General features: G+C 47.2%; 1 protein-coding gene across 2 annotated transcripts; it reads right to left on the reverse strand.

The window, feature by feature from the left end:
* Positions 1–13,603: 13,603 nt before the first annotated feature.
* Positions 13,604–67,974, reverse strand: aif1l (allograft inflammatory factor 1-like). 2 transcript variants are annotated; one of them, XM_012968126.2, is made up of 6 exons: positions 67,831–67,974; positions 67,498–67,559; positions 45,981–46,047; positions 41,207–41,248; positions 40,013–40,175; positions 13,604–14,306 (listed from the first exon to the last, which is right to left on the reverse strand). In XM_012968126.2, exons 1-6 carry the CDS (start codon positions 67,853–67,855, stop codon positions 14,219–14,221), a joined length of 447 nt encoding a protein of 148 aa, XP_012823580.1. In that variant the 5' UTR covers positions 67,856–67,974; the 3' UTR covers positions 13,604–14,218.
* Positions 67,975–144,179: the final 76,205 nt, after the last annotated feature.

Consider the following 144,179-nt stretch of genomic DNA (forward strand, 5'->3'; position numbering starts at 1 on the left):
CTCCCAGTGGCCTCAAAGCAAGTGATTATTTTTGAATTTCTGGTTAGGAGGCAAGTTTTGGTTGCATAAAAACCCAGTGTAATTGCCAGACAGAGCCTTCTGTAGGCTGCCAGTCAACATAGGGGCTACCAAATGGGCAATTATAGCTCTCATTGGCACCTCCAGGAACTTTTTTCGTGTATGTGTTGCTCTCAAAAACATTTTCCATTTAAATGTGGCTCCTGGATATAAAAGGTTGGGGATCCCTGGTCTCACCTCATAGTTTAAATCTTCCATCCCCTTTACCAGTTTAGTTGCAGTCTCTGCACTCTCTCCGGCTCATTAATATCCTTCTTAAGGACTGGAGCCCAAAACTGCCCCCATACTCAAGGTGAGGCCTTACCAGGGACCTATAAAGGGGCAAAATTATGTTTTCATCCCTTGAGTCAATGCCCTTTTTTATACAAGACAGCACTTTATTTGCTTCAGTAGCCACCGAATGTCATTGCCAGGAATTAGACATTGCCAGATCCTTCTCCATTTAAGGATCCCCTCCTTTAGTTTCCCTTTAATTCTGCCCAATTCTGTATCCCATTATCAGTTCCAAGTGATGGATAAGTCAGTGTGCAGTTAGTATGAGCTTTTAGCTGGCACCTTCCCGGGTATCACAGAAAGGTGAGACGGGAACCAATAAAGTAGTACAGATTTAGCTGTTTATTCTCTTCTCGCCCAAGGCTTCTAGTGCTGGCTCCGGCCCAGAGGAGCTTCCTGTTTATTTATGGGTTCAGCGGTTGCCAAGAGGGAGATTAAACTGGGGAAAAAAGTGAAATGAAAGAAAAAGTAGGAAGCGCAGTACAGCGGGAGAGCGGAACTGTATAAGCAGAGTTTAGAGAAGGGGGGCCCCCCGGCTGGGAGACGGAGCCCCCCTAGTGTTAGTCCTGGCAGTGGTCACCTCCGCGCCAGAGTTGAGCTGGTTATACTGGTTCCACACTGTCCTTGCTGAAGGTCAGGCCTGTGCCAAGCTGGAGCAAGGAGCCAACGTTAGCGGGGAAGCTAATTACTCTGCAATGTTTCTGTGGAAACATCTAATTAACTTTCTTTGTCTTAAGTACGGAAAAGTCTAACTAGAGATGGTACATAGGGCCTCTTAGTGCTTTTTCTTCTATGGAAAATCTGGTTTTAACTCTGAACTCAATTCAAACAGTGTGGACCTTCCATTAATTATATTGTGTATATTTCTGGTGTGACTTGTTGTGTGTCCTTTCCTTGCATTTATACATATGAGCTGCAGTACTGCTTGGCTTTACAGAAGCATTCTTCATATACCTTAGCTGAGTCAAGCAACATGGCAGCTCCCACTAATATACTGAAATCCATGTATGCAGACAATAGGCATTCTTTGCATACAAAAACTATACCTTTATACTCTCTAAAGATACAATGTACTATACTGTATTGTCTAAGGGAAACACTATGGCACCTCCCTCCCATATGTATAAATACAAATATACAGAGAAGGAATGTTCTGGGCACACAATAAGCTGTACCCCCATACTGTACTGTCTAAGGGAAACACTATGGCACCTCCCTCCCATATGTATAAATACAAATATACAGAGAAGGAATGTTCTGGGCACACAATAAGCTGTACCCTCATATTGTACTGTCTAAGGAAACACTATGGCACCTCCCTCCCATATGTATAAATACAAATATACAGAGAAGGAATGTTCTGGGCACACAATAAGCTGTACCCTCATACTGTACTGTCTAAGGGAAACACTATGGCACCTCCCTCCCATATGTATAAATACAAATATACAGAGAAGGAATGTTCTGGGCACACAATAAGCTGTACCCTCATACTGTACTGTCTAAGGGAAACACTATGGCACCTCCCTCCCATATGTATAAATACAAATATACAGAGAAGGAATGTTCTGGGCACACAATAAGCTGTACCCCTATACTGTACTGTCTAAGGGAAACACGATGGCACCTCCCTCCCATATGTATAAATACAAATATACAGAGAAGGAATGTTCTGGGCACACAATAAGCTGTACCCCCATACTGTACTGTCTAAGGTAAAAACTATGGCACCTCCCTCCCATATGTATAAATACAAATATACAGAGAAGGAATGTTCTGGGCACACAATAAGCTGTACCCCCATACTGTACTGTCTAAGGGAAACAATATGGCACCTCCCTCCCATATGTATAAATACAAATATACAGAGAAGGAATGTTCTGGGCACACAATAAGCTGTACCTCCATACTGTACTGTCTAAGGGAAACAATATGGCACCTCCCTCCCATATGTATAAATACAAATATACAGAGAAGGAATGTTCTGGGCACACAATAAGCTGTACCCCCATGCTGTACTGTCTAAGGGAAACAATATGGCACCTCCCTCCCATATGTATAAATACAAATATACAGAGAAGGAATGTTCTGGGCACACAATAAGCTGTACCCCCATACTGTACTGTCTAAGGGAAACACTATGGCACCTCCCTCCCATATGTATAAATACAAATATACAGAGAAGGAATGTTCTGGGCACACAATAAGCTGTACCCCCATACTGTACTGTCTAAGGGAAACACTATGGCACCTCCCTCCCATATGTATAAATACAAATATACAGAGAAGGAATGTTCTGGGCACACAATAAGCTATATCCTTATACCCTCAGAGACTAGCTAATGTGAGTGTTGTACCAGTGGTGTAACTAAAAATGACTGCCCCCCAGTGCAAGATCATTTTAGGCCCCCCTAAACTTTGTCAATGAGAATTTTTCCATAAAGGTATATAGAAACTGCTTATTAGTTAGCGCCCCACTGGGCCCCTTATTACTCTTGGTCTCTTCTGCAGCCATAGGTTCTGCTTCTTCTATAGTGATACCCCTTGTATGAACCACACTGTGCATGGATCTCGCTGCTTGCTGTGCACTTTTATGACCTGAAGGGGGCACTAAATGTTGTTTTTTTTTCATATTTGATAAGTGGATTTAGATAGTGTTGCTAATGTATCTTTAATGCGATATTAGTAAAACCCTGTGCCCACCCCTATCCATTATATTTATTACTGCTTGCACATTGATATGAATGATGGGCACTGTGCCCTGTGTGAGTGCCAGCTGTATTAGTAAGGTCATTGCTGAATGTCAAAATAGTCTGTACAGAAGGTAAATATTTAGGCAGGGATTACTGTTACCTACATGGAACCCTTGGCTTTCTGACAGCAGGGATGCTCTACTTAGCTGTTGCTGAACTACAGCTCCCAGTATACAAACACTGTGGGTATATACAGTAACATGAATACCATGTAACAATCATTTGTGTACATTAAAGGGAACATTATGACAAAGTCACAGATGGAAATGTATGAGACAATCGTTTTGCACTTTGGCCTTCCTGTTGTGCATTCAGTATATGGGTTTCCCATTGACCCAGTAGATCTATGCCTTGGGTTCTTTGACAAAACTTGGCGGTGGCATAACTAGAAGTTTCTGGTCCCCACAGCACATGATTTGGGGAATAAAGGTGGCCATACACGGTAAGATTTGCTCGTTTGATGTGTTTGGCAAACGAGCAAATCTTTTCCACAATTCGCCCACCTTGGGTAGGTGATGTTGTGCTAATGTGATCTTTGGCCCTAGGACCTTAGATCACATTGCAATCAGGGTTGGACTGGGGGATGAAGGGCCCACCAGGGCTCCCGCCCCAGGGGCCCTGCAGGTGCCCCCGCTGGCCGCGTCCCCTAATTCCCCCCCCGCAGGGCTCCCCACCCGACGTCCTCCCCCGAGCGCGTGTAATTTAACGCGTCGGGAGGAGTGGTCGGGCAGGGGGAGCGCCGGCAAGGGTATCTAGGCCCAGGTCCCAGTCCAACCCTGATTGCAGTGAAGGGGATAGTAAAATCTGGAGCAACAACTGCATCAATGAGCCAAAGCGATCCCTGATCCGACAAAAAATCAAACCTGTCTGATCAACATCTGGCCATTTTTTGCCCAGATATCGGTCGGGGAGGCCTGTCAGAGGGCCTCATACATGGTCTTAAGAACCCAAATCAGTAGCTGAAATTTGCCCCTGTATAAACTTTCTCTATTCTAACTGTACTAAGCTTAATTGCTGATTGGCTGATTATTGGACCGGGGCAAATTTGCACCAGTTTACTTTATACCAGCTCACTGCAAGCCTGACAGTTTTCTAAGGGTGCCGGATACTTGTTGTGCCCTTCCATACGTTCATTTACCCTACTGCTATTGAAGGCACAGGGCAATTGTGGTGCATTGAGTTTGTACCATTTGTGATTTGCAATGCATCTAGTGTGTATAATAATATGCCTGCTTCTCTGATGTTTTTGGGTTTTGCCATCTGGAATGCTTTCTTTCTGCCTCTGGCTGTATCTCCTGGCACTAACTGCATGGAGCTGGATCTGTCGGGCAACATTAACCAGAGGGACTAGAGCTAAAGGAAAACTGACTTGGATACACGTTGTATCTGAATTAATTTTGGTTATAATTTTTAGCTTTTCAGGGGGATACAACATGAACTATACACTATAGTAATGAGTTTGCCTTTAGGTGTTGGAGCAATTACAGAAGTACAAGAAGATTGCAACTTGCTGCATTACAGAAGTACCCCAGGCCAAGGGGCACAAGAAGATTGCAACTTGCTGCAACACAGAAGTACCCCAGGCCCAGGGGTAGAAGAAGATTGCAACTTGCTGCATTACAGAAGTACCCCAGGCCAAGGGGCACAAGAAGATTGCAACTTGCTGCGTTACAGAAGTACCCCAGGCCAAGGGGCACAAGAAGATTGCAACTTGCTGCGTTACAGAAGTACCCCAGGCCAAGGGGCACAAGAAGATTGCAACTTGCTGCGTTACAGAAGTACCCCAGGCCAAGGGGCACAAGAAGATTGCAACTTGCTGCGTTACAGAAGTACCCCAGGCCAAGGGGCACAAGAAGATTGCAACTTGCTGCATTACAGAAGTACCCCAGGCTCAGGGGCACAAGAAGATTGCAACTTGTTGCGTTACAGAAGTACCCCAGGCCCAGGGGTACAAGAAGATTGCAACTTGCTGCGTTACAGAAGTACCTCAGGCCCAGGGGCACAAGAAGATTGCAACTTGCTGCGTTACAGAAGTACCCCAGGCCCAGGTTTACAAAAAGATTGCAACTTGCTGCGTTACAGGAGTACCCCAGGCCCAGGGGTACAAGAATATTGCAACTTGCTGTGTTACAGAAGTACCCCAGGCCCAGGGGTACAAGAAGATTGCAACATACTGTGTTACAGAAGTACCCCAGGCGCAGTTTTCAGCCAACAGAAGCAGCAAGAAACAATGGCCCCATTATAACTGTAAATGGTTAGAATGCTATAATCAGCCAAAAATAATCGAGCACCATTAGGGTCGGACTGGGCCAGGGTGCAGGCCCCCCAGCCCTTGTGGGACCCAAGCTCTCTCCACCCAGCAGAAAGTTTTGGTGCTGCACCCCCACTCCTGATTGTGGTCGCAAGGAGGGGGTACTCTGTGTGCCTGGTAGGGGAGAGAGTGAATGGGCTGGGTGGCAGTAGGCTCCGGACACCCCAGTCTGACACCGAGTACCATAATCATTTATAATATTGTTGTTGTCTTTCTGAAGGGCTGAATGGGTTAAAAATCCGCTGCACTGATGTTGCAATAATTCCAATCGCAATTACTCCAATGTCCTGGCCCAATTTCCCGGCCCAATTTCCCATCGAGACCGAATGCCAAGTCACATGAAGCTAAGGTTGGCTCAGCTGATCAATCCCAGTTGCAAAACTGCCTTATTAAATTCATATTTGTGCTTTGCTTTAGAAGATGTAACCAGCAAGTTCAGCTGTGGCCGAGAAGTGCAAACGCGCTCCTAATATCCCCAATATATTGTCATTTTCACACGATCCTGCTGTAAGTAGAGATGGTAGAAAGCTATAGCTTAACTCCACTTTGCTCCTATGGGAAATGTATCTTGTTAGAGCTGTAAAAATGATTTTTAAAGTTTTAACACCATATTTGAAAGGCGGCAAGGCACTGGCAATTTGTTTTAATGGTTGAATGTTTTGTACTGGTGTGTCTGGCTGTGGAGAAGAGCAGTCCTCCAATAGGTGGAGAATAATAAAGATTTAAGGTGGTCATACACGGTAAGATTTGCTCATTTGTGAGGTTGCCAAACGAGCAAATCTTTCCTCTGATATGCCCACCTTGGGTGGGCGATATTGTGCCAATGTGGGGGATACAAAATGTCAATGCCCAATTGTCATCTGCCTGATGTTTTGCCAAGATATCGGTTGGGGAGGCCTGTCGGAAAGCCCCATATGCAGGCAGATAAGCTGCCAAATCAGTCTAAAAGAACCCAAATCAGCAGCTTATATCTGCCTGTTATGGCCACCTTTAGCCTCTTCAAACGAGACCAATCATTAAGTCATATAAATCATATAAGTTCTCAAGAACTATAGCAGAAACTTCCATCTAAGCCACCCTTGAAGGTCCGATCTTTGGTCAGGGTGCCCTTTAGCTCATTCCAGCGTTACAGATATAGAAAGACATTGGTTGCCATTCAGCCATAGTTCTAAGAATGGGCAGAAAATCAATATTCAATCCAAATCTCACCCTAATTGACCTTCATGCAGGGCTTTTGAGCATATCGAGGAAAGGAAATAGGAATTCTTGACAAATCTTAAGTGGCCTTCAGGTTCAGCCCACCCTTCCCCTACTCCATGCCTACCTGGGGAGGGCAGCCCCACAGTTTGGAATCAAGCTCAAGCTCAGCCCTTAGACCAGTGATCCCCAACCAGTGGCTCAGGGGCAACATGTTGCTCACCAACCCCTTGGATGTTGCTCCCCGTGGCCTCAAAGCAGGGGCTCAGGAGGCAAGTTTTGGTTGCATAAAAAACAAGTATAATGCCTAACAGAGCCTTCTATAGGCTGCCAGTCCACATAGGGAGTATTAAGTAGCCAATTATAGCTCTTATTGCTACCTCAAAGAATCTTTTTCATGTTTGTGTTGCTCCCCAAGCTTTTTCCATTTAAATGTGGCTCGTGGGTATAAAAGCTTGGGGATCTCTGCCTTAGACCAAAAATCAGATCACATGATGGATCTATATCTATGCAGACTGTTGGTATAGTCCTTGATTGATATGTAGAGGTTTGGGGGAATCAGATAGCAACCTCGGACGCCATTGTGGCAACTCCAAGAGTGGCCAATCAGCATTCTGCAACTGACACCAAGGCACTTGGGCCTGATATGATATCCAATTAGTTGCATCCCTGGGAACCCTAGCAAAGTATATAGCAGGGCCCTGCCTTTGCATTGGGGTATCATTGGCAGGCCTGGACTGGTGGCAAATGCCAATTGGGCTGCTGTAAGATGCCATAGAAAGTCACTATTTATCGGGCCGTGGGGGGGCTGTTTGGGCCTCTGTGTACTTGAAATGCCAGGGCCTATTTTGTATCCCAGTTTGGACCTGTTCTATGGAATCCATAACCTGGCTAGGGTTTACTACAGGCCCAGACTGGCAATCTGTGGGTTCAGGCAAATACCAGAGGGGCTGCTGTAAGGTGCCATAGACACTCACTATTTATTGGGCTGGGGGGGCTGTTTGTGCCTCTGGGTACTGGGAATGCCAGGGGGGCTGTAAGGTGCCACAGACACTCACTATTTATTGGGCTGTGGGGGCTGTTTGTGCCTCTGGGTACTGGGAACGCCAGGGGGGGCTGTAAGGTGTCATAGACAGTCACTATTTATTGGGCTGGGGGGCTGTTTGTGCCTCTGGGTACTGGGAATGCCAGGGGGGGCTGTAAGGTGCCACAGACAGTCACTATTTATTGGGCTGGGGGGGGCTGTTTGTGCCTCTGGGTACTAGGAATGCCAGGGGGCTGTAAGGTGCCACAGACAGTCACTATTTATTGGGCTGGGGGGGCTGTTTGTGCCTCTGGGTACTGGGAATGCCAGGGGGGCTGTAAGGTGCCACAGACAGTCACTATTTATTGGGCCTGTGGGGGCTGTTTGTGCCTCTGGGTACTGGGAATGCCAGGGGGGCTGTAAGGTGCCACAGACACTCACTATTTTTGGGCTGGGGGGGCTGTTTGTGCCTCTGGGTACTGGGAATGCCAGGGGGGCTGTAAGGTGCCACAGACACTCACTATTTATTGGACTGGGGGGGCTGTTTGTGCCTCTGGGTACTGGGAATGCCAGGGGGGCTGTAAGGTGCCACAGACACTCACTATTTTTTGGGCTGGGGGGGGGGGCTGTTTGTGCCTCTGGGTACTGGGAATGCCAGGGGGGCTGTAAGGTGCCACAGACAGTCACTATTTATTGGGCTGGGGGGGGGGCTGTTTGTGCCTCTGGGTACTGGGAATGCCAGGGGGGCTGTAAGGTGCCACAGACAGTCACTATTTATTGGGCTGGGGGGCTGTTTGTGCCTCTGGGTACTGGGAATGCCAGGGGGTCTGTAAGGTGCCACAGACAGTCACTATTTATTGGGCTGGGGGGGGGGGGGCTGTTTGTGCCTCTGGGTACTGGGAATGCCAGGGGGCTGTAAGGTGCCACAGACAGTCACTATTTATTGGGCTGGGGGGGGGCTGTTTGTGCCTCTGGGTACTGGGAATGCCAGGGGGGCTGTAAGGTGCCACAGACAGTCACTATTTATTGGGCTGGGGGGCTGTTTGTGCCTCTGGGTACTGGGAATGCCAGGGGGTCTGTAAGGTGCCACAGACAGTCACTATTTATTGGGCTGGGGGGGGGGGGCTGTTTGTGCCTCTGGGTACTGGGAATGCCAGGGGGGCTGTAAGGTGCCACAGACAGTCACTATTTATTGGGCTGGGGGGGCTGTTTGTGCCTCTGGGTACTGGGAATGCCAGGGGGCTGTAAGGTGCCACAGACAGTCACTATTTATTGGGCTGGGGGGGGCTGTTTGTGCCTCTGGGTACTGGGAATGCCAGGGGGGCTGTAAGGTGCCACAGACAGTCACTATTTATTGGGCTGGGGGGGCTGTTTGTGCCTCTGGGTACTGGGAATGCCAGGGGGTCTGTAAGGTGCCACAGACAGTCACTATTTATTGGGCTGGGGGGGGGGCTGTTTGTGCCTCTGTGTACTTGGAATGCCAGGGGGGCTGTAAGGTGCCACAGACAGTCACTATTTATTGGGCTGGGGGGGCTGTATGTGCCTCTGGGTACTGGGAATGCCAGGGGGCTGTAAGGTGCCACAGACAGTCACTATTTATTGGGCTGGGGGGGCTGTTTGTGCCTCTGGGTACTGGGAATGTCAGTGGGGCCTTAAGGTGCCACAGACAGTCACTATTTATTGGGCTGGGGGGGCTGTTTGTGCCTCTGGGTACTGGGAATGCTTGGGGGGCTGTAAGGTGCCACAGACAGTCACTATTTATTGGGCTGGGGGGGGGCTGTTTGTGCCTCTGGGTACTGGGAATGCCAGGGGGGCTGTAAGGTGCCACAGACAGTCACTATTTATTGGGCTGGGGGGGCTGTTTGGGCCTCTGGGTACTGGGAATGCCAGGGGGGCTGTAAGGTGCCACAGACAGTCACTATTTATTGGGCTGGGGGGGCTGTTTGTGCCTCTGGGTACTGGGAATGCCAGGGGGGCTGTAAGGTGCCACAGACAGTCACTATTTATTGGGCTGGGGGGGGGCTGTTTGTGCCTCTGGGTACTGGGAATGCCAGGGGGGCTGTAAGGTGCCACAGACAGTCACTATTTATTGGGCTGGGGGGCTGTTTGTGCCTCTGGGTACTGGGAATGCCAGGGGGTCTGTAAGGTGCCACAGACAGTCACTATTTATTGGGCTGGGGGGGGGGGCTGTTTGTGCCTCTGGGTACTGGGAATGCCAGGGGGGCTGTAAGGTGCCACAGACAGTCACTATTTATTGGGCTGGGGGGGCTGTTTGTGCCTCTGGGTACTGGGAATGCCAGGGGGCTGTAAGGTGCCACAGACAGTCACTATTTATTGGGCTGGGGGGGCTGTTTGTGCCTCTGGGTACTGGGAATGCCAGGGGGGCTGTAAGGTGCCACAGACAGTCACTATTTATTGGGCTGGGGGGGCTGTTTGTGCCTCTGGGTACTGGGAATGCCAGGGGGGCTGTAAGGTACCACAGACAGTCACTATTTATTGGGCTGGGGGGGCTGTTTGTGCCTCTGGGTACTGGGAATGCCAGGGGGGCTGTAAGGTGCCACAGACAGTCACTATTTATTGGGCTGGGGGGGGCTGTTTGTGCCTCTGGGTACTGGGAATGCCAGGGGGGCTGTAAGGTGCCACAGACAGTCACTATTTATTGGGCTGGGGGGCTGTTTGTGCCTCTGGGTACTGGGAATGCCAGGGGGTCTGTAAGGTGCCACAGACAGTCACTATTTATTGGGCTGGGGGGGGGGGCTGTTTGTGCCTCTGGGTACTGGGAATGCCAGGGGGGCTGTAAGGTGCCACAGACAGTCACTATTTATTGGGCTGGGGGGGCTGTTTGTGCCTCTGGGTACTGGGAATGCCAGGGGGCTGTAAGGTGCCACAGACAGTCACTATTTATTGGGCTGGGGGGGGCTGTTTGTGCCTCTGGGTACTGGGAATGCCAGGGGGGCTGTAAGGTGCCACAGACAGTCACTATTTATTGGGCTGGGGGGGCTGTTTGTGCCTCTGGGTACTGGGAATGCCAGGGGGTCTGTAAGGTGCCACAGACAGTCACTATTTATTGGGCTGGGGGGGGGGCTGTTTGTGCCTCTGTGTACTTGGAATGCCAGGGGGGCTGTAAGGTGCCACAGACACTCATTATTTATTGGGCTGGGGGGGCTGTATGTGCCTCTGGGTACTGGGAATGCCAGGGGGCTGTAAGGTGCCACAGACAGTCACTATTTATTGGGCTGGGGGGGCTGTTTGTGCCTCTGGGTACTGGGAATGTCAGTGGGGCCTTAAGGTGCCACAGACAGTCACTATTTATTGGGCTGGGGGGGCTGTTTGTGCCTCTGGGTACTGGGAATGCTTGGGGGGCTGTAAGGTGCCACAGACAGTCACTATTTATTGGGCTGGGGGGGGGCTGTTTGTGCCTCTGGGTACTGGGAATGCCAGGGGGGCTGTAAGGTGCCACAGACAGTCACTATTTATTGGGCTGGGGGGCTGTTTGGGCCTCTGGGTACTGGGAATGCCAGGGGGGCTGTAAGGTGCCACAGACAGTCACTATTTATTGGGCTGGGGGGGCTGTTTGTGCCTCTGGGTACTGGGAATGCCATGGGGCTGTAAGGTGCCACAGACACTCACTATTTATTGGGCTGGGGGGGGGGCTGTTTGTGCCTCTGGGTACTGGGAATGCCAGGGGGGCTGTAAGGTGCCACAGACAGTCACTATTTATTGGGCTGGGGGGGGGGGGGCTGTTTGTGCCTCTGGGTACTGGGAATGCCAGGGGGCTGTAAGGTGCCACAGACAGTCACTATTTATTGGGCTGGGGGGGCTGTTTGGGCCTCTGGGTACTGGGAATGCCAGGGGGGCTGTAAGGTGCCACAGACAGTCACTATTTATTGGGCTGGGGGGCTGTTTGTGTCTCTGGGTACTGGGAATGCCAGGGGGGCTGTAAGGTGCCACAGACAGTCACTATTTATTGGGCTGGGGGGCTGTTTGTTCCTCTGGGTACTGGGAATGCTAGGGGGGCTGTAAGGTGCCACAGACAGTCACTATTTATTGGGCTGGGGGGGGGGGGCTGTTTGTGCCTCTGGGTACTGGGAATGCCAGGGGGCTGTAAGGTGCCACAGACAGTCACTATTTATTGGGCTGGGGGGGCTGTTTGGGCCTCTGGGTACTGGGAATGCCAGGGGGGCTGTAAGGTGCCACAGACAGTCACTATTTATTGGGCTGGGGGGCTGTTTGTTCCTCTGGGTACTGGGAATGCTAGGGGGGCTGTAAGGTGCCACAGACAGTCACTATTTATTGGGCTGGGGGGGGGGGGCTGTTTGTGCCTCTGGGTACTGGGAATGCCAGGGGGCTGTAAGGTGCCACAGACAGTCACTATTTATTGGGCTGGGGGGGCTGTTTGTGCCTCTGGGTACTGGGAATGCCAGGGGGGCTGTAAGGTGCCACAGACAGTCACTATTTATTGGGCTGGGGGGGGGCTGTTTGTGCCTCTGGGTACTGGGAATGCCAGGGGGGCTGTAAGGTGCCACAGACAGTCACTATTTATTGGGCTGGGGGGGCTGTTTGTGCCTCTGGGTACTGGGAATGCCAGGGGGGCTGTAAGGTGCCACAGACAGTCACTATTTATTGGGCTGGGGGGCTGTTTGTGCCTCTGGGTACTGGGAATGCCAGGGGGGCTGTAAGGTGCCACAGACAGTCACTATTTATTGGGCTGGGGGGGCTGTTTGTGCCTCTGGGTACTGGGAATGTCAGTGGGGCCTTAAGGTGCCACAGACAGTCACTATTTATTGGGCTGGGGGGCTGTTTGTGCCTTCGTGTACTGGGAATTCCAGGGGGCTGTAAGGTGCCACAGACAGTCACTATTTATTGGGCTGGGGGGGGGCTGTTTGTGCCTCTGGGTACTGGGAATGCCAGGGGGGCTGTAAGGTGCCACAGACAGTCACTATTTATTGGGCTGGGGGGGCTGTTTGTGCCTCTGGGTACTGGGAATGCCAGGGGGGCTGTAAGGTGCCATAGACAGGCACTATTTATTGGGCTGGGGGGGCTGTTTGTGCCTCTGGGTACTGGGAATGCCAGGGGGGCTGTAAGGTGCCACAGACAGTCACTATTTATTGGGCTGGGGGCTGTTTGTGCCTCTGGGTACTGGGAATGCCAGGGGGGCTGTAAGGTGCCACAGACAGTCACTATTTATTGGGCTGGGGGGGGCTGTTTGTGCCTCTGGGTACTGGGAATGCCAGGGGGGCTGTAAGGTGCCACAGACAGTCACTATTTATTGGGCTGGGGGGGGGCTGTTTGTGCCTCTGGGTACTGGGAATTCCAGGGGGGCTGTAAGGTGCCACAGACAGTCACTATTTATTGGGCTGGGGGGCTGTTTGTGCCTCTGGGTACTGGGAATGCCAGGGGGGCTGTAAGTTGCCACAGACAGTCACTATTTATTGAGATGGGGGGGCTGTTTGTGCCTCTGGGTACTGGGAATGCCAGGGGGGCTGTAAGGTGCCATAGACAGGCACTATTTATTGGGCCCGTGGGGGAATGTTTGGGCCTATTTTATATCCCAGTCCAGGCCTGATTATTGACTGTGAGGGCTCATTGGTACAGTCTGGGGTGACTGCAGGATCTTACCAGGCCCTTTCTGCCCCCTATAGTTACACCAGTGCCATAAACTATTACACTGATCCTGTTAATTAGAAAGAAAGCAGCATAATGATAATCTCTGGACTCATTCTGGTGTAGAACATCTGCAGGAAAATGCTGATTTGTTAGAAATTAGCAGAACCTCATCCTGACTTGATTCATGCTTATGCTAATAGGATCTAAAATTAAAATTCAGGAAAAAAACATCATTTTATTTTGAACCAGCAATTGCTGTTAGAGGGATGCTTTTAATCGCCATTACCAAGTTCCTCTTCGTTATTATTACCCCCCCTCTCTTTTGGGGGGGGGGGGTGATTAACAAAAGCAATGCACGCGTTTGAGTCTAACGTATTTAATGTTTCCCTTTGTTAAATCATACACATCGTTTAACGCAGCTTGGCGTCATTTAGTCCCGGAAAATAAAAACGCGCGCTTCTGATTGTATACACAAGTCTTTACAAAATATACAGAGGTAAAAATATATCAGAAACGTTTCAAACCCCCCCAAAAAATCTGATTTTTCTTATAAAAGCCAACAGGGCAGGAGGGAGGGAGATTTTATATATAGAGTTTCAGGCTATACAATGGCTCATTACAGGCTCCAAACAACTCACGCTCTAATTGGGCAGAAAATAAAAAGAGCATGTGTTAGATAAGCAGAGACACTAGGGGGCAGCACATTCAGGCTACATTCATCCCAAGCCTAAATGATTCCCCTGCCCAGCCTAATGCTCCCCCAACGATTGCACCCAATAATAAATAAGACTTCTATGTGATTCCCAAGCAAACAAGGTGGTCACGTGACACAGAGATGAAGAAGAGGCAAGATGAGTAGAAGGCTGAATTCACAACCCCACTAAGGCACATGGGTATACAGGAGTGTGTCCGTAACACTTGGCTTTGTGTAGGCAGGTAAGTAGATCTCGCTGGCTGTCACTTGGCTGCTGTCCCTTAGGGAAGGCTGCTGATGTCTCTTTTCGGTGGTGGACCCTTGGGCTTGGGACACGTGACTTCATTTTTTCCCTCGAACAGCATGATGCTGGCAATAAGGAACGAGACAAAGAAAAAGAAAGTTCTGCAGTTACATATTTGCAAATAACTTCAAAATCATTTACATTTTAACATGAATGTATAATGAAGTTCCCCTTTAATCCTTAAGGGAACACTGTTCATCCCCACTTTTCTGGGGCTTGACTTTCATTCCGACCACATCACTTTTGTTTGTGGCTTGAACGTTGCTTGGGTTTCCTCCAGATGCGCCAGTTTCCTCCTACAGTTAAACAATAATTGTGCTCACAGAACATCTATCTTTATCTATCTATCATCTATCTATCTATCTATCTATCTATCTATCATCATCTGTCATCTATCGATCATTTATTTATCTATCTATCTATCATTTATCTATCTATCTATCTATCATCATCTGTCATCTATCTATCATTTATCTATCTATCTATCATCTATCTATCTATCATTTATCTATCTATCATCTATCTATCTATCTATCTATCTATCATCATCTGTCATCTATCGATCATTTATCTATCTATCATTTATCTATCTATCTATCTATCATCTATCTATCTATCATCTATCTATCTATCTATCTATCTATCATCATCTGTCATCTATCTATCATCTATCTATCTATCATCTATCATCTGTCATCTATCTATCATTTATCTATCTATCTATCTATCATCTATCTATCTATCATCATCTGTCATCTATCTATCATTTATCTATCTATCTATCTATCTATCTATCATCTATCTATCTATCTATCATAATTTATCTACAGTGGTGTGAAAAACTATTTGCCCCCTTCCTGATTTCTTATTCTTTTGCATGTTTGTCACACAAAATGTTTCTGATCATCAAACACATTTAACTATTAGTCAAAGATAACACAAGTAAACACAAAATGCAGTTTTTAAATGAGGGTTTTTATTATTTAGGGAGAAAAAAAATCCAAACCTACATGGCCCTGTGTGAAAAAGTAATTGCCCCCTGAACCTAATAACTGGTTGGGCCACCCTTAGCAGCAATAACTGCAATCAAGCGTTTGCGATAACTTGCAACGAGTCTTTTACAGCGCTCTGGAGGAATTTTGGCCCACTCATCTTTGCAGAATTGTTGTAATTCAGCTTTATTTGAGGTTTTTCTAGCATGAACCGCCTTTTTAAGGTCATGCCACAACATCTCAATAGGATTCAGGTCAGGACTTTGACTAGGCCACTCCAAAGTCTTCATTTTGTTTTTCTTCAGCCATTCAGAGGTGGATTTGCTGGTTTGTTTTGGGTCATTGTCCTGCTGCAGCACCCAAGATCGCTTCAGCTTGAGTTGACGAACAGATGGCCGGACATTCTCCTTCAGGATTTTTTGGTAGACAGTAGAATTCATGGTTCCATCTATCACAGCAAGCCTTCCAGGTCCTGAAGCAGCAAAACAACCCCAGACCATCACACTACCACCACCATATTTTACTGTTGGTATGATGTTCTTTTTCTGAAATGCTGTGTTACTTTTACGCCAGATGTAACGGGACACGCACCTTCCAAAAAGTTCAACTTTTGTCTCGTCTGTCTACAAGATATTGATCTTGGCAATCATTGAGATGTTTTTTAGCAAAATTGAGACGACGCCTTGGAAATCTGCCATGCAGGCTGTTTTTGCCCAGTCTCTTTCTTATGGTGGAGTTGTGAACACTGACCTTAATTGAGGCAAGTGAGGCCTGCAGTTCTTTAGATGTTGTCCTGGGGTCTTTTGTGGCCTCTAGGATGAGTTGTCTCTGCGCTCTTGGGGTAATTTTGGTCGGCCGGCCACTCCTGGGAAGGTTCACCACTGTTCCATGTTTTTGCCATTTGTGGATAATGGCTCTCACTGTGGTTCGCTGGAGTCCCAAAGCTTTAGAAATGGCTTTATAACCTTTACCAGACTGATAGATCTCAATTACTTTTGTTCTCATTTGTTCCTGAATTTCTTTGGATGTTGGCATGATGTGTAGCTTTTGAGGTGCTTTTGGGCTACTTCTCTGTGTCAGGTAGCTCCTATTTAAGTGATTTCTTGATTGAAACAGGTGTGGCAGTAATCAGGCCTGGGGGTGACTATAGAAATTGATATTGAAATTGAAAATTGAAATTGATAAACCACAGTTAAGTTATTTTTTAACAAGGGGGGCAATCACTTTTTCACACAGGGCCATGTAGATTTGGAGTTTTTTTTCTCCCTTAATAACGTAAACCTTCATTTAAAAACTGCATTTTGTGTTCAATTATGTTATCTTTGACTAATAGTTAACGGTTTTTGATGAGCAGAAACATTTAAGTGTGACAAACATGCAAAAGAATAAGAAATCAGGAAGGGGGCAAATAGTTTTTCACACCACTGTATCTATCATTTATCTATCTATCATCATCTGTCATCTATCTATCTATCATCTATCTATCTATCTATCTATCTATCATAATTTATCTATCTATCATTTATCTATCTATCTATCTATCTATCTATCATCATCTGTCATCTATCTATCTATCTATCTGTCTATCTATCTAATTAAAATTTGCAGAGATTCCCTTTACAGAATATGTTTTCCATCAGACGGCACCCACTACAAGCACATGAAATATCTGCCAACCCTTTCAGAAGCAAAACACCGCTCCCTGATGTGACCCAATAGTCAGCTACATAAGTGGGGGGTAAATTTTATTTTCTATACAGATTCTTTCATAGTACCCCAGGCCTATCTATGTATAATACCCCAAAACACAGGGCAGCATAAATATAGTTTTATATAATTTAATTCCATGTATAATACCCCAGAACACATGGCAAATAAATTCAGGACCAATTACATGTTTAATACTCCAGAACACAGGGCAAGATCAATACAGTGCCAATTCCATATATAATACCCCAGAACCCACAGCAGGATAAATACAGTGCCAATTCCATGTATAATACCCCAGAACCCACAGCGGGATAAATACAGTGCCAATTCCATGTATAATACCCCAGAACACACAGCAGGATAAATACAGTGCCAATTCCATGTATAATACCCCAGAACCCACAGCAGATAAATACAGTGCCAATTCCATGTATAATACCCCAGAACCCACAGCGGGATAAATACAGTGCCAATTCCATGTATAATCCCCCAGAACCCACAGCAGATAAATACAGTGCCAATTCCATGTATAATCCCCCAGAACCCACAGCAGGATAAATACAGTGCCAATTCCATGTATAATACCCCAGAACCCACAGCAGGATAAATACAGTGCCAATTCCATGTATAATACCCCAGAACCCACAGCAGGATAAATACAGTGCCAATTCCATGTATAATACCCCAGAACCCACAGCGGGATAAATACAGTGCCAATTCCATGTATAATACCCCAGAACACACAGCAGGATAAATACAGTACCAGTTTTATGTATAATCAGGGGCAGGCCAAGTCGGCTGGGTGTCCTAGGCAACCCAGCCAGCCCCCTTGCCTCTGCTTTGTGGCCCCCAACCCCCTGAACATACGTGAGCAAGTAAGTAAAGAAGCGTACACGTGCATGTTTAATGCTGCACAATGGGAACCCCCTCCTGAGTGTTACTCCCTAGGCAGGTGCCTCTTCTGCCCAGTGTCGGACTGGCCCACCAGGATACCAGAATAAAGGTCCCCATACATGGCTGATTCTAGCTGCCGATATAGTCCCTTTAGACCAATTCGCCAGCTTATTTGCCCGTGGATGGCCACTAGCGAAGGGCTGGCCTGAAATCGTCCAGATCTCGATCAGGCAGGTTCCACAGGGCCAAAGTACTGAATTAGCCCGATATCTCCCACCCGTAGGTGGGGATATCGTTAGAAGATCCGCTCACTTGGCGATCTCGCCAAGCAAGTGGAACTTACCGTGTATGGCCACCTTTACTCCCGGTGGGCCAGGTGTTAGTGGGCCCTCCTGCTCACCCAATCATTTGCCTTGTATGCCTATAGCATGGCCATAACTCAATTCCAAATGGAGGAAAGGGTAGATAATAGTATGTAAAAAGTAGTAATTAAGAGATTAAAGAAAGTAAGTGAACAGAGAAGGGGAGAGTGGGCCTATGGTCTTCTGGTGGGCCCTTGGCACCCCAGTCCGACACTGCTTCTGCCTACCCCTAGCTCCAGCCCTGTGTATAATACAGGTATGGGATGCATTATCCGGAAACCCATTATCCAGAAAGCTCCGAATTACGGAAAGCCCATCTCCCATAGACTCCATTTTAATCAAATGATTCTGAATTTAAAAACTGATTTCCTTTTTCTCTGTAATAATAAAGCAGTACCTGTACTTGATCCCAACTAAGATATAATTACCCCTTATTGGGGGCAGAACAGCCCTATTGGGTTTATTTAATGGTTAAATGATTCCCTTTTCTCTGTAATAATAAAACAGTATCTGTACTTGATCCCAACTAAGATATAATTACCCCTTATTGGGGCAGAACAGCCCTATTGGGTTTATTTAATGGTTAAATGATTCTCTTTTCTCTGTAATAATAAAACAGTACCTGTACTTGATCCCAACTAAGATATAATTACCCCTTATTGGGGGCAGAACAGCCCTATTGGGTTTATTTAATGGTTAAATGATTCCCTTTTCTCAGTAATAATAAAACAGTACCTGTACTTGATCCCAACTAAGATATAATTACCCCTTATTGGGGGCAGAACAGCCCTATTGGGTTTATTTCATGGTTAAATGATTCTCTTTTCTCTGTAATAATAAAACAGTACCTGTACTTGATCCCAACTAAGATATAATTAACCCTTATTGGGGGCAGAACAGTCCTATTGGGTTTATTTAATGGTTAAATGATTCCCTTTTCTCAGTAATAATAAAACAGTACCTGTACTTGATCCCAACTAAGATATAATTAACCCTTATTGGGGGCAGAACAGTCCTATTGGGTTTATTTAATGGTTAAATGATTCCCTTTTCTCAGTAATAATAAAACAGTACCTGTACTTGATCCCAACTAAGATATAATTATCCCTTATTGGGGCAGAACAGCCCTATTGGGTTTATTTAATGGTTAAATGATTCCCTTTCTCTGTAATAATAAAACAGTACCTGTACTTGATCCCAACTAAGATATAATTACCCCTTATTGGGGGCAGAACAGCCCTATTGGGTTTATTTAATGGTTAAATGATTCCCTTTTCTCTGTAATAATAAAACAGTACCTGTACTTGATCCCAACTAAGATATAATTAATCCTTACTGGATGCAAAACAGTTCTATTGGGTTTAATTAATGTTTTATTGATTGTTTTAGTAGCCTTGCCCTTGGTCCCGAGCATTGTGGATAATGGGTCCCATACCTGTACCTTCATCCTGTAGGAAATTCATTTTTGTCGGTTGCCCAAGTTGGGGCCACTGGTGGTTATATCAGGAAATAGACACTTTTGGTGCTCCGGCTGTCTTTTTTTTACTGAAGGGTGTTTGATTGCTGGGAATCCCCATATCAGATTCAGGCAAATCCATTGTAATAAAAACAATGTGAATTTCCCCTATGGAAAGAGCATCTGTGCATTCAGTCTTTTCTTGCTTTGCCAATGTTCCAGTTACTGTTTGTAAGCCACATGGCTTTATTTTATTTACCCCACCGGTGTAAATAAAAAAAAAACCCCTCCAACGAGAAAGGAAATTATTATGAAGTAAACACTTTTTTTCCTTCTCGGATGATTCAGTGTGATGATTGCGCTCCAAATGGAATATACTCATTTTGGGTTCAGATTCAGTTCAATATACAGCAGAATTTTTTAAGTAAAAGATTCTGTATTTGACTGAATCTAAAAATGCCGGATTCTGTATTTCATAAAGGACTTCAGTGTAATCAACAAACAACTCTTCTGGAGTGTCCATTTAAAGCAGAAAATGCCATTTGGATTCAGTAAGATTCTTTTTAGCATAAGAAAAATAGAATTGTGCTCTATGTAGCTGTATGAGAGTCAATACCATGTCATCAGTGGAAATAAAAGGCTTAAGATAAAAGCAGCAAGACTGTCCTACCCCTTTGTCCCTCAATCCCCCTTTTCAGGGAATGGAATACTCAGAGCTCCCATTTCTTCTCCCCATGGGAATGCATTGAAAGTGTCTGTTCCTGCTCCCAGGACAGGGGGGGATATGGCAGGCATACAGAAAGGGGATTGTTGAGAGTCTAGGCTTATTGCCACAAGGGAGCCGGCATCAAACGCACCCCGGGCAAAAGGACTGCCATCCCTTCCATCCAAACAAGGACCTAATGCGCTCTCAGATAATAGCTGATAACTGAGAAAGGTGGAGGGAACCGAGAGTGGAATAGAGAGAAGTGGGAATGGAAAGAAGAATAGACGCGGTGACAAAGGCCCCCAGTGTTCTACAGGGCCGGCTGATGTAACTTTAGGCGCAGAGGAGCCATGCAACACATAGGGCCGACTGTGTGCACCTCTCTTAGTGAGGCTTTTCAGGCAAGGTGACATTCTACCTGATCACAAAGGCCCTTATTGAATTGCTTTGATAGGCGAGGATTAGAGATTCCGATAGAGAATACTGTGTATGTTGCCTATTCAACATCCAGGAAAAATCTCAGAAAGAATATTAAGAGATAGTAGTTCAAAAATATCCATTTAAAATATAATTTCCTTTATAATGCCACCATTCTTTCACTGAGGTCACAATGGGCATGGATCCTTTCTGATACACATACCTATCTGTATAACAGAGCATTCTGTTACAGTGGCACAGATCCTATCTGATCCCCCCATTGTAAGCAGCAGTCCTGCCCTGCTTTATGGCTGAGATTCTAGCTATCTGTATAACAGAGCATTCTGTCACACTGGCACAGATCCTATCTGATCCCCCCATTGTAAGCAGCAGTCCTGCCCTGCTTTATGGCTGAGATTCTAGCTATCTGTATAACAGAGCATTCTGTCACAGTGGCACAGATCCTATCTGATCCCCCCCATTGTAAGCAGCAGTCCTGCCCTGCTTTATGGCTGAGATTCTAGCTATCTGTATAACAGAGCATTCTGTCACAGTGGCACAGATCCTATCTGATCCCCCCCCATTTTAAGCAGCAGTCCTGCCCTGCTTTATGGCTGAGATTCTAGCTATCTGTATAACAGAGCATTCTGTTACAGTGGCACAGATCCTATCTGATCCCCCCCATTGTAAGCAGCAGTCCTGCCCTGCTTTATGGCTGAGATTCTAGCTATCTGTATAACAGAGCATTCTGTCACAGTGGCACAGATCCTATCTGATCCCCCCATTGTAAGCAGCAGTCCTGCCCTGCTTTATGGCTGAGATTCTAGCTATCTGTATAACAGAGCATTCTGTCACAGTGGAACAGATCCTATCTGATCCCCCCATTGTAAGCAGCAGTCCTGCCCTGCTTTATGGCTGAGATTCTAGCTATCTGTATAAGAGAGCATTCTGTCACAGTGGCACAGATCCTATCTGATCCCCCCATTGTAAGCAGCAGTCCTGCCCTGCTTTATGGCTGAGATTCTAGCTATCTGTATAACAGAGCATTCTGTCACAGTGGCACAGATCCTATCTGACCCCCCCCCCCATTGTAAGCAGCAGTCCTGCCCTGCTTTATGGTTGATTTATGTGTAATAACATCACTATGCATCTTTCAGTGTTTGTGATTTTCACGATTGTATCAGGGCTGTAATCTAGTGGTAGTTGGTTTGCAGTGTAGTTCTTTATTTTACCTGACATTGGGTATCCCAGCTTTAGACTCTTCTTGCATCTCTTCTCCACATAGTTGAGTCCTCCATACCACAAAAAAAAAGCGACATAAAAAACATACAATGTTGCATATACAAGTTGGGGTGTATACAAACATAGGCCGATCCACCAATCACAATAGCATTTCTTGAGTTAAGAAGAGAAGGAGGTCTAAGGCCTGTGGCGCGTGGGGGGACTTTCACCCTTGCTGAACACCCAAAATTGCTATGCAATGCATAGCAACCACAAGCAGCTATAGGCGACACCATACCGAAGCGATTGCATCTTTTAGTCTAAAAGGTGCAATTATACCCTCTGTGCAAGCAATCTTGCTGACTTAGCCCAGTTGAATGCAGGATAGGTATATAATGGGACGGTGAAGGTTGTTTTCCGTTGGGTCTACTGCCTTGGGTGGCTAGTAGGACAGAAGTGTCCCTTTGTATTTATAATTTGCCTTTTACTACTACTCCACGGCCCCCCAGCCCAAGGATAGGGGGCATAAAATATGGGGTCCTGGCAGGTAGTCACTAGGAAGTAATATCATAAAATGAAAATAACTCAGCTTTTAGGTATGCTGACAGACCATGTGATGCGGAGAGATGTGTATTTTTGGATAAAAGTAGGTTCTTTTAGTTTCCACAATGTTACAGTCACTTTTATTACTGCAGTGGAGGAGTGGATTTCTGTTACTCATGTGACTGCTTCCTTCCAAGCCAAACATTCAGTAGTCTTGTCATGCTCTGGGCTTATGAAACACAAAGGGCTTTGTAGAGCGGCCACTTTTCCCATGTGACATCAAAAATGCTTGGTATTGTTTCCAGAAGAACAATTGCTATTATGTTGTATCTGTGCTTATCCAAAATGTGTGCATTTTAATCTTTGGTAGCTTGAAACCAGTATTCAGATGTAACCTAAATGCCAGTTTCCTCCTAGACTTTCCTTGGAGGCCTTGAATAGCCTGAATGACTGGGATTCTAGATATTGAAGCAGAAGATTTGCTTTAGCAAATTAAAGTTGAAGCGTGGAAAGCATTAGGAAAGGATAGATCAAGGGAACTGCTTGTTGATAGTATCCCTTCAAAGACAGTGTCAAATATGTTACCTGGGTTCCCTTTTCCAAGCAAGTAGGGTTTCCATTAGATACATGTATTTGTGGGTGTAACCTGGGCCCCTGTAAAAAACATAACAACAGAAACACACCAATTAACCTTTTGCCTTTCTGTATCGAACTTCTGTTTCCACCTTATATCCAAGATCTAATTCAACGCAATGTCAATGTCGAGTATCTAAGGAGCATACAAAGCAGCAACCACCTTCCAGGTGTCTTCTCATCGGTCTTGACTCTTCTCCACAATTAGATCCCACTTTTCCTCTTTTGTCTTTTTACATGTCAACAGCTTGATGTAATGTGTTGGCCAAAATGGTGGATTGGGTGTAAGTTTTCCAGTATTTGCCTAGTCGAAAGCCAAGCCAACAAACCCTGTTGGGCTTTGTTTTGGTGCCTAAAGTATGATTGCTATGCCTATCTGCTATGCCTATCTCTTCTATTATAGAACAGCGGTGGAAACGTTTTCTCTTTTTCCTTGACTACGTGAATCTTGGCCTTGGTCTTTCTTTCAACAGGACTCTTAACCGCAGTAGATGTAACTCTTCCACTGATGGTGTCTATGGTATGCAACCCTTCAGTGCCCACAGTCCATAGTTACAAGTAGTAGACTATCACGCAGTAAATCAGTACTTGTTGACTCTTAACACGCAGAGAAATATGTCTCAGAACAATGCATTCTCTATGGTATATTTCATGGCTTTTATGTTTAAACTCAGTTCCTCTGGGAGCTGCTTTGACATTATCATTATCGGAATAATTGAAATATCTACTTTGTTCCTGTGACCTTCATGCTATAGACCTGCTCACTTTTCCTGCCAGTGTTGTGCCTCTTTGTTGTAGGAACACCATGTTTTCTATAACATTTTCTCTGTATTACTGATCGATTTGCTTTGCTTTTGACAGTTGTTTTGCACTGTATTCTGTTAAGGCCAAGGAGGCATTGATAATGGTGCGTAGATGACGAAACAGAACCATGTTGTGGGTATGCCTTGCTGCTTCATTGATTGCATATTTTTGTTTAGCTTTCTATGTAACCATTGTAGTTAATATATGTTCCCTGACTTTGGGTCCACAATTGCCCTTCTGCCTTCTGATATACACTTGAGTATATGTTGGCCTCCTCCTAACATCAAGAAAGATAACATCAACACTTTCAAACCATTTCAAGAGCTGGGTTGTGCCTCTGTTCCTCATCAGGAAATGCTATTAAGAATTTCAACAGGTGATCATTACCTTCCTTTCCACTTTCCACTTTTGTCTTATTACATGGCGACAGCTTGATGTAATGTGTTGGTCAAAAGGGTGGATTGGGTGTAAGTTTTCCAGTATTTGCCTAGTCGAAAGCCGAGCCAACAAGCCCTGTTGGGCTTTATTTTGGTGCCTAAAGTATGATTGCTATGCCTATGCCATCTAGATTTAGCAACCAATATTTGAGTATAAAATGCACAGTTCAGTTGACATGTCTCTCTTGGATCTATTTGGACAATACTATTGATAGTTAGACTGCTGCTTTTTATGGACACCTCCTGGGTCAGCAGATATCTCCCACTCTTATCACATGGTGGCTTCTGCATTGACTGTAGTAGCTCTGATTTTCTCCATACTATGTTGTCCAGTAGGAGAACTTAGTAGTCACCGGTTTCACAAACAACATTTGCCAAATTCAGGCTGCCCATCTCTAAGTGCTGCCTTCCTGGATACCCAAGGTCTGCATTTCTTTGAGGTGGAAGACATGGTATTCACCAATTCAAGAATACACAGTAAGATCTGCTCGCTTGACGAGGACCTACGATTGGGCGATATTGGGCTAATTCGGTCATTTGGCTGAAATATTATGCTTTCTTCATCATCCAATGAAGAAACAGAAAAGGGAAGTAGCTTATTAATTTCACCAGTTCCCTAAACGGAAATATTGTTTTCTATAACTAAACCTAATTTCCGCAAAATTTGTAGAGTCAGCACGTTTTGCGGTGCTTTATTTTTAGACTTGATCTGAGGGCAAAAAGAGCTTGTGTTGATTTGAGGTTACCAAGCACAGCTGCCTGGTGTGTTATGTAACACTGGCACCAACCAATGACATGGCTATTTACTTGCACCCAATTCCTTCCTATTTTTCTTTACAAATATTAAAAGCAAATTCTGTTTAATTCCATTTTTGCATCTGGAAGATGGAAGCAATCGAAGCAACTCAATGACTGGTCTTACTTTGTCATTTTTTCGGGTTGATAAGGTTATCTTAATTTTTGACACAAAAACCAGCTTGCCGTTTTTTGGGGTCAGTGGCTGTATTTAAGTCCGGTGTTGCCCTAGATCTCAGTCCACATCCTTCCCCCGGCAATTGGAAAATGTGCAGAAGGTTTTGCTGTAATGCATTTGCGACCACTAGGGTTGCCACCCATCCGATTTTGACCCGGACAGCCTGGTTTTTGGAAGGGCTGTCTGGGTCAAAACTGCCTGGGCAAGACTTGCTGTGATTGACCTGCCCCTTCCCTGCCCCGTGACATCACTGGCCACCCCCTCCCCACCCCTTGTGACATCACTGTCTGCCCCCTCCATGGAGATATCAACCCTAGCAACCACTGATGTAAAGATATAGGAAGCAGACCCAGTGGTCACAGGGGGACCCAGACTGTAGAAAGGGCTAGAACTAGGTGTAGGCAACAGAGGCACCTTCTTAGGCTGCAGTGGTGGTGGGGCACTAGGCACATACTTCTTATGCCTACCTCTAGTCCAGAATCTATTACCCCAGTGCCACTGGTCACCCCCCCTCTGCTGTCATCATGCATGAGCTTGCAAGTGGGAAGAGGGCGAGGTGGTGACTGGGTTGCTAGGGTGCCTGGCCACCTTGGCCCTCCTCTCACTGTAGGTTCTGTTTTCTCTGCAAGTAAAGAAGTCCATCTCTTCCAGCTGCTCTCCTACCTGTGGGTGGAGAGTAGGGGGGGATTGTGGGTGGGTGGGGGTCCTTGTAGGACTCACCTGCTCCAAAGATTTTTTTGAGTAATGCCACTGCATGTAATGAATTCAAAAGGGCAATATACCCCTTCATCTTCCTTAGCACTACCACCAAATTTAGCTAGAAGTAGCTGCAAGGCCAGGGGACTTTTTTATGTCTTCATTTTTATTTACCATAAAGCTGCTGCCCTATGCATGGGCCCTTGGGTTACCCTATGGTTAATACATCCCTGCCTGTGAGGTTAGACTTATAAAGCCAGCAAATGCTTTGTTGCTAGAATAAAAAAGCCTAACAACCAGACAGCTATATACATTTAGAAAGCTGTAAATCCAAAAACGTCATTTTAAATAAAAAGGAAAAAAATAACCAAAATTAAATCCAAATGTAATTTTTTATAGATAGAAACAGCATTAGTACTGCTCTCTGTCACTTTTACATCCGTAGGACACACGTGCTGCTTCTCTCCTCCGCCCAAGCCTGTCAGACCCTTCTAATGGCTTCATTCTGCCAGGAGAACAAGAGAAAATCTACTCTTTCCCCAGAGGATTGACGACTAATTACCTTGTAATTTAGCAGAGAAAGGTAAATGTAAATACATCTAGATTGCTCTTAGGTACATTTCATCTGTGCCCAATAAAACTGAGTCGCTGCTAATTACTGAGCAACTGCAGTGTCTGTTGGCAAGATGGCCCTCTCCGTCCTTGCCAATCAGCTCGGGTTTTGTGCATGGGAGTGCACTATTTTTCTTTTCAAAGCATTTGTTTTGGTGAAAAACTATGCCGTATCATGGAGCTGGGAGAGGGGAACCCCCCACCTCTACTAAGGTTAAGGTCTCTTCTTGACCTAGAACTTTTTATTGGTATTTGTGGCAAAAGATGCTACTGGCACTTTGCCCCCACAATTGCAACAGGTGGAACTCAGTACTCTGAGGATTGTTCTGCCCCCAATAAGGGGTAATTATATCTTAGTTGGGATCAAGTACAGGTACTGTTTTATTATTACAGAGAAAAGGGAATCATTTAACCATTAAATAAACCCAATAGGACTGTTCTGCCCCCAATAAGGGGTAATTATATCTTAGTTGGGATCAAGTACAGGTACTGTTTTATTATTACAGAGAAAAGGGAATCATTTAACCATGAAATAAACCCAATAGGGCTGTTCTGCCCCAATAAGGGGTAATTATATCTTAGTTGGGATCAAGTACAGGTACTATTTTATTATTACAGAGAAAAGGGAATCATTTAACCATAAAATAAACCCAATAGGGCTGTTCTGCCCCAATAAGGGGTAATTATATCTTAGTTGGGATCAAGTACAGGTACTGTTTTATTATTACAGAGAAAAGGGAATCATTTAACCATTAAATAAACCCAATAGGGCTGTTCTGCCCCCAATAAGGGGTAATTATATCTTAGTTGGGATCAAGTACAGGTACTGTTTTATTATTACAGAGAAAAGGGAATCATTTAACCATTAAATAAACCCAATAGGGCTGTTCTGTCCCAATAAGGGGTAATTATATATCTTAGTTGGGATCAAGTACAGGTACTGTTTTATTATTACAGAGAAAAGGGAATCATTTAACCATTAAATAAACCCAATAGGACTGTTCTGCCCCCAATAAGGGGTAATTATATCTTAGTTGGGATCAAATACAAAGCACTGTTTTATTTTTACAGAGAAAAAGGAAATCAATTTTAAAAATCTGTATTATTTGATTAAAATGGGGACTATGAGAGACAGGCTTTCCATAATTTGGAGCTTTCTGGATATCGGGTTTCCCATTTCCCATACCAAAGGTGTGGGCAGCTATATGTACTGCATAAAAACTGCCAATCAGAGGACAGCCAATGAGCCAGAGAGCCAGGTTTCACCACAATGGGAATGCTCATTATACATTCATTCATTTCATGTTCTTTTTAGTTTTTTCCCCCGTAAACAGTAGCTGATTCTTCCTGTGAATCATGTGACCTGAGTATAAATAGCTCCCTGCTAATGATTTTATGTCAGAGCTTTTTCCCATGAAGCCCCACTGACCGGCCCAGTGGGTAATGAAGACCTTTGCATTCCTTGGGCATGTGAGAGCTATAATATATGCATTAGGCTGAGCACAATGAAATGCATAAGAGCAACACACCGCCCAATCATGTTCGCTTACTGGCCCGATTATTTAAAGGGAACCTCTATCCAAAACCCTTCATTTCGTTGCTGGGTTTTTTTAAATGAAAGAAAACCCAAACAGCCCCCCCAGCCCAAAAAATAGTGACTGTCTGTGGCACCTTACAGCCCCCCTGGCATTCCCAGTACCCAGAGGCACAAACAGCCCCCCCCAGCCCAATAAATAGTGACTGTCTGTGGCACCTTACAGCCCCCCTGGCATTCCCAGTACCCAGAGGCACAAACAGCCCCCCCAGCCCAATAAATAGTGACTGTCTGTGGCACCTTACAGCCCCCCTGGCATTCCCAGTACCCAGAGGCACAAACAGCCCCCCCCAGCCCAATAAATAGTGACTGTCTGTGGCACCTTACAGCCCCCCTGGCATTCCCAGTACCCAGAGGCACAAACAGCCCCCCCCCCCCCAGCCCTATAAATAGTGACTGTCTGTGGCACCTTACAGCCCCCCTGGCATTCCCAGTACCCAGAGGCACAAACAGCCCCCCCCCCCAGCCCTATAAATAGTGACTGTCTGTGGCACCTTACAGCCCCCCTGGCATTCCCAGTACCCAGAGGCACAAACAGCCCCCCCCCCCCAGCCCTATAAATAGTGACTGTCTGTAGCACCTTACAGCCCCCCTGGCATTCCCAGTACCCAGAGGCACAAACAGCCCCCCCCCCCAGCCCAATAAATAGTGACTGTCTGTGGCACCTTACAGCCCCCCTGGCATTCCCAGTACCCAGAGGCACAAACCCCCCCCCCAGCCCAATAAATAGTGACTGTCTGTGGCACCTTACAGCCCCCCTGGCATTCCCAGTACCCAGAGGCACAAACAGCCCCCCCAGCCCAATAAATAGTGACTGTCTGTGGCACCTTACAGCCCCCCTGGCATTCCCAGTACCCAGAGGCACAAACAGCCCCCCCCCCCAGCCCTATAAATAGTGACTGTCTGTGGCACCTTACAGCCCCCCTGGCATTCCCAGTACCCAGAGGCACAAACAGCCCCCCCAGCCCAATAAATAGTGACTGTCTGTGGCCCCTTACAGCCCCCCTGGCATTCCCAGTACCCAGAGGCACAAACAGCCCCCCCCCAGCCCAATAAATAGTGACTGTCTGTGGCACCTTACAGCCCCCCTGGCATTCCCAGTACCCAGAGGCACAAACAGCCCCCCCAGCCCAATAAATAGTGACTGTCTATGGCACCTTACAGAAGCCCCTCTGGCATTTACCAGAACCCACAGATTGCCAGTCCGGGTCTGTCAATATTTGCTATTGACAGACAAGGTGCCCTGGCATATGGGATAAAGCTGCCACCTTGGCTTTGTGACACAGCTGCTAGCCGCCCAATCTACTGCCCAATATTTACTGTCTAGTTGCTTTGTGGCCATTTTGCTTTGCGCACATTTCTCCTACTGGATTTGTTGGCCTGCATTCTGCTAACACATCCTATAAATTGTCCCTGTATATTACCCCGCGCTTTTACTGGCCGCTCAATAAACACTGCTATATATTGGCTTTCTCCTGTGCTTACCTTATTCTCTTCAATTCCCTTTTAATATTAATGCCGCCGGGTAGGTACCAAGTAATTAATGTAGGAACATCTAATACACATCTTACGGGCGGTTTCTAAAATGGCCTTGTGGCGTCCTGGCAGGGAACGCCGACGTTTGATATCAAGGACGCTATTGGTTAGTAATTGTTGATCGAACGGGTTCTTTCATTGTTTACACCTTCAGGAGACATTTACCCCTTGTGTAGGTTTTTCCTTGTGTGCTCGGCATACAAATGGCTGTAGGGGCCCTTGGCTTGGGCTACCCCAGATCGACATTGAATAAATGTATTATTCTTGTCTTTCTGAAACATTTGAATGCCTCTTTGTCAGCTCTACAATGTTGGAAAGCCATAAGGCAGCTCCTACTTGTGTATAAGTATAAGGTTAAATACACAATAAGGGAATGTTCTGTATCCCAGTTTATCAACAATACTTTGATGTAAGGGATCAAAATAACCTAAGGACTGGAATAGACACCTGTACTTCCTCTCAATCTGTTCCTATGCCATTATATCATGTCCAATTAAGCACCCAGACAAACATGAACCATCTCTCATTAAGAAGAAATCTTTGTCACCAAACTGGTTTAATTAATGCTCAATAAAAGGGCATTCAGGAATAACCCCAGGAAGAGGTGCATGATTCTGTATTGACGTGGTGAGGAAAGGCTGAATGACTCAATGCACATTTCTGATCCTGCATTCCATGGCATACATGAAATCCAGACTTGTGATGGAAACGTGTCACTGTAGTCTGTTCAATTAAAGTTTTAAAGGTGATGTGTATCTTGTGAAAAGGAAGCTGTTGGGCCCCCTTAGCCCATAATAAGGTTACAGATATATAGAAATATTGGGGTAACAGTCACCCTGCTATAGTTCCAGGGGTACCCAGGGTACAAATAAGCACTCACCCCAAATCCCCCCCTAACTGGCCTTCAGGCTGGGCCCCCTTAGCCCATAACAAGGTTACAGATATATAGAAACATTGGGGTAACAGTCACCCTGCTATAGTTCCAGGGGTACCCAGGGTACAAATAAGCACTCACCCCAAATCCCCCCCTAACTGGCCTTCAGGCTGGGCCCCCTTAGCCCATAACAAGGTTACAGATATATAGAAACATTGGGGTAACAGTCACCCCGCTATAGTTCCAGGGGTACCCAGGGTACAAATAAGCACTCACCCCAAATCTCCCCCTAACTGGCCTTCAGGCTGGGCCCCCTTAGCCCATAACAAGGTTACAGATATATAGAAATATTGGGGTAACAGCCACCCTGCTATAGTTCCAGGGGTACCCAGGGCACAAATAAGCACTCACCCCAAATCCCCCCCAACCGTCCTTCAGGCTGGGCCCCCTTAGCCCATAACAAGGTTACAGATATATAGAAACATTGGGGTAACAGTCACCCCGCTATAGTTCCAGGGTTACCCAGGGTACAAATAAGAACTCACCCCAAATCTCCCCCTAACTGGCCTTCAGGCTGGGCAGATATATAGAAACATTGGGGTAACAGTCACCCTGCTATAGTTCCAGGGGTACCCAGGGCACAAATAAGCACTCACCCCAAATCCCCCCCTAACTGGCCTTCAGGCTGGGCCCCCTTAGCCCATAACAAGGTTACAGATATATAGAAATATTGGGGTAACAGTCACCCTGCTATAGTTCCAGGGGTACCCAGGGCACAAATAAGCACTCACCCCAAATCTCCCCCTAACTGGCCTTCAGGCTGGGCCCCCTTAGCCCATAACAAGGTTACAGATATAAATTGAAACATTGGGGTAACAGTCACCCTGCTATAGTTCCAGGGGTACCCAGGGCTCAAATAAGCACTCACCCCAAATCCCCCCCTAACTGGCCTTCAGGCTGGGCCCCCTTAGCCCATAACAAGGTTACAGATATATAGAAACATTGGGGTAACAGTCACCCCGCTATAGTTCCAGGGGTACCCAGGGCACAAATAAGCACTCACCCCAAATCCCCCCCTAACTGGCCTTCAGGCTGGGCCCCCTTAGCCCATAACAAGGTTACAGATATATAGAAACATTGGGGTAACAGTCACCCTGCTATAGTTCCAGGGGTACCCAGGGCACAAATAAGCACTCACCCCAAATCCCCCCCTAACTGGCCTTCAGGCTGGGCCCCCTTAGCCCATAACAAGGTTACAGATATATAGAAACATTGGGGTAACAGTCACCCTGCTATAGTTCCAGGGGTACCCAGGGCACAAATAAGCACTCACCCCAAATCCCCCCCTAACTGGCCTTCAGGCTGGGTCCCCTTAGCCCATAACAAGGTTACAGATATATAGAAACATTGGGGTAACAGTCACCCTGCTATAGTTCCAGGGGTACCCAGGGCACAAATAAGCACTCACCCCAAATCCCCCCTAACTGGCCTTCAGGCTGGGCCCCCTTAGCCCATAACAAGGTTACAGATATATAGAAACATTGGGACCATCCCCACAGTTTTGTACCCCCATTTATTTAATTGGAAACCCTATTCCCCAGTGGACATACTGTTTATAAAGCCTGTTTCCAGTGGAATTACCAGTTAGAGCCCCAGTTGGCATGACCAAGTACCAGTCAGCCTGACTAAGCCACCAAGTGACTCATCTTTGATGAGATACGGACACAGCAATAATACAGCGTTTTCTTCCGAGAGCTCACACCGGCCCTGGCCGCCTTTACAGGAGATTAACATTTGGACAGAAACAGATAGAGAATTGATCCAGAATGTATTACGTCCTGCGTTTGAGAGCCGAGCGCGTCCCCAAAGTGCGCATAAATCCAACGCCGTGAGAACACATTAGTACTGCCATTGTTTTTGTTGAATCCAGTGCTAACATTTGATATTTAATTACTGGCTTTCGTCTTCCAAGCGAGTCATGAAGCTCTGCTTGTAGCTAGTGAGTATTTAGCGCATTTACCATAAGGCTATGAAATCCTGACATGAAGTGCTTGGGGGAATACGGATTGACGTCTATCCTAATTGTGGCAGTCTCTGTTCCAAGGCACAGGGTTTAACTGAAGCTGACAGAGCCCTGGGGGTAAGTTGAAAATAAAGGGCTTGTGGAAGCCCATCAACATTGTGTCAATAAGGTAACCCCCCCAGGGCTGACACTTTTAACCCCCCAATAAGGATTCAATATTAATCTTGGATTTCAAGCTAACACAGTATCCCACCAGCACCACATTTAGGGCCTCTATTATAAGTCACTGGGCGATCATTTTGATTGGTTGTCACCGGCATGTTTTGCCTTTGCTGTCTAATCTACAGCAACCAATCATCGGTGTGCTTTTTTTTTGGTTAATAACAGAGGTACTAGTTTACCCAAACCCCAAATCCTTGACCTATACCTACAAATGCAACCACTTGATCAGCAAACCTTTTCTGTATAATGCCAATTAGAAGCAGGGTCAGACTGGGGGTGCAGGGCCCACTGGGACTGGCATCGCTGTGGTCCCCATACCCTCTACAACCACATTATTAGCCCTTTTGGTCTTGTGCCAGTGGTTCAATAGAAGGTGTTGGTCCCCCGATTCCCCAAAACCACTACCAATGCCTATATCTATAACCAGGGCTGCCATCAAAGAGGTACAGAAGGTACTGCAGTTAGTGGCCCTGTAGCAGAGGGGGTCCCCAGGAGACACATAAGAGCAAATGTGGGGGCCACATTGAGGTTGTTGCTTGTGGTGAGTTTAGGGCTTAGGCTCACCATGGCCAGTCAGGAGTGTTAGATTGTATGTGCATTTTTTTTTTTAAATATGGCCCAATTTTATTGGTAGGTCCCACTACTCAGGCAGTGGGCTAATTATTTGGACCCTGCTGAATTAGTCATATGGGGCCCACCCGCCCCACAAGTACTGATAGTGGCCCTGTCTGCAACCATGTATTTTCACTTGATCGGCAAACCTATTTGCCCACTACTGGCCACCAGGGAGCATGAAGGGGACACTAAAAAGCATTATACAGGTATCAGACCCCTTATCCTGAAACCCATTATCCAGAAAGTTCCGAGTTACAGAAAGGCCATCTCCCATAGACTCCATTATAAGCAAATAATTCTAATTTTTAAAAATGATTCCCTTTTCTCTGTAATAATAAAACAGTACCTGTACTTGATCCCAACTAAGATATAATTACCCCTTATTGGGGCAGAACAGCCCTATTGGGTTTATTTCATGGTTAAATGATTCCCTTTTCTCTGTAATAATAAAACAGTACCTGTACTTGATCCCAACTAAGATATAATTACCCCTTATTGGGGGCAGAACAGCCCTATTGGGTTTATTTAATGGTTAAATGATTCCCTTTTCTCTGTAATAATAAAACAGTACTTGTACTTGATCCTAACTAAGATATAATTACCCCTTATTGGGGCAGAACAGCCCTATTGGGTTTATTTAATGGTTAAATGATTCCCTTTTCTCTGTAATAATAAAACAGTACCTTTACTTGATCCCAACTAAGATATAATTAACCCTTATTGGGGGCAGAACAGCCCTATTGGGTTTATTTAATGGTTAAATGATTCCCTTTTCTCTGTAATAATAAAACAGTACCTGTACTTGATCCCAACTAAGATATAATTACCCCTTATTGGGGGCAGAACAGCCCTATTGGGTTTATTTAATGGTTAAATGATTCCCTTTTCTCTGTAATAATAAAACAGTACTTGTACTTGATCCTAACTAAGATATAATTACCCCTTATTGGGGCAGAACAGCCCTATTGGGTTTATTTAATGGTTAAATGATTCCCTTTTCTCTGTAATAATAAAACAGTACCTTTACTTGATCCCAACTAAGATATAATTAACCCTTATTGGGGGCAGAACAGCCCTATTGGGTTTATTTAATGGTTAAATGATTCCCTTTTCTCTGTAATAATAAAACAGTACCTTTACTTGATCCCAACTAAGATATAATTACCCCTTATTGGGGCAGAACAGCCCTATTGGGTTTATTTCATGGTTAAATGATTCCCTTTTCTCTGTAATAATAAAACAGTACTTGTACTTGATCCCAACTAAGATATAATTACCCCTTATTGGGGGCAGAACAGCCCTATTGGGTTTATTTAATGGTTAAATGATTCCCTTTTCTCTGTAATAATAAAACAGTACCTGTACTTGATCCCAACTAAGATATAATTACCCCTTATTGGGGCAGAACAGCCCTATTGGGTTTATTTCATGGTTAAATGATTCCCTTTTCTCTGTAATAATAAAACAATACCTGTACTTGATCCCAACTAAGATATAATTACCCCTTATTGGGGGCAGAACAGCCCTATTGGGGTTATTTAATGGTTAAATGATTCCCTTTTCTCTGTAATAATAAAACAGTACCTGTACTTGATGCATGGAGTTAGGGATGCCTATATAGTTGACTAGATGCATTTTACATTAAGATCAAATACATAGAAGTAGAGTAGTAAGCAAATCCATGGGTTTGATAGTCCGGCCGCTGTGCTTTCCTTATCCCTGCTGGTGTTGCTAATTGTATTTCCCCTAATTGTTTCTAACGCTGCTGCTTTTGCACAATCTCCCCAGTGATGGGACTGTGGCACGGGGCTGATCTGTATCTAAAGGGCATTATCCGCTCCGCACGCCCTCCTTCCCCTCCCCAGCTGTGCTGGGTGTCACTGCCTGGCACATACGCTTGGCTCAGCACTTTAGGGTGGGATAAGGGTGACAAGGCCACAGGCAGCTGCGCTACACGTGGCCCAATCCGAGTTAACGCCCCACCCAGCCCTCTCAGCCTTGAGTGCGTGCCCAGAGGCAACGTGCGGTGTTAGAGAACTGCACTGTAGGAGTTTCCCTGGCCAAACATCATGTAGTTTGTTTCCCAAAAGAGCCAAACTTTAATTTTCTACAACCCCTATCAGCCTTAGATATCGGTGTGGAAACTAAAAATTATAAATTTAATGCAGATGATCTGTGTGCCAAGTAGTATTGCTCTACTCGGCCTGTCGTCCCACCAGTCCTGACTGCACCCACCACCATTTTAGCCCCTCTATCTGCCAATCAGTCACCTCCTCTCTCCCTTCCTGCCAATCACTCCCTCACTTCTCCTCCTGCCCCCCCCCCCTCAACTGCACCCTGTATATCCTGCTTAAGGTCCCCATACACGGCCGATAGTAGCTGCCGATATGGGTCCCTTGGACCAATTCGGCAGCTAATCGGCCCGTGTATGGGCACTACCGACAGGCCTGCCCGACCGATATCTGGCCGGAAATCGGGCAGATCTCGATTGGGAAGGTTAGAAAATCTAGTCGGATTGGGGACCGCATCGGCTCGTTGATGCGGTCCCCGGACCGACTTTTCTTATACCCGCCCCAGGGCCAAACAATCGAATTACCCTGGTTCCCCCAATATTGCCCACCCATAGGTGGGGATATCAGGAGAAGATCCGCTCGCTTGGCGACATCGCCAAACGAGTGGATCTTATGGTGTATGGGCACCTTAACTCCTAGTTCCATTTGTGGCCAGGGTTGGACTGGGTCGGAACCTGGTGGGCCCCGGCGGCCCAGACCCATCCGGAAGGGGTCGAAAGGGTGGTGGAAGTATCCCTGACACTCAATCATGCTTAGGATTCCTAGGGGTAGGATTGTCACCTCTCTCATTTACAACATTAAATCCACATTCTAAATAGTTAATCAGCAGTTCATTTGGATACATGATTCAAGGCTGCCCAGGAACCGGTGGAGCCTGCAGCATGGAACTAAATGAGCACAATGTTTAGTACAGGGGAATCCCTATGCTGCCATAGTTTTATGGTATCTCCCTGTACAGGCTATGAGCAAACTTAGGGGGCTGTTACTGCTGAATTGTGCTTAGTACAGGGGAATCCCTATGCTGCCATAGTTTTATGGTATCTCCCTGTACAGGCTATGAGCAAACTTAGGGGGCTGTTCCTGCTGAATTGTGCTTAGTACAGGGGAATCCCTATGTGCCATAGTTTTATGGTATCTCTCTGTACAGACTATGAGCAAACTTAGGGGGCTGTTCCTGCTGAATTGTGCTTAGTACAGGGGAATCCCTATGCTGCCATAGTGTTATGGTATCTCTCTGTACAGGCTATGAGCAAACTTTAGGGGGCTGTTCCTGCTGAATTGTGCTTAGTACAGGGGACTCCCTATGCTGCCATAGTTTTATTGTATCTCTCTGTACAGGCTTCTTTCTTGGGAATGATAACACGTTAGGGGGGCTATGATCAGCAGGTGGCAGCTGAGGCTATAAAAAAGCTGGGGGGGGGGAACAAAATGCCGTCACTATTTAATATTTACATTTAGATAATTACTGACCCTTTTACGTAGAACCTAGCAGCTGTACAAAGAGTTTGACTATGGGCTTGCGTATGACCCTAAGAATTTGGCCACAACCCTGCGTCTGCAGGGATCCCCAGTGGGCTAAAACACAATGTACTCCACCAACAGCTGATCCAAAACATGCACTTACAATACAGGACAAGACAGCTGCTAGATAGCAATATTCTCCTTTTGAGCTCATTGCCCTGTACATCAGCGCTGAAATGGCCGACCCTCTGAACTGGTTAATGTAACCAGCCGCTGCGGACAGTTGTCCGTAACATTAAAGGGCCCCGTTATAAAAGGATTTAGTAATGCCACTCATACCCAGATGAACTCAGAGTGCAGAGCACCGAGACAGCACCGGTGGCACTGGGAATAAAGGTGACAGAGCCATGTAATTAACTATACTGTATAATCTGTTATGCCAAATAGCCCATTCACCCAGACAAAAATCCTGCCAAACATAAATAGAACTTGCTTTTCCACTGTCTGGGATGCAAAGCCATAAAGCAAAGCATGAATGTTGTTATTGAGTTATGGCTGTAACGTCACTGAGCCAGACACCCGTGTTCACACTTAGACTGCTGTTATAGGGAGACAAGTTCCCGAGGCCAGGACCCAAATTGGAGACGGAATTGACTTGGAATAGGACTGTTTTGCCACTAGCCAAGGCTGACAAGTAAGAGCCACATTATTTACAGGACTAAAGGTGACACTGCAAGATCCTCTCCTTTGGTATGGCTGCCCAACGACCAGACCTTCCCCTGATGGGACTGAATTGATAGTATCGTCTCACACTGACTGGATGCGGGTAAGAACCGCATAGGGTCCGGTTTTGGCCCGGACAGCCTGGTTTTTGGGAGGTTTATCCAGGTCAAAATTCCCTGTTTAGTTTTGTTAAATTAGGGAAACTGGGTAGGACTCGCTCCCCCAACGTCATCAGCCATGCACCCATGTCACCCACCCCGCCTCCTGCCCCTGGTTTTCTACACTTGGAAGGTGGCAACCCTAGAACCGCATCAACAAGCCATTGTGCTCCTCGCCCAGTGTCGGACTGGGACCCCAGGGGCCCATCAGAAAACCTTAGCCCATAGGCCCACTCTCCAAACTATCTTTCCACCTTTCCTCACCCAACCTCTTTATTCTCCCAGTCTCTTTAATTTACATGCTAGAATCTACTCTTCCTTCTATTTCTCCTCCTTGTTCCCATTCAGAAATAGCATGAGCATGAAACAGGCCAAATGATCAGGAGCAGGAGGGCCCACTGACACCTGGAAAACTCCCGGTATCCTGGTGGGCCAGTCTGACACTGTCCTCGCCCCAAGGGGATTTTAAACCTGCCTGATGGACATTTGAAAGATTTTTGGCCAGATATCGGTTGGGTAGGCCCGACCAGGCCCGGACTGGCAATGTGTGAGTTCTGGCAAATGCCAGAGGGGTTGCTGTAAGATGCCAAAGACATTTACTATTTATTTGGCTATTGGAGGTTTTTTTTGGGCTTCTGTGTACATGAAATGCCAGGGCCTATTTTGAAGCCCAGACAAACCTGGGCCTGTTTGCTGACTCTCCATTGGCAGCTATTATTGGCACGTGTATGGGCACCATTATTGTTGAGGTGCCTGGGGAGGGGTGCAAGAAACATTTTGCACATTCACACCAGTTGCCTGCACTCAGGGGGCACTAGGGTTGTCACCATCAACATGGGCCGATTCTAGCTGCCGAGATGGGTCCCTTGGACAGATTCGGCAGCTAATCAGCCCATGTAGGAGCACTACTGACGGGCCTGCCCGACCGATATCTGGCCTGAAAATGGCCAGATCTCTATCGGGCAGGTTAGAAAATCTAGTCGGATCGGGGACCACATCAGCTCGTTGATGTGGTCCCCGGACCGACTTGTCTTATGCCCATTGTTATAATTCCCTGGATTCTCCCGATATCGCCCACCCATAGGTGGGGATATCGGGAGAGGATCCGCTCTCTTGGCGACATCGCCAAACGAGCGGATCTTATGGTGTATGGGGACCTTAACTCCTAGTTCCATTTGTGGCCAGGGTCGGACTGGGCTGAAAATTGCCCACATCTCGATCGGGCAGGTTAGAAAATATAGTCGGATCAGGGATCGCATCGGCTCATTGATGCGGTCCCTGAACCGACTGCCCCATTGCCGCCAAACGATCGAATTAGCCTACACACTCCCCGATATCGCCCACCCGTAGGTGGGGATATCGGGTGAAGATCCGTTCGCTTGGCGATCTCGCCAAGCAAGCAAATCTTAATGTGTATGGGCACCTTAAGATGGCAGGCAGGCAGACGGATGGTGAAGTCATGGGGTGGGGCTAGTGATGTTGGGGGCAGGGCCACGATATCATGGGGCAGGACTATGACCTGATGGCCGCATCAGTTAGTGGGAGTCCAGTCTAAATTTCCTTTTTTTGGAAAACCAGCCAGGCAGCCCCTCCACAAACTGGCCTGTCCATAGGGGGCCCACAACACACACTGTTTGTTCCAGATAGAATGAGGGCCACGCCTTTGGAACCCCAAAGTAATGTTTCACTACAGTGGGGGCCCAGTCTCAAATTGCACAAGCAATCTGGTTAGCCATGTAGAACAACATAACCAGGCAAGCTACAGTGCAACCAACACTCTCTAGAAGTTGCAATTTTGCATCACCGGAGATGCTCACTGTTCCCTGTTCCCCTCAAAGTTCCTTTATTTTATGCTCAAAATGACAGTGGGAAATTCCCACACTGAGTATATAAGGTATTTCCCAAACGTTGCCCCCATCATTGTGCTCACAGAACACTCAGCGCCAGGAAATGAGCACTGATTGGCTGCTGTAGGATTGGTTCCTTTCTGCTTATTGGTTAGTAAAGGAAACATTACCCCAAGTGCCATGTACTCACAATTTCATCACGGCCGAACGCTTTCCCAGCATCATGGTTACGAAATCCCGGTAGGTGATTGCGTCGTTTTTGCCCCCTGTCACCTCGTATATCAGTTTCTTCACTTCTAAATGGGTCTTGGCAGCTCCCAGGTTCTCCATCATTTTCTTCAGGCCCATCATGTCTGTAGGGGGATTGGTGTTAGTAACATCATCAGTAAACATCACAATCTGGACCTGGCTTAAGGTGGCCATGCACGTTAAGATCCGCTCGCTTGGCGAGGTCGCCAAACGAGCGGATTTTATCCCGATATCCTTACCTGCGGGTGGGCGATATTGGGAAAATGTAGGCCAAACGGTTGATGTAGGCCAAACGGTTGAATTATAACGGGAGCAATGGGCGCAGTCGGTTCGGGGACCGCATCAATGAGCCGATGCGGTCCCCGATCCGACTAAATCTTTTAACCTGCGCGATCGATATCTGGCCTAGTTCCTGCCCCTACATAAGCTGCTGAATCGGTCCAAGGGACTGATATCGGCAGCTACTATCATCCCGTGTATGACCACCTTTACTAACACGAAACAAATTTGCCCAAGTGCTGCAGCCCATAGCAACCAATCAGAATTTTGCAGTCCCCTAAGCCCCACCCCCTGTTCCCCTGCTGACTACTTTGAGACTCAAATAAAATGTGACAGTAATCGACTTGTCCTCGACCTGCCTCCAGCCTGCATCCTCCCAATCCCACAATCCCCTGCACACGTGATGTCAATAAGGAAAGGAACATCACAGCACAATGCATTGTGGGTTATATAGTTCCTGCATGCTGTCTGTAAGCTGTGGAGAAGTTATTACAATTTGTAACATCCGTGTTTTAGTCCTCCTCCCCTGCCAGGATTTCTAATGATGCAGAAAGAGAAGATCTGTTTTGCAGCTGGATTTCAGCATATAGAAATTGAATTATTCCAGTGATGGGTATATTAGGGGTTTCTATGTTGTGTGGGGCTAATTTCTAATGGTTGTTGCCCTTTAATATGGGGGAGGTTACTAATTCTGACCATATAACGTTTTGGGAAAGGATTGAAGCTATTTCCTTCCACGGTTCTGGACTCTCCCTACAGTGACTCAGGGCAGGACTAGTGGGGCAGTAGTTGGCAGTAGTTGGCCCTCAGTCTCTTATCAAGGGAACAGTCCGAGCTCTGCAAACAATCCACTTACCCAGCTCTCCTTGCTGGTTAAGGTCAAATTCCATGTACTTTTCTGGAAGGAAAGAGCAGAAGGAAGAATAAATGTTAAAGTATAACGAATCAATAAGGATAAAACGAGCTGGTTCTACATGGAGACTGCTCCTCAGGGACACAATAAGATCAGATTTGCTGTCCTTCAGGGCCTTTCTCATATTGCCCCCCCCCCTTCCCCCAAGGTCCAAGTGACCTTCATGCAAACAGCTCTAAATGAAAGTTAATTGCTCGGAAGGATCCTCATTACTGAGGCACCAGGGTAGCGGCTCTTCGGATACTCACTTCCTGTAAATAATGGCTTTTGGTTTTGCATCTGCACATTTTCACTCAACCCCTTCTCTTTCACTTACCTTCCCCGAGGTTAGTGTGGGACTGGGCCTCCTAGGGGCCTACAGAGAACTTGATGTTCAGAGACCACTCTCAGAGAACCTGACTTCTGGGGGCCAGTCTCAGAGAACCTGACTTCTGGGGGCCAGTCTCAGAGAACCTGACTTCTGGGGGCCAGTCTCAGAGAACCTGACTTCTGGGGGCCAGTCTCAGAGAACCTGACTTCTGGGGGCCAGTCTCAGAGAACCTGACTTCTGGGGGCCAGTCTCAGAGAACCTGACTTCTGGGGGCCAGTCTTAGAGAACCTGACTTCTGGGGGCCAGTCTCAGAGAACCTGACTTCTGGGGGCCAGTCTCAGAGAACCTGACTTCTGGGGGCCAGTCTCAGAGAACCTGACTTCTGGGGGCCAGTCTCAGAGAACCTGACTTCTAGGGGCCACTCTCAGAGAGCCTGACTTCCAGGGCCACTCTCAGAGAACCTGACTTTCAGGGGCCACTCTCAGAGAACCTGACTTTCAGGGGCCACTCTCAGAGAACCTGACTTCCAGGGGCCACTCTCAGAGAACCTGACTTCCAGGGACCATTTTCAGGGAACCTGGCTTCAAGGGACCATTCTGTTGCTACCCCAGGGGCCCTCACACCCCCTCAGGGGCCCCTACTCACACATCAGCCCTTGCCCCACATGTGCATACCGTATGCTTTGTAGCAATTCCAGGGGCCCCCAACCACCAGCCCACCCATCTCTTCCCCCGCATATTTTTTTCCAAGTGTCCTGCTGGCCCAGCCTGACCTTGGGGACCACTACCAGAGAAACTGACTTCCAGGGGCCACTCTCTGAGAACCTGACTTCCAGGGGCCACTCTTAAAGAACCTGACTTCCAGGGGCCACTCTTAAAGAACCTGACTTCCAGGGGCCACTCTTAAAGAACCTAACTTCCAGGGCCACTCTCAGAGAACCTGACTTTCAGGGGCCATTCTTAAAGAACCTGACTTCCAGGGGCCACTCTTAAAGAACCTAACTTCCAGGGCCACTCTCAGAGAACCTGACTTCCAGGGGCCACTCTCAGAGAACCTGACTTCCAGGGCCACTCTCAGAGAACCTGATTTCCAGGGGCCACTCTCAGAGAACCTGACTTCCAGGGCCACTCACAGAGAACCTGATTTCCAGGGGCCACTCTCAGAGAACCTGACTTCCAGGGCCACTCTCAGAGAACCTGATTTCCAGGGGCCACTCTCAGAGAACCTGACTTCCAGGGCCACTCTCAGAGAACCTGATTTCCAGGGGCCACTCTCAGAGAACCTGACTTCGAGGGGCCACTCTCAGAGAACCTGACTTCCAGGGGCCACTCTCAGAGAACCTGACTTCGAGGGGCCACTCTCAGAGAACCTGACTTCCAGGGGCCACTCTCAGAGAACCTGACTTCCAGGGCCACTCTCAGAGAACCTGATTTCCAGGGGCCACTCTCAGAGAACCTGACTTCGAGGGGCCACTCTCAGAGAACCTGACTTCCAGGGGCCACTCTCAGAGAACCTGACTTCGAGGGGCCACTCTCAGAGAACCTGACTTCCAGGGGCCACTCTCAGAGAACCTGACTTCCAGGGCCACTCTCAGAGAACCTGATTTCCAGGGGCCACTCTCAGAGAACCTGACTTCCAGGGGCCACTCCCAACATTTAGAAAGAGACAGTACTGAATGGTATAGAGTTATATAGGCATATGGTGCAAATAAGAGGGCTAATGAGAATTTACCCAGACTGGGGCCCACTGGGACAATCCAATCTGACTGCTAGAGACACAATTCTCTCTCTATATATAAAGAATTGCAGTGAATGGAGGCCTTGGGGGTAGAAAGTTTCTCTCTAATGAAAAGGAAACACGGCTGAGTGTACCCAGCGACACCCGGGAAGATTTACGTGCCTATAACCAATTAAGATGTAAGTAGCATAGTTATGTGCGGTTCTACATAAATAAATGGGCCAGCTACGGGCACCTCTCTGAAGGCTGAACAGATGCCAGCGAGGATTCACTGAAGATGAACTACCCGGCGTGATGCAAGGGAAACATAGTGCTGCTTCCTTGTGTCCTTGGTGCTTTATTTCTGGCCTCTTTGGAACAGGCTTCTCCGGTTCTACTTCAAGCGCATCCATCCTGCCCATTATACCAACATCCTCACCTATCGCTACAAGTTGCAGCAGTGTGAATCAGGGGAGGGAATATGTCAGGGATCACTATTACAGAATAGTCTGCTTCAAGTACACTGGCAACAGAGCTGAGCATTGACTCCTTCTGTGCTTTCTACTGTATATAGCAGGCAAGGCAAGGGTACCTTTGGGTCTCTGCCCCCCACTCTTAAGGTCCCCATACACGGGCCGATTCTAGCTGCCGATACTGGGTCCCTTATACTGATTTGGCAGCTTATCGGCCGTGTATGGGCACTACCGACAGGCCTGCCCGACCGATATCTGGCCTGAAATTGGACAGATCTCGATCGGGCAGGTTAGAAAATCTAGTCGGATCGGGGACGGCATCGGCTCATTGATGCGGTACCCGGACCGACTTTTTCTATGCCCGTCATTATAATTATCCTGGATTCTCCCAATATCGCCCACCTGTAGGTGGGGATATTGGGAAAAGATCCGCTCACTTGGGGACATCGCCAAGCGAGCGGAACGGCCCGTGTATGGGGACCTTTACCCTATAGAGTAAGTAGTGGACAGTATCGGACCTGGGAGTTATGAAGAGAGACAAGGAGCTGGTCTAATGATGAGCTGTTAAGGTTCGGTTCCTTTACCAATTCGGCAGCTTATCTGCACCCCCGATGGGTCTACCCAACCAATATCTGGCCTTAAATTGGGCAGATCTCAATCGGGCAGGCCTATGCCTGCCATTTTAAATTGGTTGTTTGGCCCTCGGGCCAAATGATCAAATTAGGTGGGCATATCAGAACATGATCTGCTCCTTTGGCGACCTCTAACGTGTATGGCCACCTTTACCTAGGGAAAGGAGAAAGTTGCATGTTTGCAGGCAGGGGAGGAGCGTGCCATTTTGTTTGGGCAGCTACCATCAGAAGGCATATATGGATATATAGCAGTTGATCTCTTTCTGGGGAGGCTAAGGATGGGTCATACCCTTCCGGACTGAGTTGGCAGCTTATTGTGTTTGGGGCCCTCAGGTGCCTATATACAGATACACAGCCGGACTGGGGGGTGCAGGACCCACTGGGGCTACCACTCCAGGGGCCTTGCAGCATCCCCCGCACCCCCCACAGGTGCCCCTGCTACGACCCATAACCCACCCGCAGGGGCACCCACCTGACGTCCTCACCTGAGCACGTGTAAGTGCAACGCATCAGGGGAGGGACAATAGCGGCCAGGGGAGCGGTGACAGGGATCAGGTCTGGGCCACCAGGTCCCACTGGGTATTTTCCGCGTGCCCCGGCAGCCCAGTCCAACCCTCTATAGATACGGCCCTGTTGGTACATCCAAAAATTACTCTCCATCTCAATTTTTAGATTGAGAATCAGCTGTAAACAATCGGCATCTTGTGCCAGAAATTCACTTCCTCGCTAGAGGCAAACTGGGGATAGATGGGGCAGATGTGCACCCTGCAGCTGAAATAACCTTCCGCCCGTGTCCATAACTAACACCGCCTCATGTCCCAGGGCGGAAGCAGGCGTTGAACAGGGGCCCATACTAGAAAAAAATCTGCAGAGCTGTTGCCTTATCACAGAGAACAGCTGAGGTTTCTGTTGCAGAGAAGGAAATGTTGGAGCGAGCACAAAGGGGACTCTGTTTGAATCCACGGAGGCTTGTGGGACCCGCACTAAGGAAACCTTGAGTTAGACAAATGCAAGCTTTTGGGGAGGGCGGCTGGGGGGGGGGGGGTTTAGCCATAATGAAGGGCTTCACTGTCTGACAGCAAATAGCTTTCCACCTACAGTGAAAATGTTAGCGGGGAGCTTAATGCAAAGCAGCAACAGTACAAGAAAGGGGCCATAAATGCGCCCATTGAAGTGCCGTCTCCTGAGCTGCTTTCAGCATCTTCTCACTGTATGTGTAATGCTCCGCAGAGTGGCACAGCCAGCAGGAACCTTTCATCTGAGCAAAGAGAACTTTATTCTTTTCTCTCGGGCGCAACAATACGGTGCCCCACAGGGAGATAAACTGGTCGGTCAGGCCGCTATAAGTAATAGAGCAGCGAGTATTTAATCAGACTTGCTCCCATTTATAAAGGTTACTGTGAATATGATGGAGCCATTCATCGTTCCCATAGCAATTTAACATTTACAGGCAGATGATCGTTTAAGCAAGGGCAACCTGCTGCAAGTGACCAAGTCTTTTGATTGGCAGTCACCAAAGTGGCCCCCGTGGATCAGAACCATATCAAGAGCAGGGGTGTGGGATTCGGGAAACCCGATGTACTTACTTTTAAAGGACAATAGTTTTTTATCCAGGTCCTCATCATCCTTGTATTTTTCATCTCTAAGGAACTCCTGGGAAAAAAGGGAAAAAGCAGAGTTACCATTTTACAGAATACAGAATTGGAATAGAGACTCATGTTGTATGAGAAGGCTTTGCCTTTTCACCTTTTAGTATGATGTAGAGAGTGCTAATCTGAGAAAACTTGCAATTGGTCTTCAGATTTATTTAGATTTATGTTCAGCAGCCGTTCGGTTTGGAATTTTAGCTGCTATCTGGTTGCTGTGGTCCATTTTAACCTAGCAACCAGGCAGTGGTTTGAAGGACAGACTGTACTAATGAAAAAGTAATAATGACAGTAACATTTTAGCCTTAAGAGCAATGGTTTTTTGCCTGTCGGGGTCTGTGACCGACATTTAATAAACCGGAAATGGTCAGGAGAGGAAGGCAAATAATTCAAAGACTGTAAAAGATGAAGACCAATTGAAAAGTTGCTAAGGATTGGCCATTCTATAACATACGAAAGTTAACCTGAAGGTGAGGCACCCCTTTGGCAGACATGTACTAATATAAATAATACTGTGCCCATTATTGTACATATACCCAGGTTTGCTGTCAGGACTTGCAGTGGCCTATACAGCTGCCTGACCAACTCCGTGAGTTACCCAGAGCCACCCAACCACCAAGCCCGGACTGGCAATCTGTGGGTCTGCTGTAAGGTGCCATAGTCACTATTTATTGGGCTGGGGGGCTGTTTGTGCCTCTGGGTACTGGGAATGCCAGGGGGGCTGTAAGGTGCCACAGACAGTCACTATTTATTGGGCTGGGGGGGCTGTTTGGGCCTCTGGGTACTGGGAATGCCAGGGGGGCTGTAAGGTGCCACAGACAGTCACTATTTATTGGGCTGGGGGGGCTGTTTGTGCCTCTGGGTACTGGGAATGCCAGGGGGGCTGTAAGGTGCCACAGACACTCACTATTTATTGGGCTGGGGGGGCTGTTTGGGCCTCTGGGTACTGGGAATGCCAGGGGGGCTGTAAGGTGCCACAGACAGTCACTATTTATTGGGCTGGGGGGGGCTGTTTGTGCCTCTGGGTACTGGGAATGCCAGGGGGGCTGTAAGGTGCCACAGACAGTCACTATTTATTGGGCTGGGGGGGCTGTTTGTGCTTCTGGGTACTGGGAATGCCAGGGGGGCTGTAAGGTGCCACAGACAGTCACTATTTATTGGGCTGGGGGGGGGCTGTTTGTGCCTCTGGGTACTGGGAATGCCAAGGGGGCTGTAAGGTGCCATAGTCACTCACTATTTATTGGGCTGGGGGGGGGGCTGTTTGTGCCTCTGGGTACTGGGAATGCCAGGGGGGCTGTAAGGTGCCACAGACACTCACTATTTATTGGGCTGGGGGGGCTGTTTGTGCCTCTGGGTACTGGGAATGCCAGGGGGGCTGTAAGGTGCCATAGTCACTCACTATTTATTGGGCTGGGGGGGCTGTTTGTGCCTCTGGGTACTGGGAATGCCAGGGGGGCTGTAAGGTGCCACAGACAGTCACTATTTATTGGGCTGGGGGGGGGCTGTTTGTGCCTCTGGGTACTGGGAATGCCAGGGGGGCTGTAAGGTGCCACAGACAGTCACTATTTATTGGGCTGGGGGGGCTGTTTGTGCCTCTGGGTACTGGGAATGCCAGGGGGGCTGTAAGGTGCCACAGACAGTCACTATTTATTGGGCTGGGGGGGCTGTTTGTGCCTCTGGGTACTGGGAATGCCAGGGGGGCTGTAAGGTGCCACAGACAGTCACTATTTATTGGGCTGGGGGGGGGCTGTTTGTGCCTCTGTGTACTTGAAATGCCACGGCCTATTTTGACTCCCAGCCTGGTCCTGCCAACCACTGCCCCTTTCTCAGGAAGCCATGCCCCCTTATATATATATATAATACCAATGGGCAAACATTTTCATAAATGAAGTCTCTCCTAGCTGATTAGTACAAAGGTACGAGCCTTTCTGTAAAATGCTGCCTCCTATCTCCTAGCTAGGGTGGCGCTCTTCTCTTGCTGCCTATGGACTCGTTTTTGCCTAAACTGGTGACAAACGGTACTGCAAGTAACACATTTCTACAAACAAATGTATAGACCTTAAACCGAAGATGTTACAATGCTATACTAACATTTAATTGGCATAGGGGGTAAATGGAAGGTTTATGTCTTCCGCTGTCCCCCAGCCTAAGTGGGATTACATTGTGTCAGGGGGCCACATTGGCACTTACACACACACACAGGGCCCCCTTTTGTCGTCTCTGCCTGGCTAATTGTATAATCCGGCTATTCGCCGCCTCTCTCCGGCACGATTCTTCTCAAGTCCTTGTTGCGAATAAAGGTGCCCCAGGAGGGGGGCAGTGTGGGAATTGTGGGAATGCCATCCTGGCCTTAGATCATACTTTCTGTCAATAGACAAGATATATCCCCCCCCCCAATTTGGCTTCTCCGCGGCAACTGAATTGCTTTGTTAACCTTTTAGCTGCTTGGCAATTGCCTTGTGTGTTTTGAAGGCTAAAAATACTGCAAATGGACTTGCTTCTCTAACACAGGCTTCTTTGTAATAAGCGGACTTCTATTTAAAGGGGAACTTCAACCAAAAACTGTCATTCGAAGCAACTTTCCCATATACATTCATCATATATATCCAATAGTTTTTTTTTTTTACAGCTATGTATAAATGTAATTGCTATTGAAAGCAGTATCTGTTCATCCCTTAATGACACACTTAACATTATGCAATTTGCGGTGGTTTTGTTTCTACTTCCATTGCGATTGTTCTCCTATAGGGAACAGCTTTGTCAGGAGGATATTGTTGCCGGCACTGGTTCCCCCCTACGGTAATGACACATTTTGTGCACTGTTTCTCTACATAAAAAAAAAGAGACAACTTTTCTTTTTAAAAAAAGTATGAACAGTAGAATCCTGAACCCTATAAAGTCTCCTTTCTGCAGCGGAAAAAGCCATGTTTGATTTATACCGCCATCCTATTAGGCTTGCAGCAGCCTTCCTTTCACCAGGCGTACCTGCCCTATGATAAAAAAGCCCATAAAACACCGCAAAAGGAAATACTTCTACTCCTCAGGAATCCGAGGAAATTCAGTCTAAAAATAATGGGCGAATGTGGCAGGGCCGGGGTAGCGGCAGCCTCAGCGTTATTAATAGCATTTAGGCAATCATGCCTTATAAGTGGAAGATCAGTAGCAAAAGAGAGAGGAGATAATTACTGAGAGATAAGGCTTATAGGTTGCCTTGCTAATGCTGCTTTAGCTATTAATCCCTGGGTTGGGTTTGGTTGGGGGATGCAAACACCCCTAGCAACCATAAAGGTGAGGATTAATGTTTAAAGGGGAAGTCCAGCCAATAAACTGTTGTCTCATAAAAGAAAATGTCATTGTAAGCAACTTCCCAATATCCATTCATTTCTCATTCTCACCAATTATGTGTGAATGTAATTGTCTGTCCATTTCTTTTCTCTGGTTCTGACTCTTGAAACGATGTTGCAGTCGGGTCTCCTTGAGACTTCTGCTACATTGTGGCACTTCATATAAATAAATAAGTAGCTGTTGGCCTCCTTTTGGGAAGACTAAGCCTCCCTCCCTCTGCCAACTGCAGGTGCCGGCATATCCCCGCCACCATCACAGCCACAAGGGGGGATCGTTGATGTCACAACTGGGGTGGGGACCCCCAAGCAACGGGCCCAGTGGGCCTAGGTCACCCCAGTCTGACCTTGTTATTGACGCCCAAACTTGCTTCTTTTACTCCCGCGTAGTTGCGCTGTGCGCCAATGCATCTGTTCTGCTTCTTCTGATAAATCATACACCATGGATCATGGAGCCCAATACTCCTAAGTCAGCAGGGCTCTACCCCCCCCTGGGGGGCTCCCTCTTACAACAAGTAAAATTAAAAAAGCCCCTTGGATACACAGTCAAACCCCTGGCCCACCCCAGGCTCTCCTCAATAAGCCTCAAACCTATGGCCCACCAAAGGGGTCCTAGAGCTACCACCACCCTCTGATGCCAGCCCTGGTCACACCCAAGTGTGCCTATGAAGGCTAAGGTGTCCTAGAGCTACCACCACCCTCTGATGCCAGCCCTGGTCACACCCAATTGTGCCTATGGAGGCTAAGGGGTCCTAGAGCTACCACCACCCTCTGATGCCAGCCCTGGTCACACCCAATTGTGCCTATGGAGGCTAAGGGGTCCTAGAGCTACCACCACCCTCTGATGCCAGCCCTGGTCACACCCAAGTGTGCCTATGAAGGCTAAGGTGTCCTAGAGCTACCACCACCCTCTGATGCCAGCCCTGGTCACACCCAATTGTGCCTATGGAGGCTAAGGGGTCCTAGAGCTACCACCACCCTCTGATGCCAGCCCTGGTCACACCCAATTGTGCCTATGGAGGCTAAGGGGTCCTAGAGCTACCACCACCCTCTGATGCCAGCCCTGGTCACACCCAAGTGTGCCTATGGAGGCTAAGGGGTCCTAGAGCTACCACCACCCTGGACATGGCGGGTTGCTTCAGTAGGTGCTACAGTGAAACAATTCCTGCTCCAAAAATGTTAACTGCAACTTGTGCCCAATTTGGCCACATGGCACATAATTGTGGCAGAGGCAACTATGCACGTGGCTGGGATGGTGAGGAATTCTATGGGAAAATGCTGTATTTTGGGCAAAAAAAAGTAAAAGAATATTCTGACAGCACAGAATATATTCTTATTTATGATCCATGCCTCCAGGGGGATTGTCTATGCCATATAAGTGACTGGCTTCTTGCGGCCCCCCGGTTCTCTGCTTCTGTGCCTCCTGTTGGTATGTCAATAAAGCAGCCTTTGGGGAGTCTGCCTGTCTGTCAGCTAACTGGCTGGCAGTGGGATCAGACACCTATTTGCATCTCTCCAACAGAGGAGGGCTTTCATGGCACAGAGCCCCAGTATCCGCCTTAACCAATGGCAGTTGGGAGGTGTAGTTCAGCGATAGAGCCCCAGTTTGCACTGAGTAGGGTAAAAGTAGGGTAAGAATAGCCTCTTGTCTTATAGATAAGACCTGCAGCAGATTCCCAGAGGGGTCCCTGCTCCCCCCATTGCTGATTTAGGAAAACATAGCACCCTCAGTGCAGTCCTACAGAGGTATGTTCATGTTTAAACAAACCGAGGGAGCACAAGGGCATATTGTACTGGGGAATTAATGTTTATATAATGCAGAGGGCATATGGAAACCGTTCCAAATGTGTTTAAGCAACATGCGTGCATAATAGAAAGCATACTGTATTTATTAGATGCACACTGAATGTATACACCAGGGTTGCCACTGAGTAGCAGGTCTGTGTATACAAACATTTGTTTACCCCCCTCTGCAAAGGCGGAGGGTGATTTTTGGCCTTGGGGAGGGTAATTTATAACATTCACTACAGAAAATACAACTGTATCCCTGGGCAAGTTCCATGTATAATGCCCCTGAACTAGGGATGCACTGAACCCACTTTTTTGGGTTTGGCTGAACCTCAGAACCCACCCAGCGGCATTCGGGCGAATACTGAACTGAATCCGAATCCTAGTTAGCATATGCCGATTAGGATTGGAAGGGGCTATAAATCAGCGCGCACACAGGGCGGGGCAAAATTTTTTTTTCACTGCCCATTTAACCCTTTCCAGGTTAGCATATCCGCTAACTGCAGATCCGGCTGAAACCAAATCTTTAAAAAAACGCTGGGATTCGGCCAAACCATGGCCACAATGGCCATGGTTCTGTCCCTCTTATATTGCCCCATGGTTCTGTCTCTCCCACATTGCCCACTGTTCTGTCTCTCCCACATTGCCCACTGTTCTGTCTCTCCCACATTGCCCACTGTTCTGTCTCTCCCACATTGCCCACTGTTCTGTCTCTCCCACATTGCCCACTGTTCTGTCTCTCCCACAATGCCCACTGTTCTCTCTCTCCCACATTGCCCACTGTTCTGTCTCTCCCACAATGCCCACTGTTCTGTCTCTCCCACATTGCCCACTGTTCTGTCTCTCCCACATTGCCCACTGTTCTGTCTCTCCCACATTGCCCACTGTTCTGTCTCTCCCACAATGCCCACTGTTCTCTCTCTCCCACATTGCCCACTGTTCTGTCTCTCCCACATTGCCCACTGTTCTGTCTCTCCCACATTGCCCACTGTTCTGTCTCTCCCACATTGCCCACTGTTCTGTCTCTCCCACAATGCCCACGGTTCTGTCTCTCCCACAATGCCCACGGTTCTGTCTCTCCCACAATGGCCATGGTTCTGCCTCTCCCACACTGCCCACGGTTCTGTCTCTCCCACATTGCCCAATGGTTCTGTCTCTCCCACATTGCCCACGGTTCTGTCTCTCCCACATTGCCCAATGGTTCTGTCTCTCCCACATTGCCCACGGTTCTGTCTCTCCCACATTGCCCAATGGTTCTGTCTCTCCCACAATGCCCACGGTTCTGTCTCTCCCACAATGGCCATGGTTCTGCCTCTCCCACAATGCCCACGGTTCTGTCTCTCTCACATTGCCCAATGGTTCTGTCTCTCTCACATTGCCCAATGGTTCTGTCTCTCCCACATTGCCCACGGTTCTGTCTCTCTCACATTGCCCAATGATTCTGTCTCTCCCACATTGCCCACGGTTCTGTCTCTCTCACATTGCCCAATGGTTCTGTCTCTCCCACACTGCCCACGGTTCTGTCTCTCCCACACTGCCCACGGTTCTGTCTCTCTCACATTGCCCACGGTTCTGTCTCTCCCACATTTCCCACGGTTCTGTCTCTCTCACATTGCCCAATGGTTCTGTCTCTCCCACACTGCCCACGGTTCTGTCTCTCCCACACTGCCCACGGTTCTGTCTCTCCCACATTGCCCACGGTTCTGTCTCCCACACTGTAATGGAAAGTTCCCCACACAGAGGTAACAAGGTGACAGAAATCCTAATGGGTCTCTTAACTTCTCCCTCCGGCCTGCTCTCAGTTACATGGTTCTCCCTCCGGCCTGCTCTCAGTTACATGGTTCTCCCTCCGGCCTGCTCTCAGTTACATGGTTCTCCCTCCGGCCTGCTCTCAGTTACATGGTTCTCCCTCCAGCCTGCTCTCAGTTACATGGTTCTCCCTCCGGCCTGCTCTCAGTTACATGGTTCTCCCTCCGGCCTGCTCTCAGTTACATGGTTCTCCCTCCAGCCTGCTCTCAGTTACATGGTTCTCCCTCCGGCCTGCTCTCAGTTACATGGTTCTCCCTCCAGCCTGCTCTCAGTTACATGGTTCTCCCTCCGGCCTGCCCTCAGTTACATGGTTCTCCCTCCGGCCTGCTCTCAGTTACATGGTTCTCCCTCCGGCCTGCTCTCAGTTACATGGTTCTCCCTCCAGCCTGCTCTCAGTTACATGGTTCTCCCTCCAGCCTGCTCTCAGTTACATGGTTCTCCCTCCGGCCTGCTCTCAGTTACATGGTTCTCCCTCCAGCCTGCTCTCAGTTACATGGTTCTCCCTCCGGCCTGCTCTCAGTTACATGGTTCTCCCTCCAGCCTGCTCTCAGTTACATGGTTCTCCCTCCAGCCTGCTCTCAGTTACATGGTTCTCCCTCCGGCCTGCTCTCAGTTACATGGTTCTCCCTCCGGCCTGCTCTCAGTTACATGGGAGTTCACCAAAACTCAAGGTTTATCCATTTACCTTTGTGCAACTGAAAGAAAAAGAAGAGTGAACAAGGGGTGTTTTATAATGTAAATGTACTCCTTTTAAACAGAAAGCTGCTTGATCTTCAACCTGAAACAATGTAGCAGAAGTCAGTTCTCCCCCGGGCCCGTTAATCAGCTGCATTGTTTCGGGAGTCAGAACCAGCAGTGCAGAGCATCTAAACCACCAACCAGATTCTGCTTTCAATTAACCTTTGTTAATGGTAATTAAAAACCAGTTGATTGGAGCGTTGCTTCCTGCATTTCCTTTCATTAGGTTTGGGTGAAGTTCCCCTTTAAAAGTAAGTAAGCTAGAGACTTCATATGTCTTTCTGAGATATCCAGTGCTAGCATAGGCGTCCATTGTTTATTATAACCCTGGCGTCCGTGTAAATTATAAATCATCCCTAATCGGAAGGGCAATTGACTCACGGATGGAACCTGATGCGTCGTTGTTGCGCCGCGGGGGCCCGATCCAGCATGTACAGCCCTTTAACGTTCCAATTCACTCAACGCCAGGGCCGAATTAAGATTATAAATACATAGCAGCACAGTTTGACTCCTCGCCGGCCCGAGCTCGTTAGTGGAATGGTATAATTATTATTGTAATCGCCTGTGATTAACGTCGTGGCGTTATGCTAATCGGGCACAAGTGAAATGCACCAATTATTTCTGATGCGGTGTTTTTAACCTTTTGTGTTCTGTTTGGGTTACAATCAGAACTGATTACTGTCCCTACTGTAATTGCACAAATAATAATTACCTTTCCCACTTGCCTCCTCAGATCTAAGAGAGGCCCAAGAGGTCTTTACAGAAGAAATGGGCCCCCAATGGAAATGGGCCCCCCCCCACAGTTATGGGGTTCACTCTCTACTGTTAAATGCCACTGAAAGGGTTGGACTGGGCCATCGGGAAAAAACCTGGTGGGCCCCGGCGGCCCACAGCCAATCACCGCACGGTTTCACTTACGCACAATCAGGGGAGGGGGTCGGACGGATGGTGGGGGCCTAGGGTTGCCACCTGTCCGGTTCTGACCCGGACAGCCCAGTTTTTGATTGCCACGTCATAGCCCTGCCCAGTGATGTAACAGAACCGGCTCTTCCCCGCCCCCACAATGTCATGACCGCGCCTCTTCCCAGCCTCCATGATGTCATTGTCTGCCCCCTGCGGGGGCGATGTAAAGGCCGCTGCAGGGGCCCCAGTCTGACCCTGGCCACTGGGATCTGTGCCACCATTGGGGGCTACAGATAGGACTCCAGTCAGGGGCCCGGGGCAGTGGGGTGACCCAAGAGAAGTGAAGGTGTAATTTGCAGGTTATGATGGGGCAGGGCTTACAATAAATGGGTGAGGTTAAAGGTGCCCAATCGCCAAGTGAGCATATCTTATCCCGATATTCCCCACCTACGGGTGGGCGATATCAGGAGAATGCAGGCTAATTCGATCATTTGGCCCTGGGGCCAAACGATTGAATTATTACGGTGGGTATAGACAAAGTCGGTCCGGGGACCACATCAACGAGTCAATGCGGCCCCCGATCCAACTAGATTTTCTAACCTGCCCAATCGAGATGTGGCTGATTTCAGGCCAAATATCGGTCGGGCAGACGAGTCGGGTAGTGGCCATACACGGCCCGATTAGCTGCCGAATTGGTCTAGGGGACCCATATCAGCAGCTAGAGTTGGCCCGTGTATGGGGACCTTTAGGCAGACCTTGGGCAGAATTTTGCAATAATGGGGCTTGGCTAGGGCAGTTCAGGGAATGGCCATGCATGACCAGGGCATTTTCCATGCTTTAGGGCCCTATTCTTCTTGTTGGCTGGGCCCACCACCCAGGTGACCAATTGGCTAATAAGAGGGGCCCTTCTCACTGGGGTAACTATAGAGGAAGCAGACTCCTACCAGCAGGCAGGGAGTAGGGGATGCGAGGGTCACAGGGGGACCGGCGGGGGTCGCAGAAGATTTTCCTGCGGGGGGCCTAGCGGAGACTTGTTACGCCACTGACCAGACCTGGACTGGCAATCTATAGATTATGGCAAATGCCAGGGGGGCTGCTGTAAGGTGCCACAGACAGTCACTATTTATTGGGCTGGGGGGGCTGTTTGTGCCTCTGGGTACTGGGAATGCCAGGGGGGCTGTAAGGTGCCACAGACAGTCACTATTTATTGGGCTGGGGGGGCTGTTTGTGCCTCTGGGTACTGGGAATGCCAGGGGGGCTGTAAGGTGCCACAGACTATTTATTGGGCAGGTTGGAGGGGGGGGGGGGGAGCTTTGGGCCTCTGTGTATATAGGTAATTATTAATGAACATTTATTTAGTCATAAGGTACAACTAAATACCCAGGTTCAAAATTTACGACTGGGACCCCCTCCCGCAAAGCACCACCCACCATACCCTTACTGATATTGCAATGGTGCCTTGGTACAGTCGCACTAATCCTGCCCCCCCAGCAGCTACTACTATTAAATCTATATGTAAAACTTAACCCCGGGTTTCCACTGGAAATTCCATTCTTTAGTTACTATCTGCTTAAATGGGGACCCCCCTATCTTGGGGGGATAGCCAGGAATACAGTAAGCTCCCCTTACACCTTGCCGGGGGACAGTTACAGGTACTTTAGCAGATCCCGGTTAGAACGACAGATCTTGTGACATAAACATTAACCAAGTAGATAAAGTGTCACAGCCAAGGTTAAACGGCTGTGTGTTTCCTCTGCCTAATAAAGAACTAAAGGGCAAGTAAAGTGCCAGAAAGAAGGTAGAACAGAAACAGATTAACTATACTGTTATTTGTAACCGCCATCTGGAAACTATGTAGCAGAAGCCAGCCTTGCACTCAGCGCATATTACAAATAAGTAACAATACAGAAATAATCTGAATTCCAATCATATTGCTTTTGTTATGATGGGGATATATTTAAGCCGAGTCACTTAAGGAGAGAATTGGGAAGGAAATGAAATGGGTGAGCTGTCCCTGTAGTCACGACATATTGAAACGTTCCAGCAATTACATGACAGTGCTGAAATTCCTACTGGCAGGTACAGCTGACAGTTTTGAGCAAGGGCCGGGTGCCTTTATAGTGAGTGAGACAATACAAAGATGCTGGGATTGATGCAACCTCCTGTTGCAAATTGGGTGTTTAATAGTTAATCCTTAGATTATAAGGATATTAGAAGTCACTGAGTGGTTCTGTGACTATATAGAGTTATACAGGGAACTCTGAGTATCACTCATGTATTATAAGGGATAATGTACCCCCTACTGTAAATGATAAGGATATTAGCAGTCACTGAGGGGTTCTGTGCCCATATAAAGGCACAAGGCTACAGGCTGAGTTATACAGGGAACTCTGAGTATCACTCATGTATTATAAGGGATAATGTACCCCCTACTGTAAATGATAAGGATATTAGCAGTCACTGAGGGGTTCTGTGCCCATATAAAGGCACAAGGCTGCAGGCTGAGTTATACAGGGAACTCTGAGTATCACTCATGTATTATAAGGGATAATGTACCCCCTACTGTAAATGATAAGGATATTAGCAGACACTGAGGGGTTCTGTGCCCATATAAAGGCACAAGGCTGCAGGCTGAGTTATACAGGGAACTCTGAGTATCACTCATGTATTATAAGGGATAATGTACCCCCTACTGTAAATGATAAGGATATTAGCAGTCACTGAGGGGTTCTGTGCCCATATAAAGGCACAAGGCTGCAGGCTGAGTTATACAGGGAACTCTGAGTATCACTCATGTATTATAAGGGATAATGTACCCCCTACTGTAAATGATAAGGATATTAGCAGTCACTGAGGGGTTCTGTGCCCATATAAAGGCACAAGGCTGCAAGAGATTCAGTGACAGGTGTCCGAACTTGACCCATTTATCTCGTTTGGGTTAATTGAACATATTACAAGTAAGGTCATGACACCCAATGGGAGAGATTAGCCAATCAACCTTCTGCGCTTTATTAAAGCTGATAGAAGTGTGGAAGACAAATAGGCCATGGAGCCGCTTATTAACCCTTCACTGTAGAAAAGCCACGTGGTAAAGATTCAGATGCCAGTGAATTACCCCAAATGTAGAAAAATACAGTATATAGAAAAATAGGTTTTAGATGCAGCTTTTTATACCAGGGATGAGGGAATGAGGATGGGAGATATAGTTCCACTCTGTATCCATTGTTACATTGCTTATAGTGAAAGTAAATGCAGTCTTAAAGGGGCGGTTCACCTTTATGTTAACTTTTAGAATACAATGTTCTATTCCTAGCAACTTTGCAACTGGTCTTCATTATTTATTTTGTATACCTTTTGTATTATTTGCCTTCTTCTACACCTTTCCAGCTCTCAAATGGGGGTCACTGACCCCGGCAACCAAAAATCTATTACTCTGTGAGCTTGCAATTTTATTATTATTATTATTATTATTATTATTACTTTTTATCCTTTATTTTGCTATTAATTCCCTCTCCTTTTTATTTCCAGTCTCTTATTTAAACCACTGCCTGGTTGCTAAGGTAAACAAGACCACGGCAACCAGATAGCTGGAATGAAAACCAATTGCAAATTGTCTCGGAATATCAATCTCTATCAATACTAAAGGTTCATTTGAAGGTGAACAACCGCTTTAAAGGGCAACTACATCCATTTTCTAAGCAACTTTCCACTATAAATTCATTATATATATATATATATATATATGTGAATGTAAATAGCAGAAGGAATGTTTGTTTTTCCCTTTCTGTTCTCTTGTTCTTACTCTCAAAACAATGTAGAGATTCTCCGAATCCCAAATTCGAGAAAAGTGCAATCACTGCTGTAAAAATCCATTGTCAGTGGCTGGGTCACACACAACCTTTTCACCTGCCATGGCCCTTCTATTGTGTTATAATCCCTTTAGAAGAAACCAGGGGCTGTTCCTGCTGAATTGTGCTTATTACAGGGGAATCCCTATGTTGTAGTTCTTTTATTTAGAGTAGCAATCGAAGGTATTTGTTACGGAAAGGAACATTTACTATTCTGTTTTGCTGGCTCATTCCCCAGGGAGATTACCTCACCCTGCACTGTGTGATCATCATAAAAGAAAGCCAGCATAGGGATTCCCCTGTACTAAGCATAATTCAGCAGGAACAGCCCCCTAAGTTTGCTCATAGCCTGTACAGAGAGATACCATAAAACTATGGCACATAGGGATTCCCCTGTACTAAGCACAATTCAGCAGGAACAGCCCCCTAAGTTTGCTCATAGCCTGTACAGAGAGATACCATAAAACTATGGCAGCATAGGGATTCCCCTGTACTAAGCACAATTCAGCAGGAACAGCCCCCTAAGTTTGCTCATAGCCTGTACAGAGAGATACCATAAAACTATGGCACATAGGGATTCCCCTGTACTAAGCACAATTCAGCAGGAACAGCCCCCTAAGTTTGCTCATAGCCTGTACAGAGAGATACCATAAAACTATGGCAGCATAGGGATTCCCCTGTACTAAGCACAATTCAGCAGGAACAGCCCCCTAAGTTTGCTCATAGCCTGTACAGAGAGATACCATAAAACTATGGCACATAGGGATTCCCCTGTACTAAGCACAATTCAGCAGGAACAGCCCCCTAAGTTTGCTCATAGCCTGTACAGAGAGATACCATAAAACTATGGCACATAGGGATTCCCCTGTACTAAGCACAATTCAGCAGGAACAGCCCCCTAAGTTTGCTCATAGGATAATAAGCACTAATGGGTAAGGAGGCTTGTGGTGTTTGTCTGGTTTATCACTCCTGGCCTAGAAAGTAACACAGTTATTGTGAAATGTTGATGATGTGTATGACAAGGAAGGGTGCTTAAATGGCACAACTTCAGTGGAGCGCACAAGAGCAGATTCATTAAGAAAACAATCACACCCACGTGTTTTCATAGATACTTTGGTATGTTATAGGCAAAATATACACTTTGTAAGTGGGAATTAGCTTCCATTTAATTTCTTGTAAGCAGACGTTAAAGTATGTGGGAATATTACCCAGAGCATGCCTTTTCTGTATATTTGTATTTATACATATGGGAGGGAGGTGCCATAGTGTTTCCCTTAGACAGTACAGTATGGGGGTACAGCTTATTGTGTGCCCAGAACATTCCTTCTCTGTATATTTGTATTTATACATATGGGAGGGAGGTGCCATAGTGTTTCCCTTAGACAGTACAGTATGGGGGTACAGCTTATTGTGTGCCCAGAACATTCCTTCTCTGTATATTTGTATTTATACATATGGGAGGGAGGTGCCATAGTGTTTCCCTTAGACAGTACAGTATGGGGGTACAGCTTATTGTGTGCCCAGAACATTCCTTCTCTGTATATTTGTATTTATACATATGGGAGGGAGGTGCCATAGTGTTTCCCTTAGACAGTACAGTATGGGGGTACAGCTTATTGTGTGCCCAGAACATTCCTTCTCTGTATATTTGTATTTATACATATGGGAGGGAGGTGCCATAGTGTTTCCCTTAGACAGTACAGTATGGGGGTACAGCTTATTGTGTGCCCAGAACATTCCTTCTCTGTATATTTGTATTTATACATATGGGAGGGAGGTGCTATATTGGCCACTGGTTGTGGATCACTGTTCAAGAGAGGCCCTAACAAAGTTAGACCTTCGGTTCTTCAAGGGCAGGCCTGTCCCAAAGTTGGGCTTGACCTAATAATCTCTCACAAACATTGTCCCATAACCTAAAGCAATTTTTCTCAGCATTGTACATAAGGGCAATGCCAGCTTGTCTCCTGCCTTATTGCAATATCTCAGCTTTATCTTGTTATTATCTCCTTGTTATCCTGCCCCAAACCTTCGCCCAAAGCTAATTTCCCAGCTTCACGACCGCTTGCAAACTGCCTAATTGGGCCACACCTGTTACATAACGTGGGTTGACCTGCATAGCAACACAACATGCTCTCCTTCCCTTTTCCTTCCCAATTAAAAGTGACTTATTATGGGGAACATGATCATTTATATTCAGGTTTCTAACCACAAACCCAGGAACCTTCCTTCTATATAATTTTGCCTGTGGAACCAAATGAACACATTGCCCTTCCAGCCACACTAAGCCATCATCTGTGTATACTGGTAACATCCCCACTATCCTTTCCCATTAATATGAGCCCTTCTTCTCTTCATACCTTCTCCAGAATCCCTCCAGTCCCTGCAAAACTTTTAGGCTTATATCATTTTCAAATTAGGGCAGGGTGATAATAGCAAAACATCCCCTGGGTTTAAGCCTAAACATAGTTTAATGAGGTTCTTGCCTACCTAGAACCTTCCCTTTCTCAACATTCACACCTTGAGGTTCCTCAGCGAGCCCCTTTAGTAGCCCGGGTTTGTCATCCAAAAGGTTTCTTTGCTTCCCTTTGCAAATACTGTATGTTTTTATATGAATCCCAGGCTTAGTGAAGCCCCTCATTCCCTGAAATCTCTCTTATTCTCATATTGTTTATGCCAAGGTCCAGGCCTCCTCCAACCTCAAACTCTCTCTTAGTCATCTGTTTCTGCTCCCCCTTTGCCTCCATGTTGTCCACTATCTTTTCTCCTCTTCTTGTCCTAGAACCACATCCAATTCTTCCCTTTATTTCTTCTCCACAATCTAAACTGCAAGCTTTTCTCTTGGAACTGTCTCTACCCGCTCACCCCTGGGCACCTTGGCACTTCCCAGCATTCCTTCACGGTGGGGGCAACCCTTGCTATAGTTTTCCTGCACCCAACCTTGGTAAAATGCAGATGCAGCAATGCTTGGTGTACCCTCTAGTAGCTTTATACCCACCCATCACCTAGTCAACTGCATTAACAGCCCATTTACCTGCTCCCTGACATTGGCACCCCGGTTGTTGTGAACCCCCTAAATTTGCGGTGGAACAGAGTGTGGCCAAGACACACCAAAAACACAAAACTACTGGGTTACTGTCTCTATTATCCTACCTATTATGACTTAGTGGAGCTAATTTTTTCCCACAATGCCAGTCTCATTGCACCCACTGCTAGACACAAGCTATTCAGATGGTTGGCAATGGGTGCAGCAAGCAAAGGGCACCTGGCCAATGGAAAATGTAATGCCCCAGTGGGCCCAGCACCCCCCAGTCCGACCCTGTGTAGAGACTGATATTCAGAGACAGTTTGCAACTGGCTTTCATTTTATATTAGTTTTTCAGTTATTTATCTTTTTGTTTAGCAATACTTCAGTTTGGAATGTCAGCAGCTGGTTGCTATGGTCTTGTTTTCCTTAACAACCAGGCAGAATGCAGGGGGGGGGGCTGAATAGAAAGATAAGGAATAAATAGTAACAATAATAATACAATTGTAGCCTCACAGAGCAGTAGGTGTTTATGTGCCATTTGAAAGGTGGAAAGATGTAGAAGAGCAAGGCAAATCATTCAAAAACTAGAAAAAAATAAATAATGAAGACCAATTGCAATGTTGCTAGGTGTCCGCTATTCTATACCATTAAAAGGTAACCACCCCGTTAAAGTGCCCTGGGAAAGGAAATCAGTTTCCCAAACAAAGACGGTGCTTACAGCAGTGAATGGGATTAAAGGCATTGTGTCTCTCTCCTATTTGTAGCTTTGTAGCAGACAGGAGCAGGCACACATACAGAACTAGCAGGCATGCAGAGAAAATCAACACAAAATACAATGTGCTTTTCACGCTACAGACGTTTATATATATAGCAGAGGAAACCACTGCACCTGGTTGTTGAGTAAGGAGGAAAGGGGCCCCGGGTCCCCAATATTAGAGGGACGTTGGAGAAAGAACATGGATAGAATGTTCCCCCTGTTCCCTTGCTGATCTGGCTGACTACTTTGCGACTCAAATATAATGTAACAGTAGTCACCTGTCCTCAGCCTGCCTCCTCCCAATCCCACAATCCCCTGCTGCCCACGTGACGTGAATAAGAAAAGGAATATCCCAGTGCAATGCATTGTGGGTTATGTAGTTCCTGCATGCTGTCTGTAAGCTGTGGGGAAGTTGTTACAATTTGTAACATCAATGTTTTAGTCCCTCCTCCCCTGCCAGGATTTTTAAATGATGATATGCTGGATTGCAGCATATACAAATGGTATTTATACTATTTGAAGGGAAGATTAAGCCCCCTAAATATTTAATATTGTCTGCCTGTGACGCAGATATAAGGATGAATTAATAATCGGAAGGCACTACAATGGTGCATACTAGCAGCATATACTAATTTGTCGTCTTTAACCGGCAGCAGTGGTGTCTCTATAGGGGAAGCAGACCCCATGGGTATGGAGGGCCCATATCTGCTTCCAAAAAAAGGGGCCCAGGAGGGGTAGGTTGCCAGGTGACCCGTGCAGAGCCGGGCCCCTTACCAACCTGGCACCGCTCCAGTGCGGACTCCCCCACTATACTGGGGTGGGGGGAAGGCACATTGGATCAGCACTGACAAGCAGCAGTGGGGAACAAGGGCCCAGACTAGTAGTAGGTGAAGGAAGAGGTATATGCCCAGTGCCCCCCCATGATTGCACCTTAGGCACATGCCTCTTCTGCCTACAAGTAAGTGAAGACACACAGAGCTACTAGTAGCAGCTACTTGTTGTGGCTACTAAAATAGACAATGCTGATCATTTACTGATAACTGTCTCTACGTGTGCTTTAGCAGAGGCAATTCTCAGTATTGTCTATGGCATGGTAATTTCTGGAGTTTATTGCCTTGGAAAAGTAGCTGCTACTAGTAGCTCTGTGTGTCTTCACCCTAATTCCGGCCCTTTTCTCATGATGAATGCAGAATTGCCAGTGACCTGCAATATGATTGTGCTTTGGCCCAGAAAAACTTTTTTGGCGGGGGGCCCCAGGCCCATTGAGTGTGCCACTGACTGGCAGTCATGTAACTAGGGGACCACCTACCCTGGTGCATAAACTGCAACGTCAATCCCCTGCCAGTCTCCCCCCCCAGTTGGCCAAGTTGCACCTGTTGCTCCCCAGGTAGTTACGCCACTGCTGACCAGGGCAATCCTTGGGGGGGTGTCAAGGGCCCATTTAGGGTTTCCGAACTCTGCCAGCGTTTTTCACCGGGCAGAGGGTGGGCACTTACTTCATGGGGGCGGGGAAGAGGCACGCCAATTGGCGACATCACTGGGCGGAGCTATGGCACGCCAATTGCCGCGTCAATCTCCGAGTCCTGCCTGGTTTTCCTAATTTGAAAAACTGGGTGGGAGGTTTTGACCAGGACAAGCCCTTCCGAGAACCCGGCTGTCTGGGTCAAAACCGGACAGGTGGCAACCCTAGACCCACTGAGGCTGCTGTCTGAGGACCCCCAGACCCCAGTCGCGAGCTCCTAATCCCCCCTGCATTGCCTGCGCACCCCCTCTGCGAACGCGGTGGGAGCACCAAACACAGTTCTTTGCAGGAGGAGCGGGCTGGGTTGCCCACTAGGGCTCTAAGGCAAATGAGCCCTGGGATTTTTTCCTGGTGTCCCACTGGCCCAGTAGGGTTGCCACCTACCCGGGAGTTTACGGGCAAGGCCATGTAATGTAATGGGGCAAAAAAAAGCAAAAATATAATGCACCAGTGTTATTGTGTTAGTAAATGAGGCCTTTATTGCAGTGCAGTAAATATTCTCAGTACATACATTAGGCACGTAGCATATACATTAGGCACTCAGTCTCTCATACCCAGAGGGAGTGTGACCTTAAACAAACTCCGCTTAGCAGAGTTACACAGCAGTGACCTTTAATTCATTAATATGTTATAGAATGGCCTACTCTTAGCAACTTTTCAATTGGTCTTTACAGTTTTCTGCCCCCAATAAGGGGTAATTATATCTTAGTTGGGATCAAGTACAGGTACTGTTTTATTATTACAGAGAAAAGGGAATCATTTAACCATTAAATAAACCCAATAGGGCTGTTCTGCCCCCAATAAGGGGTAATTATATCTTAGTTGGGATCAAGTACAGGTACTGTTTTATTATTACAGAGAAAAGGGAATCATTTAACCATTAAATAAACCCAATAGGGCTGTTCTGCCCCCAATAAGGGGTAATTATATCTTAGTTGGGATCAAGTACAGGTACTGTTTTATTATTACAGAGAAAAGGGAATCATTTAACCATTAAATAAACCCAATAGGGCTGTTCTGCCCCCAATAAGGGGTAATTATATCTTAGTTGGGATCAAGTACAGGTACTGTTTTATTATTACAGAGAAAAAGGAATCATTTAACCATGAAATAAACCCAATAGGGCTGTTCTGCCCCAATAAGGGGTAATTATATCTTAGTTGGGATCAAGTACAGGTACCGTTTTATTATTACAGAGAAAAGGGAATCATTTAACCATTAAATAAACCCAATAGGGCTGTTCTGCCCCCAATAAGGGGTAATTATATCTTAGTTGGGATCAAGTACAGGTACTGTTTTATTATTACAGAGAAAAGGGAATCATTTAACCATGAAATAAACCCAATAGGGCTGTTCTGCCCCCAATAAGGGGTAATTATATCTTAGTTGGGATCAAGTACAGGTACTGTTTTATTATTACAGAGAAAAGGGAATCATTTAACCATGAAATAAACCCAATAGGGCTGTTCTGCCCCCAATAAGGGGTAATTATATCTTAGTTGGGATCAAGTACAGGTACTGTTTTATTATTACAGAGAAAAGGGAATCATTTAACCATTAAATAAACCCAATAGGGCTGTTCTGCCCCCAATAAGGGGTAATTATATCTTAGTTGGGATCAAGTACAGGTACTGTTTTATTATTACAGAGAAAAGGGAATCATTTAACCATTAAATAAACCCAATAGGACTGTTCTGCCCCCAATAAGGGGTAATTATATCTTAGTTGGGATCAAGTACAGGTACTGTTTTATTATTACAGAGAAAAGGGAATCATTTAACCATTAAATAAACCCAATAGGGCTGTTCTGCCCCAATAAGGGGTAATTATATCTTAGTTGGGATCAAGTACAGGTACTGTTTTATTATTACAGAGAAAAGGGAATCATTTAACCATTAAATAAACCCAATAAGGGATAATTATATCTTAGTTGGGATCAAGTACAATGTGCTGTTTTATTATTATAGAGAAAAAGGAAATCATTTTTAAAAATCTAAACTATTTGATTATAATGGAGTCAATGGGAGACAGGCTTTCCGTAATTCGGAGCTTTCTGGATAACGGGTTTCTGGGTAACGGATCCCATACCTGTACTACTTTTCCTCTTTAGAACCTGCCTTAATCATTGAGAGTCTCTCATTCAAACCAGTGCCTGGTTGCTAGGGTAATTAGTGTCCCTAGCAACCAGATAGCTGCTGAACAAAATGCTAAATAACTGACAAACCACAAAAATAAAAAAAATGAAGACCAATTGCAAATTGAATATCAAAGTCTGCCTCATACTAAAAGTTAATTTATAGGTGAACTACCCCTTTAAAGCCACAGGCTTGTCACGGAAAGCACTAGAAAACGAGAAGTTGCCTATCGGGGAATTTCTGAATAGGAAACGTATACGTTCAGCAGTGACCCTGCACATTGCACATTGGGGAAGGGGAAACTAAAAAATTCCAGAAAATCACAATAAAATCCCTTACATAAAAGGCAATGAGCAACGTAATAAAGCACGAAAGTCTGAAGAGAGATTTCATTACAGTGTCCTGAATAGCGCAGCGCCGGGGATCTGCTAAGGGGTTTTCCCTTGGTACTTCATATTGCTTATTCTCTTGTTTAAAGGGAAAACTGGATAAATAAATAATCTGCCTGACAAGACAGAATGAGGCAGTAATGGGCAATTAGTAGCCCTCCATATGTTGTCAAACTACCAGTCCTGGCCTTTGGCTACAATCACAGACATCAATCTTTTAGTTACACTGCATCAAGTACTTATAGCAGCTGTGAGCTTTACTCTCCCCTGTCTGTGTATAACCAGCCGGCACTTGTCTGATACAGCATTATATAGTAGGGTTTGGTAATGGGATCTACATCTACTGTATATAGATATATAGAAACTCCCTGCTATAGTTCCAGGGGTACCCAGGGCACAAATAAGCACTCACCCCAAATCCCCCCCTAACTGGCCTTCAGGCTGGGCCCCCTTAGCCCATAACAAGGTTACAGATATATAGAAACATTGGGGTAACAGTCACCCTGCTATAGTTCCAGGGGTACCCAGGGCACAAATAAGCACTCACCCCAAATCCCCCCTAACTGGCCTTCAGGCTGGGCCCCCTTAGCCCATAACAAGGTTACAGATATATAGAAACATTGGGGTAACAGTCACCCTGCTATAGTTCCAGGGGTACCCAGGGCACAAATAAGCACTCACCCCAAATCCCCCCTTAACTGGCCTTCAGGCTGGGCCCCCTTAACCCATAACAAGGTTACAGATATATAGAAACATTGGGGTAACAGTCACCCTGCTATAGTTCCAGGGGTACCCAGGGCACAAATAAGCACTCACCCCAAATCCCCCCCTAACTGGCCTTCAGGCTGGGCCCCCTTAGCCCATAACAAGGTTACAGATATATAGAAACATTGGGGTAACAGTCACCCTGCTATAGTTCCAGGGGTACCCAGGGCACAAATAAGCACTCACCCCAAATCCCCCCCTAACTGGCCTTCAGGCTGGGCCCCCTTAGCCCATAACAAGGTTACAGATATATAGACACACTGGGGTAACAGTCACCCTGCTATAGTTCCAGGGGTACCCAGGGCAATAACTAAGGAACAATATAAGTTTCCTGGCACTTGGAATAAAACAAGTAACTTTGCTCAACAAACTTGTGCGCAGAACCCCTTTCGGAACACGCGGAACACGCGGAACCCCTGTGTAGCGGATCAGCTCACCTTGTTCACCTCCTCTAGTCTGTGTTCCTGCTGCGCTTTTTGGATCACGAAAGCTTTGCCACCTACAGTAGAAAACAACCCCAAACTCAGTGAAAGTACAAAGACAAGGTGTTGCTGCAAAATCAAATATTTTCCCATGAATAAAACATTGTCTCTTTGTCGTATTTGTAGCGGATAAAAGGAACGCTGATCAAAGCTGACAGGATGCCAAGCGGGTCCCTAAAGAACCCGAGTAGAACTGGATTCTTTACACAAGTAATAAGACAGAGTGTTAGTGTGAGTCGGAGCGGTTAGGGGGGGCAAGAGGAAAGCTTTGCCAGGCAGCAGGTTTACCTTGTTTAATGTTATTGGAAGACATGCTGAGACTGCTGGGTGTGAGGGAGAGATTAGCCCCGGAGCTGGGAGAGGCACTAGCGGCTGTCTCCTACTGCTGAACAGATGGCTCTGCAACTCTCTGCACTCTGGTTTGTCTTAAGCAGCCCAGCCCTGCCCAAATAGCTCAGCCCTTATTTTATCTTAATCACTTAAAGCATTTTGCTCCCTTGGCAATAGTGTTATGCCCCCTGCTGGCACACAGGAGATTGCAAGTATCCTTCTCTAACCCCAGTGCTGTGATTTATTGGGGTTTATTTATATAGCGCCAGCTTATTCCTCAGCGCTGTACAGAGATTACGAATCATTCCCATTAGCCCCTGCCCCAGTGAGCTTACAATCTAAGGTCCCTATCACATTCCCATCAGCCCCTGCCCCAGTGAGCTTTCAATCTAAGGTCCCTATCCCGTTCCCATCAGTCCCTGCCCCAGTGAGCTTACAATCTAAGGTCCCTATCATATTCCCATCAGTCCCTGCCCCAGTGAGCTTACAATCTAAGGTCCCTATCACATTCCCATCAGCCCCTGCCCCAGTGAGCTTACAATGTAAGGTCCCTATCACATTCCCATCAGCCCCTGCCCCAGTGAGCTTACAATCTAAGGTCCCTATCACATTCCCATCAGCCCCTGCCCCAGTGAGCTTACAATGTAAGGTCCCTATCACATTCCCATCAGTCCCTGCCCCAGTGGAGCTTACAATCTAAGGTCCCTATCACATTCCCATCAGTCCCTGCCCCAGTGAGCTTACAATGTAAGGTCCCTATCACATTCCCATCAGCCCCTGCCCCAGTGAGCTTACAATCTAAGGTCCCTATCACATTCCCATCAGCCCCTGCCCCAGTGAGCTTACAATCTAAGGTCCCTATCACATTCCCATCAGTCCCTGCCCCAGTGGAGCTTACAATCTAAGGTCCCTATCACATTCCCATCAGTCCCTGCCCCAGTGAGCTTACAATCTTAGGTCCCTATCACATTCCCATCAGCCCCTGCCCCGGTGAGCTTACAATCTAAGGTCCCTATCACATTCCCATCAGCCCCTGCCCCGGTGAGCTTACAATCTAAGGTCCCTATCACATTCCCATCAGTCCCTGCCCCAGTGAGCTTACAATCGAAGGTCCCTATCACATTCCCATCAGTCCCTGCCCCAGTGAGCTTACAATGTAAGGTCCCTATCACATTCCCATCAGCCCCTGCCCCAGTGAGCTTACAATCTAAGGTCCCTATCACATTCCCATCAGCCCCTGCCCCAGTGAGCTTACAATCTAAGGTCCCTATCACATTCCCATCAGTCCCTGCCCCAGTGGAGCTTACAATCTAAGGTCCCTATCACATTCCCATCAGTCCCTGCCCCGGTGAGCTTACAATCTTAGGTCCCTATCACATTCCCATCAGCCCCTGCCCCGGTGAGCTTACAATCTAAGGTCCCTATCACATTCCCATCAGCCCCTGCCCCGGTGAGCTTACAATCTAAGGTCCCTATCACATTCCCATCAGTCCCTGCCCCAGTGAGCTTACAATCGAAGGTCCCTATCACATTCCCATCAGTCCCTGCCCCAGTGAGCTTACAATCTAAGGTCCCTATCACATTCCCATCAGTCCCTGCCCCAGTGAGCTTACAATCTAAGGTCCCTATCACATTCCCATCAGCCCCTGCCCCAGTGAGCTTACAATCGAAGGTCCCTATCACATTCCCATCAGTCCCTGCCCCAGTGAGCTTACAATCTAAGGTCCCTATCACATTCCCATCAGTCCCTGCCCCAGTGAGCTTACAATCTAAGGTCCCTATCACATTCCCATCAGCCCCTGTCCCAGAGGAGCTTACAATCTAAGGTCCCTATCCCATTCCCATCAGCCCCTGTCCCAGAGGAGCTTACAATCTAAGGTCCCTATCCCATTCCCATCAGCCCCTGTCCCAGAGGAGCTTACAATCTAAGGTCCCTATCACACACAATCACCTTACAGATAGTGCCCCGACTGGAATCAAACCCAGGATACAAGTGGTACAAATTCAATATCACTATGCTGCTTTCTTCTGATATCAAGAAAGTTAGGAGATAAACAAAAAAAAAAAAAAAATACAAAAAATTAACAGGGCTTATTTACCTTCAATTTACTGTTTTTTTTTAATGTTTAAGTAAAAGACATTATATTGTCCAGAAAATATATCTGTGCTAGTTCCTATGAATGATGATATAATGTTTCTGACCAGAGCAACATCTTTATATATTATCCATAAACTGCAGCAGAATGGTGCCCTCTAGTGACTAGAATGAGATAAGAAATGGTAGAAAGTCATTAATTTTTAATTATGAGTTTCTTAGATATGGCAGAAGCCTTATTTTACTCAGCGAGGAAAGCTGTATAAAGTATGTGTTCTTTGAAAAATTCATTATTTTTTTATCTAATATAATTTTAATAAAGTTTTAAAAGTAACTAGAATCTCAGCCATAAAGCAGGACAGGACTGCTGCTTACAATGGGGGGGATCAGATAGGATCTGTGCCACTGTGACAGAATGCTCTGTTATACAGATAGCTAGAATCTCAGCCATAAAGCAGGACAGGACTGCTGCTTACAATGGGGGGATCAGATAGGATCTGTGCCACTGTGACAGAATGCTCTGTTATACAGATAGCTAGAATCTCAGCCATAAAGCAGGGCAGGACTGCTGCTTACAATGGGGGGATCAGATAGGATCTGTGCCACTGTGACAGAATGCTCTGTTATACAGATAGCTAGAATCTCAGCCATAAAGCAGGGCAGGACTGCTGCTTACAATGGGGGGATCAGATAGGATCTGTGCCACTGTGACAGAATGCTCTGTTATACAGATAGCTAGAATCTCAGCCATAAAGCAGGGCAGGACTGCTGCTTACAATGGGGGGATCAGATAGGATCTGTGCCACTGTGACAGAATGCTCTGTTATACAGATAGCTAGAATCTCAGCCATAAAGCAGGGCAGGACTGCTGCTTACAATGGGGGGATCAGATAGGATCTGTGCCACTGTGACAGAATGCTCTGTTATACAGATAGCTAGAATCTCAGCCATAAAGCAGGGCAGGACTGCTGCTTACAATGGGGGGGATCAGATAGGATCTGTGCCACTGTGACAGAATGCTCTGTTATACAGATAGCTAGAATCTCAGCCATAAAGCAGGGCAGGACTGCTGCTTACAATGGGGGGGATCAGATAGGATTTGTGCCACTGTGACAGAATGCTCTGTTATACAGATAGCTAGAATCTCAGCCATAAAGCAGGGCAGGACTGCTGCTTACAATGGGGGGATCAGATAGGGATTTTTATTAAGAAATTAAAACATAAAACAGAAAATCAAACTTTCAATTACATAACATCAAAAAAGAAAATTCAATTACATAACATCAAAATGACATTTTAATTAAATAACATCCGAAGATTGCACCCATGTGAAATCCACCTCCCTCCACAGTTTAGCATTGTCCTTGTTAATGCTAATCTCTTTGAAACGGATGAAAAACAGTTCCCTCAAGATTCTTTTAACTGTTGGATCAATAGTTCCATCCTCCCCCCCGAAAGATTTACTGCACCTCATTATCCACAAAAAGTATCTAATGACAGTGAAAATCACAAAAAAGGTCTCATTATCCAAAGGATGCTTTCCCCTTACCAGCCCATACGCCCTTTCCCCATATGTGTGCCGACAGAACCTTCCAATTTTCAAAACTGACAGGACTTCATTATACAGAGCCCGAGATACCGAGCACTCTAATAAAAAGTGATTTGTGGTCTCTTCCACTTGGCACCCCCAGGGGCAGAGCCTGTTTACCACACTCAGATAGCTCAGATTGCCCCTAAGGAAGAGTTTCCCCTGGAAAGCCAGCCAGGCGTTATCCAGGAACTTGCCCGGGAGCCTATGGCCATTCAGGAACTTCAAGCAAGTTTTCATCTGCTCAGTTGTACAGTCTTTCAGGACTGGGGCAGAGATAAAAAAGGAATTCAATACAGACTCATATAACTGCTTCCTGGTAAGATTCCCTATTGCCCCGAAGTCCAAATTCCACTTCTTTATCAGCTTTAAGCCTAAAACTAAATGCTGTGGAAAGTACCCCCCCCTAATCCGGACCCCCTTCACTCTACCGCCCTCCATCCAGTCTCTGATAAAAGGCGAAACCCAGGACCTGACACAGTTCTCCCACAGAGAACACGTCCTTTGGCCCAGATTCCCAAAATTAAATTTCAGGAAAATGGTGCCAAAGAACGCGATTGGACAAACCATCCCTAACCCCCCCTCTTTTCTCTGCAGGAATGTGACCCCTCTTTTTACTGGGTTCAGTCTGCTCCCCCAGAGCATCTGAAAGAACAGACTGTAGAGCCGAGTAGAGAGAGATTCTGGCAGGGGAAACACATAGGCAACAAAAAGAAACAACGGGATCAGAAAAGTCTTGATCAAATTAACCCTTTCTCTATAGGTCAGCTTCCAAGATTTCCAGCGCTGAACTTTTGCCAAACCATCATCCAGTTTCTCTTCCCAATTTAACAGACCATTATCATTCCTCCCGAATTTAACTCCCAAGATTTTTACCTGCTCTGGGGCTACTGGGAAATTACCAACCTGAAAAGCTGGTTCCCCTTCTAGAACCCAAAAAGCTTCCGACTTTTCCCGATTGACAGAGGAGCCAGAGGCCCCCGAGTAACTTCTGATGCAATCAGTGACCACTTCAACCTCCGCCTGCTTAGAAACGATCACTGACACATCATCCGCATAGGCAACAAACCTGAGGGGCTGCCCGCCGGGCACACAGACCCCCTCCAAGCCTTTCCTCTCCAGCATCCTCAGGAAGGGATCCAGAGTGAATACATAGAGAAGAGGACTCAGAGGGCAGCCCTGCCGCACCCCGGCCCCAACCTCAAAGTCTTCACCTTGCCAACCGTTAATCAATGGGAAGCTTTTTGCCCCTTCATACAAAACTTTAATCCAACTAATGAATCTGCCCGGGATGCCGTATTTAGACAAAACAGCCCATAGATAATCATGGTTAACATTATCAAAAGCTTTTGTCTGATCCAGAGACAACAGATACTTACCCCAACCATGAGCTTTGCATGACTCCAAGGCTTCCCTTATAGTAAGGATCGCCCCAAAGATGCTCCGCCCCTTCACCGTGCAGAACTGACAGGACGATAATAAAGTGCCAGAAAATAAAATTAACCGGGAAAAAAGGATCTTTGCCAGAATCTTTCTATCGGAGTTGAGAAGGGCAATCGGCCTCCAGTTCTCAATCCTCTCATCATCCTTCCCCTTTGACAGCAGAATCAGGGCAGAGCACCTCATTGACTCACACAAACCACTCCCCAGACATCCATTAAAGATCTTTGTTAACACCGGGACTAACAGCTCCTTAAAGGTCTTATAGAATTCTGCTGTAAGCCCATCAGGCCCAGGAGCTTTCTTGTTGTTTAACTTATCAATCGCACCCTCCACCTCCTCTTCCCCAATATCTGCTGTCAAAGGGGAGAAATCCAAATTAGCTGTATCAGGTCCTGGGGTCGCCCTTAAGAAGCTTTCAGTCCTTTCCCTCTCCAAAGCCTTACGTCTGAACAAGCCGGCATAGTACGACCTTACAACTCTGAGGATACCCTCCCTGGATTTCTGCAAACTTCCCTCAGAATCAATAAGGCCAGTCACCTGCTTTTTCTTAAAGGTCTCTCTACAGTTCTGGAAAGGGTCCGGGGAGTTTTTTGCCCCAAAATCCCTTTCCAGAACCATAGAGTCCTGGCGACTGTACTGATGCTGCTTCATCAGAGTTTTCAACTGGGCAATTTTCTCCCCCACCACCCCGGCCGAAATTAAGGTTTCCAACTTCTTTCTCAGAGACTGGTATGTTCTAGATCTTATACCCTCCCTTTTAACAGATAGTTTTGTGAAGAAGGTTCGGATTTCTTCTTTTGTACCCTCCCACCACTGTTGGATTGAATCAAAGAAGTCCAGCTTCGACCACTGGGCCTCAAAAAAACTCCTAAAAGAGCCATTCCTTGCAGCTTCCTTCAATGACTCAAATCCAAGTCTCCACAACCCTCTACCCCTTCTCGGGAGTTCTGACATCCCATATTTAAAGGACACCATTAAATGGTCTGAGAAATCTACCAACGTTTCTTTTACATCTGAAAAAGTATCTCTCTCTTTAACAAAAACCAAATCTATGCGGCTACTTCGATTTGCACAAAAATAAGTATGGACACCCTTCCTCCCATTCCAGGTCGCCACATCCACCAGCCCCGCCTGCCTGATAATATTAGACAAAAAGGCCCCTTCATATTTATTATATTTACCTGTCCTGTCCCCCGGCTTCAGGACTTCATTAAAATCCCCAGCCAGAATGACAGGACAAGAAACACACAAAAAAGGTTTAATTTCGCCTAACAGTTCTTTCCTCTCTGCTATCGTATGTGGCCCATAAACATTAATCAGCCTAAACGTCTCACCCTGAAAATGAACATCTAGGAGTATACAGCGTCCTATTCTGATCTCCAAAAAACGTTTGATTTTAAGATCAAAATGACCTTTAAAAAGAATTCCCACCCCCCCTGCAGATTCCTCTGCAATAGACCAAAAAGAGGGTCCAAATTGCCATTCTCTTTTAGCATTAAATATTTCTGTCCCATCAGTTAACCTTGTTTCTTGTAAGAAAAGAACATCAAAATTAGATTTCCCTAAAAAATCATAAACTTCAGCCCTTGTTTTATGGTTCTTTATACTACACACGTTGATAGTACAAAAATGAATCAATTGTTTTGACATTTTGGAGATTTAGCCAGCCTACCCTCCTTCCCCTCTCCAAATCTTTTATACTAAGGCTTCCCTAATCCACTTGAAGGGCCACTGTCTTTCTCAAAAAACCCATTCCCATCTATAGATTCCCTTTCCTCATCACTTTCTATCCGACCTTTCCTTTTCTTCCCCTGATCCTCAGTTATCTCCATTTCTACATGGGAAGGGACCTGTTCTTCAATTTCACAATTCATTTCTTCTGTCACAAGAGGCAAAGAAGCCTTGGATTTCCTTTTTCCCTTCTTCTTTTTCTGCTTCTTCCCTGTTTCTTTCCCATGCTCCCTCTCTTCATCCTCCAACCTGCTTAACTCTTCCTCTTCTTCCTCAGCCATATCCCCCCAAGATTTCCCATCAGGGAGTTCAAACCTATTAGAGGTTTCAATATTTGTTTGGAAAACCATCTTGCCTACCATCTTCCTTGTTTTCTTTCCTACCTCCTCCCATCCTTCTTTCTCAACCTCCACTTCCCTTCTTATCCCTTCTCCCCCATCCTTCTCAATAGTCTGGGACAAAACTTCCCCACCTTCCTTCCTGTTAGAGATTTCCTCACATACACCCACCTCCACCCCGGGTACATCCTCCTGAAAAAACTCTTTTTCAATTCTAGGGCATTCCCTCACAATATTGTGCCAGGCTTCTGGGCATTCCCGGTGCGTATGTCCCAAATCATTACAAAGGTTGCACCTTACCTTATTGCATTCCTTACTAACATGCCCCTGAGCCCCACATAATGCACAAACTTTGAGAGTGCAATCATTGGCCAGATGACGCTTTGAACCACACTTGAAACACTGCTTGGGTTGTCCCGGATAAAAACAAACACCCCTCTCCTTCCCGATAAAGAAAGAGTTTGGGAGATGCTTGGTAACATTATTAGATACATCCAATCTCACTTGTACTTTCCATCCCACAATCCAGAAACCCTCCTCATTATATAACCTTGTCAGTGGCGCCAGGACCTTACATTGGCGCTTAAGCCAGACCAAAACATCTTCCGGGGGAATTGATTCATTTTTAAAAATGACAGTGACGTTCTTAACTTCTGGCTTTGAAACAGGTATGGCCCTGAAACCTTCCCACTCTGGGGATCTTCCCTTCTCCTGATAGAGACTCCAAAATCTATCCAAACCTTGTGGTAATTTAAAACTTACTTCAAATTCCACATCGGACACTGTTATGAAAGCATTAACATCAGAAGGTGTAAAACCCATTGACTCCTTTATCAAATTCTTGCAGATATACCTACTGCCTGGCATCTTTTCCTTCTCCCCATCCCATTTAATCTTAACTACATTTATCCTTTTAAACACAGGCCCATCAAAAAGAGTCTCTTGTTGTCTTGCAAAAAAATCTTCTTTTTTCCCAAAACCCTTTACTTCCTTGATCCTCTCCCCCTGCATTTGACATTTCCATTGACTTAGTAGGATTTGCCACTTTATTTGCTTTACCCAAAACATTATCAGGAGTTACCAGCATATTATTCCCATTATCCACAGAACTTGCAGAAACAATGGGGTTAGAAGGGTTGGAGGTAGGGGGGTTAGAGGTAGGGGGGTTAGAGGTAGGGGGGTTAGAGGTAGGGGGGTTAGAGGTAGGGGGGTTAGAGGTAGGGGGGTTAGAGGTAGGGGGGTTAGAGGTAGGAGGGTTAGAGGTAGGGGGGTTAGAAACAGAGGGGACATCAGAGGGTTTAGGTACAGACATAACAGCAGATTGCCCTTTCCCTGTTCCCTCCTCCTCCCCCCTAAGCACAAAATCCATATACATTGCTTCAAATGATTTCCCCCCTTTACCAGCCTGTTGCATTTCATCAAAACGAGTTCTGTTTTTAAACACCTCTTCCCAGGGTTTAATTAACAGCATAGTTTGCTCAATTTCCCCATCAGCCTCCTCCAACTCTTTATTTATTATAGCAAGTTTTCTTATTCCTAAAGCTCTAGCTTCCCCTTTAGCAAACTTAATGTTAGCAATCCCCCTCTCAATATCCCTCTCCAAAGCTCTCTTTTTGTCTTTAAGAAAGTTCACAGTCCTTAGAGCTTTAGCAATCACCATAGGGTCAGGATTCTCTCCAGCAGCAAGTGCCTCGTTAGCACAATTAGTATCAGTCTCTTTACTCACAGTAGTAACAGTCTCTATACAGGCTGAAAATGTCTCTTTAGCAGCAGCACAAACAGTCTTTAAATCAGTAGAAATAACATTATTATCAGCAGCAGAAAGTGAGTTAGTAGCAGTGAGTGGATCAGCAGGAATAGTGGCCCCACCAGTAGCAGGAGAAGCCACAGCAGCAGAATAAGACATTTTAGCTTTAGTAGCAGTTGGATTCCCAGCAGTAACACAGTCCTTGCTCACCTGCCCAAAGCCCCCTTCCCCCACCTCCACTCCAGGCTCCTCTGCACAGTCCAAAGCCCCCTCTGCCACCGCCATAGCCAGATTCTCACAGGCGCAATTAGCAGCATTTTCAGCAGCCGCATCAGCATTATGCGTGCCCTCCGCAGGACACAACTCCCAGCATGCACTGCTAGCCTCCCGATGCTTTAGCTCCACACAGACAGGCCCCGCAGGCACATTGCTGGATCTCTCTGCTCTCCCAGCTGCCATTACTTTACTTGCACCAAACTCCCCGCTCCTCCCGGGGGTCTCAGGTTCCACACTGTCACCCCCCAACAGGTCACTGGAGGATAATTGCGCAGGGGTCTCACACAACTGACTATTGGTGGCACTTTGAGGGGTTTCAGAGCCAGACATAGGGATGGGAGGCATACTCAGGGGGGGGGACATGCTTGTTTGTGGGTCAGGCTCATCAGGCAACAAAACTGGAGTTCTTTCCAAATCTTCTGATATTGTTTGTGAAAAGGATTCATTCATATCCTCCTCCTCCATGCTGCTTCCACTATCTTCCCTTCCTCCCACCTTCTTTCTCTTGGGCTTAGCTTTACTTACTTCACTTTCTGCCGCCATTTTCTGGCTTGAGCCTTTCCTTCCAGAAACAACAGCTTTCTTTTCATTCCTCACACGAAGAGAAAATCTTCTTTTCATTTTCCACGACAATAAAGAAATCAGTTTTTTTGTTTTTCTTTTTAAGCCCCAAAACCGGGAAACAAACAGCCCCCCAGACCCTTACAGGGCCTGGGGAAAGTTCACCTCACAGGAGCTCCCTCACAGCACCTCCACTCAGCACGAGGGTGTGGCTTACAATGGGGGGGATCAGATAGGATCTGTGCCACTGTGACAGAATGCTCTGTTATACAGATAGCTAGAATCTCAGCCATAAAGCAGGGCAGGACTGCTGCTTACAATGGGGGGGATCAGATAGGATCTGTGCCACTGTGACAGAATGCTCTGTTATACAGATAGCTAGAATCTCAGCCATAAAGCAGGGCAGGACTGCTGCTTACAATGGGGGGATCAGATAGGATCTGTGCCACTGTGACAGAATGCTCTGTTATACAGATAGCTAGAATCTCAGCCATAAAGCAGGGCAGGACTGCTGCTTACAATGGGGGGGATCAGATAGGATCTGTGCCACTGTGACAGAATGCTCTGTTATACAGATAGCTAGAATCTCAGCCATAAAGCAGGGCAGGACTGCTGCTTACATTGGGGGGGATCAGATAGGATCTGTGCCACTGTGACAGAATGCTGTTATACAGATAGCTAGAATCTCAGCCATAAAGCAGGGCAGGGCTGCTGCTTCCAAAGGGATAGGTTCTGTGCCACTGTAAGACATTAAGCTCATTTAATGCAGAAATCAAGCAAATGGCAGTGAGGTGTATAAATAATGTGTATATATATATATATATACATACATACCAGGACTTGGCAAAAAAATGATAAGCAAAGATATTTAAGCAAAGAAATCCAACGTTTCAAGCGCTAACTGTGCTCTTCCTCAGGGAAAAAAGGGTTTTTTCCTCAGGGTTTTTCCCTGAGGAAGAGCACAGTTAGTGCTCGAAACGTTGGATTTCTTTGCTTAAATAAACTTATCATTTTTTTTGCCAAGTCCTGGTGTGTGCAGCTCACTTTCTTGCTTTATATGTTTTTGCTAGCACCCTGGGCATTTGAACCTTAATAGGGTGTGCTCCGTTTGTTCCTGTATATATAAATATATATGCCTCTTTCTGCAGTCAGTCTATTACATTGCATTGCTCTTCTCAATACCTACTGTAACTGGCACCCTTTTTGCTATTTTTCCTCTAGTTTTCCCTACCACAATCTAATTCTCTTATATTTAATTGTGTCTATCCTATATACTTTCCCCCTTTATCTCTCTTGATCCATGTCAGGACATCGAAGCCCTTTTGCCTTTTACTGCCATTCCTCCTATCCAGACTGTCCCCAGCGGTACCCACAAAACTGTGTATCTCTATAACTGTGTCCTGTAGATTTAATAGGCTATAAATCACTGGTATCTTTTACTCCGAAGCAGTCGGGCAGTGGCCGGCTCAGTGCAATAGCCATGGGGATTCCTTAAGACGTTAGTAAAGACGCCCCTCGTACTTAGTAGCCTGTTTATTATTTTGGGTTTAGCCATTTGCTTATCAGAATTCCTGTGGCACGGGGAGCCGAAAACCCCATGAATCAGGCATGACTCTCGGATCAGTCATTGACTCCTAACAGCTGACTCTTCATGCCAGAAAGCGGCGAGGTGTCCTGACAGCGTGTTTAATCCGACAAATTTGGGATTTAGCGAGCATCTGTCTCGGAAAATGTGGCCCCGGGCCAGAATTCCGAGGCTCAGAACCATGTTGGCTGCATTTGGATTTCCCTGAAGGGACCTTATGGATTTGAAATGAAAAGCCTTGTCTTATGGATTATTGTGCTAGCCTGGGAACGTGACTGTGCATGGAGGGTAGCTTCTTATTTGGGGCGTACAGAAGGAAGGCAGAAGGCAGCACTTACCCCAGAGAGAGGGGGTCTGGACTCTTGTATTGGTGGATGATAGAAAGGGGGGACATTATAGGAGGGAGAAGCAGAGTAGACCTGGGCGCACCAACTGTGAAACAGATACATTCCCCAATCATGACTATGGGGCACATTCACTAATCCATGAACGGTCCAAAAGCATTTTTTTCGTAACGATCGGTATTTTTGTGACTTTTTTTGTCGCCGTCGCGAATTTGTCGTATATTTTACGCGACTTTTTCATCTCCTACGCGAAAAATATTGTATTGTTGCGCCGAGCACGAAAGTTTCGGATTCATTTAAGCTTCGGTATTCCAGGTTGGAGCTGCACAGTGCCATTTATTCCTATGGGAGGCTTCCAAAAGTCGGAAAGGTTTTTCCACCATTCACGATCGGGTTCACATTATATATATATATATATATAGTTTAGATCAGTTTTCAATTTTCAGTTAGTCTTCGTTTTTTATTTTTCTGTGGGGTTTGAATGATTTCTTTTTGTTGTTCAATAGCTCTCCAGTTTGGAATTTCAGCAGCTATCTGGTTGCTAGGTTCTGGTTTTCCAATACAACCGTGCACAGTGCTGTGAATGAGAGGCTGGAAGGTGAATAGGAGAGGCCTGATTTGAAAGGTAAGGAATAAAAAGCAACAGCAGCAATTAAGTTGTAGCCTCACGGAGGAATAGATTTTATTTTTTTTTTTTGCTGCCGGGGTCAGTGACCCCCATTTGAAAGCTGGAGAGACGCAGGAAAAGAAGGCAAACGCTATAAAAATATAAATAGGTCATTCTATAATATAGTTATATAAACAAGTTAATGGTGAACCACCGTTTTAAGGTCTGTCCAAATCTGGCACAGATATGCACTCACCCCAAATATAGTTCCAGGGGTACCCAGGGCACAAATAAGCACTCACCCCAAATCCCCCCCTAACTGGCCTTCAGGCTGGGCCCCCTTAGCCCATAACAAGGTTACAAATATATAGAAACATTGGGGTAACAGTCACCCTGCTATAGTTCCAGGGGTACCCAGGGCACAAATAAGCACTCACCCCAAATCTCCCCCTAACTGGCCTTCAGGCTGGGCCCCCTTAGCTCATAACAAGGTTACAGATATATAGAAACATTGGGGTAACAGTCACCCTGCTATAGTTCCAGGGGTACCCAGGGCACAAATAAGCACTCACCCCAAATCTCCCCCTAACTGGCCTTCAGGCTGGGCCCCCTTAGCCCATAACAAGGTTACAGATATATAGAAACATTGGGGTAACAGTCACCCTGCTATAGTTCCAGGGGTACCCAGGGCACAAATAAGCACTCACCCCAAATCCCCCCTAACTGGCCTTCAGGCTGGGCCCCCTTAGCCCATAACAAGGTTACAGATATATAGAAACATTGGGGTAACAGTCACCCTGCTATAGTTCCAGGGGTACCCAGGGAACAAATAAGCACTCACCCCAAATCCCCCCCTAACTGGCCTTCAGGCTGGGCCCCCTTAGCCCATAACAAGGCTACAGATATATAGAAACATTGGGGTAACAGTCACCCCGCTATAGTTCCAGGGGTACCCAGGGCACAAATAAGCACTCACCCCAAATCCCCCCCTAACTGGCCTTCAGGCTGGGCCCCCTTAGCCCATAACAAGGTTACAGATATATAGAAACATTGGGGTAACAGTCACCCTGCTATAGTTCCAGGGGTACCCATGGCACAAATAAGCACTCACCCCAAATCCCCCCCTAACTGGCCTTCAGGCTGGGCCCCCTTAGCCCATAACAAGGTTACAGATATATAGAAACATTGGGGTAACAGTCACCCCGCTATAGTTCCAGGGGTACCCAGGGCACAAATAAGCACTCACCCCAAATCCCCCCCTAACTGGCCTTCAGGCTGGGCCCCCTTAGCCCATAACAAGGTTACAGATATATAGAAACATTGGGGTAACAGTCACCCTGCTATAGTTCCAGGGGTACCCAGGGCACAAATAAGCACTCACCCCAAATCCCCCCCTAACTGGCCTTCAGGCTGGGCCCCCTTAGCCCATAACAAGGTTACAGATATATAGAAACATTGGGGTAACAGTCACCCTGCTATAGTTCCAGGGGTACCCAGGGCACAAATAAGCACTCACCCCAAATCCCCCCCTAACTGGCCTTCAGGCTGGGCCCCCTTAGCCCATAACAAGGTTACAGATATATAGAAACATTGGGGTAACAGTCACCCCGCTATAGTTCCAGGGGTACCCAGGGCACAAATAAGCACTCACCCCAAATCTCCCCCTAACTGGCCTTCAGGCTGGGCCCCCTTAGCCCATAACAAGGTTACAGATATATAGAAACATTGGGGTAACAGTCACCCCGCTATAGTTCCAGGGGTACCCAGGGTACAAATAAGCACTCACCCCAAATCTCCCTGTGGACATAATTGAAGTCGATTGATGAAATTTAATTGGTAGTTGGCAAGTTAGTGATGTGAGAAAGTAATGATAGGAAGTCCGATGCTTAATGGGGGGTGTTGCTTTTATACAGGGTTAGATACAGAGAGAATAGCAGGGTATCTTACTAACATAAGGGCAATGTGCAATTTGGGGTGCAATTGACCTGCATGTACATGTAGGTTTGCCATTTTTGCTATTAATACCTTTAGGTTGGGGGCTGGCAGTGATGTTACTTGGGGGTGGGGAAATGGGCGGGCTAGGCAGGGGAATGGGTGGAGGGGAAATGGGCAGGTATGTGGGCAAAATGGGCGTGGCAGAGGCCTCTATATAAAAGGGGTGCTCTGGAAGGGAAGGGCGGGGATTATAGGTAGGGTTTCCAACCTTACAGATATACTGGCAGATATATTGCTGGTATCAATTTGTAATACCGGCACCCACACCAGCTGGCAATTTACTGGCTAGTCAGGTCAAATACCGGCTGGGTGCCAACCCTATACACAGGGTGCTAGTGGGTTATTTAGGGTGCCAGTTACCCTCTATATAGCGGCAGTATATATATAAGTAACACACTAGGAATATGTATTTATATGAGAAATAGTGGTTAGAGCAATGGGTGAGCAGTGCGTGTGGAACAGGGCCCCCGGCCAGCGAGTGATGCTATGGCCCAAGGGTCCGGCACGACACGGCCCATCCCCACCCAACATCTGTTTGAGTTCCGCTTGCAGAACCCTGCGCTGTTGTACGGAGCAAACTGACACTTCCCCAGCGCCTATAAACTGCCAGACAGCCTGTGGCTACGCATTCCTGCGCCCCTCCAAAGCCTCTCCGATGGCTCCCCCAGAAACAGGGAGAGCAATGACCTCAGCTTGGGAGGGAGAAGCAGGAGAGCAGGGGGGAAAGGAATAGGGGGTGCGCAGAGAGGCCTCGTGTTTGGGGGCCATAGGGCTCATTTACTACAGCCAGGTGCTCCGGGTATGGATCTGCCCCCCCAGGAACTGAGCTGTGCGCCCTTTAACCCTGTGTTGGATTTACTGTCACTTCGCATGAGTTCCCCCATTACTGATCCAGACACCTAACAGTATGGGGGGGCGCCACCTGTTCCACCATCTGCCTTTCAGGTTCCTCACAGAAGAAGCAGCAGACTCTGCAGCTGCTTCTTCTCCAGACTACAGACAGTGGCCCTAAAGTGCGCTTTCACTATACTGTATACATGTACGAAACAGGCCCCTACTGTCAATGATAAGGATATTAGCAGTCACTGAGGGGTTCTGTGCCCATATAAAGGCACAAGGCTGCAGGCTGAGTTATACAGGGAACTCTGAGTATCACTCATGTATTATAAGGGATAATGTACCCCCTACTGTAAATGATAAGGATATTAGCAGTCACTGAGGGGTTCTGTGCCCATATAAAGGCACAAGGCTGCAGGCTGAGTTATACAGGGAACTCTGAGTATCACTCATGTATTATAAGGGATAATGTACCCCCTACTGTAAATGATAAGGATATTAGCAGTCACTGAGGGGTTCTGTGCCCATATAAAGGCACAAGGCCGCAGGCTGAGTTATACAGGGAACTCTGAGTATCACTCATGTATTATAAGGGATAATGTACCCCCTACTGTAAATGATAAGGATATTAGCAGTCACTGAGGGGTTCTGTGCCCATATAAAGGCACAAGGCTGCAGGCTGAGTTATACAGGGAACTCTGAGTATCACTCATGTATTATAAGGGATAATGTACCCCCTACTGTAAATGATAAGGATATTAGCAGTCACTGAGGTGTTCTGTACCCATATAAAGGCACAAGGCTGCAGGCTGAGTTATACAGGGAACTCTGAGTATCACTCATGTATTATAAGGGATAATGTACCCCCTACTGTAAATGATAAGGATATTAGCAGTCACTGAGGGGTTCTGTGCCCCCCATATAAAGGCACAAGGCTGCAGGCTGAGTTATACAGGGAACTCTGAGTATCACTCATGTATTATAAGGGATAATGTCCCCCATACTGTAAATGATAAGGATATTAGCAGTCACTGAGGGGTTCTGTGCCCATATAAAGGCACAAGGCTGCAGGCTGAGTTATACAGGGAACTCTGAGTATCACTCATGTATTATAAGGGATAATGTACCCCCTACTGTAAATGATAAGGATATTAGAAACCACAGAGGGGTTCTGTGACCATATAAAGGTACTGCTTTGATGGGGTGAGGGGGGAGCATACAGCTGGTACTGATGCAGAAGCAACAGGAGAGAGACAATTCCCTGGCCTGTGATTGGATATAATTTACACAGTGATGCAGCAGCCCCTTGGCTCCGTTCCCTGTCCCTGCCTCGGTCTCCGCTGGATTAAATGATTTTTTGGGTTATGCCACTGTCCCTGTAGTTTAATGATTTCTAAGCTCTGCTTGCTGCTTACAGGGCAGAAATAAAGCTTTGTCGCTGCCCTGCAGATCCCTGCACTTAGCAAACCCCTCTTTATGTGGCACGTAAGGGGGGGCTACAAAATGCTGAGAGAGTCAGTGGCTAGTAGTCACTTTCAGCCTGGCTAATAGATATCTGTTATATCTAATACAGTGCTTGTCTGTGCATATATGTTACCATACACCCCAGGGGCTCAATATACATACACCCCCAACCTTAGAAGCCTGCACTGCCCTATGGCACCCAGGGGTGGCGCCGCCGCTCAATGCACTCAGTGTCATTTCAGCCACCAAAATGCAAAAAAACCCTGAATGGATTTCATATTAAAACAGTCAATGAGCGCTGGTGCCTTAGACTTGGAGCATTTGCCAGTAAATCATTTAATAAACGAGTTTATCTGATTTGTAGATGATTAGGAAATCATTTGGCAAGATTGCATTGGATAATGACCTGCAGTTGTATCCAATTTTAAAGGGGAAATTGACACGCAAGGACCTTTCTTCTTGAATGAAATTGCATTTTTGTGCAGAGATACTCCATGTATCCAGTGCACTTTTGTATTTACCCCTTTCCCCTAGTTACTGCTGAACCTTAATACACCCCAGTGTTTTATTGCCCCAGCTTCTCATTCCTTCCGTGACACCTCGGAATATCCCTCACCCACTCTATAGATCCACATCAGTCTTCCGCTGCAAACATTGACCCCCTCATCAGTCTTCCCACCCACAGAAAGAGCTGCGCGCAGCAGTCTGTCACTGCTTGATCAAGACAGACACGGGCAGGGCATCCGACATACTCATGGATGAAAGGGAATCTCTTTAAAGGGGAAGTTAACCCTACAATTAACTTTAGTTATTAATTGTCAGCTATATCCAACCATGGCCAATAAAATCTGCCAATCAGACCACAGGCCCCCTACCTTCCTGGCACAGCACCTGCTGCTAAACCACAACTCCCAGCATGCTTCAGCAGCCTTTGTAGTTGGCGGCATATGGAGAAATATCTCTCTTTTATCCACTTGGCAGCCACAAGGACAAAGACCCTGCCCGTGGCAGCGTATAGCGTGGAGCAGCAAGATTAATAACTGTTGCTAGGGGCCAGATGGAGCCATATTTCTTGTTGAAGTACTTACTGTAGCCTTAGATTTATGTTCTGTTCCGGAGCTAAAAAGCCGGTGCTGGCGTGAAAGTGCAGCTAAGTGCCGAGTCTTCCAGCTACATGGGCACGGGCACAACCTGGCATGTGTCAAACTGCAACGACGCCATGTTGTTTAGAGGTATTAGTGCCCTGGAATTGGTACTATGCACCCCCCCACCCCCTGGAAGCTGGGCATGCCCATGACTGGCACAACCACTTGTGCTCCAGAATGTCTTATATCTGTCTCTATGTGCCACCCTGCTTGTGCCATCTAGTGTGCCATACATGTCTCCTTGCATGTCCCTTCCTTTCATGCCATCCAAGAGGTGCCTAAAGGGGCACCAGGGGTGGCACAGCTTCCACTGGCCATAGGTATGGAGCAGGCCCAGAATGGCAATCTGTGGATCCTGGCAAATGCCAGAGGGGCTGCCCTATGCATAGAAGAACCGGTGCCTTTCTGTGCGCCCCAATGTATATAGTGCTATATTAATAAGGGCGAGTGGGCGGAGTCACGAAGGTGTGGGTGCCACTTGTTGGAAGGGCCCATAACCCTGGGTGCTCAGGTGATGGCTAATAATTGGGGCTACTGATTACAGTGGTGGTACCAGTAGTACAAATTTACTAGTAATGTACTTGCCAGTTAATTTGTATTACCCTATAAACCCCTCCCCTTTCTCACCTTCTCTGCCCAATCAGCCCTATAAGCACAGGCCCACCTCTGCCCCGCCTATTGCCCTGCCCAGTCTGCCCATCTTCCCACCCATTTCTCTGACCCTATTCATCTTTCCCCCACCCAGTTGGCCCATTTTCCCATGCCCTTACATCATAGCCCCGCCTCCTAATTGCGCTACATCCATCCGACCCAAAGACCCCAAAGGTATTACAAGTAAAAAGATGGCAACCCAAAGTGGTGGCTAAGCAGCTGGTCAGCGCTAAGGTCTTACATTGGTGGACTTGGTGGATCACCATAAGGACAACCTTGGCCGATTGTTTTGGTGGTGGGGGTGGGAGGGTAGAATCAGTGCCAGGGCAGGTCGGAGGGGGAGTAAAGGAGGGGGGAGGACACTGTCCAGGGCTGGAGCCGAAGGTAATATGCCCCTGGGGGTGTATACAGCTCTGAGCCTGTTTTTTTTCCACAAAGGATGTAGCAACAGTCAGGCGCACCAGGAAATACATTCCCCCATACTAAAAATAAGCTATGTTTAAAGTAAAGGCAAACTTAACCCGCTGAAACGGTTTAGTGTTTTTCCCAGCAATCAGTGCGGCATTCTCCTGATCTGCCCCTAGATACACGGATTATGGTCAGCCTTCGTGCATTCCCTGCACATATATCTGATGGTACCTTCCTGCGGTATATTCAGTACATAGGATCGGCCCATTGATCTGCTGCCCCCCCCATACACTTTTATCACATTTATCTTCCTATAGCCGTCGCTCCCCGTATCCAAGCTCTCATTTATTTATAAACTCATCTGCGCCCCTCCCACTGCTCTATAGATTCCCATGAATCCCTCCATACATTACCCCAAGCATTGACTGATCTGTCTGTTCTCCCAACCGCACAAAAGAGCTGCGCGCAGTAGTTTGTTGCTGGCCAAACTGCCATCCAAGCGGCAGATAGAAACCGCCACTAATAGGATGTCCCCCCCTTCCTGCCCCTGTATTGGTTGGCATATTGTACATTGTCTGGGTCCCCCTGCACAAAGATATTTTGCCCCCTCAGGGCTGTTGATGAGCACTCTGACCCCCCCCCCCCCCCCACAAACACAGCCCTGCTGTATTGTAGTTACACTTAGGGCCCCAATAATTCACCTATCAAAATAAACTTGACCACACCCCTGGTCTGCCCAGGTAATGCCTGGCCACCAAGCCACTATGTGACCAACCTAGCCGACAAATTACCAGCTAGGGCCGGTGCTGGTACAGGTATAGGACCCATTATCCAGAATGCTCGGGACCAATTGCATTCCGGATAAGGGGTCTTTCCGTAATTTGGATCTTCATACCTTCGGTCTACTGAAAAATCAATAAAACATTAATTAAACCCAATAGGATGGTTTTGCAACCAATAAGGATTAATTTTATCTTAGTTGGGATCAAGTACAGGTACTGTTTTATTATTACAGAGAAAAGGGAATCATTTAACCATTAAATAAACCCAATAGGGCTGTTCTGCCCCCAATAAGGGGTAATTATATCTTAGTTGGGATCAAGTACAGGTACTGTTTTATTATTACAGAGAAAAGGGAATCATTTAACCATGAAATAAACCCAATAGGGCTGTTCTGCCCCAATAAGGGGTAATTATATCTTAGTTGGGATCAAGTACAGGTACTGTTTTATTATTACAGAGAAAAGGGAATCATTTAACCATGAAATAAACCCAATAGGGCTGTTCTGCCCCAATAAGGGGTAATTATATCTTAGTTGGGATCAAGTACAGGTACTGTTTTATTATTACAGAGAAAAGGGAATCATTTAACCATTAAATAAACCCAATAGGGCTGTTCTGCCCCAATAAGGGGTAATTATATCTTAGTTGGGATCAAGTACAGGTACTGTTTTATTATTACAGAGAAAAGGGAATCATTTAACCATTAAATAAACCCAATAGGGCTGTTCTGCCCCAATAAGGGGTAATTATATCTTAGTTGGGATCAAGTACAGGTACTGTTTTATTATTACAGAGAAAAGGGAATCATTTAACCATTAAATAAACCCAATAGGGCTGTTCTGCCCCAATAAGGGGTAATTATATCTTAGTTGGGATCAAGTACAGGTACTGTTTTATTATTACAGAGAAAAGGGAATCATTTAACCATTAAATAAACCCAATAGGGCTGTTCTGCCCCAATAAGGGGTAATTATATCTTAGTTGGGATCAAGTACAGGTACTGTTTTATTATTACAGAGAAAAGGGAATCATTTAACCATTAAATAAACCCAATAGGGCTGTTCTGCCCCCAATAAGGGGTAATTATATCTTAGTTGGGATCAAGTACAGGTACTGTTTTATTATTACAAAGAAAAAGAAAATCAGTTTTAAAATTCTGAATTATGTGATTAAAATGGAGTCTATGGGAGACGGACTTTCCGTAAATCGGAGCTTTCTGGATAACGGGTTTCCAAATAAGGGATCCCATACCTGTATTACAAATTTACCAACAATATACTGTACCTGACAGTAAACCCTACCTATAAACCCCTCCCTTCCCTGACTCTCTCCATGTCCCATCAAAGACAGCATCTGCCCCGCCCATTCCCCCCCACATACACATTTCCCTGCCCCATTCACCAACCTAGCCCGCCTATTTCCCAGCCCTGTGACATTATTGCCCGCCCCTAAGTGACATCACTGCCCACCCCCCCAACCCCAAGACTAGTATTTTAAAGAAAAAAGGTGGCAACCCTAGTAATGCCCCATTATGCCTCAACATGACCATGACCTGCACTGTAACTTCACCCTCTTTGGTCCCCCCTATAAAAATATTTTGGGGGCCCCCCCTTTCATGTCATGTTATGACCCCCTCCATTGTGTACCTATAAGTGAATAGACCTGACAACATGATTGGAGGATAAGAGAGGGATGTGGAACCTTTCTGGCCTCCCCTCCCTGCAACCATGACCTGCCCAAACTCCGCCTATTCTCAACATAAACCCCACCCATCAAATCAGGACTCCTCCCCCCCAACCCGCTTACACCGTGTTTATACATATAACAGTTTATATATGGCCGCTGGTGCATATAGAATATCTGGGAATCTATAACCCAAAAGCCCTATATGGGTTGGCTGATGGCACGATACAGTATATAGGAATAAATACAGTATATACAGTAGTGGGAGGAGTGAAGAGCGAGTCAGCAGCGGGACCCCCTCCCATGGAGATGCAGCCAGATCTGCTGCTGAATTGAAAGTGGGAGCTTGAAAGGGAAAGTGTGTGTGTTGCCTGCATACTGATACTAATGGAACCCCAGGGATGTGGGGAGGCAACGTACTACAGAGGGGGGGATCAAGGGAGCAAAGGTAAAGTTGTCAGTGTCATTCTAGTGTGAGGCAGGATAATGGCATGAGGCTGAGTTCCATACACACAGTAACCATTGTGCTGACTAAGGGAAACACTATGGCACCTCCCTCCCATATGTATAAATACAAATATACAGAGAAGGAATGTTCTGGGCACACAATAAGCTGTACCCTCATACTGTACTGTCTAAGGGAAACACTATGGCACCTCCCTCCCATATGTATAAATACAAATATACAGAGAAGGAATGTTCTGGGCACACAATAAGCTGTACCCCCATACTGTACTGTCTAAGGGAAACACTATGGCACCTCCTACCCATATGTATAAATACAAATATACAGAGAAGGAATGTTCTGGGCACACAATAAGCTGTACCCCCATACTGTACTGTCTAAGGGAAACACTATGGCACCTCCCTCCCATATGTATAAATACAAATATACAGAGAAGGAATGTTCTGGGCACACAATAAGCTGTACCCTCATACTGTACTGTCTAAGGGAAACACTATGGCACCTCCCTCCCATATGTATAAATACAAATATACAGAGAAGGAATGTTCTGGGCACACAATAAGCTGTACCCCCATACTGTACTGTCTAAGGGAAACACTATGGCACCTCCCTCCCATATGTATAAATACAAATATACAGAGAAGGAATGTTCTGGGCACACAATAAGCTGTACCCCCATACTGTACTTTCTAAGGGAAACACTATGGCACCTCCCTCCCATATGTATAAATACAAATATACAGAGAAGGAATGTTCTGGGCACACAATAAGCTGTACCCCCATACTGTACTGTCTAAGGGAAACACTATGGCACCTCCCTCCCATATGTATAAATACAAATATACAGAGAAGGAATGTTCTGGGCACACAATAAGCTGTACCCTCCTACTGTACTGTCTAAGGGAAACACTATGGCACCTCCCTCCCATATGTATAAATACAAATATACAGAGAAGGAATGTTCTGGGCACACAATAAGCTGTACCCCCCATACTGTACTGTCTAAGGGAAACACTATGGCACCTCCCTCCCATATGTATAAATACAAATATACAGAGAAGGAATGTTCTGGGCACACAATAAGCTGTACCCCTATACTGAACTGTCTAAGGGAAACACTATGGCACCTCCCTCCCATATGTATAAATACAAATATACAGAGAAGGAATGTTCTGGGCACACAATAAGCTGTACCCCTATACTGAACTGTCTAAGGGAAACACTATGGCAACTCCCTCCCATATGTATAAATACAAATATACAGAGAAGGAATGTTCTGGGCACACAATAAGCTGTACCTTCATACTGTACTGTCTAAGGGAAACACAATGGCACCTCCCTCCCATATGTATAAATACAAATATACAGAGAAGGAATGTTCTGGGCACACAATAAGCTGTACCCCCATACTGTACTGTCTAAGGGAAACAATATGGCACCTCCCTCCCATACGTATAAATACAAATATACAGAGAAGGAATGTTCTGGGCACACAATAAGCTGTACCCCCATACTGTACTGTCTAAGGGAAACACTATGGCACCTCCCTCCCATATGTATAAATACAAATATACAGAGAAGGAATGTTCTGGGCACACAATAAGCTGTACCCCCATACTGTACTGTCTAAGGGAAACACTATGGCACCTCCCTCCCATACGTATAAATACAAATATACAGAGAAGGAATGTTCTGGGCACACAATAAGCTGTACCCCCATACTGTACTGTCTAAGGGAAACACTATGGCACCTCCCTCCCATATGTATAAATACAAATATACAGAGAAGGAATGTTCTGGGCACACAATAAGCTGTACCCTCATACTGTACTGTCTAAGGGAAACACTATGGCACCTCCCTCCCATAAGTATAAATACAAATATACAGAGAAGGAATGTTCTGGGCACACAATAAGCTGTACCCCCATACTGTACTGTCTAAGGGAAACACTATGGCACCTCCCTCCCATATGTATAAATACAAATATACAGAGAAGGAATGTTCTGGGCACACAATAAGCTGTACCCTCATACTGTACTGTCTAAGGGAAACACTATGGCACCTCCCTCCCATATGTATAAATACAAATATACAGAGAAGGAATGTTCTGGGCACACAATAAGCTGTACCCCCATACTGTACTGTCTAAGGGAAACACTATGGCACCTCCCTCCCATAAGTATAAATACAAATATACAGAGAAGGAATGTTATGTTTTCAGTTGAACCACATTATCCTGAGATATTTATTGGGTAGGGTTTGCAGCAAGAGGCGGGGCTTAATAAACATTCACAACTCCATTGAGATAACAGAACAATCTGTCTGGATTTACTGTACCACCTGTCCTGGAACCCTTCCAAAGGGGAGAAAGCCTTCTGCGCACAATACAAACTCATTATGGTGACCGGGGAGGCCGACGCGACTCTGAATAAAAATGATCTGACACGGTGTAAATATACAGTACATCAAGTGTTAGTAGCAAGGGCACGGGATATTATACAGGAGCTTGCCGGGGGAAGACTTATTAGGCGCTGCATGAAGAAGAGAGAATGGGAAATCAAGGCAGGGGTGGAGGAGAGGAAATAAATATTAATCCAGCCACGGACATGAGTGAGAGATTTAGAGCTGCCGGATTCGGAATAAGAGAGGCAGTAATGGCAGTTAGGAGAGCATCAAGGAAACATAAGCAGTGCCTTATAGAGAAGATCCATTAGCCCAAAGCCCAGGTTCAGCCTCATTGCTTAATCTCCTTTATTATTTCATTTTATTGTTAATAAAACAGTACCTGTACTTGATCCCAACTAAGATATAATTACCCCTTATTGGGGGCAGAACAGCCCTATTGGGTTTATTTCATGGTTAAATGATTCCCTTTTCTCTGTAATAATAAAACAGTACCTGTACTTGATCCCAACTAAGATATAATTACCCCTTATTGGGGCAGAACAGCCCTATTGGGTTTATTTAATGGTTAAATGATTCCCTTTTCTCTGTAATAATAAAACAGTACCTGTACTTGATCCCAACTAAGATATAATTACCCCTTATTGGGGCAGAACAGCCCTATTGGGTTTATTTAATGGTTAAATGATTCCCTTTTCTCTGTAATAATAAAACAGTACCTGTACTTGATCCCAACTAAGATATAATTACCCCTTATTGGGGGCAGAACAGCCCTATTGGGTTTATTTCATGGTTAAATGATTCCCTTTTCTCTGTAATAATAAAACAGTACCTGTACTTGATCCCAACTAAGATATAATTACCCCTTATTGGGGCAGAACAGCCCTATTGGGTTTATTTAATGGTTAAATGATTCCCTTTTCTCTGTAATAATAAAACAGTACCTGTACTTGATCCCAACTAAGATATAATTACCCCTTATTGGGGGCAGAACAGCCCTATTGGGTTTATTTCATGGTTAAATGATTCCCTTTTCTCTGTAATAATAAAACAGTACCTGTACTTGATCCCAACTAAGATATAATTACCCCTTATTGGGGCAGAACAGCCCTATTGGGTTTATTTAATGGTTAAATGATTCCCTTTTCTCTGTAATAATAAAACAGTTGCTGTACCTCTAGCAATAATCTCTTATTTTGTGCCAATGGAGGTGGAAACTGTAAATGCCATAATATCCATTTTTCTTTTTATTCTTTTCCTTTCCTGATTGGCTAGGTGCAATTACAGAAGCCTAAATGCCCACTGATCTCCCTATGAGCCCTAACTGCCGGCTGACTGATGCAGCGTTGGCTGCAGGAATTCTCACTGGAGAATCCCCTTGCATCCGTAATTGGGTTTGGGCCGCCCACTGCGGAAAGCTGGAAGTTCGTTTCCCCTTTAATGGAGTTAAAACACGTCAAGGCAACAGATAGTGAAAATTTAGGGTCTGCAAATTTATTGTGACAAGAAAATTACATTATAACATGAGCGCTGCTGAATCAATCTTGATTTATCTGTTGAAGCCAAGTGCACTTTCCCATTGACCCTGCTATACATCACTCCCCGGCTTTACGGCTAGCAGTGCCATAGGTATCCCTTCATATCCTGGAACAGAGCTCATCAAACTTCCACCCACTGGCACTTCCCCTGCTCCCACCCTATCAATCACTGTAAACAACACTATCATTAATTCTACTTCCCAGGCCTGCTGCACTGGAGTCATCTTTCTATCCTATCTCTATATCTATCCTATCTCTATATCCCTTCCATAAACACTGTGCTCCCTATCCATTTATTTATTACCAGTGATGGGCGAAATGTTTCGCCAGGCATGGATTCGGGGCACGTCCAAAAATTGTCGCGGGCGTCAAAAAAGAATAGTCGCGGCCGACAAAAGAATAGCCATGCGACAAAATAATAGCCGCGGGCGAGAAAAGAATAGCCGTGCGACGAAAGAATAGCAGCGCGACAAAAGAATAGACGCGGGCGACAAAAGAATAGCCGCGGGCAACAAAAGAATAGCCGGGCGACAAAAGAATAGTCACGGGCGACAAAAGAATAGCTGCGGGTGACAAAATAATGGCCGCGGGCAACAAAATAATAGGCGCACAACAAAATAATAGCCGCGGGCGACAAAAGAATAGCCGTGCGACAAAAGAATAGCCGCGGGCGACAAAAGAATAGCTGTGCGACAAAATAATAGCAGCGCGACAAAAGAATAGCCGGGCGACAAAAGAATAGCTGGGCGACAAAAGAATAGCCACGGGCGAGAAAAGAATAGCCGGGCGACAAAAGAATAGAATTTTTCGCCGGAGCGAAGCAGAACAGATTTGCTCATCACTATATATTACTTCTATTTGCCCTCCTCCTTCATGGCCTCCCAAATACTGATGTAGCCACTCTCCAGTCATTCCAAACTGCTACTTCTAGGCCAGGGATCCCCAACCTTTTTTACTTGTGAGCCACACGCAGATGTAAAAAGTGTTGGGGAGCCACACAAGCATGAAAAAAGTAGAAATAAGGCCAGTGATTGGCTATTTGGTTGCCCCATGTGGCCTGCTGGCCTGTAGGGAGGCTCTGCTTGGAGTAAATCTGTGTTTCTGGGCTTCCAAAACTTGCCCCAAGGCAGAAATATAAAAATGGCACCTACTTTGAGGCCACTGGGAGCAACATCCAAGGGGTTGGGGAGCAACATGTTGGCCCCGAGCCACTGGTTGGGGATCACTGCTCTAGACTAATCTACATTGCCCTTTGTTACTCTACATCAGTGATCCCCAACCAGTGGCTCGGGGCAAAGTGTTGCTCACCAACCCACTGAATATTGCTCCCAGATCCTCGTGTAGGTTGCCAGTACACATAGGGGGTACCAAATAGCCAATCACAGCCCTTATTTGGCACCTCCAGGAACATTTTTTCATACTTGTGTTGCTCCCCAACTCTCTTTACTTTTGAAAGTGTCTCACAGACACTCTCCCCACTCTATACTGTTCCCCTATACCAGTGCTTTTCAAACTGTGGCACCTCTAGCAGTGCCCAAATTGGGGGGGGGGGGGGGTTGAAGAGAATGGCAATTTATTCTCCTAGATCAGTGCTGTCCAGCTTACAGTATTACATATAGTGGGCCAATGATACATACATATTGGAGGGCCATCTTCAATTAAAATGATGGTATCATATAGTGAAGTCCATGGATCCTCTTAAAAGACTGAGGGCCATTAAAATACTTTGGCCCATGGACCTCCAGTTGGGCAGCCCTGTCCTAGATAAGCCTGAAAGCTTAGCTTGAAGGACATTTGGGTTGAGCATTTCTCTGCTGCCCTATATATTCTGGAAAGAGTCCCCTTCAACAATGTTTTCTTTCATCTCCCACCAGATATCTAGACAATTCTGTTCCCCCAGAGACATTACCTGTCCTTTTCCCATGATGCACCCTCACCTGCACCTATGAGGCTCCACCAGAGCAGTACCCTACCTGAGAAGCCCTACAGTACCCTACCTGAGAAGCCCTACAGTACCCTACCTGAGAAGCCCTACAGTACCCTACCTGAGAAACCCTACAGTACCCTACCTGAGAAGCCCTACAGTCCCCTACCTGAGAAGCCCTACAGTACCCTACCTGAGAAGCCCTACAATACCCTACCTGAGAAGCCCTACAGTCCCCTACCTGAGAAGCCCTACAGTCCCCTACCTGAGAAGCCCTACAGTCCCCTACCTGAGAAGCCCTACAGTCCCCTACCTGAGAAGCCCTACAGTACCCTACCTGAGAAGCCCTACAGTACCCTACCTGAGAAGCCCCACAGTACCCTACCTGAGAAGCCCCACAGTACCCTACCTGAGAAGCCCTACAGTACCCTACCTGAGAAGCCCTACAGTACCCTACCTGAGAAGCCCTACAGTACCCTACCTGAGAAGCCCTACAGTACCCTACCTGAGAAGCCCTACAGTACCCTACCTGAGAAGCCCCACAGTACCCTACCTGAGAAGCCCTACAGTACCCTACCTGAGAAGCCCTACAGTCCCCTACCTGAGAAGCCCTACAGTACCCTACCTGAGAAGCCCTACAGTACCCTACCTGAGAAGCCCCACAGTACCCTACCTGAGAAGCCCCACAGTACCCTACTTGAGAAGCCCTACAGTACCCTACCTGAGAAGCCCTACAGTACCCTACTTGAGAAGCCCTACAGTACCCTACCTGAGAAGTTCTTTGACACACAATGCCTGCCCTTCCCCCCTAGATCCAAACACTCCTTGAAAACAAGTCCCAGACAGGGTTTCAAATTAGCCATTTCAAGCACATAGAGGCCCCAACAGCCCCCCACCAGTCCACTAAACAGTAAATGTCTATGGCATCTAAAGGTGGCCATACATGTTAAGATCCGCTCGCTTGGCGATGTCGCCAAGAGAGCGGATCTTCTCCCGATATCCCCCACCTACGGGTGGGCGATATCGGTAGAATCCAAGGTAATTTGATTGTTTGGCCCTGGGGCCAAACAATCGAATTAGAACGACGGTAATAGGCGCAGTCTATTTGGGGACCGCATCAACAAGCCGACGTGGTCCCCGATTCGACTAAATTTTTTATCCTGCCTGATAGAAATCTGCCCGATTTCAGGCCAGATATCGGTCGGGCAGGCCCGTCGGTAGTCCCCATACATGGGCTGATAAGCTGCCGAATCGGTCTAAGAAACAGCTAGAATCACCCCGTTTATGGCCACCTTTACCTCCAGGTTGCCAGTCCAGGCCCGCTCAAAACTCACCTCATTAGTCCCCAATAACCCAGTCTCTATATAACATATCAATCACAATGTCCCTTCATTCCTACATTTAGATCATGCTTATTTCTTCCCAGCCATCATGGCTGCTATTCCCAGAGATGGGCCTTTGGGTTTACTCTACGTCTTTGTCATAAATATCACCATACAGCTGTATACTTGTACCTTCTGTCCCTATATATATTGTAAGCCCTGGCACCAAGGGAGCTCATTACCTTCTGCCTCGGTGCCTTGTTGTTTATGTACAGGCCGGCAGAATATGATGGTGCTCTACCAATAGACGCCCTACATTCATCTGGATGACAGTGGAAATGGCCTTTTTTTCTGCCAGAATGCTTCAGCCTTTAATGGGGCACAGGCCTAAGATGCTCCATTGTTTCCTCAAGTGGCAAGTGGCATAATCTATTTTAATCACAATATCATCTGCGACGGAATGAAGGCTAAAGTAAGCTCTATTGTACAGAGACAGAGCATCATTAGTGCCATTGTGCTCCTGTCCTTGGGCATGTCATTGTATACAGGAGCTTTTAAACGTTTCCGATCCAAAAAAAAAAACCCGCCTTCCTACGTAAGCTCGAAGATAACAAAATATGTTTATATAAAATACTATTTTTAATACCTTCGCAGTTTGATTTATTTCCTGCGAGTGACACGGGGGCGACGCCGCGGTTACAGTTCGGCAAAACAAAATCAATCCGGTTGTATAATTATAAATGAAAATAGCAGGGAACCAAACAAAAAAATAATATTGCTCCCCCTTGCTCCATCCAACAGCCGAACACGCAATCCATTGAATTAATTTAGTAAACAGCTGCCCGCGTAGATAAACATTCTCTTAGTATTTTGCCAACTGAATACCCCTCTGGCACCGAATGTATTTAAAAAGCACTAGATAGGAAATTGCTACAACGGCTGATAATTTTCGAGCAGCGAGTTTATCAGGCCCTAGTTTTAATCCAATTTCTGTGACATGGCGCACAGAGACCTAGTGGCTTGTCGGCGGTAACATGAAGCAGATTTAGGATTAGATCCAACCTGGCTCTTGAGCTAGCAGGGAATTCAGTTGGGAGGTTGCCATCTTCGCCAACGCACTTTCATCAGTTTCTGTTATAGGAATAAGAAGATAAATCGGGAGATCTTTCCAGCGTAACACATCACTGCCCTTCTCCGTTAGCAACACAAGCTCTCATTTAGTTGCTTCCAACCCATATCTACAAGCAGGTCACCTACAACACAATACGTTTTTCCCATGCTTGAAGCCAGGGAAGCCCCAACCTTTTTGATATGTGAGCAAAATTATTGGGGAGCCACACAAGCATAAAAAAAAATCCTAAGGATCCAAATTAAGGGCTGTGATTGGCTATTTGGTAGCCCCATGTGGACTGCTAGTCTGCAGGAGTGTCTACATGGAGTAAAGGTGGCCATACACGGCAAACTGAGCAGATCTTCTCCCGATATCCCCATCTACAGGTGGGCAATATCCGCCTAATTCGGCCGTTTGTTCATTAGAGCGGCTGGTTTGGGGGCCACATTAATGAGTCAATGCGGTCCCCAATCCGATGGAAAAAGCAAACCCAACCAGATCAAGGTCTGGCCGATTTCAGGCCAGATGTTGGTTGGGAAGGCCTATTGTTCGTGCCCAAAACACAGGCCGATAAGCTGCCGAATCGGCCTAAAGGACCATTGAGAGGACCAGTAAGAAGCTCAGCAGAGAAGATATAGTAATTGAGGCCAAGGTTGATGGAAACTCAGTTTGGTCCTAAGGTCAGACTTGCAAAACTAGTGTTCTGAGACAGATAAAGGGGTGCAGGTAACAGAAGCAAATAGGGTACAAGCAAAATAATAATAGAAACACAGCTCCCCTAAACATAGCAGGATAAAGACCTAGAAAGAGACCAACATAGTGGCCCTTCTTTTCCCAATCCGATGGAAAAATCAAACCTGCCCGATCAAGATCTGGCCGATTTCAGGCCAGATGTCGGTTGGGAAGGCCTATTGTTCATGCCCATACACAGGCCGATAAGCTGCTGAATCGGCCTAAAGGACCATTGAGAGGACCAGTAAGAAGCTCAGCAGAGAAGATATAGTCATTGAGGCCAAGGTTGATGGAAACTCAGTTTGGTCCTAAGGTCAGACTTGCAAAACTAGTGTTCTGAGACAGATGAAGGGGTGCAGGTAACAGAAGCAAATAGGGTACAAGCAAAATAATAATAAAAACACAGCTCCCCTAAACATAGCAGGATAAAGACCTAGAAAGAGACCAACATTGTGGCCTTTATTTGTTATCAACACTTTTGACTCCACGGCATGGAGTAGAAAGCCCAGTGTATCTTTGCCTCTGTCCACTGCAAAGGAGGCCATACAGTGGTCGATCTCTGCTTGGAGTAAAGGTGGCCATAGACGGTGAGATCCGCTCACTTCGCAAAGTCGCCAAGTGAGCAGATCTTCTCCCGATATCCCCATCTACAGGTGGGCAATATCCAGCTAATTCGGTCGTTTGTTAATTAGAACGGCTGGTGTAGGCGCCTTTGGTTTGGGGAGCCGATGCGGTCCCCAATCCGATGGAAAAATCAAACCTGCCTGATTAAGATCTGCCCGATTTCAGACCAGATGTTGGTTGGGCAGGCCTATTGTTCGCGCCCATACACGGGCTGCCGAATCGGGCGAAAGAACCATTGAGAGGACCAGTCAGAAGCTCAGCAGAGAAGATATACAGTAGTCATTGAGGCCAAGGTTGATGGAAACAGGAGTCAATACAGTTTGGTCCCAAGGTCAGACTTGCAAAACTAGTGTTCTGGGACAGATGAAGGGGTGCAGGTAACAGAAGCAGATAGGGTACAAGCAAAATAATAATAATAAAAACACAGCTCCCCTAAACATAGCAAGACCTAGAAAGAGACCAACATAGTGACCCTTCTTTGTTATCAACACTAGTGATGAGCGAATCTGTCCCGTTTCGCCATAAAATTCCCGAAAATTTGCGAAACAGCGAAAAATTCGAAACACATTTGTCGCACTTTTTTGTCGCCTGCATCTTTTTTGTCGCCCGTGTCTATTTTCTGTCACCCATGTCTATTTTTTTTTGTCGCCCGTGTCTATTTTTTGATGTAACTGCGCCCAATGTGACGCGACTGCACCCTTTTTTGCGCCTGAATTGACGTGCAATGAATTTTTCCGCAGCGAATTTTCACAGAAGTTTCGCAAAACAAACAAACAAAAAATGCAGAAATTCGCTGCCGATCCATGCCTGGCGAAAAAATTCGCTCATCACTAATCAACACTTTTGACTCGGCACGGCATGGAGTACAAAACCCGGTGTATCTTTGCCTCTGTCCACTACAGGAGCCCATACAGTGGTGGATCTAGTACAGTAATCATTTGGGTTATATGGATACCATACAAGGGCTGAAATCTGTATGGCCACCCTTAGTAAAGAAGAGCCGTGGCTACTCTTCCCCTCCTTGCCCACCAATGCCCCATATGCCAGCCAACTTGCTCCATCAGCAGATGGCCTATCAAATCTACCCTATCAATGAACCCACTGATATCCATGGCTTGTAGATAAAGGTCAGGAGTGTCCGACCAACACACATGTATTGAGAGTTTTACAGCTTAAGGCATTGTCCTATGGAGGAAATAGACTCTCAGAATATCCTGCCCGTAAAATATCAGCACCTGGACTTCATACGTGGTTATTTGCTTTAGTTTTAGTGCATTGTGGTTGTGTTTTTACTTGACCTGACCTGACAGTTTTAGTAGCGATTCACTCACCTCTCCCAAAGATATTCATAACATCAGACCCATCAATATCACCTTGATTAAGTCCTCGGTTGACATCTCAAGGTAACATGGCCGTAATGTTCTCCTTATGATGTTTTTATGTCTTGGGGGCTTTTTACACTTAGGATTAAACATTCTTCAGGTCATAAAAGCTCAAGAATTCCTGAACTAACTTCTAGGGGCTGATTTACTAATCCACGAATCCGAATGAGAAAAATTCGGATTGTAAAATGAACATTTTGCGACTTTTTCGTATTTTTTGCGATTTTTTTCGTCGCCGTTACGACTTTTTCGTAAATTGACGTGACTTTTTCATAGCCATTATGGCTTTCGTGAATTGTCGTGACTTTTTCATAGCCATTATGACTTTCGTGAATTGTCGCAACTTTTTCATGGCCATTACGACTTTCGCGAATTGTTGCAACTTTTTTGTATTTTTACCGATGATTACAAAAAAAAAACCGCATTCGGACGCTTTTCGGACATTCGTGGATTAGTAAATGTGCCCCTTGCGAATTTTTCGAGCTCAATACGAAAAAGTTGTGACTTTTTCATGGCCATTATGACTTTCGCGAATTGTTGCGACTTTTTCGTATTTTTACCGATGATTATGAAAAAAACGCATTCGGATGCTTTTCGGACATCGCGGATTAGTAAATGTGCCCCTCGTGAATTTTTTCGAGCTCAATATGAAAAAGTCGCGACAATTCGCGAAAGTCGTCATGGCTATGAAAAAGTCGCGACAATTCACGTAAGTCATAATGGCTATGAAAAAATTGCGACAATTCACAAAATTTGTAATGGCTATGGAAAAGGCGCGACAATTCGCGCAAGTCGTATGTCCGAAAAGCGTCCGAATGCGTTTTTTTCGTAATGATCGGTATTTTTCGTAATGGCTATGAAAAAGTCGTGACAATTCACAAAAGTCATAATGGCTATGGAAAAGGCGCGACAATTCGCGCAAGTCGTAACGATTACGAAAAAGTCGCGACAATTTACGGAAAAGTCACGACGGTGACGAAAAAATTGCAAAAAATACGAAAAAGTCGCAAAATGTTCGTTTCCAATCCGATTTTTTCCCATTCGGGATTCGGATTTGTGGATTAGTAAATCAGCCCCTTAGTGTTGGATTATCTGGAGAACGTTAGAATTTAATATCATGTGTATAGATTGGTTAGTATAGGTTGTGTGCTGAGTTTACTCGGATGGGTTGAACTTGATGGACAATGGTCTTTTTTCAACCCTATGTAACTATGTAACTATGTAACTATGTGCAGTGTAGAATTATCAGGCTTGGGAGTTGAAGAACCTTCTGCATTGAGATTTTATTGTTGGTTGGAGATCTTCTCATGGCAATGGCTTCTATACTGTATCCTTGCTCGGAATCTGAAGTTCTTGGTTGCTCTTTCAAAGAGAGATATGAGTTGGTTAAGATGTATTGCCTCCATTGCTGCCATGATTGATCTCTTCTCAAAAACGAGGCCAGACTCACCTTTTCATACATCACTTCCCCTCCAGGAATTTGGTGCTGCTCAGAGGAACATAAATCCATGTCCGACGATGGGCTCAACTCTTCTCAGTAGCTTCTAGCTGTATTTATGGAAGCGAATGGAAGAATTCGAGAGCTTTTCTGTGTCTCTGGTTTTACCGTGCCCCAGTTGAGCCGTTCTTACTGTAATGTTGCAAAATAAACATGATTTACTCTTTTAATCTATCTCTGTATTTGCTAGGGACTCAAGCTGCGCTGCCTTTCATTGTTGAACTCACTTTTGGACGGCGAGAGGCATCATTCCATGCTAGGGTGGCAGGTCTTTCACCTAAAATCTAACACAGATTCCAGTATCTGACCATTTAGATAACCAGAAAATACTCAGAACACACCATAAATGTTTGATAGACTGGATTATATGCCAGCAGGAGATTAAAAAGAAGAAGAAGAATTTAAGAATGGCCCCAAAGGGCAATATGTGTTAGATAGACTCCATATGGTAAAATGTGTCCAGACGCCAGTTTGTCAAACTTCTAATTTCCCAACCAAGGGTAATTATATGAAGCTGGGTCCTCCCATTGTTGCTATAACAGCCCTTACTCTTCTGGGAAGGTTCCTACTAGTTGATGGGACATTGTTGGTTGGATTTTGTCCCATTCGGCCACAAGACCATTAGTGACGTTGGGCATCGATGTTAGGGTCAGTTGGGTTAAGTTAATAAAAAAAAACCACTGTAATCTCTCTTGTTGTCATGCAGCATGGCTAATTTTTACAGATCAGTGTAAACAGCGTATGTCAGATACAGTCATTGCCTCGCCCACAGAGCTGGCAATCTGATTATGGCAGGGGAGGCAGGAACACAAAAGACAATGACTGTTTGTGATTCTTTTTCTTGTCTAACTAAACACACTTCATCTCATATTTAGTGTTATGAAGAGAGGTCACTGCCAAAGGCCCACCCCAAAATGAGGGACCCCAACAAAGGAGCATTTATAGTAGGAAAGAGTGGGAGATAACGGATAAAGTAGGGCAAGATGGAAACAGTAGGGCAAGATGAGGACAATAGGCTAAGATGGAGACAGTAGGGCAAGATGGAGACAATAGGCCAAGATGGAGACAGTAGGGCAAAATGAAGACAATAGGCCAAGATGGAAACAGTAGGGCAAGATGAGGACAATAGGCCACGATGGAGACAGTAGGGCAAGATGAGGACAATAGGCCAAGATGGAGACAGTAGGGCAAGATGGAGACAATATTCCAAGATGGAGACAGTAGGGCAAAATGAAGACAATAGGCCAAGATGGAAACAGTAGGGCAAGATGAGGACAGTAGGCCAAGATGAAGACAATAGGCCAAGATCTAGACAGTAGGGTAAGATGAAGACAACAGGCCAAGATGGAGACAATAGGCCAAGATGAAGACAGTAGGGCAAAATGAGGACAGTAGGGCAAGATAGCAGGAGCAGGGCAAGTTGGCAACAGCAAAACAAGATGGACACAGCAGTGACGTTGAGCACTGATGTTAGGGTCATAGTCAGTGCTCCGATTAATTCCACAGGTACTCAGTTGGGTTAATGTCAGGCTTTTCCTCTCCCATCTCAGCAGCCCATACTGCATGGACCTTGCTTTGCACATAGGGGCACTGTCGTACTGAAACAGAAATGGACCTTCCCCAAAGAATCTGCCAAACCTAGACTTTTCCATCCGACTTCCAGATGGTAAAATTCCATTTATTGCTCTGGAGAATGTAATTTTGCTGCACCAGGATCCAATGGTGAAGACCTTTGCACCTCTCCAGCCAACGTTTTGGCATTGCCCACGCCTAGCCAAGATGTTTCAATGACATTTTCCTCGGGTTTCATAATGATATTAAATTGAAAAATGCCACCGAGTGGCTTAATTGCAAGAAACAGCGCACAAGTCCTAAAATGGTCTGTCGCTAAATTGGTTTATAAATGAGTTGTGTTGTGATTTCATGGCAAATGAGCCCTAATAATCTCAGCATATTGGAACCCAAAAGATTTCCGGGCCTGTGTTTAGTGCGCTAGTCAGTGTGCCGATCCTCCCAGAGTAAGTGCTAGAGCATAATATATGGCCCCATGTGTTGTAGCTTCTGGATTCCGCTCTCCTCGCTATAATGATCCTCCCTTTCCATCTAACAATGTAATGTAATAGCCATATGTTTGTTTTTTTCCCAAGCACTTGTGCGCTTGATTGCTGTTATATATACACATATACACAGATAAACACGGCCTGATCCTGAATCTTATCATTTACAACTGTAATAACGCAGCGGTGGGAACGTAAACAGCATCGCTGCATGGAGTACGGCGCGGTGGCCAGTAGGGGGAGAAGTTGGGCCACCGTCGGAGCAGGTTCTGCTATTGGCACGTAGAATGACTCATCTGGGACCAGACAAATAAAGACCTTTTCTTACTGATTTGGAATAAGTCTCTCTGATTTTAAACATCAGCAGGCTCATAGACTTAGAGAATAAAAAAGGAGGAAAAAAATTAAGCCATCCAAGACCAAAGAGAAGCTTCGCTGGGAGGACGGCTCAAGCCTAGCGATAGTTAAAGGTTTAATTTGGTTTTATAAAGCTGAGCTGTCGCTCGAGTTAATAAAAAAAATCACCACTGTAATCTCTCTTGTTGTCATGCAGCATGGCTAATTTTTACAGATCAGTGTAAACAGCGTATGTCAGATACAGTCATTGCCTCGCCCACAGAGCTGGCAATCTGATTATGGCAGGGGAGGCAGGAACACAAAAGACAATGACTGTTTGTGACTCTTTTTCTTGTCTAACTGAACACACTTCATCTCATATTTAGTGTTATGAACAGAGGTCACTGCCAAAGGCCCATCCCAATGTGAGGGACCCCAACAGGGGAGCATTTCTAGTAGGGAAGAGTGGGAGATAACAGATAAAGTAGGCCACGATGGAGACAGTAGGGGCAAGATAAAGACAATATGCCAAGATGAAGACAGTAGGGCAAGATGAAGACAATAGGCCAAGATGGAAACAGTAGGGCAAGATGAGGACAATAGGCCAAGATGGAGACAGTAGGGTAAGATGAAGACAATAGGCCAAGATAAACACAATATGACAACATGAAGACAGTACGGTAAGATGAGGACAATAGGCCAAGATGGAGACAGTAGGGCAAGATGGAGACAGTAGGCCAAGATGGAGACAGTAGGGCAATATGAAGACAATAGGCCAAGAAGGAGACAGTAGGGCAAGAAGGAGACAGTAGGGCAAGATGAAGACAATAGGCCAAGATGGAGACATGAGGCCAAGATGGAGACAGTAGGGCAAGATGAAGACAATAGGCCAAGATGGAGACAGTAGGGTAAGATGAAGACAATAGGCCAAGATAAAGACAATATGACAACATGAAGACAGTACGGTAAGATGAGGACAATAGGCCAAGATGGAGACAGTTGGCTAAGATGGAGACAGTAGGGCAAGATGAAGACAATAGGCCAAGAAGGAGACAGTAGGGCAAGAAGGAGACAGTAGGGCAAGATGAAGACAATAGGCCAAGATGGAGACATGAGGCCAAGATGGAGACAGTAGGGCAAGATGAAGACAATAGGCCAAGATGGAGACATGAGGCCAAGATGGAGACAGTAGGGCAAGATGAAGACAATAGGCCAAGATGGAGACATGAGGCCAAGATGGAGACAGTAGGGCAAGATGAAGACAATAGGCCAAGATGGAGACATGAGGCCAAGATGGACACAGTAGGGCAAGATGAAGACAATAGGGCAAGATGGAGACAGTAGGGCAAGATGGAGACAGTAGGGCAAGATGGAGACAGTAGGCCAAGATGAAGACAGTAGGTCAAAATGAGGACAGTAGGGCAAGATAGCAAGAGAAGGGCAAGTTGGCAACAGCAAAACAAGATGGACTCAGCAGGAGAAGATGGAGACAGTAGGAAAAGATGTAGACAGCAGGAGAAGATGGAGGCAGTAGATAAAGATGAAGATTGAGACAATAGGGGAAGATGGAGACAGTGGGAGAAAATATGGTGGAGACCTTAGGACTAGATAGCAACTGCAGGGCAAGATTGTGGCAGTAATTTTTTTATATTAGTGTTGCACAACCCGTGATGGAGACCAGGCCAAGATACCAGCAAATGGGCAAAATAGCGACAGTAGGACATAATGAACAGTAGGACAAGAGGACAAAAGGACATGGCAAGATGGACACTGTAGCAGTAGGAGAAGTAGGAGAAGATGGAGACAGAAGGAGAAGTTTTAGACTGAAGGACAAAATGGCAACATGGTGACAGCAAATTGTTTATTAGTGTTACACAACCCAAGATGTCAACAAATTGGAAATATGGCAACAGTAGGACATGATGAAGACAGTAGGACAAGATCACATGACAAGCTGGACACTGTAAGATGAGATGGAAGCAGTAGTAGAAAATGGAGACAGACAGAGAAGTTTTAGACTGAAGGAATAAATGGCAACAAATCTGTATATAAGTGTTGCACAACCGAAGATGCCAACAAATTGGAAATATGGCAACAGTAGGACAAGATGGAGTAGGCCAGAACTTGGCATCTGTTCGGGGTTTTGGGATATTAGACGTGACAGATAGTAGAAGATTTAGACCAAAGGACAAAATAGCAACAGTAGGGCAATGTGGTGACAGTAAATCTTAATATCATTGTTGCCCAACAGAAGATGGAGAGAGTAGGCCAAGATGGGGACATCTTCAGCTGCCATATATATACGAGCCACAGTACCCAGCATCAGCCCAAGGCAGTAGCTCATATCTCCTACATAGGAACTATGGTGTATTCAAGAGCTGAGTGTCACTGGTACTAAATTGCACATGTCTCTGTTGGAATTACCGTCGCTCAGCCCCGAGAGGGTATTGTTTATACACCCTAATTCAGCCTTTGTGGGGCAATATTGGAAATGACATGTTCCTGCTGAATTCCCCTTTGAGCAAATAGCCTAGAAATGAGGCAGAACAAGCATTTTTTTCTTTCCTCTTACAATGCACAAAAAACCGTAATATACAAACACATAGTTATTGCGCTCACGGCTGGCTAAATGATATTTATTATCAAAGCGGCAGTTTGGGAAGGGAATAGGGGGGGAAAAAAAACAAAAAGTCACAATATTGCTTCTCTCTGAAGCCTTGATTTGTGCGGACCCTGCAGTCTGGCAATCTCAGCTCTTAGAATAATCTTTAGTAATGTCCCTCCGAGCCACAGACGTATATTTTACTATAGCAGGATCTCATTGCCGTACTGTGTCTCAGGGTGAAAATGCAGGAAAATTGATGGCTGTGCATCAGCCTAAGCGGCCTGAAGCTTGTCTCCTCCGGCTGTTGTTGTATTATAAACGCCTGCATCTGAGGGTGCCAGTGGCTGCTGGGAATGGTAGTTCAGTAACAGCTAAAGGGCTGCCCATTGGACGGTCTCATTTAGGCTCTGTAACTGCATTTCAATATGCCTTATATATAAAATAGAATATGTGTAGGAAGGGTAAGAACTGACTGATTGGCAATCTGTGCCAGATGCCAGAGGGGCTGCTGTAAGATGTCATAGGCAGTCACTATTTATTGGGCTGGGGGGGCTGTTTGTGCCTCTGGGTACTGGGAATGCCAGGGGGGCTGTAAGGTGCCACAGACAGTCACTATTTATTGGGCTGGGGGGGCTGTTTGTGCCTCTGGGTACTGGGAATGCCAGGGGGGCTGTAAGGTGCCACAGACACTCACTATTTATTGGGCTGGGGGGGCTGTTTGTGCCTCTGGGTACTGGGAATGCCAGGGGGGCTGTAAGGTGCCACAGACAGTCACTATTTATTGGGCTGGGGGGGGGGCTGTTTGTGCCTCTGGGTACTGGGAATGCCAGGGGGGCTGTAAGGTGCCACAGACAGTCACTATTTATTGGGCTGGGGGGGGACTGTTTGTGCCTCTGGGTACTGGGAATGCCAGGGGGGCTGTAAGGTGCCACAGACAGTCACTATTTATTGGGCTGGGGGGGCTGTTTGTGCCTCTGGGTACTGGGAATGCCAGGGGGGCTGTAAGGTGCCACAGACAGTCACTATTTATTGGGCTGGGGGGGGGCTGTTTGTGCCTCTGGGTACTGGGAATGCCAGGGGGGCTGTAAGGTGCCACAGACAGTCACTATTTATTGGGCTGGGGGGGGGGGCTGTTTGTGCCTCTGGGTACTGGGAATGCCAGGAGGGCTGTAAGGTGCCACAGACAGTCACTATTTATTGGGCTGGGGGGCTGTTTGGGCCTCTGGGTACTGGGAATGCCAGGGGGGCTGTAAGGTGCCACAGACAGTCACTATTTATTGGGCTGGGGGGCTGTTTGGGCCTCTGGGTACTGGGAATGCCAGGGGGGCTGTAAGGTGCCACAGACAGTCACTATTTATTGGGCTGGGGGGGGCTGTTTGTGCCTATGGGTACTGGGAATGCCAGGGGGGCTGTAAGGTGCCACAGACAGTCACTATTTATTGGGCTGGGGGGGCTGTTTGTGCCTCTGGGTACTGGGAATGCCAGGGGCTGCTGTAAGGTGCCACAGACACTCACTATTTATTGGGCTGGGGGGCTGTTTGTGCCTCTGGGTACTGGGAATGCCAGGGGGGCTGTAAGGTGCCACAGACAGTCACTATTTATTGTGCTGGGGGGGCTGTTTGTGCCTCTGGGTACTGGGAATGCCAGGGGGGCTGTAAGGTGCCACAGACAGTCACTATTTATTGTGCTGGGGGGGCTGTTTGTGCCTCTGGGTACTGGGAATGCCAGGGGGGCTGTAAGGTGCCACAGACAGTCACTATTTATTGTGCTGGGGGGGCTGTTTGTGCCTCTGGGTACTGGGAATGCCAGGGGGGCTGTAAGGTGCCACAGACAGTCACTATTTATTGGGCTGGGGGGGCTGTTTGTGCCTCTGGGTACTGGGAATGCCAGGGGGGCTGTAAGGTGCCACAGACAGTCACTATTTATTGGGCTGGGGGGGGCTGTTTGTGCCTCTGGGTACTGGGAATTCCAGGGGGGCTGTAAGGTGCCACCGACAGTCACTATTTATTGGGCGGGGGGGGGGGGGCTGTTTGTGCCTCTGGGTACTGGGAATGCCAGGGGGGCTGTAAGGTGCCACAGACAGTCACTATTTATTGGGCTGGGGGGGGGGCTGTTTGTGCCTCTGGGTACTGGGAATGCCAGGGGGGCTGTAAGGTGCCACAGACAGTCACTATTTATTGGGCTGGGGGGGGCTGTTTGTGCCTCTGGGTACTGGGAATGCCAGGGGGGCTGTAAGGTGCCACAGACAGTCACTATTTATTGGGCTGGGGGGCTGTTTGGGCCCGAAAATGCCAGGGCCTATTTTAAATCTCAGCCTGGGCCTGGCCCTGTTCCAGTAGTTCAGGGTTCAGTTCCTACCAGGGACACTGCTGCATGCTGGGTAAATAGCATTCGCTGCCCTGCGGCTCTGGGGCTTTGTGTTTGATCTGCACAGAGTTTGTATGTTCCAAACTGCAAGCTCAGCTAGGCAGAGGCTAATGTTTATGTTCATGCGTCACATATAAACAATAGCCAATCAAACGTTTGCTTTCATTATTCTAGTTGCACTGAATCAATCAAAGCTTATTGGCTACTCGAGTTCCCTTAGGCCCCCGTTAGCCTCTGTTCTTGAGTGGGCCCAACCAGTCGTCCCATTGCATCAATCCCACAGTGGAACCCCTTCCATTAGGGATCTAATAATACCCAGTGCTGGAGTCCTGCATCCGGTCGGGTACCTGCGGAATACCCACAATGGGGTCGGGCAAAGCCCCCTCATTCCCTGACCACAAGGGTGCTCCGTGGGTACCCTGCTTGGGTGCCTCATTCCCTGACCACAAGGGTGCTCCGTGGGTACCCTGCTTGGGTGCCTCATTCCCTACCCACAAGGGTGCTCCGTGGGTATCCTGCTTGGGTGCCTCATTCCCTAACCACAAGGGTGCTCCGTGGGTACCCTGCTTGGGTGCCTCATTCCCTAACCACAAGGGTGCTCCGTGGGTATCCTGCTTGGGTGCCTCATTCCCTAACCACAAGGGTGCTCCGTGGGTACCCTGCTTGGGTGCCTCATTCCCTAACCACAAGGGTGCTCCGTGGGTACCCTGCTTGGGTGCCTCATTCCCTAACCACAAGGGTGCTCCGTGGGTACCCTGTTTGGGTGCCTCATTCCCTAACCACAAGGGTGCTCCGTGGGTACCCTGCTTGGGTGCCTCATTCCCTAACCACAAGGGTGCTCCGTGGGTACCCTGCTTGGGTGCCTCATTCCCTAACCACAAGGGTGCTCCGTGGGTACCCTGTTTGGGTGCCTCATTCCCTAACCACAAGGGTGCTCCGTGGGTACCCTGCTTGGGTGCCTCATTCCCTAACCACAAGGGTGCTCCGTGGGTACCCTGCTTGGGTGCCTCATTCCCTAACCACAAGGGTGCTCCGTGGGTACCCTGCTTGGGTGCCTCATTCCCTAACCACAAGGGTGCTCCGTGGGTACCCTGCTTGGGTGGAAGTATTCCTGCGCTCCCAGCCAAGATGGTAATGCTTTTTATTACTCTTACCTGGTTGATCCACCTTTGGTGATACCCATTTTGGTTTTGTGGGTCACAGAGTCGGAAGGTAAGTTAACCCATTGCAGGTAGGGTCAGATTGGTTGTGGGTCAGCGGGTCGTGATCTGCCTGACTGGACCCGTGCAGGTCTCCACCCTGTGCATTTTGTCTAAATTTAGCCCCATACACGCCATAGATCATTATTAGATACTGCAGGTATGGATTATTTTTTTGGTTTAAATATGAAAACCATCCAGCAAATGAGTATTACATTCCTCTCCGTTATACCGTCCTCAGCATTTATTCCTGAAATATAATAGCGCACAACAGAACATTCTGAGCAGCGGCAAAATGCAAGCGGGGTGGGACTGGGCCGATGGGACACCGGGAAAACACACAGAGGGCCGGAGCCATTATGGACTCCAGCCATTGTGGGCCCCAGCCATTATGGACTCCAGCCATTGTGGGCTCCAGCCATTATGGACTCCAGTCATTATGGACTCCAGCCATTATGGGCCCCAGCCATTATGGACTCCAGCCATTGTGGGCCCCAGCCATTATGGACTCCAGCCATTATGGGCCCCAGCCATTATGGACTCCAGCCATTGTGGGCCCCAGCCATTATGGGCTCCAGCCATTATGGACTCCAGCCATTATGGGCCCCAGCCATTATGGACTCCAGCCATTATGGGCCCCAGCCATTATGGGCTCCAGCCATTATGGACTCCAGCCATTATGGGCCCCAGCCATTATGGACTCCAGCCATTGTGGGCCCCAGCCATTATGGGCTCCAGCCATTATGGACTCCAGCCATTGTGGGCCCCAGTCATTATGGACTCCAGCCATTGTGGGCTCCAGCCATTATGGGCCTCAGCCATTATAAACTCCAGCCATTGTGGGCCCCAGCCATTATAAACTCCAGCCATTGTGGGCCCCAGCCATTATAAACTCCAGCCATTGTGGGCCCCAGCCATTATAAACTCCAGCCATTGTGGGCCCCAGCCATTATAAACTCCAGCCATTGTGGGCCCCAGCCATTATGGGCCCCACTGACCCCTCCCTCATCCCTTGGTCATGTCTACAAATAAGATCAATGTGGCAGGCAGGGGCCCGGGTGGAGGTTTGCGACTGGGGGGGGGAGGAAGGTCGGCAACTGGGATGGAGGGCCACTGAGGGGGGATAGGCTCTCTGGGCCTCGGATACCCCAGTCCAACTTTGAATACAAGGCGTTGAGGGTCACTTTGAATTCCGGTGCTATCTGCCTTTTGCTACACTGTTTCAGGTGTCGGAACCAGCAGTGCAGGAACTATAAACCCAGTGACAATTTTTAAGGTCCTAGTATGATATTTTCATTTTTTTAGGGCAAAATCGGGGGGAGGAAGAGATCCCCAACAATAATACCAAGGCAGAGGGTTTGGCTGAGTGCCCATAGGCCTCCCGATGTGGCTACAGACCCGGAACTCTCTGCAGGTTCCTTTCTCGTACGCAGAGACGCACTATTTCTCTCTCAGGCTTGTAACAAGGGAACAAATCAGTCAATTTCACTTTTCATATTATTGATAGCTCAAACATTTCCGTTGTACAAATCATTACAGCGAGATCCTGCAAACCCATTCATCTGGAACACCCTATGGAATTGCCACAGACGCCGCTTCTGAAGAACTTCTTAAAGGGATTCTGTCTTCCTCGTCTCTCGCTTTTTTCCCCCTAATTGTTCCATTTCATGTCATTCACAGGGTTTAACGACTTCTTTTGTTTCCTCTTATGTCCTTTGATACAGTTCCATATTCCCAAGGAAAATGGTGGAGTATTTCAGTTATCCACTCATAGATCCAGGGCAATATAATTAATATCATGTATAATATTGCACTTAACTGGCCATCAGGGTGGCTCCATAAGAAGCCAATAAGGCTAGCTGTATTTTGGGGCTGTGGCAAGAAACCTACACAAACATGGGGAGCAGACAGGGCTCTGGTTGAACTGAATTATGGGCCTTTAGCCCTCATACTTGAAAAACAGCAAAAGCTCAGCACTCACCCCAAATCCCCCCCTAACTGGCCTTCAGGCTGGGCCCCCTTAGCCCATAACAAGGTTACAGATATATAGAAACATTGGGGTAACAGTCACCCTGCTATAGTTCCAGGGGTACCCAGGGCACAAATAAGCACTCACCCCAAATCCCCCCCTAACTGGCCTTCAGGCTGGGCCCCCTTAGCCCATAACAAGGTTACAGATATATAGAAACATTGGGGGTAACAGTCACCCCGCTATAGTTCCAGGGGTACCCAGGGCACAAATAAGCACTCACCCCAAATCCCCCCCTAACTGGCCTTCAGGCTGGGCCCCCTTAGCCCATAACAAGGTTACAGATATATAGAAACATTGGGGTAACAGTCACCCTGCTATAGTTCCAGGGGTACCCAGGGCACAAATAAGCACTCACCCCAAATCCCCCCCTAACTGGCCTTCAGGCTGGGCCCCCTTAGCCCATAACAAGGTTACAGATATATAGAAACATTGGGGTAACAGTCACCCCGCTATAGTTCCAGGGGTACCCAGGGCACAAATAAGCACTCACCCCAAATCCCCCCCTAACTGGCCTTCAGGCTGGGCCCCCTTAGCCCATAACAAGGTTACAGATATATAGAAACATTGGGGTAACAGTCACCCTGCTATAGTTCCAGGGGTACCCAGGGTACAAATAAGCACTCACCCCAAATCCCCCCCTAACTGGCCTTCAGGCTGGGCCCCCTTAGCCCATAACAAGGTTACAGATATATAGAAACATTGGGGTAACAATCACCCTGCTATAGTTCCAGTGACCATGACCATTATATCATAATACAGTTTTTGTATAAATTTCTACTAAATGGAGATATTTCTGCTCTTTATGAAGAGAAATACAGGTCTTTTATTACTTATACTTGGCCTTGTAACCCAGAAGCTACAGACAACACACTGTACACAGGCCATTGCCTTGCAAAAAATGAAAGGAAAGTAATAGAAATATGTGCTCATTGGAGCAATAGTGGGAGGAGTTCCTTTCGGCCAAGAATGTGTCCTACTTGTTGGTAGGCACCCCACAGTGATTCTGATTGGTAAACTGGGACCTCCTGGGTAGTCTCTTGTTACAGGAGCTCCCCATCTTGGATTTTGTTAGAAGTGTCATTGGCACTGCACATGCTCAGTGGGCTCTGGGCAGCTGTGAAGGTTAAGCTTAGGGGTCATCACAAATTATCAATTATACAGTATATTGTGCGTCGGTCCCTAAGCTGGGGTAAGTGCCAGCAGCACAAAGCATGGGCAGGGAATCAGCAGAAAAGAAGATGGGGGGCTACTGGGGCATCTTTGGGGGCACAGATCTTCATTGGTTAAGGGCCTGGCATTGCCTTTGGCTGGTATTAAAGCCCAAAACATAATGTACAACATTTCTGCGCTACTTCTTTAGTTTTCCTTTACAAAAACTGTCCCTGGTTGTCACCTTGCCTTGAGGCCAGAGTCCATCTGGGGTACTCAGAGCCCACCACCCAGTCACCTAAGGGCCCCACCACCCAGTCACCTAAGGGCCCCACTACCCAGTCACCTAAGGGCCCCACTACCCAGTCACCTAAGGGCCCCACCACCCAGTCACCTAAGGGCCCCACCACCCAGTCACCTAAGGGCCCCACCACCCAGTCACCTAAGGGCCCCACCACCCAGTCACCTAAGGGCCCCACCACCCAGTCACCACCAAACCCTGCTTCAGCTGCACCCCCAAACACCACTGTTCACTGCACTACTTTGCTGCACTACTTACACTGGTGTCAAAAATTAAAGATGGCCGTGCTTTCCACTGTGGAACACATGGCCATCTTTCATTTATAACAGTAGAGCAGCAGGGCAGGAGTAGTGGTAGCTGGGGGCAGCTGGCTAGCATCTGGGCACAAAAGGGTCGGGGCAGATCAGGACTTTTCCCAGTAACCCGATGGGCCAGTCCAACCCTGCTTGTGGCAGAACCAGCAATAGTCATATGGATATTGGGTTGTGGGCACTTAGGGGAACTTACACACATGGAGCTATTTGCCCGGCAGGCCTAATACTAAAGGTTCCGTGGCAGAGCCGCGTGCGTTTTATTGCTTTCCTATTGAGAAAATATAGGTCAAGTTTGAAACCAATAAGCTCCAGATCTATATCATTAGGAGACAAGATGGATACGTAACAAAACTGCCGCATCATCAAGTCCCTTTGTCTAAACAGGACAAAGCCAATACGCGTTAATGACCAGATAGCGACGCGGTTGGGAAAATTAACAATATAGGGAATAATGTCCCATAAATGAGAGCTGAAGCCTCCTGTATAGAGGGGAGAACGTGATGAGAGAGCGATGCTCGGCGTTATCTCTCCCGCTCAGCCCCCTAACACTTAGCGCCTCGGAAGGGAATGAAATCCATTATGGTCTATGGGCATCAGAAGCGCATTAATGTCTATTGGTGTCAGAATGAATTGCAACTGCAGAGCTACAGTAGTGCTGAGCGCCAATAATTAGTAAATAAATGGTGCCCCCGGCCTTTGCGGATTCACCCTAATGGTATAATTGATGGTTAGTTACATCGGCCCTAACCTCCACGTACGTAGAAACGCCTGATTCTCTCTTATGGCTTCCTATGCTTTCCATACACACCAGCTCCATGCCGCCATGATACATGCTCAACACATATATGGGTGCTCATTGGTGGCCTCAGTAGGGTTCTGGAGCAAAATGTCTGCCAAACACCCATACACCACCCCATCAATATTCTAAATCCCACCCTACCATCATATCATCGCCTTCTTCTCACCTTGGTCACTTCTCAACAAAATCAAGGCCCCTGAGTATCTCTGAGTATAGCAACCAGTTAGGGTTGGACTGGCCCAGTGGGAAGCCAGCCGGCCCCGACCACAACCTCCATCTTTAATTTTAAACAGTAAGTAGCGCAGTGGAACAGGAGCTGCGGTGGCGGAGTGGGGAGTGGCGGTGGATGGTTAATGGGCCCTTGAGTCTATGCTTGCCACCTTTAGTCTTTGGCAACTCTGAGCAGGGGGTGGGTCGTTCACATCACAGGGGCGGGATGGACAATGTTGTGGGCGTGGACAGTGACATCAGGGGTGGAGTTATGATGCGGTGATTGGCGATGAGCCACATCAAGAGGCAGTTTTGTCCCGGGCAGCCCTCCTGAAACCTGGGTAGGTGGCAACCCTACTTGACTTGAGTACTTACTGGGGGCTGGGTACCCCAGTCCGCACTGTACCTCCATGTAATTCCGCTCTTGCCAAAGTAAATAACTCCCTCCCACCCAACTTTTATCATTTCTTGAGTAATGAAAACAAATAATCATTGTTGGCCTTGTCTATGGATACTCCAGTTGTTTCTGCCCGCCAAGTGTAGAGTGGCGGTGGATGGCTAATGGGCCCTTGAGTCTATGGATGCCACCTTCAGTCTTTGGCAACTCTGGGCAGGGGGTGGGTCAGTCACGTCACAGGCGCAGGATGGACAACGTTGTGGGCGTGAAAAGTGACATCAGGGGCGGAGTTATGATGTGGTGATTGGCGATGAGCCACATCAAGAGGCAGTTTTGACCTGGGCAGCCCTCCTGAAACCTGGGCAACCCTACTTGAGTTGGGTCCGGGTACCCCAATCCGACTCTGCAACCCCTGCACCTCCATGTAATTCCGCTCTTGCCAAAATAAATAACTCCCTCCCACCCAACTTTTATCATTTCTTGAGTAATGAAAACAAAAAATCACTGTTGGCCTTGTCTATGGATACTCCAGTAGTTCCTGCCCCCCAAGGGTAGGGGGTGGGTCGTTCATGTCACAGGGGCAGGATGGACAACGTTGTGGGCGTGAACAGTGACATCAGGGGTGGAGTTATGATGTGGTGATTGGCAATGAGCCACATCAAGAGGCAGTTTTGACCTGTTCAGCTCTCCTGAAACCTTTGTAATGAAAACAAATAATCATTGTTGGCCTTGTCTATGGATACTTCAGTTGTTTCTGCCCCCCAAGTGGGGAGTGGCGGTGGATGGCTAATGGGCCCTTGAGTCTATGGTTGCCACCTTCAGTCTTCGGCAACTCTGGGAAGGGGGTGGGTCAGTCACGTTACAGGGGCGGGATGGACAACGTTGTGGGTGTGAACAGTGACATCAGGGGCGGAGTTATGATGTGGTGATTGGCAATGAGCCACATCAAGAGGCAGTTTTGACCTGTTCAGCTCTCCTGAAACCTTGGTAGGTGGCAACCCTACTTGAGTTGGGTACTTGCTGGGGCCCTGGTACCCCAATCCAACACTGCAACCACCGCACCTGCATGTAATTGGGTACTTACTGGGGGCTGGGTACCCCAGTCCGCACTGCACCTCCATGTAATTCTGCTCTTGCCAAAATAAATAACTCCCTCCCACCCAACTTTTATCCCTTCTTGAGTAATGAAAACAAATAATCATTGTTGGCCTTGTCTATGGATACTCCAGTTGTTTCTGCCCCCCAAGTGGGGAGTGGCGGTGGATGGCTGATGGGCCCTCGAGTCTATGGATGCCACCTTCAGTCTTCGGCAACTCTGGGCAGGGGGTGGGTCGTTCACGTCACAGGGGTGGGATGGACAACGTTGTGGGCGTGAACAGTGACAGGGGTGGAGCTATGATGTGGTGATTGACAATGAGCCACATCAAGAGGCAGTTTTGACCCATTCAGCTCTCCTGAGACCTGGGTAGGTGGCAACCCTACTTGAGTTGGGTACTTGCTGGGGCCCGGGTACCCCAATCCAACACTGCAACCACCGCACCTCCATGTAATTGGGTACTTGCTGGAGCCCGGGTACCCCAATCCAACACTGCAACCACCGCACCTCCATGCAATTGGGTACTTGCTGGGGCCCGGGGACCCCAATCCAACACTGCAACCACCGCACCTCCATGCAATTGGGTACTTGCTGGGGCCCGGGTACCCCAATCCAACACTGCAACCACCGCACCTCCATGCAATTGGGTACTTGCTGGGGCCCGGGTACCCCAATCCAACACTGCAACCACCGCACCTCCATGCAATTGGGTACTTGCTGGAGCCCGGGTACCCCAATCCAACACTGCAACCACCGCACCTCCATGCAGTTGGGTACTTGCTGGGGCCCGGGTACCCCAATCCAACACTGCAACCACCGCACCTCCATGCAGTTGGGTACTTGCTGGGGCCCGGGGACCCCAATCCAACACTGCAACCACCGCACCTCCATGCAGTTGGGTACTTGCTGGGGCCCGGGTACCCCAATCCAACACTGCAACCACCGCACCTCCATGCAATTGGGTACTTGCTGGGGCCCGGGTACCCCAATCCAACACTGCAACCACCGCACCTCCATGCAATTGGGTACTTGCTGGGGCCCGGGTACCCCAATCCAACACTGCAACCACCGCACCTCCATGCAATTGGGTACTTGCTGGGGCCTGGGTACCCCAATCCAACACTGCAACCACCGCACCTCCATGCAATTGGGTACTTGCTGGGGCCTGGGTACCCCAATCCAACACTGCAACCACCGCACCTCCATGCAGTTGGGTACTTGCTGGGGCCCGGGTACCCCAATCCAACACTGCAACCACCGCACCTCCATGCAGTTGGGTACTTGCTGGGGCCCGGGGACCCCAATCCAACACTGCAACCACCGCACCTCCATGCAGTTGGGTACTTGCTGGGGCCCGGGGACCCCAGTCCGCACTGCACCTCCATGTAATTCTGCTCTTGCCAAAATAAATAACTCCCTCCCACCCAACTTTTATCATTTCTTGAGTAATGAAAACAAATAATCATTGTTGGCCTTGTCTATGGATACTCCAGTTGTTTCTGCCCCCCTAAGGGTGCAACCACATCAACATACAAAGCAAACCGCGTTCAGACTACTGATGCCAAGGACACATCTGGGCACGGTGACTTGTCTCTAGGCCTGTAAATGTCACCTCAATGAGCCCAATCAGCAGCAGCAAAGCCGGTAGGTGTTGTGAGTTTGAGAAGAAAGGAGACAGGGGAGAGCACCCCCCCACCTTAAAGTGGAGTAGCAAAGCTGCCAACCAGGGAACCATGAGCAATTCATCTCAGCACTAGGAATGCCAACAGCTCAGACTGTCAGAACCTGGCTCAATATATGGAAATGAAGCTTTGAAAGTCTGGTGCCGTGGGATCCGTCTTTGGAGCTCCCTAATACCTTCATAATGCATGGGTAGCACCCCCCCCCCGCACCCCCCCGCCCACGGAACCAGCCCTCCCCAGGCACCCAGCACAAGAAATAAGCAGATGGGAAAAAAGTTTGGGAATGAGAAAGTAAAGAAAGAAAGAAATATATATATATATATATATATGGAGCGATATCTGCGCTGGGGCTGGAACGGTAGAGAAATGGGGAGATGGTGAAGCCGGAGAGGGACAGTAGGCACTGACTACGTGAATACTGGGAAAGGCAGGTAATAAAAAGAGCATGGAGTGAACTTTCCCAGGGATAAATAATTCAACTGCCTGAAAGGAACGCACCGTGCTGGGCCCACAGTGCCGAACAGCCCGTATAGATACGTGGGGAAGTAATGTGCGCCCAACATTAGCCATACTCCGACTGTTCCTACCTATGGAAACAGTATAGCACCTCTCTCCCATACAGATATACAGAGAAGGAATGTTCTGGGCACACAATAAGCTGTACCCCCATACTGTACTGTCTAAGGGAAACACTATGGCACCTCCCTCCCATATGTATAAATACAAATATACAGAGAAGGAATGTTCTGGGCACACAATAAGCTGTACCCCCATACTGTACTGTCTAAGGGAAACACTATGGCACCTCCCTCCCATATGTATAAATACAAATATACAGAGAAGGAATATTCTGGGCACACAATAAGCTGTACCCCCATACTGTACTGTCTAAGGGAAACACTATGGCACCTCCCTCCCATATGTATAAATACAAATATACAGAGAAGGAATGTTCTGGGCACACAATAAGCTGTACCTTTATTCTGCACAACATGGCAGCTCCTACCCATAGGCAGCAGGGGAGAGAGCAAGCAAGGCAGAGATGGCTATGAGGAAAGTAGACACCAACTGTGATTAAATTTACTGAAAGAGATTGTGGGAACAAGTCAAAGCAAAAGAGAAAAAGACATGAAAGAAGGTGACAGGGAATGGCTGCAGATTGGCGACAACAGGAAAGATTGAGATATATAAAGATTAACCCTTAAGAGAATCCCGGTGCTTAATGTATTGCACAGCCCCATGGTACAAGATAAACAGACAGGGGGGAGATGGGCGGGGGAGCAACAGAGGGTGGGAGAGCCAAACTGCAGGTCTAGGGAGGCTGAGTGATAAAGGGACATTAAACAAGATGGTGCGAGAGAGAGAGAGAGAGACAGAGACAGAGATAGACAGAGAGAGAGAGAGACAGAGAGAGAGAGACAGAGAGAGAGAGACAGAGAGAGAGAGAGAGAGAGAGAGAGAGAATGGGGAAGGGGGAGACAGGGCCAAAGAGAGGGAGCATGAAAGAGAGAGCAAAACAAGTAGAAAATGAGACAGGAGTCAGTCTCCATAGGGGGCAGCAGGGAGGCACGATTACATTATAGATTAAGGATATCTGGGCTCCCCTATCCCCTGGCAGCTGCACAGAAAGGCAGAGCAAAGCTTTGTGCATTCTTGAAAGCGCTCAGCAAGGAGCCCCCGGGGTAACAAACAAGCAATCACACACGGACCCACACACGGATACACACACGGACCCACACACACGGATACACACACGGACCCACACACACACACGGATACACACACGGACACACACACACACACACGGATACACACACGGACACACACACACACACACACACACACGGATACACACGGACACACACACACACGCGGATACACACGGACACACACACGGACCCACACACACACACGGACACACACACTGACACACACACACGGATACACACACGCTATTTCCCCAGCACCGCAATCACACATACCTACTCCCACTCACTCACAGCATTTGGCTCTGGCTGTAAGCTCTGCTGCCCAGTAATCCCCCCGGCTGCCCTGCTAGGCTGGCGTATAACCCAGGCCAATGCCCTAGTGTGCCAGCGATTACCCAGGCCAATGTCCTAGTGTGCCAGCGATTACCCAGGCCAATGTCCTAGTGTGCCAGCAATTACCCAGGCCAATGCCCTAGTGTGGCAGCAATTACCCAGGCCAATGCCCTAGTGTGGCAGCAATTACCCAGGCCAATGCCCTAGTGTGGCAGCAATTACCCAGGCCAATGCCCTAGTGTGGCAGCGATTACCCAGGCCAATGTCCTAGTGTGCCAGCGATTACCCAGGCCAATGTCCTAGTGTGCCAGCGATTACCCAGGCCAATGCCCTAGTGTGCCAGCGATTACCCAGGCCAATGTCCTAGTGTGCCAGCGATTACCCAGGCCAATGCCCTAGTGTGCCAGCGATTACCCAGGCCAATGTCCTAGTGTGCCAGCGATTACCCAGGCCAATGCCCTAGTGTGCCAGCGATTACCCAGGCCAATGCCCTAGTGTGCCAGCGATTACCCAGGCCAATGCCCTAGTGTGCCAGCGATTACCCAGGCCAATGTCCTAGTGTGCCAGCGATTACCCAGGCCAATGCCCTAGTGTGCCAGCGATTACCCATTCCAATGCCCTAGTGTGCCAGCGATTACCCAGGCCAATGCCCTAGTGTGCCAGCGATTACCCAGGCCAATGCCCTAGTGTGCCAGCGATTACCCAGGCCAATGTCCTAGTGTGCCAGCGATTACCCAGGCCAATGTCCTAGTGTGCCAGCGATTACCCAGGCCAATGTCCTAGTGTGCCAGCGATTACCCAGGCCAATGCCCTAGTGTGCCAGCGATTACCCAGGCCAATGTCCTAGTGTGCCAGCGATTACCCAGGCCAATGCCCTAGTGTGCCAGCGATTACCCAGGCCAATGTCCTAGTGTGCCAGCGATTACCCAGGCCAATGCCCTAGTGTGCCAGCGATTACCCAGGCCAATGTCCTAGTGTGCCAGCGATTACCCAGGCCAATGCCCTAGTGTGCCAGCGATTCCCCAGGCCAATGTCCTAGTGTGCCAGCGATTACCCAGGCCAATGCCCTAGTGTGCCAGCGATTACCCAGGCCAATGTCCTAGTGTGCCAGCGATTACCCAGGCCAATGCCCTAGTGTGCCAGCGATTACCCAGGCCAATGCCCTAGTGTGCCAGCGATTACCCAGGCCAATGCCCTAGTGTGCCAGCGATTACCCAGGCCAATGCCCTAGTGTGCCAGCGATTACCCATTCCAATGCCCTAGTGTGCCAGCGATTACCCAGGCCAATGCCCTAGTGTGCCAGCGATTACCCAGGCCAATGCCCTAGTGTGCCAGCGATTACCCAGGCCAATGTCCTAGTGTGCCAGCGATTACCCAGGCCAATGTCCTAGTGTGCCAGCGATTACCCAGGCCAATGTCCTAGTGTGCCAGCGATTACCCAGGCCAATGCCCTAGTGTGCCAGCGATTACCCAGGCCAATGTCCTAGTGTGCCAGCGATTACCCAGGCCAATGCCCTAGTGTGCCAGCGATTACCCAGGCCAATGTCCTAGTGTGCCAGCGATTACCCAGGCCAATATCCTAGTGTGCCAGCGATTACCCAGGCCAATGCCCTAGTGTGCCAGCGATTACCCAGGCCAATGCCCTAGTGTGCCAGCGATTACCCAGGCCAATGCCCTAGTGTGCCAGCGATTACCCAGGCCAATGCCCTAGTGTGCCAGCGATTACCCAGGCCAATGCCCTAGTGTGCCAGCGATTACCCAGGCCAATGTCCTAGTGTGCCAGCGATTACCCAGGCCAATGCCCTAGTGTGCCAGCGATTACCCAGGCCAATGCCCTAGTGTGCCAGCGATTACCCAGGCCAATGCCCTAGTGTGCCAGCGATTACCCAGGCCAATGTCCTAGTGTGCCAGCGATTACCCAGGCCAATGTCCTAGTGTGCCAGCGATTACCCAGGCCAATGCCCTAGTGTGCCAGCGATTACCAGGCCAATGCCCTAGTGTGCCAGCGATTACCCAGGCCAATGCCCTAGTGTGCCAGCGATTACCCAGGCCAATGTCCTAGTGTGCCAGCGATTACCCAGGCCAATGTCCTAGTGTGCCAGCGATTACCCAGGCCAATGCCCTAGTGTGCCAGCGATTACCCAGGCCAATGCCCTAGTGTGCCAGCGATTACCCAGGCCAATGTCCTAGTGTGCCAGCGATTACCCAGGCCAATGCCCTAGTGTGCCAGCGATTACCCAGGCCAATGCCCTAGTGTGCCAGCGATTACCCATTCCAATGCCCTAGTGTGCCAGCGATTACCCAGGCCAATGCCCTAGTGTGCCAGCGATTACCCAGGCCAATGCCCTAGTGTGCCAGCGATTACCCAGGCCAATGTCCTAGTGTGCCAGCGATTACCCAGGCCAATGTCCTAGTGTGCCAGCGATTACCCAGGCCAATGTCCAAGTGTGCCAGCGATTACCCAGGCCAATGCCCTAGTGTGCCAGCGATTACCCAGGCCAATGCCCTAGTGTGCCAGCGATTACCCAGGCCAATGTTCTAGTGTGCCAGCGATTACCCAGGCCAATGTCCTAGTGTGCCAGCGATTACCCAGGCCAATGCCCTAGTGTGCCAGCGATTACCCAGGCCAATGCCCTAGTGTGCCAGCGATTACCCAGGCCAATGCCCTAGTGTGCCAGCGATTACCCAGGCCAATGCCCTAGTGTGCCAGCGATTACCCAGGCCAATGTCCTAGTGTGCCAGCGATTACCCAGGCCAATGCCCTAGTGTGCCAGCGATTACCCAGGCCAATGCCCTAGTGTGCCAGCGATTACCCAGGCCAATGCCCTAGTGTGCCAGAGATTACCCAGGCCAATGCCCTAGTGTGCCAGCGATTACCCAGGCCAATATCCTAGTGTGCCAGCGATTACCCAGGCCAATGCCCTAGTGTGCCAGCGATTACCCAGGCCAATGCCCTAGTGTGCCAGCGATTACCCAGGCCAATGCCCTAGTGTGCCAGCGATTACCCAGGCCAATGTCCTAGTGTGCCAGCGATTACCCAGGCCAATGCCCTAGTGTGCCAGCGATTACCCAGGCCAATGCCCTAGTGTGCCAGCGATTACCCAGGCCAATGCCCTAGTGTGCCAGCGATTACCCAGGCCAATGCCCTAGTGTGCCAGCGATTACCCAGGCCAATGTCCTAGTGTGCCAGCGATTACCCAGGCCAATGTCCTAGTGTGCCAGCGATTACCCAGGCCCAATGCCCTAGTGTGCCAGCGATTACCCAGGCCAATGCCCTAGTGTGCCAGCGATTACCCAGGCCAATGTCCTAGTGTGCCAGCGATTACCCAGGCCAATGTCCTAGTGTGCCAGCCATTACCCAGGCCAATGCCCTAGTGTGCCAGCGATTACCCAGGCCAATGCCCTAGTGTGCCAGCGATTACCAAGGCCAATGTCCTAGTGTGCCAGCGATTACCCAGGCCAATGCCCTAGTGTGCCAGCGATTACCCAGGCCAATGTCCTAGTGTGCCAGCGATTACCCAGGCCAATGTCCTAGTGTGCCAGCGATTACCCAGGCCAATGCCCTAGTGTGCCAGCGATTACCCAGGCCAATGCCCTAGTGTGCCAGCGATTACCCAGGCCAATGCCCTAGTGTGCCAGAGATTACCCAGGCCAATGCCCTAGTGTGCCAGCGATTACCCAGGCCAATATCCTAGTGTGCCAGCGATTACCCAGGCCAATGCCCTAGTGTGCCAGCGATTACCCAGGCCAATGCCCTAGTGTGCCAGCGATTACCCAGGCCAATGCCCTAGTGTGCCAGCGATTACCCAGGCCAATGTCCTAGTGTGCCAGCGATTACCCAGGCCAATGCCCTAGTGTGCCAGCGATTACCCAGGCCAATGCCCTAGTGTGCCAGCGATTACCCAGGCCAATGCCCTAGTGTGCCAGCGATTACCCAGGCCAATGTCCTAGTGTGCCAGCGATTACCCAGGCCAATGTCCTAGTGTGCCAGCGATTACCCAGGCCAATGCCCTAGTGTGCCAGCGATTACCCAGGCCAATGCCCTAGTGTGCCAGCGATTACCCAGGCCAATGTCCTAGTGTGCCAGCGATTACCCAGGCCAATGTCCTAGTGTGCCAGCCATTACCCAGGCCAATGCCCTAGTGTGCCAGCGATTACCCAGGCCAATGCCCTAGTGTGCCAGCGATTACCAAGGCCAATGTCCTAGTGTGCCAGCGATTACCCAGGCCAATGCCCTAGTGTGCCAGCGATTACCCAGGCCAATGTCCTAGTGTGCCAGCGATTACCCAGGCCAATGTCCTAGTGTGCCAGCGATTACCCAGGCCAATGCCCTAGTGTGCCAGCGATTACCCAGGCCAATGCCCTAGTGTGCCAGCGATTACCCAGGCCAATGTCCTAGTGTGCCAGCGATTACCCAGGCCAATGTCCTAGTGTGCCAGCCATTACCCAGGCCAATGCCCTAGTGTGCCAGCGATTACCCAGGCCAATGCCCTAGTGTGCCAGCGATTACCAAGGCCAATGCCCTAGTGTGCCAGCGATTACCCAGGCCAATGCCCTAGTGTGCCAGCGATTACCCAGGCCAATGCCCTAGTGTGCCAGCGATTACCCATGCCAATGCCCTATTGTGCCAGCGATTACCCAGGCCAATGCCCTAGTGTGCCAGCTATTAAGCCTGACTCTTGTGCGGCCAGAGGGGCCTGGGAAGCAGCTAAGCCGCCCCGGAGTATGGGAATTGCCCTTTGTGCTTAGCGGACGCAGCTCACTTGGCATCGGCGCACCCGGGGCCCTGGGTCATTTCCAGAGATTTTCCCAGCTTAAGGGGATACCCAGCCCACCAATCAAATGATCTCCCTCACCTCCCCAGTCTGTTTCTTTACCTGTAGGCTTAATGGCTCTGTTGGATCCTATAACAGAAGCATGGGTTAAAGCCTCCCTCCTGCCTAACCGAGGCATCTACTCATGTCACTGTTATTAATGTTGGTTTATTCACTATCCAGGGTCTGGCTCTGGCAGGGCCGATATCAGAAATCACAGGGCCCCTCACAGCAAAATTTTCTGGGTCCTCCTCCCACACCCTCCTCCCTCAATTATGAGCCCTGAGGAAGGCTTTCCCCCATGACCCCCTAACAGTGCTGGCTAGGGTGCCACTAACGGTGCTGGCCATGGACCCCCTAATGGTACTGGCCAGGGCCCCCCTAACTGTGCTGGCCAGGGACCCCCTAACAGTGCTGGCCAGGGACCCCTTGCAGTGCTGGCCAGGGCCCCCCTAACGGTGCTGGCCAGGGCCCCCCTTACAGTGCTGGCCAGGGACCCTCTTACAGTGCTGGCTAGGGACCCCCTAATGGTGCTGGCCAGGGCCCCCCTAACGGTGCTGGCCAGGGCCCCCCTTACAGTGCTGGCCAGGGAGCCCCTAATGGTGCTGGCCAGAGCCCCCCTAATAGTACTGAACAAGGCCCCCTTACAGTGCTGGCCAGGGAACCCTAATAGTACTGGCCAAGGACCCCCTAATAGTGCTTGCCAGGGCCAGCTGTACAGTGCTGGCCAGGGACCCCCTAACAGTGCTGGCCAGGGACCTCCTAATAGTGCTAGCCAGGGCCCCCCTAATGGTGCTGGCCAGGGCCCCCCTTACAGTGCTGGCCAGGGCCCCCCTTACAGTGCTGGCCAGGGACCCCCTTAGAGTGCTGGCCAGGGCCCCCCTAATGGTGCTGGCCAGGGACCCCCTTACAGTGCTTGCCAGGGCACCCCTAACAGTGCTCGCCAGAGCCCCCCTAATAGTACTGAACAAGGACCCCCTTACAGTGCTGGCCAGGGCCTCCCTAATAGTGCTCGCCAGGGCCCCCCTAATAGTGCTGAACAAGGACCCCCTTACAGTGCTGGCCAGGGCCTCCCTAATAGTGCTCGCCAGGGCCCCCCTAATAGTGCTGAACAAGGACCCCCTTACAGTGCTGGCCAGAGCCCCCCTAATAGTACTGAAAAAGGACCCCCTAACAGTGCTGGCCGGGGACCCCTAATAGTGCGGGCCAAGGACCCCCTAACAGTGCTGGCCAGGGACCCACTTACAGTGCTGGCCAGGGACCTCCTAATAGTGTTGGCCAGAGCCTGCCCTAATTTGCCAGAACCCACAGATTCCCAGTCGGGGCCTGGTCCTGCAAACCCACAGATATGCCCAGGAGCCAAGAAAAGAGCACCAATAAGCAGCCATTGAGGCCCGGGCACTGCACTGTTTGATGCCACTAAGTTCAGGGCGGTGCAACTGGAGGCCAAGGAGCCCAATGTGAAACAGAACATTCACTCGGTAGGAGACCTCATTGGATCATTTATATGCTAAGGATATCGGACTGGGCCAGCGGGGCACCTGGAAAAATCTACATGATACCCAGTCTTCATGGGCCCTACTGACCCCCACCCCGTGCCACCGATCACAGCCGCACAGTTACGGGGGAGAGAGAAGGTACGTGGTGTTGGGTGGGGGATTGCTGGGATGTTGGGTGGGGGACCCTTAAGTTCACAAGTAGGACCCTTGAAGTCAGAGCCACAGCCGACCCTGACAATATCCAGAGCTAATTGCCCCCCCTCTTCACTAATCCCTGACATTCAGACGTGCCTTACCATCTCCTGGTGATTGAACCAATGCTTTCTCCAACCGCACCGTGATTGGGTGCTCATTAACCCTAGCTGGGTCAGCAGGTTGCCTGAGGGAAATGTTTGACTTCTAATTCCTTCTCTAATTATATTAATGCCACTTCCAGGGTCTCTTGCCTTTTCCTTAACTATATTGCAATGACCAATCAGCTCAGAGACCTACTTGCACCCCATGAATACAGTGCTACCTGTGTTTGGCAGTGCTGTATTCACGAGGGACTGGCGGAGAAAGCACAATGGTGTCCCGTAACTCAGGCATCATTCTTGCCCTTTATGATCCCAATTCTATTTCTGTTTGTGCCTGTAAGTAACCCACCCACTTAGATTGTAAGCTCTGTGTGACAGAGACGGTGATGATAAACATACGGTAACACAGATACAGTGGGAATTGCTTTAGAAAGAGGGAGAAATACTAGGAACAAATGAAAGGGATTACCATCAATGCCGGGGGCCGGGGGGGCGCTCCTGCCCCTCCCTGAGCGAGACGCCAATACTCATTCATTTTGCTTTGGCAGGAGACTCCGAACCGTTTTCCGAGCAGCAAAGTGAACCAGTTCCCTGAGTTTCCTGTCGTTTATCATATTGCCAGAAATGTACGAACCGGTGATGAGCTATTAAACACCAGCCAGCGAGGCACCCCCCCCCCTCTCATAGCCTGTACAGAGAGATACCATAAAACTATGGCAGCATAGGGATTCCCCTGTACTAAGCACAATTCAGCAGGAACAGCCCCCTAAGTTTGCTCATAGCCTGTACAGAGAGATACCATAAAACTATGGCACATAGGGATCCCCCTGTACTAAGCACAATTCAGCAGGAACAGCCCCCTAAGTTTGCTCATAGCCTGTACAGAGAGATACCATAAAACTATGGCAGCATAGGGATTCCCCTGTACTAAGCACAATTCAGCAGGAACAGCCCCCTAAGTTTGCTCATAGCCTGTACAGAGAGATACCATAAAACTATGGCAGCATAGGGATTCCCCTGTACTAAGCACAATTCAGCAGGAACAGCCCCCTAAGTTTGCTCATAGCCTGTACAGAGAGATACCATAAAACTATGGCAGCATAGGGATTCCCCTGTACTAAGCACAATTCAGCAGGAACAGCCCCCTAAGTTTGCTCATAGCCTGTACAGAGAGATACCATAAAACTATGGCAGCATAGGGATTCCCCTGTACTAAGCACAATTCAGCAGGAACAGCCCCCTAAGTTTGCTCATAACCTGTACAGAGAGATACCATAAAACTATGGCAGCATAGGGATTCCCCTGTACTAAGCACAATTCAGCAGGAACAGCCCCCTAAGTTTGCTTATAGCCTGTACAGAGAGATACCATAAAACTATGGCAGCATAGGGATTCCCCTGTACTAAGCACAGTCCAGCAGGAACAGCCCCCTAGGTTTACCTATAGCCTCTACAGAGAGATACCTTCAACCCCCCTTTTATTGAGATATTTGTGAATATTCCCCCATGTTTATTTGAAATAATATCTGTATATGGCAATGGCTCTGCCTGGCGAGTAAATAAAGTACTTTGTTATAGAGGGTTAAATTATTATTGTACCGTAACGTAAACTCCCCATTTGATGTATTAATCTCATAAAGTATGGCAAGTCAGTGGCACCTCCACGTGAGCGCGGAAATTACTCTGATAAATCTGCGCATTAGGGAAACGGTAAAAACGTTAGTTTGGAATTTAGTAGATTGGGAAGTTTGTAAATGGAATAAAAGCCTTCGATCCCTCCTGTAAAATAATTGCTTTTCCTGAGCTGGAGCTGTAAAGCCGGTGAGTGCTGGGTATTCAGCCGCTGGGGGGCTAAGGGCAGAGCTTTGGGGCTGGTCCCCACCTGCAGCTGGCTGGAAAGCAAGCTAATCATTGATTGGTTGCTATGGGTTACTGCCTAGGTGCAGGTTTGCCCAGTGTTCATAAATGAGTTTCTGTGAAAAATGTTTAAATAATGTATTATTTAATGGGGCCTCTGTTCTCTGTAAAGGGGTGGCTTACTTTTAGTTCGTTACAGAATAGCAGCTTTGCAATTGGTCTTCATTATTTATCATTTATGATTAATTTGCCTGCCTCTCCTGACTCCTTCCAGCTTTCAAATGGGGGTCACTGACCCCGGCAGCCTAAAAACTATTGCTCTGTGAGGCTACAATTTTATTGTTATTGTTACTTTGTATTACTTGTCTTTCTATTTAGGCCCTCCTCTATTCATATTGCTGTCTCTCTTTCAAACCACTGCCTGGTTGCTAGGTTAAATTGGGCACTAGCAACCAAATAGCTGCAGAAATTTTTATATAGGGTCTATATATAGATATGGCCCTGTCTGTAGCAGGGGGAACGGGCCTTTATAGGGTCTATATATAGATACGGCCCTGTCTGTAGCAGGGGGAACGGGCATTTATAGGGTCTATATATAGATACAGCCCTGTCTGTAGCTATATATAGATACGGCCCTGTCTGTAGCAGGGGGAACGGGCCTTTATAGGGTCTATATATAGATACGGCCCTGTCTGTAGCAGGGGGAACGGGCATTTATAGGGTCTATATATAGATACGGCCCTGTCTGTAGCAGGGGGAACGGGCATTTATAGGGTCTATATATAGATACGGCCCTGTCTGTAGCAGGGGGAACGGGCCCTATATAGGGTCTATATATAGATACGGCCCTGTCTGTAGCAGGGGGAACGGGCCCTATATAGGGTCTATATATATAGATACGGCCCTGTCTGTAGCAGGGGGAACGGGCCCTATATAGGGTCTATAAATAGATACGGCCCTGTCTGTAGCAGGGGAAACGGGCCCTATATAGGGTCTATAAATAGATACGGCCCTGTCTGTAGCAGGGGAAACGGGCCCTATATAGGGTCTATATACAGATACGGCCCTGTCTGTAGCAAGGGGGAACGGGCCCTATATAGGGTCTATATATAGATACGGCCCTGTCTGTAGCAGGGGGAACGGGTCCTATATAGGGTCTATAGATAGATAGAGCCCTGTCTGTAGCAGGGGGAACGGGCCCTATATAGGGTCTATATATAGATACGGCTCTGTCTGTAGCAGGGGGAACGGGCCCTATATAGGGTCTATATATAGATACGGCCCTGTCTGTAGCAGGGGGAACGGGCCCTAAATAGGGTCTATAAATAGATACGGCCCTGTCTGTAGCAGGGGGAACGGGCCCTAAATAGGGTCTATAAATAGATACGGCCCTGTCTGTAGCAGGAGGAACGGGCCCTATATAGGGTCTATACATAGATACGGCCCTGTCTGTAGCAGGGGGAGCGGGCCCTATAGAGGGTCTATACATAGATACGGCCCTGTCTGTAGCAGGGGGAACGGGCCCTATATAGGGTCTATACATAGATACGGCCCTGTCTGTAGCAGGGGGAACGGGCCCTATATAGGGTCTATACATAGATACGGCCCTGTCTGTAGCAGGGGGAGCGGGCCCTATAGAGGGTCTATACATAGATACGGCCCTGTCTGTAGCAGGGGGAACGGGCCCTATATAGGGTCTATACATAGATACGGCCCTGTCTGTAGCAGGGGGAACGGGCCCTATATAGGGTCTATATATAGATACGGCCCTGTCTGTAGCAGGGGGAACGGGCCCTATATAGGGTCTATATACAGATATGGCCCTGTCTGTAGCAGGGGGAACGGGCCCTAAATAGGGTCTATACATAGATACGGCCCTGTCTGTAGCAGGGGAAACGGGCCCTATATAGGGTCTATAAATAGATACGGCCCTGTCTGTAGCAGGGGAAATGGGCCCTATATAGGGTCTATATACAGATACGGCCCTGTCTGTAGCAAGGGGGGAACGGGCCCTATATAGGGTCTATATACAGATACGGCCCTGTCTGTAGCAAGGGGGAACGGGCCCTATATAGGGTCTATATACAGATACGGCCCTGTCTGTAGCAAGGGGGAACGGGCCCTATATAGGGTCTATATACAGATATGGCCCTGTCTGTAGCAGGGGGAACGGGCCCTATATAGGGTCTATATATAGATACGGCTCTGTCTGTAGCAGGGGGAACGGGCCCTATATAGGGTCTATAAAAAGATACGGCCCTGTCTGTAGCAGGGGGAACGGGCCCTAAATAGGGTCTATATATAGATACGGCCCTGTCTGTAGCAGGGGGAACGGGCCCTAAATAGGGTCTATAAAAAGATACGGCCCTGTCTGTAGCAGGGGGAACGGGCCCTAAATAGGGTCTATAAATAGATACGGCCCTGTCTGTAGCAGGAGGAACGGGCCCTATATAGGGTCTATACATAGATACGGCCCTGTCTGTAGCAGGGGGAGCGGGCCCTATAGAGGGTCTATACATAGATACGGCCCTGTCTGTAGCAGGGGGAACGGGCCCTATATAGGGTCTATATATAGATACGGCCCTGTCTGTAGCAGGGGGAACGGGCCCTAAATAGGGTCTATAAAAAGATACGGCCCTGTCTGTAGCAGGGGGAACGGGCCCTAAATAGGGTCTATAAATAGATACGGCCCTGTCTGTAGCAGGAGGAACGGGCCCTATATAGGGTCTATACATAGATACGGCCCTGTCTGTAGCAGGGGGAGCGGGCCCTATAGAGGGTCTATACATAGATACGGCCCTGTCTGTAGCAGGGGGAACGGGCCCTATATAGGGTCTATACATAGATACGGCCCTGTCTGTAGCAGGGGGAACGGGCCCTATATAGGGTCTATACATAGATACGGCCCTGTCTGTAGCAGGGGGAACGGGCCCTATATAGGGTCTATACATAGATACGGCCCTGTCTGTAGCAGGGGGAACGGGCCCTATAGAGGGTCTATACATAGATACGGCCCTGTCTGTAGCAGGGGGGAACGGGCCCTATATAGGGTATATATATAGATACGGCCCTGTCTGTAGCAGGGGGAACGGGCCCTATATACGGTCTATATATAGATACGGCCCTGTCTGTAGCAGGGGGAACGGGCCCTATATAGGGTCTATATATAGATACGGCCCTGTCTGTAGCAGGGGGAACGGGCCCTATATACAGTCTATATATAGATAAGGCCCTGTCTGTAGCAGGGGGAACGGGCCCTAAATAGGGTCTATAAATAGATACGGCCCTGTCTGTAGCAGGAGGAACGGGCCCTATATAGGGTCTATACATAGATACGGCCCTGTCTGTAGCAGGGGGAACGGGCCCTATATAGGGTCTATACATAGATACGGCCCTGTCTGTAGCAGGGGGAACGGGCCCTATATAGGGTCTATACATAGATACGGCCCTGTCTGTAGCAGGGGGAACGGGCCCTATATAGGGTCTATACATAGATACGGCCCTGTCTGTAGCAGGGGGAACGGGCCCTATAGAGGGTCTATACATAGATACGGCCCTGTCTGTAGCAGGGGGGAACGGGCCCTATATAGGGTCTATATATAGATACGGCCCTGTCTGTAGCAGGGGGAACGGGCCCTATATACGGTCTATATATAGATACGGCCCTGTCTGTAGCAGGGGGAACGGGCCCTAAATAGGGTCTATAAATAGATACGGCCCTGTCTGTAGCAGGAGGAACGGGCCCTATAGAGGGTCTATACATAGATACGGCCCTGTCTGTAGCAGGGGGAACGGGCCCTATATAGGGTCTATACATAGATACGGCCCTGTCTGTAGCAGGGGGAACGGGCCCTATATACAGTCTATATATAGATACGGCCCTGTCTGTAGCAGGGGGAACGGGTCCTATATAGGGTCTATAGATAGATACGGCCCTGTCTGTAGCAGGGGGAACGGGCCCTATATAAGGTCTATATATAGATAAGGCCCTGTCTGTAGCAGGGGGAACGGGCCCTATATAGGGTCTATATATAGATACGGCCCTGTCTGTAGCAGGGGGAACGGGCCCTATATAAGGTCTATATATAGATAAGGCCCTGTCTGTAGCAGGGGGAGCGGGCCCTAAATAGGGTCTGTTTATAGATACGGCCCTGTCTGTAGCAGGGGGAACGGGCCCTATATAGGGTCTATATATAGATAAGGCCCTGTCTGTAGCAGGGGGAACGGGCCCTATATACGGTCTATATATAGATAAGGCCCTGTCTGTAGCAGGGGGAACGGGCCCTAAATAGGGTCTATATATAGATACGGCCCTGTCTGTAGCAGGGGGAGCGGCCCTAAATAGGGTCTGTTTATAGATACGGCCCTGTCTGTAGCAGGGGGAACGGGCCCTATATAGGGTCTATATATAGATAAGGCCCTGTCTGTAGCAGGGGGAACGGGCCCTATATAGGGTCTATATATAGATAAGGCCCTGTCTGTAGCAGGGGGAACGGGCCCTATATAAGGTCTATATATAGATACAACCCTGTCTGTAGCAGGGGGAGCAGGCCCTATATAGGGTCTATATATAGATACGGCCCTGTCTGTAGCAGGGGGAACGGGCCCTATATAGGGTCTATATATAGATACAACCCTGTCTGTAGCAGGGGGAGCAGGCCCTATATAGGGTCTATATATAGATACAACCCTGTCTGTAGCAGGGGGAGCAGGCCCTATATAGGGTCTATATATAGATACAACCCTGTCTGTAGCAGGGGGAACGGGCCCTATATAGGGTCTATATATAGATACAACCCTGTCTGTAGCAGGGGGAGCAGGCCCTATATAGGGTCTATATATAGATACAACCCTGTCTGTAGCAGGGGGAACGGGCCCTATATAGGGTCTATATATAGATACATGCAATGCATGGTTAATCTTGGTATATCTATAACTTCCACCCTTACCCTCTCTTGTAGGCACCCTACTGCCCCCGTTCCCTGTCCCACCTACCCACAAACTTGGGACTGAGCCTGAGTCTGATCATTGGAGCTCCAGATTAGCATTAGATATGGCCACCATAAGATATGTTTGGGAGGGGTGGTGTGGCTTTTCACCATTTGCTGCCGGGTTAGAACTAGGGGTAGGCAGCGGAGACTTTGCCCTCAGGCTCCGTTGGGGCAACAATTGTAGTGGAAGAAGGACTGAGAGTTGGGGGTGAGCGTTGTAGCATTTGGACCAAGGAAGGGGACATTTGGCCCTGTACTTAACATTAGCATTAGATATGGCCACCATAAGATATGTTGGGGAGGGGTGGTGTGGCTTTTCACCATTTGCTGCCGGGTTAGAACTAGGGGTAGGCAGCGGAGACTTTGCCCTCAGGCTCCGTTGGGGCAACAATTGTAGTGGAAGAAGGACTGAGAGTTGGGGGTGAGCGTTGTAGCATTTGGACCAAGGAAGGGGACATTTGGCCCTGTACTTAACATTAGCATTAGATATGGCCACCATAAGATATGTTGGGGAGGGGTGGTGTGGCTTTTCACCATTTGCTGCCGGGTTAGAACTAGGGGTAGGCAGCGGAGACTTTGCCCTCAGGCTCCGTTGGGGCAACAATTGTAGTGGTAGAAGGACTGAGAGTTGGGGGTGAGCGTTGTAGCATTTGGACCAAGGAAGGGGACATTTGGCCCTGTACTTAACATTAGCATTAGATATGGCCACCATAAGATATGTTGGGGAGGGGTGGTGTGGCTTTTCACCATTTGCTGCCGGGTTAGAACTAGGGGTAGGCAGCAGAGACTTTGCCCTCAGGCTCCGTTGGGGCAACAATTGGAGTGGAAGAAGGACTGAGCAGAGAGTTGGGGGTGAGGGTGGTAGCATTTGGACCAAGGAAGGGGACATTTGGCCCAGTACTTAACACTACGTGACCTAGCTCTGTTTTGCTTAAGGACATTTCCCAGCATGCATAGTAGAAGACAGTAAAATAGAAAAGCAATAAAGAAAAGCACAAATGCCAGCTCGCCCAAGTTCTTCAGAAGTCACAGAGATCCAGACACCCCCTCATCCAATATAAAGGTCAAGTATTCTGCACCCTGCACCTCTTCATCAACTTCAAACTGGAGCTGCCATTGAGGGTCCTTAGGGCTCTCCTGAAATTGGCTTCAATGGCGGCAGTGCTGGGAGCATTGATGGGGTTTCATGGCTGGACTGTAATAGGCTGGGGCCAAGGCACCCCTAAATGGATGTTTCTTTATGTTTATGTCTCTGCAAAAGGTCTGTCTTTGGAAGTAATAGTATAAGTGTTCTATGAGGGCTTCCAGCAGATTGGAAATGGGCTTTATAGTCTACAATCATCACTCTAAACCTGGTGAGAAGTTCAGAATGTTCTAAAACTAATCTAACTGGGAAAAAAAGGCAAATGCGTTGGCAAAGTTGTAATTTGTTAGTTTGAAAAATATAGCCATCCCCACGCTTGCGCCTCGGCTGCAGGGACCTATTTTATCTTCCCTCCCTTCCAACGAGATTGTCCTCCCAGAGGGCCCCCAGGAACGGGTTAACGCGGAGAAGTTAGCATTTATTATGACATATTTAATGAACATTAATTAAGACAGAAGATGGCAGAATCCCCCAGGCTGACGAAGAAGGAGCTTCTTTAATTATATCAGGAATGAGGGAGAGCGGGTAGAGATTGAGAGGTGGTCAAGGAGCTCGCAGAAGGGGGGAAAAGAAGAATGATGGACTCTGGAGGGAACAGGAAAGGAAGAGAAGGAGAGCAATGAAACGTGCAACTAAATTAATAGAGACAGAAACGGAGGAACATAAACTAAACGCTATGAGGAGATGAAAGACATGAACCAGGAGAGGTAGGATGATAGAAAGCTGAATGGAACGGATGAAATGTCGGAGTCAGACTGGCCTTCCACTACTATCAGATCTCCTGGGGGGCTCAGCCAAGGACTAGTTCCGCCAACACCTGTATTTCCACCATTGGTCTATATGACATCTATTACATTTGCCTACAACTAGTTGTTGAGAGAGTGGGGCCTTCATATCTGGATCTCTGGTGGGACCTAGGAAGCCTAGTCCAACACTGTGTCTTTGGGAATTTGAGCAAATCAAGGATGGTGAGTGCTTCAGGTGGAGAATAATACTAAGATTTATGGAGGCCCCAAAAGAGACCATCTCTTAGATATTCATATATACGTTCTCCAACAAAAAGCCTTCTCTTGGTAGTCTCCCCAGTAAAGATCTCATACTCCTTCCCTGTTGAAAAACAGAAGAGTCCATTAGCTTGAGGCTATGGAGGCCAACTAATGGTTTGAAGTTAGAACAATGGTGGGGATTGATATTTTGACAATACACAGTTGGTCATCCATACTGCTGGGTTCACGTTTCTAACAAATGGAGGGAGGAGATGGTTGAGGTTGCATATTATTTGGGTTCTTGAAGGATCAAACTAAAGCTGGATATACAGGGGCCGATATTGGCAACATCCTTTTAACCTGTGTATGGGGGTTTAGCTTTTGTGATATCACTAGCAGGTTTGGATGAGTTTGGAAATGGCCACCCAATGTCAGTTGGTCTTAATAATAAAGATTTATGGAGACTTAGTCTCCACCAATATTTATGTAGAATTGTAAGCCTTCCACTGATGGCTTGGGTAGCTCCCCCAAACACAAATCTCAGAAGAATTGATGGGCAAGAACTTTGTTGGGTTGAAGATGCTGTGATTCATTATAATTCAGTTGTTGGCCCAGGGACACAGCAATGTCAACCTGCTTTGACCCATCACCTAGGTGGCCAAAAATAGACAAAACATCTGCCCATGCATTGCCAGCTACAGACGCCACATTGGCCACTTTGTGATAGAACTTGGAAGAACACTTTCCCTTTAGCAGGTGTTACGAGTAGGAGAAGGGAAGGAGAGTCCTTCAGGCAGGGGCTGTTACAAGATGGAGTGGGCGTAGACAGGACATAGTGGGCATTGACCAGATGGGACCAGACAGGACAGGACGGAGGGGGCGTAGACCAGGCGAGACTAGACAGAACAAGATGGAGCAGGCGTAGACCAGGCGAGACTAGACAGAACAGGATGGAGCGGGCGTAGACCAGGCGGGACAGGACCAGACAGGACAGAATGGGATGGAGCAGGCGTAGTCCAGACGGGACCAGACAGGACAGGATGGGAGGGAGCAGGCAAGACAAAGATCAGGAGTGAGGAGCAAGGAGCAAGAACAGGAACAAGACAAAGGAGCGAGGAAACAAGACAAGGAGCCAGAACAGGAAACACAAACTAGGGACAGGCCACAGTGCTTAATGTTAACCAATGTTCAGGCAATGAGTGTGAGGAGGGCTGGGCTTAAATAGGGCAGAGTCAGCCCTGATTGGCTGACCCCACCTAGCCAATAAGGCTGCTGGGGTGATGTTACCAAGCCCAGGACACAGGTGAAAGGGAACACAAGGCAATCATCTCTTACTGGCTGCTCTCTTGGCTCAATGGTTATGGAGAGCAGCCACCAACCAGGAGGTCCTGGGATCAAACCCCAGCAGACCCTTACAGCAGGTGCGGTTGAGTTTGGAGTCGTCAACACCTACCCTTTTGGGCTCCATGAGAAGATAAGTAGAAGAGTTGTGCTCCGAAGGGATAGGGAAAATACCAATTACAGCTGAAGGGCAGTGGGCCTGGAATTAATTATGGACAGGGAACTGCAGATGACAGTAGGAAGACGAGTAGAAAGGAAAGGAAGACCTTGACAAGGATGTTACATGGGCATTATGTAAGAATGTGGCATAAGGTTGCCCATAACTACTGCCAGCAACTCATCAGATCATTCGACTATTCTTTCATTATTCAAACTGTGCTCAAATGGCAAAATCCAACTGCTCACGGGTTGCTAGGGGTTACTGTACAAAGAGGAACTTTTGCCTTTATTGTACATAAACCTTTCAGTTCTAAGAAATGAAAGAGGCAGAAATAAGAGATAATTGGACAAGCTGAGTGTAAGTGGCCTACGCTGGCCATACACGCGCGGAATTGTCATACAGTTCAACTGATTCAATCCAAAACGGTATTATTGTCTGCAGGGCTACCTGTGGCCCCTGGGAGCCTTATTAACCCTCTGGTGCAGTTGGCATAGAGCTCAATGGCAGAAGAGATGACCCTATTGAGCATGTTTATTGAGTAGCCCAGCCCATGGGTTGGTTGGTTATTTCCTAATACATCTTCCACCCATGGGTTAGTGGAAGATGCCAAAATTGGTGGAGAATGCGGCCTCCATTCCAACCCTCATCCTCATTTACCCACCTGCCCGACGTCTATGGAACCTGACTGTAAGAACATACTCACGTAGATACACACATACACAGGGAGTACAAGCTATATCTGTGAGCTGTCTCACGAGAGCGCCTTGTCCCTCTGTATTAATGTCACTTTAAGGCACCAGACAGAGCTGAACTAATCACTGGCAAAACCGTGAAAATCCCGTGATTTTCTAGCATGTCTTTATTTTTTATAAGACTTCAGCCCTTCCATCTCCATCTAATAAAACGGGGATTGGAAGCAGCTTACTGTTACAGCCGAGCTTATCGCCACTTTGTAAAATCTTCCCAATTATCCATTAAATCCAGTTGGGGTCAGGATACAAAGTTCCCCTGCTTCAGTCTTGCCAGGGAAGATGTCTGTCTATCATCTATCTATCTATCTGTCTATCATCTATCTATCTGTATCTATCTATCTGTCTATCATCTATCTATCATCTATCTATCTATCTATCTATCTGTCTATCATCTATCTATCTGTATCTATCTATCTGTCTATCATCTATCTATCATCTATCTATCTATCTATCTATCTATCTATCTATCTATCATCTATCTTTTTATCATCTATGTATGTATGTATCTATCTATGTGTCATCAATCTATCTATCTATTTATCATCTATCTATCTATTTATCATCTATCTATCTATCTATCTATCTATCTATCTATCTATCTACGTGTCATCTATCTATCTATTTATCTATCATCTATGTATCTATCTATCTATCATCTATCTTTCTATCTATCTATGTATCTATCTATGTATCTTTCTATCTATCTATGTATCTTTCTATGTATGTATGTATGTATGTATGTATCTATCTATCTATCTATCTATTATCTATCTATCTATCTATCTATCTATCTATCTATCTATCTATCATCTATCTTTCTATCATTCTGTGAATCTATGAATGTATCTATCTATCATCTATCTATCTATCTATCTATCTATCTATCTATGTGTCATTTATCTATCTATGTATCTATCTTTCTATCTATTTATCTATCATCTATCTATCTATCTATCTATCTATCTATCATCTATCTTTCTATCATCTATCTTTCTATCATCTATCTATCTATCTATCTATCTATCATTTATCTATCTATTTATCATCTATCTGTCTATCTATCTATGTATCTATGTATGTATCTATCTATCATCTATCTTTCTATCTATGTATCTATGTATCTATCTATCTATCTATGTATCTATGTATGTATCTATCTATCTATCATCTATCTTTCTATCTATCTATGTATCTTTCTATGTATGTATGTATGTATGTATCTATCTATCTATCTATCTATCTATCATCTATCTTTCTATCATTCTGTGAATCTATGAATGTATCTATCTATCATCTATCTATCTATCTATCTATGTGTCATTTATCTATCTATGTATCTATCTTTCTATCTATTTATCTATCATCTATCTATCTTTCTATCATCTATCTATCTATCTATCTATCTATCTATCATTTATCTATATATTTATCATCTATCTGTCTATCTATCTATGTATCTATGTATCTATGTATGTATGTATCTATCTATCTATCTATCTATCTATCATCTATCTGTCTATCTATCTATGTATCTATGTATGTATCTATCTATCATCTATCTTTCTATCTATGTATCTATCTATCTATCTATCATTATCTATCTATCTATCTATCTATCTATCATCTATCTATCTATTATCTATCTATCTATCTATCTATCATCTATCTTTCTATCATTCTGTGAATCTATGAATGTATCTATCATCTATCTTTCTATCATTCTGTGAATCTATGAATGTATCTATCTATCATCTATCTATCTATCTATCTATCTATGTGTCATTTATCTATCTATGTATCTATCTTTCTATCTATTTATCTATCATCTATCTATCTATCTATCTATCATCTATCTTTCTATCATCTATCTTTCTATCATCTATCTATCTATCTATCTATCTATCTATCTATCATTTATCTATCTATCATCTATCTGTCTATCTATCTATGTATCTATGTATGTATCTATCTATCATCTATCTTTCTATCTATGTATCTATGTATCTATCTATCTATCTATGTATCTATGTATGTATCTATCTATCTATCATCTATCTTTCTATCTATCTATGTATCTTTCTATGTATGTATGTATGTATGTATCTATCTATCTATCTATTATCTATCTATCTATCATCTATCTTTCTATCATTCTGTGAATCTATGAATGTATCTATCTATCATCTATCTATCTATCTATCTATCTATCTATCTATCTATGTGTCATTTATCTATCTATGTATCTATCTTTCTATCTATTTATCTATCATCTATCTATCTATCTATCATCTATCTTTCTATCATCTATCTATCTATCTATCTATCATTTATCTATATATTTATCATCTATCTGTCTATCTATCTATGTATCTATGTATCTATGTATGTATCTATCTATCATCTATCTTTCTATCTATGTATCTATCTATCTATCTATCTATCATCTATCTGTCTATCTATCTATGTATCTATGTATGTATCTATCTATCTATCATCTATCTTTCTATCTATGTATCTATCTATCTATCTATCATTATCTATCTATCTATCTATCATCTATCATCTATCTATCTGTCATATATATATATATATATATATATATTTCTATCTAAAGCAGAACTTTTCCGTGCACTGATGGACAGACAGAATTAACGTTTATATTTGTTGCTGCCCTACAGGACGTAATGGGTTGCTCAGAAGGTAGGAGGTCTGTAGCTTTTGCTCTTGAGTGAGCACAGTCCATAGCAGAGCAGGCCAAACCTATAGAGACCCAGGGATTTAGCCGGCTAATGGTTAGAAGTTAGAACATGTAGCGAGGTGATTCATATTTTGGCCATGCACAGTCGGTCATCCGTACAGCTACAGCTGGGTTCATGTTTTCTAAAGAACATATGTGGGTGGGAAGAGAGTGTTAAGGTTGCAGAATTATCTGGGTGTGTAGAGGATCCAGATAAAGCTGGAATTGGGTCCAGAACTGAGAGCCTATTGACCGGTGAATGGGGCCAAAACTGTTTTGATTTCTAGCTGATAGGGGTTTATTGGTGTGAATGGTGAAGGCTGGAAATCTCACTGGGCAGAAGATGCTGTGACCCATTTTGATTCAATTTCCTGCCTTGACCCACTGCTTAGATGTCCCAAATAGGCAACGATCTCTCCAGATAAGCAGATCTACCCATTTATTGCCAGATAAAGTCAACATCTTGGCCATATTGTAACACAGTGTGAATGTTATCTTTCCCCTTAGCTTTTGTGATGTCTCTAGCACAGGGGTGTCGAACTCAATCAGAGAAGGGGCCAAAATCTAAAATCCAGCCTAAATCGCGGGCCGAATGGTTTACTGAACAGTCATAAACTGACAATGTTAACCAGAAATTTTTTAGCCCACGCTCTCCTGTGTATTTTTTAGCACACGCTCTTTAGCACTCGCCTCCTGAATCTCGCGTGACTTGTGGCTTGTGATCTCGCTGACCGTACTTGCTATCTATTACGCATGCGCATAGAATCTATGCGCATGCGTAATAGATAGCAAGTACGGCCGGCGAGATCGGATTTGGCCCGCGGGCCTTGTGTTTGACACCTGTGAAATATACAGTACATAGTGTCACAATTTGACCAAATTGGTTGGGAGTACAAGGTTATCTTTGAACCACTACAGAACAAAATACCAAACCACTCTAGGGACAACGTACTTAGCAAAAGACAAACACATTTCTTTCAGGTTTACTTCCAAATAGGCTGGTCTACCTGTGTGTTATGATGATTGATTCTACTATGGCCGGCCGTACTTGCTATCTAATACGCATGTGCATAGATTCTATGGCATAGCCGGCCGTACTTGCTATCTATTACGCATGCGCATAGAATCTATGCGCATGCGTATTAGATAGCAAGTACGGCCGGCCATAGTAGAATCATTCTATGGCACAGAATGATTCTACTATGGCCGGCCGTACTTGCTATCTAATACGCATGCGCATAGATTCTATGCGCATGCGTAATAGATAGCAAGTACGGCCGGTGAGATCGGTGCGGGCCACATTGCAAGGCCTGGCGGGCCGGATTTGGCCCGCGGGCCTTGTGTTTGACACCTGTGCTCTAGCAGGTTGAGTTTAGAATTGGCCACCCAATGCCGGTTGGTTTTGGTAATGAAGACCAACCAGCATAAGGGTAAACCTCCACAAAAAACAATATATTTATGTAGAATTGTTTTTCAGAGGAAACCCTTCTATTGGTAGCCTTCACAAACAAATCTCACCCTTCTTCCCTGTTGAGCTCCATGAGAAGAAGTGTAGAAGAACCGTTGGGCAAGGACCTTGTTGGGCTAGAGAAGCTTTGATTCAGTGTAATTCAGTCGTTGGGCCAGGGGCACAACCCACCATCTTTGATGATCAAAAAGCTTTGACCCACCATCTAGATGATCAAATTCTGCAAAGGTCTTTGTGCTTGGCAACCTCTCCAGATAAGCACATCCAGTGCCGGGCCAAACCGGCCAACGTCCCTAGGCAACCTGGGCCGTGAGCGCTCAGATGCACGCAAATGGGGTTGCCGAGGCCACTGGAGGGGGGTGATGTGGTGGGGGGAAAGGGGGACTTTACTGGGGATTGGATGGGTGGGAGATTTTAATAGTTGTCAGAGATCTCCTGTCCAATCCCCAGTGCCGCCCCCAGATCTTTGCCACCCTAGGCCTGGGTCTTTGTGGTCTGCCCATAAATCAGGACCAGCCAATAGGTGTGCACCCAGGGGTTCATTATAAGAATAATAATGAGTATTGCAAGTGACAAGGCCCCCAGACTAATAAGATTTGGCCACAATGACAATGGAATTGTGGGAAAAAATTCTTCATGATAAATTGCACTTTGCACATTGCTTACGTAAATGAGCCCTTGTGTCTTTAGCCATGCCAAGGGGGTTCCTTGCCCTACTCTTGGGCCAAGCACTTTCTCACCATGCTTGATAAAGGGGTCACGTTGCCCCGAAACGTTGCACCTCCGCAATAAAAATACTTTAAGGGTTTTTTCCCTTGTTTGAAGCCCTGAGTGCCATTTGCTTTTTTTGTTGTTGCGCCAAGCACTTTCTCGCCATCATTACGCCTATGGCAAGCGTAATGATGGCGAGATTTTTCGGAATCAATACCCTCCCCTTCGGCGGTATGTAAAGGGAGCTAGTTTATTTTATTAAATCTCCATCCGAGTAAACAGCATCTCGTCGCATAAAAATGGGGGGAAATTACTCCCGCTGAGAACAGTTGGTTACACAAACTTCCATTAGGCAAATGGAACAGCGCGCGAGTCGCCGCGGCAGGCTCAAAGGACGTTTATCCAATCTTCTCTCGCTCACCTGGGCTTCATACGGATCATTTCATAGCACTGGGACTATTTTCATCTTGGCTGAGTGATACTGCCTAATCACGCCTTCATACCCCCATTGTGTTTACTTGTGGCAGCATTAACGCTCATATTTATGGTGGAAGTATAGTATGCATGGACTGGTTCCCAAAATTCTGATTGGTCAGTTAGTCTGCCCTAACTGAGCCTGCTTAGCCATAGGCAAGTACAAGTAAAAGGTTCCCCTGTTGGCTCTCCCTGCAGGCAAGGGGGTTT

This window comes from Xenopus tropicalis, chromosome 8 (genome assembly GCF_000004195.4).
Source record: "Xenopus tropicalis strain Nigerian chromosome 8, UCB_Xtro_10.0, whole genome shotgun sequence".
In the NCBI taxonomy this organism is placed as follows: Eukaryota; Metazoa; Chordata; class Amphibia; order Anura; family Pipidae; genus Xenopus; species Xenopus tropicalis.

Coding starts and splice junctions, on each gene's coding strand:
- aif1l (XM_012968126.2), bottom strand. CDS start 67,855: ATGTCTTCCAATAACATTAAACAAG. Junction 41,249..45,980: donor AAAACTATTGTCCTTTAAAA/GTAAGTACATCG, acceptor CTTTCCTTCCAG/AAAAGTACATGGAATTTGAC. Junction 14,307..40,012: donor CGTTCGGCCGTGATGAAATT/GTGAGTACATGG, acceptor CCTTATTGCCAG/CATCATGCTGTTCGAGGGAA.